Source organism: Elgaria multicarinata, chromosome 1 (assembly GCF_023053635.1).
Source record: "Elgaria multicarinata webbii isolate HBS135686 ecotype San Diego chromosome 1, rElgMul1.1.pri, whole genome shotgun sequence".
Taxonomy (NCBI): Eukaryota; Metazoa; Chordata; class Lepidosauria; order Squamata; family Anguidae; genus Elgaria; species Elgaria multicarinata.
The window spans coordinates 147,483,052-147,627,230 of NC_086171.1; the positions used below are offsets into that span (position 1 = coordinate 147,483,052).

General features: G+C 41.6%; 6 protein-coding genes across 6 annotated transcripts; 2 read left to right on the forward strand and 4 right to left on the reverse strand.

Moving 5' to 3' along the window:
- Positions 1–948: 948 nt before the first annotated feature.
- PODN (podocan) lies at positions 949–29,086 on the reverse strand. The gene is made up of 10 exons (XM_063118300.1): positions 28,955–29,086; positions 26,023–26,291; positions 24,561–24,654; positions 22,107–22,171; positions 17,869–17,978; positions 13,983–14,139; positions 12,095–12,210; positions 10,534–11,191; positions 3,717–3,865; positions 949–1,544 (listed from the first exon to the last, which is right to left on the reverse strand). The coding sequence occupies exons 2-10, from the start codon at positions 26,284–26,286 to the stop codon at positions 1,364–1,366; spliced, it is 1,794 nt and encodes a 597-aa protein (XP_062974370.1). The 5' UTR covers positions 26,287–26,291; positions 28,955–29,086; the 3' UTR covers positions 949–1,363.
- A 7,243-nt stretch (positions 29,087–36,329) lies between these two features.
- SCP2 (sterol carrier protein 2) lies at positions 36,330–68,542 on the reverse strand. Its single transcript, XM_063138823.1, has 16 exons — positions 68,385–68,542; positions 65,985–66,039; positions 64,228–64,299; positions 62,956–63,087; positions 61,385–61,449; positions 60,563–60,689; positions 59,107–59,170; positions 57,308–57,394; positions 55,531–55,678; positions 54,697–54,844; positions 49,955–50,062; positions 45,852–46,005; positions 42,815–42,908; positions 40,691–40,820; positions 38,273–38,352; positions 36,330–37,557 (listed from the first exon to the last, which is right to left on the reverse strand). Exons 1-16 carry the CDS (start codon positions 68,439–68,441, stop codon positions 37,462–37,464), a joined length of 1,617 nt encoding a protein of 538 aa, XP_062994893.1. The 5' UTR covers positions 68,442–68,542; the 3' UTR covers positions 36,330–37,461.
- Positions 68,543–70,969: 2,427 nt separating this feature from the next.
- On the forward strand, positions 70,970–81,949 carry ECHDC2 (enoyl-CoA hydratase domain containing 2). The gene is made up of 10 exons (XM_063138785.1): positions 70,970–71,155; positions 74,561–74,628; positions 75,042–75,129; positions 75,684–75,770; positions 76,131–76,223; positions 76,468–76,524; positions 78,590–78,777; positions 79,990–80,040; positions 80,540–80,587; positions 81,170–81,949. The coding sequence occupies exons 1-10, from the start codon at positions 70,996–70,998 to the stop codon at positions 81,245–81,247; spliced, it is 918 nt and encodes a 305-aa protein (XP_062994855.1). The 5' UTR covers positions 70,970–70,995; the 3' UTR covers positions 81,248–81,949.
- A 1,509-nt stretch (positions 81,950–83,458) lies between these two features.
- LOC134407133 (protein zyg-11 homolog B-like) lies at positions 83,459–98,653 on the reverse strand. Its single transcript, XM_063138820.1, has 14 exons — positions 98,531–98,653; positions 96,341–96,506; positions 95,081–95,835; positions 93,967–94,107; positions 93,552–93,728; positions 91,937–92,001; positions 89,488–89,587; positions 89,349–89,402; positions 88,826–88,987; positions 88,695–88,742; positions 87,521–87,718; positions 87,377–87,438; positions 86,178–86,275; positions 83,459–84,449 (listed from the first exon to the last, which is right to left on the reverse strand). Exons 1-14 carry the CDS (start codon positions 98,603–98,605, stop codon positions 84,259–84,261), a joined length of 2,292 nt encoding a protein of 763 aa, XP_062994890.1. The 5' UTR covers positions 98,606–98,653; the 3' UTR covers positions 83,459–84,258.
- A 2,483-nt stretch (positions 98,654–101,136) lies between these two features.
- Positions 101,137–131,012, reverse strand: LOC134407149 (protein zyg-11 homolog B). The gene is made up of 14 exons (XM_063138821.1): positions 130,864–131,012; positions 122,884–123,049; positions 120,847–121,601; positions 116,778–116,918; positions 114,648–114,824; positions 113,219–113,283; positions 111,419–111,518; positions 111,272–111,322; positions 109,211–109,372; positions 107,826–107,873; positions 107,091–107,288; positions 106,952–107,004; positions 103,680–103,777; positions 101,137–102,411 (listed from the first exon to the last, which is right to left on the reverse strand). The coding sequence occupies exons 1-14, from the start codon at positions 130,864–130,866 to the stop codon at positions 102,248–102,250; spliced, it is 2,181 nt and encodes a 726-aa protein (XP_062994891.1). The 5' UTR covers positions 130,867–131,012; the 3' UTR covers positions 101,137–102,247.
- A 2,924-nt stretch (positions 131,013–133,936) lies between these two features.
- LOC134407049 (cytochrome c oxidase assembly factor 7) lies at positions 133,937–138,814 on the forward strand. Its single transcript, XM_063138797.1, has 3 exons — positions 133,937–134,149; positions 135,133–135,273; positions 135,599–138,814. Exons 1-3 carry the CDS (start codon positions 134,044–134,046, stop codon positions 136,048–136,050), a joined length of 699 nt encoding a protein of 232 aa, XP_062994867.1. The 5' UTR covers positions 133,937–134,043; the 3' UTR covers positions 136,051–138,814.
- Positions 138,815–144,179: the final 5,365 nt, after the last annotated feature.

A 144,179-nucleotide genomic window follows, 5' to 3' on the forward strand; every position in this document is an offset into this window, starting at 1 on the left:
TTTTTTCTGTCTAAATTTGCATAGGATTACTCCCTAAGTATCTCTATTTAACCATTTTAAAGCAACCCACTATAGCAGCCTCCCCCAATAAAGTGCTCTCCAGATGTGTTGGACTGCCAATGGTCATGTCAGCTGAGAATTCTGGGAGTTGCAATCCAACACATCTGGAGGGCACCAGATTAGGAAAGGCTGCTCTAAAGCAGCCCTTGCTCATTCTTGATCACAAAATGGTTGACTGGGTTTTTTTAAAAAGTCTTCCAGAGGATACCTAGGCTCAGGTTTTTATGGGCCTTTGGGGCAGGGCTACAGCCCTGGAGGCTGGTGGCTCTGAGTTCAGTGAGGCTGTGAATCCATTCCGGGTTTGAGTTGGAACCAGCCAGAACTCTAAGGGAGCTATCCATGGTGCTTAACCCCATCCCCCAAATAGGTTCCTGTGTTCGATGAAACAGCCACAGAAATGGCCTCTTTCTGTGCCTTTGCAAGTATGGACAATGCAGAGGCAGCAGAAAGAGGCTTTCTGTGCACCATCAAAGCTGTCATATAGCAATGATGTTATCCCACGGCTTGATTATTAATTGTACATATGGGGCTTTCTATATGGCAGCAGGTTGCCACCGCGATGAGCTAAACCCCTACGCTTTCGCTGCTGTGGTCACCGCAGTGAAAGCGTGGTGTTTCTGAGGCCAAGACCATCCCTGTCCCCTGTCCTCTGCCCAGGCAGATGCTGACCAATCGGGGGCGCCATCTGCCCAGCTATGCTTCCGCCATGACTCCAGAGCAAGGCTAGATGGTGAATATGTTGTACTGGCCTTGCTCCGGAGAAAAAAGTCGGAGTAAGTCCCCAATTTTTTTTCTTTGGAGTTTCGAGGTAATACCCCACAGTGGCTGTGAATCTGCGTCTGCGTCATATAACTGACGCAGTGCAGATTTACACTCACTGTGGGGCTTTGAGCGTGTATAGACAACCCGTAGATCTGAGCTAAAAGACGCAGAATGGAAACTGGCATGGTCACCGCCAGTGCTCAACCAACCTGTAGCATGATGTACATAGCATGCATTGCCTGTGCCTTGCTGGAAAGCCACAATGGGTTTAGCACTGCTGCATTGGTGCAAAAATATTGCTACCCTTATGCCACTTTTGCGTCACTTTGTAGCATCGCCAATTGCGATATTGCACTAGCACAGTTTTATGCCCCATCACAGATATTTATTTGCTAATTTAGCAACACACAGGACTAGGTCGAAAGGAGATTTTTGCCACAGACGATCGTGTCAGGTAAAGAGACGGTATATCTGTGTCCCTTAGAAAAAGCATTTAAGGTGATCTACCATGTGATATGCTTGGTTCAGTCAAGGCTTGCCCTTATTTTTCCTCCACCTCCTGTTCTTCCTCTTCCTCCTCTTCTTCTATTTCCTCATCTGAATGATCCCCATTCTTCAAAGGGTCACTGAATTCAAAGTTTCCTTCGATGTCCAGCACTTGCAGATGCTTCAGTCTTTGGAAGGTGCTTTCTTTGACCGCATGGAATGCAATCTTGTTAAACCTTGAACATTTAAAAAAAGAAGAAGTTACATGCGTGAAATCCAAAACCGTTGTCTTTTGTGTTACCAATACAAATGTCAGGAACATATTCATTAATGTTCCTTCTGAGGTCTACTAGACCCTAATTCAACATGAGGGCTCTGTATATAATGAAATGGTATATAAAAGGGGGAGGAGAGTACGACCTCTGTTTAGTTTGCTTTTCTGCTCATTTTTTTAAAAAGTTTTGGTTTTACTTCCTTCCATATAAGCCTTCTTCATTCTCCCAGTGTCTCCCAATGGTCAGAGATGTCTATATGCATGCAGACAGATGGTTGTGTATACAAAGCCACAACCTTTCCCTGTGTCTTAATGACCTCCTAGACCTAATGCTGCACTTAATAGTTAGCTCTGCATCCATCCCTTTTATCTTCTTATTTCTCCAAGAAGCAACTTCCTACTTGCAGCCCGGAGCTTGCCCTGTGTCAGCACCTGGTACCTCTTGGCAGCTGCTGGGACCCCAGCAACCTGGCAGGCCACGATGGGCCAGCCTTGGGTCCCTCACTCCTGATGGTGACAGCAGCAGGCAGGCATTTTAATTTTCCACTATGCCCCTGACATAATGTTGCTCCTGGGCACTGTGGGAAAATCTCTGTCCACCACAGCCAGGTAAGACTACAGCCTGGGGGGCCCTAACATAGGAAGGGGTCTACTCAGGCCCCTCTGAAAGATGGAATTGGCCCTGGCTTGGAGAATCTACAGCAGGGATGGGTAGCTTGTAGTCCTCCAGATGTTGTTGGACTGCAACACCCATCTGCCCTGGCCAGCATAGTCAATGGTGGGGAATGATGGGAGTTGCAGTTGAACAACATCTAGAGGACCACACTTTTCCCACCCCTGACCTACAGCACTTTTGCCTACAGTTCTGAACCATTCCACCACTGAACTGGGCCACTGGAGCAATGTTTGCGGATGTTCAGGTCCAGCTGTTGAAATGACTGCACATAGGAAGACAAACAGTAAGGGAAGTGCAACATGGAGACACCGAAGACACATTCAATCAATTTATGTTAAAAAGGTTGCTACAGCTTTCCTTTGGCAACTTTCTTCTTTTAGAAACTACCTATTGAAGATATTGTTTCCAACTTATTTCACAAATTTGAATATTTTGCTATTATATCTTGGCTCAACCAAGAATACCCTATTGAATGTATGATTCATGTTCTAAGTTCGCACAACATGGGCATGCAGACACACATTCTCAGTGGCTGCTCTATTTATTTAAGCGAATATATTAAAACACAATTAAAAACACAACAATAACAGAATAAAAACAGCATCCAGCTCAACGGACCTTCTTATACACCAAAGGCCTGCTTCAATAAAGCAGTCTTTGCTTGCCGGCAGAAGGACACTAGAGAGGCAGCAAACCTAGCCTCCCTTGATATTATGATGATTTCCTGCAAAACAATGTGGCCATAATCAAGTAAGCACATTGTAAGCCTATGCGGCAGGGCCTTGCTATTTACTGTTTTACTCTGTACAGCACCATGTACATTGATGGTGCTATATAAATTAATAATAATAATAATAATAATAATAATAATAATAATAACCGGTCCACCACGCTCAGGAAGATTTTGGACTTTTATTTCTTGAACTGTGTCACTCCATGCCACATAGTCAACGTATTTTCAGGACCAGGCAAAGCTGGTAATAGGCCCGGGGCAGATCGGAAATGTAGGCCCCATTTCAAACTGCTCATTAAGTATTTTTTAATCAGTTCTAAATACATATGAACTAGAATGATTTATTAAAAAAAGGTAATGGCAAGCACTTTTATTCAAGATGGATATAAGACATCACTTCTTCACATTCAGAAATGCTTTACGTGCTTTTCTTTGGGCAAATTCATCATCATCAACAACAACAGAAAAATCAAGCAACTTTGCCCAGGGGGACTCGGAGTAGGGCCCCTCAAAATCATAGGCCCATGCCAACACAGTGTCACGCAGTGTTTTGAAACTGAGGGTAACTTTCCAAGGCAGTTTATGATACAACACAGAGTGGTGGAGTTCATGCTACCAATCCCACTGAGCATGCCCAAACCCTGAGGCACCCCCAAAAATTCATCTGACCCTGACCTATACTGGAGGCCTCAGGCAGTGGGAAAGCCTTCCACTGGACTACGAACCTGAGATAAATCCCCTTTATGTTGGGTGTGGATTCAAAGGCATCCTCTGGCACTATGGTGATCTTGTTGTTCTGGAGGTACAGGTATTCTAGAGATTCCGGCAAATCAGATGGAATAGCAGTCAGTAGATTGCCAGCCATATCTAACGTCTGAAAGAAAGGGCAGACAACAGAGCATTAATTGAAATAATTAGCAGAAATGATGGTGATGCTTCAAAATGAGCCAGATACATTACCTAGGATTTTTAGAGCTAGCGGATATCGGCATTTTGCACAGGAAAGGCTGGAGGTGATTAACAGGAAGACTTTACGTGGGTCTACTTAGAAGTCACAATCAATTTGAGTAGGCTCCCAGGTAAATGTGCATGGGATTGCAGCCTAAGTGTGTTATATGCCACTAGTGAGATGCTCACAAAGACATGGGAAATCTGTACAAAAATGTGGCTAGATAGGTGTACCTGTGGTCGAGGGAACAGGTGAGTGCCAGCACCGACCTCTTCCCAACTGTCTTTTGCCCACCTTTCTCATCCTTGAGCCTTCCTTTCTCCCCTTCTACATCCCTTTGGACCATTGCATCTCCTCACTTGCCTCATCTACTCCAATACATGGGTGATGCGATACGCATGACAAATCACTCCAAACTACAATAGAGAGCTAGCAATTGCACATACAGTGTATACATTTTAAAACATTTGTTCAGTAAACGCACATTTTTTTCATTCACACAATTCTTTTCCACCCTCTCTCCTCCTCCTCTTCCATCTTATCCAACTGTGGCCCTTCTTTACAGCCATGTTAGCAAGATAATGACCCAACGTTTGACGTGTGTATTGAAATGTGGCCATAGAGATGAGCTGTAGCTGGATTGCTGAGGGGATGGCAGCAGTCCCAGCTTTCCTTCTGGGATGGCTTTGCCTCAGCTTTCTTCCTCTTGGCCTCTGTTTCCTGTAGGGTTTGTTCTAGCAGCCTGACCAGTAACGGTTGCAGCTATTGTGAAATGTGCAGCTTTGTGGTGTTTGGTATCTGGTGCTCAGAATTCTGAACATGTAAACTAGCTACAACCAACCTTTACTCTGCATTAGAAGCTTGTTTTTTATGCTGGGAATTTTGAGGGCTTTCCCTGAGGCAAAAGCTCATATGTTCTCCAACCACAGATATGACCTTCCTGTGTCTCTCCTGCCTGTCCTAGTGAGGCACTTCAGGAGGAGTACAACTGTCATACTTGCATGCAAGCATTATTGTAGAGGAACGTACATTACATCATCATCATCATCATCATCATTCTTATTCTTGAAGAAGAAAGTAGTTTACTTGCAAGTAAGTCTGAGATCAATGGGGCTTACTCCTAAGTATGCCTTGCCTTAATCTAATTATTTTAATTCTGGTTTGTGAAGGTAGGTATAGATATTGTACGTTTCATTGAATATTGTTTTTGAGTGCTCTTCAGTATTCTGTTTCTGTTTATAAGCATTGGAAGATATGACAATGCCTCACATTAAATCCAACGATTGTTCCACCTAGTATAGCATTGTTTACATCTGGGTCAGGAAACTTCCATGGGCTGGGAAGGCTGCATTGCATCCCGAAACCCCCCACATCCCTCCTGAATTTAAGAACACAAGAAGAGCCCTGCTGGATTAGGCCAAGGGTCCATCAAATCCAGCATTCTGTTTGCACAGTGGCCAATGAGAAACCCACAAGCAGGACATGAGTGTAACAGCAACCTCCTGCCCATGTTCCCCAGCAACTTGCTGCTGCTGTCGAAATCACACACCAAGAACACTGTGCAAAGGGAAAGTGGCAGCACAAAATCGTCATGATTTTGCAGGAAACAAGGCATGTATGGGAGCACACACCTTGCTTCCGTGCAGAATCCCACCTCCGGAAGCATAGTTCTACTTGTTATTACTGTGATTCATTGCTTCAGCTTTCTTGTCACTCAGCTGCAGCAGGGGGAGATGGCAGGGTCACAAAAATAGTTGTGCGTTGCTCACTGCTCGCCTACACGGATTGGCTTGAGCTGCTCAGACTTTCAGGTAGGGACCTTTCCCAGCCTTAATTGGAGAGACTGAGGAGTGAGCCTGAGATATTCTGCATGCAAAGCAGATGCCACTGAGCAATGGCTCTTTCCCAGAGATACTTCTATTATTTATAGTAAAATTCTTTCTTGAATTAATTCAATAAGGGATCCTGCTTTTCTGAAGCGTATTCCATCACTATTGATTCAGGCTAGCAAAAGCTGATCCTTGAAAAGACTGGAAAAACAGAGCTGGAAATTGCATACAAGCATGTTTCTAAGCAAAATTGCACTTTGACCAGCTTCCAGTTGAAGATGTCTTTTGAGCACATTTGACTTTGGTCCCAACTAGAACCAAGAAAAGCAGAGTCAGTTAAAAGGCAAAATAAATAATTGGAAACCCATGGCACATATTTAAGCCAGTATCATTTTATTTGCTATTTCTAGCCTGTCTCATCTGAGGAGGGTAACATTATATATGGCTATTAAATAACCGCTAACTTTTTATTTTTATTTTGAGAATGCAGGCCTGCAGGCAAGGTTTGTTCTTTTTAACTGAACTATTTGTACAGAGCCTAGTGTTTTACAACATCAGCATTATTACTGCCATCATCACCATCACGCAATATATGCCAAAACTCTCCTCGCTTTCATTTTAACCTAATTTATGGAAAACCAAACCAAGTGAATAGGCTTTATGATGTTTCCAAGACAAGCTCAGGTTCTGAACCTGGTGGAAGAATAGAATTTAATGGTTGTGAAGCAGCTATCTGAGAAGGCCGCTTCACATGGCCTTCTAGATGTCTGAACTTAATACCAATGAGACATTCTCAGTAGATCTTTATGGGAGAGTAATCTAAGAAATCAGCACAAATGCTGGAATGTTGATAGAATGACGTCCAACATAGCAATGTCAGAGAAACCTACAATGGATTCAAATTAGTTTGGATTTCTATGAATCCCACCTGTGGATTCCATAGCAGACCAGTTTTCTCTGGGTCAGACAGATTCTGCGGACTTGCATACCGTTTTTTTAAAAAAAACTTTGGGGTATGTGTGTGCGCAACTGTGCATTTGCAAACAGGAACAAAATTCTCGTTCTGCTAATGCTCAATTGTAAACAGGAATGAAAGACACCTGACAATCTGCGAAAGAGAGGCGGAACAGATTTGCGAAAGAGAGACAGAACAATCTGCGAAAGAGAGACGGAACAGATTTAACAATCTCTAGTCCCACAGACCATCCTGTCTCAGGGAAGAGAATCTGCAGTTACAATCTGCACCAACTGAAGTTGTCATACTGTTATTGAATGCATCCTGATATACAAAGTACATAGTAGCCAAGGTCAGCCTCACTTTGAAGTTAGTTTTTCTTCCTTTTCCCAGCATCTTTCATTGTCACCACCAATCCCAACATTTGCTGGCCTTCTTCTCCAAAAGCAATGAGAATGTTGCAGTAGGGGGCATCCAAGATGACCCAAGCACATGCTCTCCACATGGGCTTCCTAGAATTGTGTGTGTGTGTGTGCAACATTATTTTGGAAAAGATAGCATCATTTTGTGCAATGGCTTTAGATAGACTATGTATAATACTCATGCCCAGAACCATCTCTGAACAATATCACCCACCACCACAAGAGATACTCAGGTTCAGTTCAGACAATTCATTTCTCAATGGTGGTTTTAGTAGTCCATGGTGGAGCTGTTACACTGCCGTTGAAAAATGTGTTGTCTGGAGGGAAAACTACACCCCATGGTGGAGGTTTTTTTTTGTTTGTTTTTTGGAAAACACTCCACCCTGAATATCCACACTGTGCAAAGGAGAGGTCCTACATAACCATTGTGTTCCATGTTGTCTGAAAGACTCCGTGGAGTTTCTTGCTGCATTGAGTGGAGTTTTCCCACTGGCTACAGAGTTCCCTGGCTAGGGTGGCCAAAGGAGGAAGTGCTGCTCTAGGACAGCGGCTGGGATTGTTTTTTTTTCACAGCAACGGCTGATGGGATAGCATCGGGAGGACTGGGGGAGGAGAGAGGGTAGAGAAACTGTCAATCAAACGCCACGTTGAGTTTTACTCTACTCCACAGGAGCCCATATTCACACAACGGTGGAGTTGGAACATGATGTGTGGTGAGTACCTCCTAAAAACTCCACTGTTGAGTGGAGTTTTCACACCACATAGAGAAAAGTGTTGTGTGAACTGAGCCTCAGCTAAGATCTAGTGGTGATATATTTTGAACAAAATTACAGATACACACACATACACACTGCTTGAAAGAACCAATCTGAAGGCATGAGGCTTGACAGAGACAAGTTGTTCATCCAAACTTTAGCATAGCGTGCTCTCTTTAGATATTTCGCTAGCTCTTCTCCTCCCATCACTCACAAATCTAATTAAATTAATTTTTGTAAACAAGTTATTTCAAAACAAGTTGGTTCTCAAACATTCATAACATTCCTTTGACTCCCCCCACCCCCGCTCAGAAGTACTTCATTAGTTCAACTCCAAAATATCTGACTGAAATGAAGAGAATCAAATGGGCTAGAGTTAGTTTTCCACAGGATTTTATTTATAGGCAGCAAAATGAAGGGCAAGATAATAGTGACGCCTAATGTGCAATATTAATGTTTATCATGGATTCTTTGTCTACCAGCACAAAATGTGACGGTCCTTGGCTCTCTTCTGTTTGATCTTAAACTTGCCTTGATAATTAAGGGTCAGTTTCAACAAAATCCTGCTTTTTTGGCTTACTAGTATCATTGTCTACACATATTTCTATTCAAATGTGTCTTATTGGAACACCTGATCAAGCCTTCCTATTGATTTTTTTCTGCAGCTGTGGGATTAGAACTCAGGACTTTCAGGTCCAGGATGGAAACCTTTTCTGCTCAATCATCTTAGGAGCAACTGCTACAATTTTCAGTTAATTAGTGACATCATCTTGTCTGGCTCTCAGCATTGCATTCCAGGTGGCTCTGAGCCCTCCATGTGGAATCACCTAGTTCCTGAACATTCTGCACCTTATTCATTACTCCCCATCTCCTTTCTTGGTATCTCAGAACTGCTCGGGCCTACATTTATCATTGGTCCTCTCTAGCCTAGAATTGCACCCTATACCACAGCACTCTTCTTCAGAATTCAGTCCTTGATCAAACCTGCTTGACTACAGCATTGCCTTGCTTTTCCAAATCTAGCTGATGCCTGGATAGATCCTTTAAAATGGACTCAACCTCTGGATAACCCTTTGTTGGGGTGCTGCCCATTGCTTAGCAGCCTCATAATACTGGCCTGCATATCTCCAGAATTAAATGAACAGGCTTTTGAGCCAGCTGGCAGCCTCCATCTATCTTAATGGGTCTTGGAGGGCCAAGCTCCTATGGAACCATTCCAACACTGAAATGACCACATGGAATATCCAGGTTAAAGAACTTGCACAAACATAATACTTTTGCATACATGATTAGCACATGTAAAGACAGATGCTGTACAAGTTGACATTAAAATTTCCAGAGATCTGAAAAAATGGACATTGTGTAGAAAACAGCACATCAACAATTGGACCAAGTGAATGATGGAACTTCAGAGTCAATGCAGTGGTCCAAGATTAAAAGCTATCTAATGGAGATTAGTTTGAAGCATACAGGATGTATATATTTGGATGCATATTCTGTTTGTTAAGAATTATTATTATTATTATTATTATTATTATTATTATTATTATTATTCCATATTCCTTTCATTCAGATCTCCATGTAGTAGCTGATTACAACATAACAAGCTCAGACATCCAGTTTAGATCTCAGGAAGGCCATAATTGTACAGCCCAGTTGCAAAAGCAAGTGCAAAATGCTCTCACTTTTGATATTTTTATTTATATATTTTTATTTATATAATATATTTTTATTTATGCAAAATAATAATTTAATGAACTCACTTTTAGAACTAAGGAATCAAAATATGATATCCTTTCAACATTTTGATAATTTCCTTTAAAGTGAAATATTTTTGTTAGGACAAACCTAAAATTAAAGCTTTTCAAATGGATTTGCAGAAATTTAAGTTGTTCTGACAGGCTTTCAATATTAATATGCTTTCAATAGAGTCTTGCATGCTGTACATTAATGAACATCATCTATGTGAAAAGCTACTGCCAAATCAAATAGCTTTTGTACAGTGATGCCACCTGTATGTCTTGTATAACTCTTTGGTATGCTCCGAAGTTCTTATGGCTCATCCAAGTAGGTAGGCTGATCTGATGTGCACAAATAGGGGTCATAAATCTCCCAATTCCATGCATGCAGGTGCTTACCTTGGTCCAGAGGGTCACAAACTCAGCTGAAAACTGTATATCCACTCCTTCCAATTGTCTCAAGTCCACTTAGAAAAATTTCTTTCCATGCAAGCATGTAACTACCTCATGAAAAACAACCTGGAACCCTTTAAAATAGTTTTCAAAATTCTGTCATACAATACCAACCATTTGCCTCTTTATCTCTCATTTTTCCATGTCTCAACACACCCAGTTCTCCATATTTCTCCCTCTTTGCCTATCATAACTGCCTGTAGGTCTTGCTTGCCCCGGACTCCCTGATTCTGTGGTGAAATAACAGCATTCCACATCCAACATTTTTATAAGCACACTTGCATAATTCCTAAACATTGCAAAATCTATTCTAACTGTGGAAGTTGAATTTCCTTGCTACAGAATTGATTGATCTATTTATATTTCCCATGGCTATGGCTATCCAAAAGAGCCACATAATAACACTGATGCGATTTAGATACTTAGGAACATGCTTGTACCTTGAGACTGGTGAGATCCCTCCATGAGCCTCTATGAATTGCGCTGACTTTCAGTTTGTTGTTACTCAGAAACAGCTCCTGCAGCTTTGACATTCCAGATAATGTGCCCCTGGGAATGGAGCTGATCTCATTTACTTTAAGCTTCAGGTTATGCAGGTTCTTTGGGAAGCCATATGGCATGGTGTGGAGGTTATTGCCTGAAAGATCCAAGGACTTCAGTAGCCTCAGCTTACGGAAGGCGTCCCGATGAATATGTGTGCTGGTGACCTTATTGTAACTCAGGTTTAGTTCCTCCATGAAATAAGTGGTAGCAAAATCATTCCTGTTAATTTCTGAGATCTGGTTGTGAAGAATCATAAGAGTTTTCACCCGCCTGGGCAGCCCGCTGGGGATCTTTTCCAGCTGGTTGTTGTACAAATGGACAGTGTGCAACTTCTTCAGGCCCTGGAAAGCCAGTGGGTGGATCCCACGGGCTTTCAGTTTATTATTGTGAAGCAATAAGTATTCCAGGTTCTTGATCTGAGTCAAGACATCCTTGCCAATTGATTTAATGGCGTTCTTCTCTAGGTGGAGAAGGACGATGTTCCGAGGTAAGCCACTTGGGATTTGGGAAAGGTTATTGCTGGACAAATCCAGGTACTCAAGGCTCGAGAGTTTCCTGGGAAAAATTAAAAGAGTGCTCCCTGTTAGAATACACACACACACACACACACACACACACACACACATATATATATATATATATATGTATAAGCTGTTTAGCCTTTGCCCACTGAGCTGAGAAAATCAGTGTGACATGATGAGAGGACCCTCACCCATACTTTATGTCCAAACTGGCGACCCGGTGTTGTAAGAAACGTATGCTGATCTGATTTTGCCTTAATTAGCAGGATTGAAAAAAACTTTTGCATTATGAGGCATTAAGCACTACTAGGCTGGATGGTTTAGTCTCAGGCAGATCCTTAGTCTGGGTGCCTCCTAATGGAAAGGACTCCTAGTGCTAACAGTCAAAAGGAATTTTGCAGCTAGTCCATTTTTTCTTCCTTAATGGATTTTGGGGATGGGGGGAGGTAAGGAAAAAAAAGACAAAAAAATGATGGGAAAACACAGAAGAGCTACAAATGGTCTGCCTCATTCACAGAATTCCCCCTGTAAGACAACCAATTGCACAATAAAAGCATCTTCTTGAAGTACCGCCACTCACTCATTCTCTGGCTCCAGTTGTTAGACAAGTATTTATTTTATGTATTCATTAGTTTGGATTCAGACTTAATCACACTTACAGTAGCCTCATGTGACTTAAGTTAGTCATGTGTTGCCAAATTCTTAATAAAGTAGAAGACAGTATAAGAAATCTTACTGCACAGGAGACGCTAATCCTTTGCATGTTTACACAGAAGTAAGTCCTACTATCTTCTCTAGGGTTTACTCTAAGTAAATGTGGATTAAAATCTTTGTCATACAGACTCACTGGATGGCAACTGTCATTATAGAACCAAGGAAAAATATAGCCATGTAATCTACATAGTTGACATCCACTAAAGGAAGTTTACAAGCTCACCAGAAGGTTTCATTGTCCATGCCCTCGTTTGTCAATTTGTTGTTCTGCAGATACAGTTCTCGAAGTCCTGAGAGCTCACTGAAGGCTCCTCTGGGAATCTTCTCCAGTTTGTTATTCTGCCATGAGAAAGAGAGGAACTTGTTCATTCTAACATCACAATCCTCAAAGTAAGTGGTGGAGCTCCCCAAGGTGGCATGAGCCATTGTCTATGGAGGCCAGAGCAAACAGGTATAGACAACCCAAAGCACTCAAAATTTTTGGACTACAAATCCCATCATCCCTGACCATTGACCCTACAGGTTGGGGATGATGGGAACCATAGTTCAAAACATCAGGAGGACAGCAGGATGCCTACCTCTGAGCTGAGGTGTACAGATTTTGTACACCTGCTGTGGGAGGAAAATAGCCATACTCCCTTGCTTTTTTAGTAACTAATCTCAAAAGCAAAGAAACCACCATCACCAAAGTCTTTTACCCCTTGCTTGGTGGCAACTCAGGTGAGGCTGTGCAAGTCCTGGATCAGTGTATAAATGCAGCAATGGGCTGGATGAGGGCCAATACACTGAAACTGAATCCTGGCAAGACAGAAGCCCTGTGCATGAATGGTTCCTGGGTCCAGGAGATAGGCTCATTGCCTGGTCTGGATGGGGTTGCGCTCCCTCTGAAAGGTCAGGTTCATCGTTTGAGGGTACTCTTAGATCCATCTCTGTTGCTGGAGGCTCAAGTGGCCACGGCAGCTCGGAGTGCCTTTTGCCAGCTTCAGCTGGTTCACCAGCTAGGGCTTCTCCTGAACAAGGCTAGTTTTGCCACAGTGGTACATGTGCTAGTAACCTCAAGACTGGATTACTGCAATGCACTCTATGTGGGGCTGCCCTGGAGGCTGCTCGCGAAGCTGGAGTTAGTGCAGAATGCAGCAATTTGACTGTTGTCAGGAGCTGCCTCTTTTCAGCATGCAACTCCTTTGTTGAGGGAACTGCACTGGCTGCCTATTCAGTACCGGGCCAGGTTTAAGGTTTTGGTACTAGTACCAAACAACTTGGGATCAGGATACCTGAGAGAATGCCTTCTCGATTACCAACCTGCCTAGTCACTGAGGTCATCAGGGGACATTCTCCTGGTGATTCCACATGGACCTATGACCTGAGTGCTCAAAAGTTCTTTCAGTGTGATGGCCCCCTGCCGATGGAGGTCAGGGACCTCCAGTAGCACCTCCCCAAAACAGCTCTTTTCCAAGAAGCCTTCCTTGGTTATTTATTTATTTATTTATTACATTTTTATACCGCCCAATAGTTGACCAGCATCAGTTTTATTGGCACTCTGTTTTTTTTAAAAAAAACAGTAATTTTAATATCATGGTTCATTATTTTTATCTTTTGTTCATTTTATCTTTTGTTGTTCACAGATCTGGAATCAGTCTAGATGTGGAAGTGGTATACAAAAGTTGTAAATAAATAAATAAACTCCAGCAAGGAACAGAGTCTTCCCTGATCTGGCATTCATATTGTGAGATGCCCTTCGACAGAAGATCTGGTTTGCCACTTTGTAAGTAAAAACATTTGTTGGGTGGAAGATGCTGTTTGAGCCTGTTATATCCTGCCTACCACTGGCTGGTGGTGTTATATTATTATGGCTGCTTTTTGTTTGTTTGTTATTGAACTTTATTAGTCTTGCTGTTTTTATTGTTTTTATTACTCTTAATTTTATGAATCATATTTGTCACCTTGGGAACCCTTGGGCAGAGATCATAAGCTATACATAGGAGAGAAGTAGTCAGATAGATAGATAGTAAATCCAAAAGAATCAGCTCTGTGAAACCTTGAGCTTCTGCCATGCAGACACACTCAATCCCATACCAACGTGGGGGAAACTAATGAAACTGACAACTTACCTTTAGGTGCAACTTATATAGTGCTGGTGGCAGATTCTTTGGAACATATTTTAAGAAGTTGCTGGACATAATCAACACCTCCACATTGTTAGAACCATTGAACATGCTCTCTGGTAATCCTGCATCTTCAAGTTTATTGTTGTGAAGGTAGACTGATCTACCGGAAACAAAGGAGAAGAAAGGAATGAAGGGAAAAAAGAGTATAGGTTTCAAATTTTCTCTTTAGATCAGGAACATTTATTTATTTATTTATTCCATTTATATCCTGCTTTTTCTTCCAAGGAGCCCAAGATGGTTTACATGATCCTCCTCTCTATTTTATATCCACAACAACCCTATGAAGTAGGCTAGACTGAGAGTCAACGACTGACCTCAAATCACCCAGTGAGCTCTGTGGCTGAGTGGGGACTTGCACCTAGTGTCCTTCTCCCTGCCTCAATTCAATCCTCTAACCACTACACCACCCTGGCTCACAACAAGATACCATCTTTGGATGTGTTAGCAGCTGGGCTTTTGCCCTGTGTTGGACAGTGACCAGAGGCCAGGCCTTTACTGGGAGTGAAAGCAGCAAATATATGGAGAGGTCCACACCAAGTCCTTGCTTCCTGGACAGCTTTAGGTCCATGCACTGAGTTAAAAGGGCACTTTAATCATTTGCAACCTTCCCCCACCCCACCCCTCTACAGGGATATGCACAGGAATTCTCAGTGCAGGAGGACAGCTTTCAGGCAGTCAGGCGGTGAGCAGAATTCATCCAGATTTTCCTATCCTGGGGCCTGACTTCATGGTGCCACTTTGCCACTCCTTCCCCCTGAAATCCCATGGTATCACTGCTGTGGGGTGGGTGGGTGGAGGGAGCACAGTGTTTTCCGGTGGTCCTCCAGGTACTGGAGCTTGTCCCCCACCCTCTTCCTGGCTTTTGGTGACCAATCACCGGTTGCCATCCAACCCAGACTGTCCCTGGATCGATGCCAGGGCAAGAACACACAGCAAAAGGGCTGTAGTGATCTCACTTCCAAGGGAAAAGTTAGGGTAAGTCCTTGACTTCTTTTTGGCATAGCTTCAGGGAAAAGTCCCGCAGTGGCTGCAAATTGGCAGCTGCATTATATAACCACCGCAGCACCACTGCAAAGCCACTGTGGGGCAAAGAAGACATCTAGACAGCCCCCTGCTCTTCCTGCGATTACACTGTATTTAAAAGAGCTCTAGAATAACTACCTCGCACCTGCCCTCACCCACAATATGGTCTTTTTAAAAAATTCATTTTATCTTGCCCTTCCTCCAAGGAGAGCATACATGTTCCCCAGCCACACATCAACCCTGTGAGTTAGGTCAGACAGAGAGAGAGAGAGAGAGAGAGACTTATTGTTACACAATAAGCTTCGTGGCTGAATGGACATTCAAACCCAGGTCTCTTTGGTCTAAGACTCTAAGCACTACATGACACCGTGCTATAGTATGGCAAACTGTGTAAGTGATGCTAAATCACTTGCAAATAAAAAGACTGAGGGCTTGTTGAATTACACTGGGATATGTCTTTACTAATTTTAACTTACGTGAAGTAACTTTTCATTAGCATTAGTAATGATTGTGCACTACACTACGTTATAATGTGAGTGTAATGTGTAGTAATCCTGACTGGTAGATTTAATGGCATGAATTATTGCCGCATTAAACATGAATGTGGTAATTCCAAGTGTTTAACCACAGAACTGCACCAATCTAATGGAAAGAGAGCAGTAACTATTTCAACAACAAAGGGGCACATGGGTGAAAGGCGCTGAACCCTCACCCAAACCATCAGCTTACCCACCCGAGCCTCCTTTCCAGAGTGCTTTTTGCCCAGCCAAGGTTCCTTCCAAGTTTTGGAGATCTCCTGAGGAGACAAATGCTTGGGGAGGGGCCATGGCTCAGCGGTAGAGCACCCACTTTGCATGCAGAAGGTCCTAGGTTTGATCCTGCCTGAAATTCTGGAGAGCCATTGCCAATCAGTGTCAATAATATTGTGCTAGATGGACCATTGTTCTGACTCGATATATTGCTGTATTCTGAAGTGAAGCGGTGGGGAAGTAAACTGTAGGCAAGGAGGGGAGTGTTCAGCCGTTCACTTCTTTCACTGTCAGAAACAGACCCTCACCACCTCTTAATATGCGATTGGGGCAGTTCTGCACGTAAACATATGGAACTGTCATCATAATGTCACTTAGAGTATTTTGTAGATAGGCAGGGTATAAATTGAAATATAATAATAATAATAATAATAATAATAATAATAATAATAATAATAATAATAATAATAATAATAATAATATCATCTCGCTTGGTGCCTTTAAGTTATTATGGCCTCTTTCTTTGGCTTATTTCTTCCAGCCCACTGACACTGTCAGCTCAGGCTGGGCAGTACTTTGATTTAAATTAGTATTCTTGCAGCTGCTGAGTGGTTTGTACTTCCAAATATTTACCTTTTGGAGAGACTCACGCTTTACACAAGGAAAGCCTGAGAGCAGATCCTCAACAGCGGGGACTGCAGCCATTGGACTCTTCTGTTTGGCATTTACATTGGGAAAAGAACAGAGTGCTCTTCAATATTTGAAGAGAACTTTTGAAACACACACACTGCTCTTTTCAGGTTTAGGGAGCACTTAGAATTGTGAAGGGTTTGAATGAGGGGTTCTTCAGAATCCTACTCAAGCATGAAGTTCACTGCATAATCTTGGGGAAGTCACTATCTCTTGGCCTGGCCTGGATAACCTTCCGGAGTTGTCATGTGGCTAAAAGACTACCCTGAGGGTATAATATATACATGTAGCAAATAAATGAAATACGCAAGTTTTCATGAATTTGGCTAGAAAAAGAGTTATTTGCACAATTAGGGTGTCCCTGCTTATCCCATTGGGCCTGCAGAAGAAAGTGGGGAGGAATAAAATGAAGCCACATTTAACTGCTAAAACACTGATTAGCACCATACCAAACAAGCATCTCCAGAGTTTAGCTTTTGGAGAGCAGATTCTTGGGTATGTTAGTGCATGGTCCTTCGGCTACATAGCAGCCTATGAAAGAAATGTGTCTTTAGAGACCTGGCCACCAATTCATTTATTTGGTCCATCTTTTGAACTGAGAAAGTGCTGAAGGGCCAGCAACGTTGGCTCCGTCTCCTGGCTCACTCCGGCCATGAGCCAAACCGTGAGCAAAAAGCAATTTAACCACTTGCTCCTCCCCAGTGGGAAAAGCAGCAGACAGCTCAGAAGAAGGCCCCTTCCGTCATGCACGGGAGTTAATGCGAGGGCCTGGCTTGCAATTCTCACTGGGGAGGGGCATGGAAAGAGAGGTCTGCCTTGGTTTCTCTTTGCAGCTGATGTGCGTATTACGGGAGCATTGGGATCAAGGTGGGCACAGATGGGAAATCCAAGGTGGGCACAGATGGGAAATCCAAGGTGGGCACAGATGGGAAATCCACATTGTCTGCCATTGTCTAAAAAACAGACTGATGACTGCAGCTCTTATCCACCCTTCTGGAAGTATGGCTGCTGGCCCAACCTGCTCACTGGATGTGTTGAGGCACCCAAAGCCCATGAAGCCTCCTCCCAGTTTCTTACTTCTGCAGACTCTGTCGAAAGTTTGACCATGAAAAATGCCCCAAACTGAAGGTAATCTCAACTTCTCAGAACAGTTGTTATCTGCATGCAAGCAAGGAACATCCAACAGAAGCCACAGCTATTAATTCATCTGGATCCCTTCCAAAATAAACAATTCTCTTTCTCCAAGTATTATTTGTAAGCCACAAGTGATTTTACTGAACAATCACTTTTTCCCATTCACCACTGAAGCAGTAATATAGTCTTCCTCCTTTTTGCCTCTTAACACCCCCCTCTCTTTTTTTTTTTACCTCAGATTTGGCTTCTGTCCAAACGTGAGCTCATACATCTTAGTGAGGTTATTGGCTGCAAAATCAGCACTGATCAAGGTCCTGGGGAGGAATTTTGGAGCCGCTGTGAGCTGGAAAACAAAGATGGTGTCAGAGGAGGAGATCATTGCCTGACACACAATTGCTTCAGCCACCACCACTTGTCGGCTTTGCAAAAGACTACTATTTCTTTCAGGTACCATGGGAGGGCCTCCTAAAGTTCCTCCATGGCAGAGCACTTCCCTCACAGCAAGGAGAATTTCCACCTTACTCGCTCTTGTAAGCAATCACTTAGGAAACAATTAAACTTTCTCTTCAGTATTCCTGGAATGAGTTTTATTTGGATTGAGAATGTTTTTGAGGGGTTTTGTTGTTGTTAATAATAGGGGCAAAGGGGATGCAGAAAGAAAATACATTTTATGTTGTGTTTATAATTCTTTTCAGAACTAGTTCTTCAGTACCATTTCCTGGTAAAGTCCCAGGAGAAAACAAGAGATATTGACAGGGTCCTCCTGAACTATAATTCCAATATCTCTGGCAGAGTGCAATATAAATAGACCACAATGTTTCTGAAGGCACTTCTCACAATACCTTTTAAAGCCAGGGGCACACTTTGTGAACTATACCCTCTTGTGAGAAAGTAATGGGAGAACTATGCTTATTATTCAACATTTATTTAATGCCAGTTGCAAACTGAGGGCTCCATCATACCAGCGTTATAGCCCACTTTAACCCTGTGTTGTTTCCTAAGGGGTCACATGACGTCGTCCATGTCCTGCCATGATCTTACCTCTCCCCCCCTCTTTGCGAGGTTTTTTGGTGCGGGGAAAGAATGGTTTTTCCGGCAATGCACTTGACCCTCAATGTATATTTTTATCCAGTTGTACTCAATCCAGTGCTCTGAGGACGTGTGTTAAAGGGACAGTATTGCTGATGAAAGGGAGGGGGCGTGCCTTTTCTCCAGCGCGCCATGTCGATCACTGGGGAGGTTGAGGTGTCCAACTGCAACCAGCCAATACACTGTAAGGTGAGGTAAAAAGCAGATCTGCGGGGGGGGGGGGACACGGGTCACAGCGATTCGCTGGTGCGCAGGAGAGGAGAGGTGTAAAGATTAATGAAACGTAAGGCTTTCAAATGCTACATAAACGGAGCGGGATAATATGATGGCAAACCAGGGCAAACATTTAGCTGTGATGGACCCCTGAGCATTGCACAGAACTCAGAAATAGCGTGAAATGAAAGGAATTAAAATATCCATAGGAAAAGTGCTTCTAATATGAATTTGTTTACAAAAATGTGAACGTGTGTTTTTCAAATGGGGTTTCTTTAAAAATGTGTAATTATGGAATCTGTTCATTTTTATATTTTAATAAAAGCTGCTGTGCAGTATTGCATTTGATAAGGTAACTTACTTAATATCATTGCCTTAAAAAGGAGTTTATTTTTTAAGGTTCTTCAAAAGCTAATTGAAAAATTAACTTTTGCAGATATTCACTAGGCTCTATAAATCATGTAAATTAGGTACCGTTATTCAAAGTTGTGTATAATTCCTTTTATTTCTAATGTCCAGGTGTGAGTGCTGATACTTATTATGTAGCCAAATTTGCATCAACGGTGCCAAGGCAATGGTATCAGGAGGCTTAGAGGAGCCCTGAGATTTGTAGAAGTAGAAAAATTCTGATGGGGAAAATGGGGGGAGAATATCCTAAAATAACCCAATGATACTGAACAGATGCAGAACACTGGAAGACTGTTAAAGAGAAAAATTGGAAAACCAGGTGGGAAGGGGAATGGAATTCAGTGCTATGAGTGGCTTACACCCTGAACAGGGGCACTCCACGCTGCAACATTTTGTTGCAGGTCCCACTTGTAATATTAACCACAAAATATTAAATTTCCTTGACTGAATTTGAGATTTCCTGATGTAGAGATTTTCTTTTTTTGTTTAGCATGGATACAAATTTACCTATCACCAAGCCTCAGCTATACCTCCCTAGTCAAAGCTGCCAGGCATATAAGGGTTCACCTGATACTGATTTAGCTCCAGCCTATCCCTGCCCTCCTACTGAAGACAAGTCTCAGTTACGGCATCTCCCACAGCAGACTGTCCCTCAGCGTCCTAGTTCTCCGTATGTTTGCCCTGGTTCTGAACGTGTAACGCCATCAAGCTATTTTAAACATGTCAATCACATCTTTTAAGCCGTTCAGCTTTTATTATTTCGGCAACCTTTTGTCCTGCAGCTGCAGCCACAGGAAAGGTCAATGAGTATTTTATCACATACAAGGGAAAAACTGAACACAAAAGTTCTGGAATATTAGTCACAGCCTGGCCTGTGTCCCTCTTTTAGGGAGCTGCTCGCTGCCAAAACTGTTACATGGAAAATTGCTGTAAAGGGGAGGGGAGGACATGATGTTATTGGGGGAAGCAGCTTGACACAGCACCTCAAACACAACGGAGAGTCTTTGCTTGAAAAGTCGGTGGGAGTTACCACAGTTTCCCATGATACCCACCCAGATCCCCAATTTTCAGTTAGCCCACCCTTCCACGATTTGGTGCCCATGGTGTTGGACTACAATTCCCAGTTCAGGAAGGCTGAGCTAGGCTGATGCAATGGGATACTGTGGGGAAAGGAAGCTTCCTAGAGTTGCACAGGATTTTCACAGTTCAGCTCCAACTGTGAATCCTGTATGAACACCTGTACAGGTGACAAATCTTTACATAATGTGCTGGGGACAAGTGAGGAATAGCAGGGCTTGTCCAGGTAGGCGGAGGGGGATTGTATTTATTTATTTGAAATATTCAGTGTTCACCCTATAACAAAAAGTTTTCAGGGCTGATTACAGATTAAGACAGAAATATCAAGGAATGCAACAAAGCCATTTAAAGGTTCCTCCAAGTACACAGTGGGTTGTGCTGCAATGAGAATATCAATGGCTTCATACTATGGAGGAGACTGGTTATGTGTTGGCTACATGCTGATGGCCAATCAAGTCATATGACCCAGGCAACAGTTCACTAGCAACAAATAGAACCTTTGCTTTGGTATGGTAACTTCTTCTTAGGTTCTAGTATAATATTCCATATGACCCACCCTCCTGTTATTCTCAACAACTACTACTACACAGGGAACCCCTGAGCAAATATTTCCCCTCCACCATTCATTTCAGTCAAGTCAGTAGTTTTGCTCCCTCCCTTGAACTGGAAGGAGAAAGTTTAGTAGCCAAGAAGCTCCATATTATATGGGACTCCTTCAAAACTTGAGCGAGTCCCATACAATACAATGTTTTTGAGTCCACAGTACAATGTACTTGAGTGCACAGTAAAAAATTCTAAAGATTTAGGGGTCTTTGGTTTGGGCCTCCAGCCACATAAGTTAAGATGATGGCATTTATCCATCCAAATTTATGTTCCAATTTTATAACCCAATGGAAATTCTCAAAGAAAGGAACAGAATTGGAAAATTAAGCACAATGACAATCACATTGAAAGCTGATAGTAAAATCTCAGCTTAATATCAGCAAAGCAAATTTAAAGCAAAATGAGGTCCTAATTTAAAAAAACCATTTTGTTTACTTAACACTCATATGGCAGAAAAGTTTGGAGAACTAGCTCAAGAAAAGTCTGCTACCCATGCACTCAACAGAAATCTTGCAATGTGGCTAAAAAGAACTGTGCAAAGGTATTACTATTTTCATCAGTGCTCAAATGCATAAGAAAAAAGCCTTAAATTCAGCTTCCCCCTTTCATTTCTTTCATCTTTCCAGGGGATAAACATGTACCATATAATTACCTAAACATGTACCAGACAACCACTTAAATCTAGAAATATTAATGGCCACTGGCAAGCAGCAGCATGGAATAGTTCTATGTAACCAGTCATGACCACCAACTACATCTTATCTCCTTAGCCACAACACTATAAGCCCATTGGATACAAGTTAGGAAACACCCTCCGTTATGAAGGTACTGGTAAATTCTTTATCTCCTAGTCTTGCCCAAACTGGGGACCTCCGGGCATGTTGGGATACAATTCCCATCACCCCTAGCCAGCCCCACTGATCCCAATGTGTGATCCCAATGTGTTAGACCAGCATGGCCATAATACCACTCCATTGGCCATGCTGGCCAGATGTGATGGGATTTGTAGTCCAATGCATCTGGAGGGCACCAGATTGGGCGATAATATAAACGCACTCAAACAACTACCATGTTTGCTTACCTGATTATTTGCAAGATACAGATAATTCAGGTTCTCCAGCTGGTCAAACGCTTCCTCTGGAAGTCCTTCAAATGACAGGAATACTTTGACAATCAGTACCGCACAGGAAAGAGGTCCCCATGAGGGACTTTTATCTTTCCTGATGGATTTCTCTTTCTGTCAATAATTTTGTTTTCTTTAAAAACAACTAGAAATACAACCAGGTTTGTATTTTATTTTTACTTATTTTGCTTACATAGGTTGGGATCATCCAAACACAGCTCCTTTAGGCTTGGGCCTGACCAGTTGCATTTCTCTCTCTCTCTCTCTCTCTCTCCATTATTTGTTGTTGTTGTTGTTGCTTTCTACAGCATTTCCCTGTCCTAGATCACAAACTGCTTTTCAAGTCCTCCCACTTTCAAAAGCATCTCATCAGGCTATGTGGCCAGAGGAGATGCTGTCTTTGTGAAGCATCCGTCCTTGGCACCTAGAACTAATTGTGTGGGTCTTTGGATCTCATCCATTGTGTGTGGTGTTAGTGTTGGGAGAGAAACGCATACAGAAGTCACTACAAAAGCTGTGAGTTAGCAATTCAAAGATTTGGCCTTTAGTAACGGGTCATCATTCAGGATGGGATGCTGCATAACAAGACTGCTGAACCTCTTTTCTTTCAACCTGAGGGCCAAATTCCATTCCGGAGAAGCGGGGGGGGGGGGGGCACATTGGTGGGTGTGGCAAAAGGCAAAACACAACAGCACCAAAGGAAAAAGGAGAGGACAGCATATTTGAGCTTAAAACCCTTATTGTCAGTAACTAAGCCTTAGGAGGATCATTTCAACCTTTTAAAATGGGGGTGGATTGGGTCCCCAGATGCAACAGATTTGGCTTGCAGGTCTGAAGTTCAGAATCCCTGCTGTATACAGCAGGGTGATGTAGGATACATCTGAGGCTAATACTTGTATTGGTCTCCTTAATAAGGGTAGTATTGTTTTCTTTTGAATGTAGCATATTTCATCGTTCTCTAACGGGCAACACTAAGCTTGCATCATCTATTAAAAACTGTCTAAAAACAAAACCACACAGTTACTCCCCTCCGTCGATCAAAGATCTCCTGCTCCCATTAAACCAGGGGTAGCCAGACCTCAGGCTTTGTTTTTTACTACAACCCCAAAGTCAAGCAGCTGCAAAACAGTGTTGGGGTGGTTGCAATCCTATGCAGTTACATTGCAATCCTATATCTGTTTATTCAGAAGAAAGACCTACTGAGTTAAACGGGACTTACTTTGACACAACTATGTACAGGACTGCAGCCTTAGGGTGAAAGAACTGGGTGCCCCTGAGCATACAGGCAGCCCATGAATTTGTATTCAGTGCTAGAACTGAGCTCACATTAAAAAAAACCAAATCCATTCCTATTCTCCGTCATTCCCCCACAAACTTCCTTTATTTTTCATCTACTAGGAGAAAGCAGGCTTTTGTTGTTGCTGCTGTTAAACAATTGGGAGTCCATCAGAACAGTTTGCCAGTTTACTGCTAATCACCCAGAAAACTATTGGTAAATCCCAATCAACTTTATACAAACCCCGCCTTAAACAACTCTAGCCATTATTCCTTGCTGCCCTATATGTAAAACTCTGTCCATGAGTCCCTGAACAACATGTAAGTAGTGCTCTTACATTCTGTTCCTTTAAATCCCTTTCAAAATCCTCTTTTCTCTCTGGCTTTTGGCTTATCCTTTTATTCCTCAGCTACAGTTTAAAATTTAAGCAAAGGCATGTACCTGACTATTCCCCTCCCTTCCTCCCCTTCTCTCTCTCTCTCTCTCTCTCTCTCTCTCTCCCCAACACCCATCAGGAATCCCCAAAACAGGTGTTGATAACAGGTTTATTAAATTGGGATATTATATACAACTCCTCCTTGGCAGGACTCTGAATACAGGTTTGCAGCAAGGTTTCTCCTAACCTAGGAGAAGAGAGGATTGGTGCAATCTGGAGTTTGGGACATACTTAAGATAACACTACATTGTGCTTTGTTGAATACAACATATGTCTGACTCTTTCTATAAGCTCAGCCTAGTTGGCTTTTTAAAATTTATTCAAAATATTTACAGGGTGCCTTTATAGGATGCCTTTCAGGCTAGGCGCACTCCTATGGTGGTGTACAACAATAAAATGCATATAATAAAATTCATAACAACAAAATGATGCAATAATAAAAGCAGTTCCAGAAAACAACAAACACTAGCTTGAGACAGAACCTACAACACAATTGCAGCTATAACCCAGTCTGATAAAACATAATCAGGGGAAGGCCAGAATAAAGAAGCTAGTCTTCAGAGCCTTCTTAAAAGCCTGTAATGATGGGGCCTAGTGGACCCCTGATGGCAACTCATTTCAGAGACGTGGGGCCGCTGCAGAAAAAGCTCAACAGCTCATTCACACTTTCCAAATCGATCCTGGATTTTTCCCATCTTACCTTTGGAAGTGAGTCTGTTGTTTTGCAAGTTAAGAGTTTCTAGTCTGTAAAGACGTGATAGCTCTTCTGGAAAGATTTCTTCTATCTGGTTGTTCTGGAGGAAGAGAAAAGCTGGATCAGGAGCCAGAGACACTAGGAACATCCCCCCCTCCCCCCCCCCCCCTGGCGAATTGCTGCATTTTGAACTAGCTCCAGCTTCCGGAGCAGCTTTCAGGGCAGCCCCAAATACAGCGCATTGCAGTAATCCAATCTTGAGGTTACCAATGCCTGTACCACAGTGGGCAAGCTATCCATGTCCAGGAGAGGCCGTAGTTGGTGAACCAGTCGAAGCTTGTAAAAGGCACTCCGAGCTGCCATGGCCACTTGAGCCTCCAGCGACAGAGATGGATCTAAGAGTACCCCCAAACTCAGGGCTGGTGCTACCATTAGGCCAACTAGGCAGCCGCCTAGGGTGCAGACCTCAGAGGGGTACAGTACTGCCCTTTAAGGGTCACAGTTTTATACAAATTAGCTGTTTTAAGAAAAAACATTTAAAAAGGAAAATACTTCAGAAACTCTTCTTCAACATCAAAATTGAAGTTGGCAATTTTTTGGGACAGGGGGTGCAAGTAGCTCGCTTTGCCTAGGGCGCGAAATAGTCTGGCACCGCCCCTGCAAACTACAAACCTGATCTTTCAGAGGCAGCGCAACCCCATCCAGAACAGGCAATGAGCCTGTCTCCCAGACTCGGGAACCACTCACCCACAGGGCTTCCGTCTTGCCAGGATTCAGTTTCAGTTTATTGGCCCTCATCCAGCCCATTACTGAGACCTGCACAGCCTCACCTGATTCAGTTGTCACAGGGAGATAGAGCTGCATGTCATCAGCATATCGATGGCATTTAGCTCCAAATCCCCTAATGACTGCTCCCAACAGCTTCATATAGATGTTAAATACTTCAGATGCACTGAAGATTTTGGGAATATCCACTTGATTTATTATTATGTGAATATATATATATATATATATATATATATATATATATAAAATCCTTTTGAACAGCAGGTACCCCTGTTCCATTGCAAACTGCTTTAGAAATGTCCTTCAGCTTTTATATGTAAAGCCAAACATTCCTGAAGCATATGGACTAGTCATACAGTCCTTTGGATGTAGAGCTTTATGGATTTGGAAGTTTGAAATTTTATTTATTTATTTATATTTCTATCCTGCCTTTCTACCAAAAATGGATTCTGCATGATAACAGCTCATCTCCAGTGTGACTAGTACGATCCGCTAAAAGCATCTTAGCTCGCACTGCACTCTGCCGCAAATAGGCCATCAGTGAGCAAATCATGCCTTTCCCTTAGCCAGTCTTGACAATCCTGTTATAGGCTCTGCATTGTAGAAATATTACAGGCAGCTACAAGGCAAGAGGGGGCTCCACCCCACAAACAGTTCACAGCCCTTGCTTAGGTTTGTCTACCTGTAAGGAAAGGTGGGTTGTCAGTTCAGGGACATCTATGGGAAATTCTTTCAGCGAAAACCCTCCACAATCCACAATCCCTTCTGGATTGCAAGTGCATTTTTTAGGACAATCTGGTGCCAAGGAATTGCGTTCCAGATCAAATAGTTCAGATGACGTCTCTGGAAATTCGTTGCTGTCTTCATTCTTCTGTCCTTGAATCCTGCTGGAGCTCCATACCAATAGCCACAGTACAGGAAACAGGGGTCTGAACTTTAGGTACATTTCCACTGAAACCAAGGCAACATTACAGTGAGTAGGAGATCGTTACCAGCTCTTTTTAAAATATTGGCACAAACCTTTACAATTGCACGAAGTTGAAAAATCAAGTGGGTTTGCCTCATTTACTATCAGGCCTTAAATATCAAGTGCTCGGTAGGGTGGTTTGACCTAGGTATACCTATGAAGATTTGCAAATCCAAGTGGCAGTTTAATCTCCTCCTTTTCCCAGGTGGGCAACCAGATGCAAAAGACAAAAAAGCTCCCTTTCCCTAGTAGTTGTGTAGAAGTTCCCATGCGCCTCCTGAAATTAAGGCCAGATCTACACCAAGCAGGATATGACACTTTGAAAATGTTGTGAAAACCGTATACGGAGTGTGTCTTGGGCCCCATCAGTTGTCACTACTGAGTCTGTAACTGAGCCTAAGCATGTATAATGGATACAATCTCATATTGTTTCCCTATTTGCTCCCGCCTTGCCTCCTACCCCCTTCCAAGGGAAATCTCCTGATTTCCTCTGGGTTGAATTTTAGATTGGGAGCACCTTGGAACAAGGACCTGTTCTCTTCTACTGGGGGATAGGGAAATTGCGGTCGTCCAGATGCTGGACTACAACTCCCATCACCAATTATATTTGGCCGTGCTGATCAGGGCTGATAGGAATTGTTGTCCAACACATTCTCTACTATACTCTGTGCTTACATACACTGATGGCACATAATATCATCACCATATCAGTCATCCTATACAAACTAATAGAGGCACTATATCCCTATCATCTACTGAATCTGCTCACATCACAAATCATTGCCCTCTTCATCTTTTCTAGTAACAGAGACAGTTATTCTAGAGCAATTATTTCAGTACAGATGTGGCTACCTGAAGCCTTTTTAACCCCCCACCCTATTATTGAAGTGTGGGTAATTTTTCATAACGTTTAACTTCTTTCTGATAACAAAATGACTATGAATCAATCAATATGCAGGTGATGCAATGCACATGATCTACCTCTCCAAAACAAAACAAATGACCACCATTAGTGTATCTAGTTTATAAATTTATAGATTTAAAATTTTAAATGCATAGATTAAAAGAATACTCCCAGAGAGATTTTAAAATGTGAAACTTTTTGGTATAAAACGCCAATTTCCATCAGAAATGAGAGTCTGCTATAATGCCACTTATAAGCAGAGCCAGAACCAATCAGGAACAGGCCAAACCTCAGTGGGGGGAAATGGATTAGCAATCAGCATCTGACTATGCGAGTCAGATAAGAGCTACTCTATGTTGCACCACCAAGGGATAAACATATTTTTCCAAGGCAAAATGTTGCATACAGATAACACCAAAAGCTAATGCTAATTGGGGTGTATTAGGCCAAAATCATGGGAACGCTTTCGAAGAATCAAGTCACATGCAAAAAGTGAATAAACATGTCTGGGCTATAAGTGCCATTTTTGCTTTTGAACAAAGAATGGGGGGGAAATACATTCCCCCCCCCCAAATCACAAGGAAAGCATGTGCCAGAGCAAGCAATTAAGCCAAGTCTCTTGATCCCTAAGTTTATGCTCCACATAACGGAGTTTCCGTAAAGAGCAGTACAAGGTTTTGTTCTGGCTGCAGCCTCAGAAACGCGATCCAATCTGTTTGTTGTCCACAGCCCAATTTCTATCATCAAACCTTAAACGACTTCCTTTCCTGGGACTGCAACACCCACTACTACACAGCTTCTTGACATGCGGTGCATCTTATAGTTTGGTTTTTAAAGGCATAAAGAGTTAATAATATATATTTCTGAACATGTCAGATGAAGATTTGATGTAACTGCATTCACTTCAAAGCTGGGCCATCTCCTTCTACAATAGATGCTTCTGACAGCTCTCCCTCTCCTTTGAAGCAATAGCAGCTCTGGTACCATAGACAGACACTTGGGATAAAGCATCATCTGCAGCTTTTGTACAGAAGGCAGTAAAACCAGGCAAGCTATTCTGATTTCTTTTTCAGTTCAAAGAGAACTTTAACACTTTTGGGGAGTGGGGGTGGGTGGGGAGGGGCTTGGTTTATTTTAAAACTCAGTTCTTACTTAAAGTGCGTTATTCAAAACTTGTCATTTTGCCGTGGCCTCATCTCAAGTCTGTGCAGAGCCCTCACCAAGGTTTGGCTCAGATCCTGCGACATCAAGTACAACCAAGGACAGCAGAAAACATGTATAAGATTTCTTCTGTTAAACTGGCTACAACATTCTGGTTTAGTTTCAGGATCCAGAACAGCAGCCTCCGCATCTCATGTCCTGCATTCTTCCACCGGGCTGCGGGGCGGAAAGAGGAATGAGATACCTAGAAGCATTTGGAACTTTCAGGAATTGTTAAAAATGTCTTTCCAGGGAGGGGGGGGAATGCAACTAGGCACACACACACACACTCTATCTATCTATCTATCTATCTATCTATCTATCTATCTATCTATCTATCTATTGTAAATGGTTCCAGCGCCTACAGCTCTCTGCTGTGAGACTTTATTACATCCTCTATTATTTCTGTTCAGCATTAGCAGGTTATGCATATTTGTGCATGCATAATAAGTTTTCAAACCGCTGCAGCAAAGATCAAAGGAGCCGTTCATTGTCCTCCAAGTGCCATGCTATAACAGAGTAAAAGTGCTGAAACAAACTCACCTCTGCTTCGTTGATAGTGATGAAAGTGTCCGGATAAAAGTGTTTCTCTTGTGCCCCCCCCAAAAGGTTCCGTTTGCTCATGCCATGTCAATTACACACTCTAAGCGCCAAACACTTTCCCCCTTTCCCAAGTCAGATCCTTTCCAGATGTGATCAGCAGAACTAGAAAAGGAGAGGGAAAAGGAGGGAGAAGGAGGGAGGGAGAGAGAAATAGGCAACCCTCTCTCCCAAAGAGAATTTCCTGTCCTTTTCTATGCAGAGAGGAATTTTTCCAAAGTCACCATATGGGAAAATGTAAGTGAACAGAGTGGACGATACAGGGTTGGGAGAGAGGAGAGAAATTCATAGTTGTGATATGAATACAGTGGCTTGGGCACTTCCAGTCACTTTTACCAGCAGAACCTGTGGGATGAACAAGGATAATGAAAGAGAACAGCAATTTATATCAGGCAAACGAACAGAGCAGATGGAGTAACATTTCAAAACAATGCATTTTCCTGACAGCCCTGCCGCTTCAACGTCCTTTGAGCAGCAAATCCTGAATCCCAAGTTTGGTCCCCACACAACACAACTCTCTCACACATGGGCTCCCAGGCTGCCTAAATTTAAAACAGGAAAGTCTTGTGACACTTTAGAGACTAACAAATTTATTTTGACATGAGCGTTCGTGGGCACTGTCCACTTCATCAGATGTGTGAAGTGTTAGCTCTCAAATTGGCATACGTATGTGTTGCAGGGGATGTCAACTGTGGTGTTGGAGCTTCATCACACCAGGGTTATACTGTGCAATCACTGCGAATTGCGTGCAAAGGACTCTGAAGTTTTCCAGTTTATTATCTGCTTTGACTGTGAAGCACTCCCATGCATCCTGCTTTAATTGTGCTATAAAGCCAAAAGAATTGACCTATTTTGCTACCTGTTTAGGAGCGAATCATTTGTTGTTTTCCGAGCGGCCACTGGGGGCGCAAGAGGATTTGATATGGTTAAAGTACAAATTAAACAAATGCTTACATCTGCGTAAGTTTTAAAGATAAAGACATCAAAATTGGCATAGTAATAGATATTAAGGAGAGCTTTAAGCATACCAAATTTGAATTGGATTGGGTCATCTGTTGATTTTTTAATGATTTTTTACATTTCCCTCCTTAAACCCATTTCCTGGTATGCAAAGGATCATAGGAGCGCTGCCGTCTGGGGTGTGATTTAGCTAGCAACAACAACAACAGCTTTGCGCTGTAGGGGATAATTCAAGGGAAACAGGTACTGGGATGAAGCCTTTAGAGGGAACTGAAATGCAAAATGTTATGGCAATTATCACTTGTCTGTGCCTTCTACATTTCAATCCCCTCTGACCACACAATTTACATCTCCCCCTCCCCACATATGTATACAAATCTGACAATTTGAGGTCAACACTCCATGCATTCAATGAAGTAGACAGTGTCCACAAAAGCTTATACCAGAAGAAATGTCTCAGTCTTTAAGGTGCCACAAGGTTCTTTATTTTGTTGCAACAGATTAACACATCTATCCCTCTGGAAATTGTATTTTAAAAGGGACAGATTTCATCCATTTCCCCCACCTCTTCATTCCCTTTCCTCAGGGGTTTTAGTCCCAGAATCAGGTCTTTTTTGTGAAAGACTTTCGGTAGCTTGGGATTCCCCTCAGCAACACTTCATCTGCCACTTTTACTTGGGATACCACCACAAAACAATCAGTATCGTGTGTCATCTTCATGTTCTCCTTTTTTAGGAGAGAGATAAATTTCTTCCATGTTGCACACTTCACCACTGTCACAGCAGCAGATGAAGCAAATTTGAAGTAGAGAAGGAATTGCTTTGGTAGCAAATAACAACAACAACAACTTACACCACACACTCACACAAATTATAACATTACCCCTGCTGTGATCTCTAAAATACCTGTGAGAAAGACGCAGACAAGTTCTCCTTTTGGTTGCTTGCTAGGCCTTAAAAATTCTCCAAGTCCTCCTTTCCAAACCTGCTTGAACATTTGCTCAATCTAACGCGCTATTGTTTCCTCTCCCCACACCCCACCAATTTTGGAATCTTGGCTTGCTTTAGCTGGAATGGATCCACCTCTGGATCATGAACTATTCTCAAAAGCCAATGAGGAAAATGCATGTTTTCTTTAAACAAATTGGTTACTTTATGCAAAATGACTCAGCTGTAAGATTTATTATATACTCCCCACCCTCTGCCTCTGTAATCTACATTCCATGACCCTGGAACCAAACATACAATAGTGGCATCAGAAATGTGTGCATTTCAAGGCAAGGAGAACATTGTGATTTTGAAGACCGATAAGGCCTTCATCGAAACAGGACAACACTTGGTACAGACTTAACCAGTATTTCAGGGACAATAAAACTAGATGGTAGCAAGGGCCACTTGTATAGCTTCCATTAGGAAAAAAAAAATACAAAACACGCTTCTAGTAAAGAGTGATCCCTAGCTACTTGTTTTCTGGGACCATGGAACACTCCAGGAATCCAGCACTTGTTTCTCCAGTCTTCCCACCCTTGTAACCATCCCTTCTCACAATCTTCCAGTAAGTTCTGTTCATGCTACTTGTCTTCCCTGCACATCTATTTCCAGGTGGAGCAGATTTGAAAAATCTAACAGAATGGATTGCAGCCCTCTAGATGTTGTTGGATTGCAACTCACATTAGCCTTAGCCAGCATAGATAATGGTGAGGCATGATGGGAGTTACAGTCAAACAACATCTAGAAAGCCACAATTTTGCCCACCCTCGCCATAATGAGTTATTATGAGTATCTTCCAAATACATATGTACAAATATGCACACATTATAAGATGGCATGCAGGAAGTGATTTCTGCAGCCAACTGGGAGTTAAGGGACCAGTTGGGTTTGGAAATGGGAGTTTTATAGGGTAAAAACAAAATGAAGCATACAGCAACAATGGGACAGTGAGACTAGGATCTCCTCATGGCACTAAGACAAAGGTGTGAAGATGTTTCCCAAATAACATCAATGGTTGTTTGGATTTTTAACACAAGGACCACGATGGCCCATTATGACAGCCATCACATACTGTAAAAAAAGAGCCATCTGGGCAGAGATGGCTCAAGACAGCATTGTCTGTCAAGCTACTTAAAAGGCCTGAAACTTCCAAAAAAAAAAACCCCAAAAACTGACCGATTTCCCTAAAGGGTGATTTTATAATATTTTTGTAGAAATTAACAGAAGTCAAGAATATTCTTATGGATCTGCCAATTTTTCTCTCAACCAAGGCCCCCCTGTTTACATGCTGTTTTGATTTGGTGTGATAATGCTAATTTTTAGCCTTACATACATGACTCGCCTCCAGTCTGCTTTTAGGATGATAGCTGAGGTCAATAACCTGACAGAATTCCAAACTTTAAGATTGCTGATCTCAAAGCTGGGTTCTTTAGAGTCCCTGTACCATGGTTGCCAACTATCATAGAGGTTGTTGTGCTTTAGCTCTGATACTGAGCACTGTGCCAACAGACTGAAGTGGGCATTAAAGAATTGTTTTACATTATTATTATTATTATTATTATTATTATTATTATTATTATTATTATTAATTTATATAGCACCATCAATGTACATGGTGCTGTACAGAGTAAAACAGTAAATAGCAAGACCCTGCCGCATAGGCTTACAATCTAATAAAATCATAGTAAAACAATAAGGAGGGGAAGAGAATGCAAACAGGTACAGGGAAGGGTAAACAGGCACAGGGTAGGTTGCCACTAAACACACACAATGTACGTTTGGGGCTTTTACCCAGTTTGTTTTCCAGCATTGACCCCGTTTAACATAACTTTATAGCAGATTGTGTCACAGCTTGATAATCAAACCCAAATGTGCCCATCGTTTTAGGATGCCGCTTTTCACAAGTCAGAGAGGTTTCATTTACACATAGTTCAAGCTAAACCCTGGTGTGGCCTGTACAAATGCCACATCTGTTTGTAAGCGTTACACAAATTGGTTCCAGAAAACATAGAATTTGTTTTCAGTATTTGTCTTTCACATGTGGGATACATATTTGTTCCTGATGAATGAACATTAAACATCCAAGCTGCCACTTTATAACTACTAGGAAGAAAAACCCCTTCCTCAAATCATAGTATACTGAAGTAATAGTGGTCCCCCTTAATATACATTTTGAAAGAAAAAGCTGAATGTTTGAACTTTGTATGACAGAGAAAAAATACTATGTCAATCTATAATAATTAATTTTAGTCAGTCTGGTAAGCGCTCACAGCTTTTGATGCAATTATTTCACAATTTATTTATTTATTTAATTTGGATAGAAATCAGCTATGGAACCTGCATTTCTCCAGCTGCCATATTCTCCATCACCCTAGAGCAGGGGTGAAGCTCTCCAGATGTTGTTGTGCAACAACTTCCATCAGATCTAACCATTGGGCACTGGAATCCAGCATTATCTAGAGGGCTGAATTTTGTTCCGACTTTATACTGTTAGTTTTACCCTACCCTGTGCCTGTTTGCATTCTCTTCCCCTCCTTATTGTTTTATTATGATTTTATTAGAATGTAAGCCTATGCGGCAGGGTCTTGCTATTTTATTGTTTTACTCTGTACAGCACCATGTACACTGATGGTGTTATATAAATAAATAAATAAATAAATAAATAATAATAATAATAATAATAATAGAGCTTCCAACAACCTCAGAAGAGTGAGAAGTGGTTACCTAACTTCACACTAACGTTAAGACAATCCTTTACACACTTGCCTGCAACTAAAACATTCCAAATCAGTGTAATTTATTTCTGAGTAAACATGCATAGGATCTGGCTGCACAGTACTTTGACCCTAGTTTTCCTCTCCTTAGTGAGTCATGCTCCAAGTTTTCTCCAGTTAAGGTTTTTCTTCTCATTTCTTTTAGACGGGCTATGCATTGCAATAATTACTCTTACACATAATTGTCTGGGTGCCAACTTATTTGATTCATAAAATGAAATGTTTCTTTAGGACTGATTTACACATGCACACTCATCACTTGTTCAAAGACCTGCATTCATTAAAGACATTTCATAAATTATGCTGCAGCATGAGTTCAACAAGGCACCTGCTGCTGCAGCTATTACTGCTTATCTGATCAGTCTTCAAAATTACACCTAAAGAATATGAAACAGTATATGAAACAGTCCTGAATGGCCGACTACAGATTTGCATATTACCCAATATCAACGCAGATGCAATAGTTTTCAATGGGAACAGCTTATGGGTTTGGCCAACAGGGATTAAGTGAGGAAAGATAGGAACTGTGTGTGTGTGTGTATGTGTGTGCATACACATGGGTGCATACACTTGGGTGAGAGAGGGAAGGCAGCCTTAAGAAACTCAGTAGCAGTCTGAGGATGCAGACTGAGCCATTTACTTTAGAGCTCTGCTCATAAATAAAACAATAAAAGCTCCCCTTTTAAAACTACATTCATATTAAGATTCAAGAAGTACAAACACAAGTTATAGCACAAACTTCTCAAAACTAATCGCTGAGAGTACCAACAAGTACTTGGTGGTTGTACCCTGATCAATCAAGTTCTTTCAGCGCCATCCTACTGATGGGTGGGAGATCTGAAGGCTTCTATTGATATTGTAACTCTGACTATGGGTTTTTCTACATGAAGCATTTATGGTGTGCTCAACATTCCCTACTCATGGCTGTTTGTGGTTCTTTAGAAGTCACGGTGACCCTCTAGTTTCGCATTTTTTCTAACCAGCATTTTTGGTGCATTTTTTTAGAGCAGAGGAAATGCAACATTTAATTGTGAAAATGAAAGAAGCACAATTTTCTTTTATGTATTTGCACTATTTTGCGATACCACAGTGCCACCTAGAGGTTATGTAGCAGAAAAGCAGGAAAGGAAACACTCCTCGTATAGTGCTCGTATCTCAATTCTGCCACAAAACCAAAAATAGATGCAACGGATTAACAGCCTCAGATAGAAAAGCTCATTGGGAGAAGCAAGAGCAGTTTCTGCAGTGTCTGGGAGGAGGGGTTGTGAGAATGGATCTCCTCGCTCTGAGGTTAGATTTGTCTCTCCTTAGGAAGAGATCCAAAACATTCTTGGAAAACCTCCCAGGACTATAGGGCTGCAGCCTTAATGTGTGTTTTCAACATGGATACTCCATCTTGCTTTAAAATTTGGATTGAAATTGGGTATAACAATTATAAATTTAAAAAACTCAACCAGACACCATCCAAACATTCTCAGTACAAAAATTATATAAATCAATATTGCAAGCCAACTGAGTATGAGACATCCTTACCTAGCTCAGTTAATGAAATGCAACAGCTAACAAAGAAAGAAGTCAGAGTTTGAAAAGAGATACTGAGAAAAGGTTAAGCTTACAACCTGACAGTATTTTGCTATTAACATTTTCAAATGAATAAATATATTAATCTCAATCTTCCATTTTAAAAGGCACTTTGGCAGCATCAGTAGAGAAATGTGCATGTGTCAAAACCAGCCATATTTCTATTTAAAATACATGGAAGCCTGATCATTTTCTCGTATCTTTCATGTATCTTTATGTATCTTTCAAAAAGGAGAAGGCAACCTGTGGTCTATCCTCTAGATGTTGGACTGCAACTCCCACTAGCCCTAGCTAGCATAGCCAGTAGTCAGGGATGATGGGAATTGCAGTTGAACAACATCTGGAAGGCCACAAATTGCCCACTCTTGTTATAGAAGGTACATGGCTGTTTCTACGCAAGTGTGCTCTTCTCAACTGACATGCTGCATATGTATTTGGTATTTGGGTTTGTAAGTATAAAACAAAAAGGCATATTTAACTAATCCCTGGGTCCAAGGCATTCTCTGTCATGTGAAGAAAGGTGTTTACATACCCCATAAGGTATTTACATATCCCATTTAAGCATCTCTTTATATACATCTGTTTCTAATTTAACATAATATATGGTTACTATTAAGTACAGTTTATTTCTCTTCTTCCAAGGCTCTTATAATAATATCAACAAAAGGCAACAGAAGGGAAACGTTTTGGGCAGAAGGACAAGATGTAAAAAGGCATTTCAATGTGGAACAACTTTAAGAGACTCCTTTGACTTCTGCCTTTGAAGGAGAAATTTATTTGTTTCCCTGGCCCATATTGAAGCTTCAGTTTTGAAGAGGACACTCCATGAATTGTAGTGAAGTCTGCTTAATCTACGGAACACCGCGGTAACTTCTATTTTAGAACTCAAAGCAACAGTCTTTGTGATACTATACGTTATGTGCATGTAACCAGTGCAATCTGATATTACTAAACCATGCAACTTCTATGAACTCTAATTTATAATCAATTTTGACCAAAAAAACAAACAGAAGCTGAAGAATTAATTTAAGTTTATTATGAAACTTTCAAATCAGAACATACTATCTCTAAACAGAATGAATTAAAAATTGGTGCATTAGATGGGCATTTATTAAAGAATCGCCAGTTTCTAGAACAATGTATATCATAATTAACCCAAGTGTTTAAAAAGTGTTAGCCCTTGCCTTCATCAATGTACGTTCAAAGGGAAAGCACTACAATTAATGCTGTTATCCATTTTTATGAATGCAAAGGATTTGATTCCCAATATGATAAAAGATGCCCCCCATATGTTAATTTAGTAAGAAGCAAACTCTATTAGACCAAGGCTAGGATCCAAAGGAAAACACGTACTGCTACCTATGGCAGTTTTAGAGCTGTGTTTCTTCAACACACCTTCTCCCACCACCTCACCTTTAAAATTATGGGTACAATCCTATGCATGTTTAGATAGAAAAAAGTCCTACAGCTCCCAGCATGCTCCTGCTAGCATAGCTTGCTGGTGTGTGCTGGGAGTTGTAGGACTTTTTTCCTGTCTAAACATGCATAGGACTGCGCCCTAAGTGGGATTTCAAAAGCAGTTTGTGATATGGCAGGCATGAATGTATCTGCTATTCAAAGGGGGAGAAATCTCACTAGTTATGCCCAAGTCCTTAGGGCTGCCTAAAATAGCTCTCTGGATCCAAGTCAATGTAAAAAAGCATTTAATTGAGCCACCATGAAAGATACACTAAGATAAAAATGAAATTTTGGAAGAATTTTTGCCAAACAGGTAATATACTCTTTCCCCATTGCCCTTCCTGTTTTTAAAATTTAACAGGAATGACAGCAGATCACTTTTTCTAAGAATTTTTAGAAACAATTTCAGATGGACTAAGATCAGGGATTGTTATACATCATGCTGCTTTTAACCATTATGAACATTCTTAGAGCTTTCCCAACGGCTAATATTTTGTCAACTCTGCATTAGTTTAGACCAATTTATGAAAGGCAATGCTGAAATCTCCATTAAACAGAGACTTCAGAAAAGCTAGAGTCACATACATATTCAGAAAACCTGTACCATGCTACTTCCAACATCTAGTTCCAGCCTAGTTTCTAAGAAACTTTTTTTCAAGTCTTGACTGCATCTTGAATTCAAATTGGTTCAAAGTTTAGCTTTGCCTGCTTGAAGCTGTAGGTTCTGTAACTTCATAGCCATGCCCATGTTCCCAGAAATCTTCAATTTGCCTTGAAAGAAAGCCTAAAAGAAATAAAAAAAAGTAACTGAACTACATTCTTCTGGCTAATGTTTCTCATAATTTCAGAGTGAATTGTCTTCTCCTTAGAGCATTTCTTCCAGGATCAAAACCAAATAATTTGAGACTGCCACACAAAACATTAAATTTTAAATTACCCTTTCTAAATGCACACACAAGAAAAATCAAATGCTTCAAGAAATACATAAAATTTTGTAGTCTATGATGAGTAATTTCTAAATGGCCTGTGAGCTATACTATGAAAAGAAGCTGTTACATTACCCATAATCCTTACATATTTAAAAAAAATCATGCAGAGTTATCTCACAATCATTACTGGAGGACAACTGCTTCTTTAGCATGAACAATAACTCACTTATAACACATACCAAATAATTAAAGATGTTCCAAAAAGGAAACTTCTTTTCTGTACTTAAATAATTGCCAGCTACTTTGCCAAATGCCCCGAAAGTATGTTAGGGGAAATAACTTATATTTTCCATCTTTAGCAATTTTATTGCTAAATTTTACCTGTACATCAAGGTAAAATTGAGTACCTTGATGTACAGGTACTCAATTTTATCCAGAATTAAGTTATCATTTAGTCCAAACAACCTGGGAGGGAAAGGAATGAAGGTTGTTTTCACTGTTTCCTGCTATAAAATAAAACTGTATAGTTAAATTAGAAGAGTTGTACTATTTTCTTTGTGTTTTACTTACTGTCTGTGGATTCATCTGGCCAGTCATCAGAGCCAGCAAATCAGTGTCAGACATAGTAACAGTACAGTCAACTTTCTTATCTGAAAGTAGTGGACAGAAAAAGATTAAGATTTCTTCTTAAAGCTAGAATGCTTAACAACAGAGAGTAGAGCAATAATTGAACTGCCAGCATAGCCATGGTTTCCATTTCATCTACAGTTAGAACTAGAAATTGAAAGTTTTAAGCTTTTCATTTCTAGATTCACAGGACAACCCTCTGCATGTTCACTCAGAAGTAAGTCCCACAGATTTTAGTTGGATTTACTTTCTAGTAAGTGAGCATAAGATTACAGCCTCAGTGGTATCTAAAAAAATATTTAAAACATCGTTCTGTGTGTATTGCTCTTTAAAAAGTGCACTGCATAAACATGCAAGACTGGAGGCAATTGTTTGAATAAACGCTATCTTGTCAATATTAATTTTTACCAACTCTATTGATCCATGTCCAAGGATGAGTCACCAGTTCCCCTCTTTTGATAGATGGAGCCCAATCCAAAACCAAATGAAAAAATGTATGTATTTCCTTTGTTACAGCAGTATGGAGGCTCTTTTAAATTAATATTTTTGTACAGGTGTGACTTGCTTGTTGTGGAAGAACCTGAAGACCTTCCCCAAATAAGATCTTGTGCTGAGTGATGTAATATTTCCCCAGCAGACAGGAACATAATATTTTGTGGCTGCAAAAATATTTTCTTATCCCAGCTAAGCGTACTTGTTGGACTGGTTCGCAATTGTGCATGAGCTGGAATGAACCCGATTGCTCCCCCTCCCCTCCTCCAGCATGACCCAGAGAAGGATTTTGCTAGCGTTTGCTTTCAACTTCATGAATCCTGGCTTCTTGTTATGTATGAACAGAGCATAATGTTTTAAATCAAACTTTGGTCAGTCTAGCTTTCTACCAGCTCATGCACATAGTGCTAAAATAACTGGTGAATTTGAGAGAGTCATGAGCATGTAACATATAATGCTACCCTATGGTATCAGTGATGAATGAAAACTGGCCTTCAAACCCCAACACTCCTGCCATTTTGTAAAGTTTTAAGAGTTTGGGCTGAATTTGAACATTAATCATCATTATCATCACCATCATATTGGGCATTGCTGCATTGTGCCAGTTTCATATAGGAAAGCTCTTCCACCCCTTTAAACAAAAGCAACAACCACGAGACAAACTCCTCCCTTCACAGTTTATTCATTTATTTAAAGCATTTCTACCCTGCCTTTCCATTTTAAAAATGTCCTACAAATTCAAGATAAAAATAGTTAGACAACACACAAATGCAGTACTAAAAGCAACAGAAAAAGCCAACAAAGTCAGCATTCGGCATCCTCAGAACAAAAGATTTTTAAAGGCCTGGTCAAATAAAGGCCTTTGCCCAATACCTAAAAGGTAATTAAAATGGATTACAGGCAAGCCTCCACAGATAGCGCATTGCATAAACCGGGGTGGTGAACCTCGCCTCCTCACTCTGCCATTCCATGCAACAATGAGAGACTTTTTTCAAGCCTTATTGCTGCCGGAGTGTGTGTGTGTGTGTGAGAGAGCGATATCTTCAGGAGGGTTGCAGTGTGTGGGGAGGACAGGGCTGTGCTCACCCACCGCTCTGGAAATTGGCTCTAATAGGAGGTTTTTTCAAGCCTAATTTCTGTGGGGGGTGGGGTGGGGTTGTATGTATGACAGTGAGAACATCTGTGCTTGTGCATGCATGAGAGAATGTATAGATGTACATGTACAGATGTATATGGATAGCGTGTGTATGGTGGCCCCACCTAATTTTGCTGGCATGAGGCCTCTTGAGAGATTAGCCAAAAGGGAACGTGGCCCTCAGGCTGAAAATGATTCCTCACTCCGGCCAAAAAGTGGGGGGACCAGAACCAAGAAAGCCCTTTCTCTGGTCACCATCTAATCAAGCTCTACTTGCTCCTGAAGAACCTCAGATTATGATTTTAGGTGAAACACTGTCGCACCATTTTATGGACCTTTTCCTTTCAATTTCCTTTATTTAGTTCTTTGAAGAAGGCTAGGTGGGTTCCCTTGCTTCAGGGTTAGATCATGCATCTTTCCTAATTTTTTTTTTAGCAGTTGGGTAAAATCTAAAGGCAAAAAGCAGACACTGCATCCCTAGGCTTTAGGACATACGAAAGGTTTTAGAACTGGGTTGGGTGGTTACAAGAAAGAACTTCACTGTGAACATGCAGTTTGTATTCCCTCTTTTTATGCTTACCAAAACATTTCATCATAATTCCTTAATTTACTTTATCAAACACTTAATTACGCCTATTCCTATTTTGCAATAACATCTATAGTACTTAAAATCTGCATAGTTTCATTCGAACAACATAGGAACATTTTAGAGTGGGAAAACTAAGAACACCAACCTGAGTTAATATCCACACAGCCTTTACCATTTTTCACATCCACTACCCAAGTTGCTTCTTTACCACCAGGGCCATCTTTTACTTTGAAGGCAAAAATACCACCAATTTTCTTGACATAATGTTCTCCTTCCTGTAATCATTATGTAACAGTTACACATAGCAGCTAAAATGACAAGATTTCAACTTATTTATCCCCAAATATTTTCAAACTGTGCTAAGCACTTGCATGCCTGCAGACATTAGTCACTACTATTTAGTCACCCAACAGGACTTTTGACTACTACTACTTTTTTGAACTGTAGCCCCTGGCACCTTCATGATGCAGCACAAAACTCTCCTGAGAAGCCTCCTTTCAGAAAATGCAGTGGGGAGCCATTAAAGAGTGTCTCAAAACCCCTGCTGGGCTTGCAGAGTGAGCCCAATGGAGCTGAATGGAACTTACTTCTAAGTAAGTGTACTTAGGATTTCATTGTTAAACCTTTGGTTATCTGAATTATAGCCACTATGCTTATCTATGAAGAACCACAACAGAGGTAGCTAATTTTCCCTTCTTCAGATTTCATTCTCAGAATAAGACTGAATCAGTTGCAGGCAGGCAAAGTAGGTGTGCAAGTTTAACTTAAAACCTTCTTCATCAAAGGTTTTCAACATGTGGAGGTTTTTTTCCACATGGGGGAGCATTCAAGCATCCTACTTCCCCACATTTGGTTTAAAGTGATACAGCTCCAAAATGGCAGCACCATGGGATTTATATGCTTACATAGGCCTGCCCCAAGATATTTATTTATTTATTACGTTTTTATACAACCCAATAGCTGAAGCTCTCTGGGCGGTTCACATCAGAAGATGGGAGGTGACTAAGCAAGCATTGTATCTGATATTTACTAAGTGCCAGGTTTGAAAGACTGAATATAGTTTCAAGATCTAAAAGGGGGGACCCCAAATTTGAAAATTACAGGTTTTCCCAGTATTTGTGAGCTCTAAGCCTAGGAAAATCCATGTAAACTCTTCCTTTCACTGCTCATATCAAATTGCAGACATGCCCCAGATAAATTAGAAAATGAACCAGGGAGCCACTAATCCATGCCAGCAACTTCAAGCCACTGTTTCAAACATTTTTTTCCAATTCAAATTGGCACTTTAACATGCTGAATTGTTCTTATAAAACCAGTGGAAATTAAGCATAGGAGAAATGTATTTTGTCTCTGGAGAACTTACAAAGTTTCTTACTCATTATTTCAGGCATCAACCAAAAAAAGTGCATAAACATAGTAATGATTAGTTGTACCATCAAGTTTATATGGCTGCTGATCAGGAACATATTTAGAATCCTGACTAGGAGTGGATAATTCTAACTTAGATTCCATGATTGATTGATTGATTTTTTTTTTTTTTTTTTAAAAACTAACTACTGCCCAGAACAGCCTAAAGATAACACTGAGAAGCCAATATTTGCTAGGACTTTGTGCCTAAAAATGCCTGACCTGATATTTTGTAGGTTTTAAACTCTGGAGGGAACAGTGTGATGGTACTAGTTTTCACAGTGATAAGCATACAGAGAATGGCTTTTCTTCAACCTAGGTTGTCTGTTAAAAGACACTTCCTATCCTGAAAATTTTATCCATGATGCAGGCTACCTACCGTCTGGCCTGTGGGAGGGTAGGGATGCTGGACCCAGCCATGTTTTCATGAGAGGTGCACCCATCATGTGGATGTCAAGTGTGACAAATGCATGAAAAGACTACTACTGGCCCTCCATTGTGGAGATACATTAATGGGGCATGCTCTTGTTCCAGTAGTTGGAAGTATTTTTATTATTGCAAGCTCAGGGCATACTTCAAAAACCTATTACAATAATTATTTAGACAAATGAGAAATATCAGCAACCACAAGGTTGCCTTGGGGCAGAATTGTGCCCTGGATATGACCCCTGTTTTGTGGGGTAAGGGATCATTGGAAGGAATATATGTAATTTTCCAACTAAAGGAATATTAACTGGAACAATAACTGGCAGGCAAGGTAGTTTCAAGGAAAGTTTTTGCATGCTTGTAACTATTCCAGTGCCCTAACATGAAACATTATTTTGCAAATTGTTCCATAAAAACCATTTATGATGTTACATACCTCTTGAAGTTTCTTTTCAATTTCTTTGAAAACAAGATCTGCTTTAAACCCTTCCACAGCTGACCTAGTGGGAATAGCTTGGATTTGCCGATGCCTGAAATGGGGGAAAGTCATGCAACATCATTCAGGTAAGCTTAACAAACAAGCTTTAAACACAGCCTACCTCTTGAGCATTTTGTATGTGCAAAGGGATGTGTGTCTATTCAACTATTTCAAACAGAAGAAATATGGAAGTCTATGTGATAAGCAAAATGACCAAGAAATGCAACCACTGTAGTCAGGGCTCATTTTACAATGTTCATGTGCAAACAATTACGACCCATGTCAATATCCTCCCAAAGATTTTGACACAATTCTGTCCCATGGGGGAGGCAGAAAGATAAAGGAGTCTGAGCTCCAGTCCTGCTCATGATGCAACAGGATGGAATCTTTCTCCTCTAGTGCTTGCCCTTTCACTGGAGAGACAGAGGTGAGTGAAGTATTCTACATATTTTTCTCATTTAAGGAAGACTATATTGCTTTCTGTAAAAGCAAATTCAATCAATTGGGAGTGGGGGGAGATACAATTTACCTTACAGAGAATGAATGAACTATATCCTGCACTTATACTGGTTAGACTAATAATAATCAGTCTCAGCATAACTTTAACAGCTATCTTCAGCTATCAACAACAATAATTATGGTAAGTGAAATGAAACATGCAACAAAGCTACCTTTCACCTAATTACTCAATATCCATTCCCAACACAGCAGTTGCATAACTATGCTGAACAATTAGCACAGCTGCTGGGAGAAAACCCACAGTACTACAAGCAAAAGCTAACCAATTTCAGCTGTGAGGAAAAACCAGACAGAGATTTCAACTATTATATTTTCCCAAGGCTATTAAACATCAGAAAATTATTTCTGCCATTAATGACTTCAAGACAATCAGACCTCAACAGCCATAATAATAAAGTAGAGGGACTTTTTCACTGTTTTTGTCTTACCACTCAAGTAATTATGGTGGTATACTGCCATGTTATATCATATTTACATTTTAAGTTCCTACTAAGATGTACTTCCACTCACCCAGTCTTCTGTTCCTGTTCTCTAATAGCACAGCTTTAGGGCATCAAACCATTGGTTTGATACCATAGGTTATTTCTTATTTGGGCATCTGCTATGCACTCTTTAGCTGCTCAGGCTATATTACAACAAGCCTTCCAACATTCATCCCAAAAAAATAGATACAATTTGAGAATCAATAAGAATAATCAACATGATTATTAGCATAGAGTTCAAGCACTGAAATTCTACTAGTCTAAAGAGGGAAACTACAGAATACCTGTAGATTTGAAAAAAAAAGTTTTAATGGAATTGCTGGGAAAGCTACTAAGAAAATGGCAACCCTCTCTAAAAGTAATGTAAAATGTTTTGTTAAGCACCCCAATTGTGTTTTGTTATAAACAAAACAGAAAGACAGTATGGTGTATTGATTTGAGTGCATTGGGGAGGTCCAGGTTCAAGTTTCAACTCAGCCATGAAACTCACTGGGCTACTTTGGGCCAGTCACTCTCAGTCTAATTTATCTCACAGGCCTGTTGTGAAGATAAAATGGAGGAGAATAATTTATATCCCACCTTGGGCTCCTGGTAGGAAAGGGTGGGATATAAATGTAACAAATAAATAATAAATAAATTAAATACTCAATGAAGAATGACTAGAACTGCAGAACAAACCCCTGCAAATCCAATATGGTAAGTATTGATCAATAGCTCAGCTTGCAAGTGAGAGATATGCAGATGCAAATACAGACATGACAGATAACACATATGAACGCATATGTGCACGCACAACCATGTACAACTCTGTGGCAAGATGCAAACATAAATCCTAAGGTGGAGCACCACAGCCAGTTTAAGACTGGCAATTACTCCCACACACAAGGTTTCCCAACCCTGAAACAGGAAAACCCAAAGAGCTATACCATGGTATTTTTCATTAGCTTGATGGCTATCAGAGTTTCTTACTCACATAGATTAAACATCTCTGACAGTGTTGATCTTATTATGTGGAAATTTCACCCTATCCTAAAACTATTTTATTCACTGGAAAGAATTTCTCAAACATCCATTTTAATCTCCACAAAATAAAATTTTGAATACAGAATTAAGTGCTTCTAGACTGTGACTTAAAAGCATGCCACAAACACCTGTCATCTGCCTCATTATCAGCAAGAAAATATACTCTTTTTAGCAATCAAGTTGGAACATTAACAAATGTTGGAAAGTGCGAGGAAATAGGATTTCTTGAAAAGGACATTTCTAAACAAGAAAAGGACACCAGAAACTAAAAATGACTGCTTGGGTATATTTTCCACAATCCAAGTTCCACTGCTCTTGGAGCACAACCTTAAAGATAGTATTTAGATTTTCTCAGCAGCCGAGTAAATAAAAACCCACATGCTGTAAATTGTGAGTAATCAGAGCACGAATTTCCTTGTTATGTATGAAGAATTATTCTGACATTTCAAAAGGCATAAAGCTTAAGGCCTTCATCTCTTGAATGCAACATCCATTGCCTGTTTTGAGTTTTCTAGATCATACTGAAACTGCCAATTCTTCACATTCCTTTGTGCGTGTGTGTGTGTGTATTTTAACATGGAACCAGACTTCAGTTAATACAATTAAGACAGAGCCTTCTACCTCCATGACCAAACCCACACTGAATGTTTCCAGTAGCTAAAGAAACCAAAGTACTTCTTTAAAAAAAATAAAATGCTGAGCAACAGCTTTGCATTCACAACCAATATTATCCCTACTATAAAGAAACAAAAGGATTTACAAATGCCTGCTTTCATTCGGCAGGAATTAATGCTGGAAAGATCACGCTACAGGACACGGCCTGTCAAACTATTTTGCTATGTGTGGCATTTATCTTGATACGATATTATATACAAAACAGAGACGAGACGACGGCACCCCCTATAGTGACATGGACAAATGGTAGTTTTCTTTTGCCTTTGGGTTGCACAAAAAGAGAATTCAGCGCTCACCTTGCAACTTCAGGAAAGCCCATTGTGTAGAGAGAGACTACTACAGCACCACCAATGCCCAAGTTATGCTGCAAAGCAACCTTTGCACCAGGAACCTGTCTCTTTCCGGCTTCTCCTCTTAGTTGCCAGCAGAGTTCAACACACTGAGCCAGACCTAATGCATCAAACACAGAGAACGTGGATCAAGCTGCGTTTCAAGAGCGTCACACTTTAAGTTACGCCCAGCTCTGAAGAGCGAAGAGAAAGGAAGTGGGACTTACTTGTATTTAAGTCCTAGGATAAACCTTTCTGGTTAAAAGATATAACTACTGCTAACACAAATTAAAAAAGTCAAAGCTTCATTGACCATTGAGTGACTGAAAAACATGATTCCCCACATTTATTAAGAGACTGGATTGATTCTGACATTTTAACATTTTGCAAACCCAAGGAAATGAATGTGCCAATCCTATGCTTGATTACTCAGAAGTAAATCCCATTGTGTTCTGCAGACTTACTCAGTAAGTGTGCAGAGGCTTGCAGAGTCAGAGAGAGAAAAAGCTCTAACCATAAACAGTTTCTAGTAGCTCTAAAATTTTAAAATATCGATGTCCCATTTTGCTACATATGTTCAAACATCATAAACATATTACACAAAATTAAAGTATAATAAAAGTATAGGAAAAGCAAACAGACTCAGGTTTAAGCCTCTGCAAATTAAAAGAGGTTCTTTGGAAGTATGTCTTGTGATTCACAGCAGGCTTGGGGTCAAAGTAAACCACTTCATGCAGCATATTTAATAACACTGAGGCCATTGTTCTGAATTGTTTTCAAACAATTTCTCAAGACATTGCCTCAGTTCGTCAGCCTTTGCAGAACATAGATTGGTTTCTTTTAGACAAAATACTATCTGCAGCTACCACTAAGCAACAGATCTGACACTCAACTACAACCAGTATTCACACTTCAGCTACTAAGAGGACAAGTGAAGTTTAGCAATGGGCTGTGCTTGGTCCAGGTTCTGAAGGCAAGGCTGCCTCAGTGGGAGGGGGGGTCCTCAATACACTGATGACAGGGTGTACACTTCATTTGTAGTCCTCCTGCATGCCATAGGTAGGGTTAGAAAGGCTATTTTGCCTGCGTCACTGTGTAAACTCAATCTCCTCTCCAATTCATTAAGAGTGTCAAGGCTAGGCCAGAGAGTCCAAGCTCAACGCAGAACCTTATCAGCCTGCCTCAAATGATGAAAGGCAGTCACTACCCTTCAGCTCAAATAGGGCAGTGAAGGAGCCCGTCTCCCAGAAACCAAGCCACGAGTCCAGGCCACTACTTTTCAAAGTACTTAATTACAGTACACAAACAAGGCTGCCCCTTCCTGAAGACATTACCAAGCTCTATTCATGGAGTAGTTGTGAACCCTTTCTACTATACCATGAAGACACGTTATGTTAACCTATAAAGACCTAAACTAGGGTGACTATATGGAAAGGAGGACAGGACTCCCATATCTTTAACAGATGTATAGAAAAGGACATTTCAGCAGGTGTCATTTGTATGCCTGCAGCACCTGGTGAAATTCCTTCTTCATCACAACAGCTAAAGCTGCAGAAGCCCTGCCCTCTTTTGTATCTGGTCACTCTCCAGAAAACCCTCTCTTGTGTGGTTCAGGAGGCGGAAAATGTAACATCCTTTAAACGCCTCCTAAAAACACAGGTTTCCCCTGAGCTGTCACTTATTTTGGTTTGATATGGTATTTTTAACTTTTAAGTTTTAAACATATTCTGACTGGTTGTATTTTATTGTTTTAAATTGTGAACTGCCTAGAGTCTCAGCTACTGGACAGTATAAAAATGTAATAAATAAATAAATAGTCCCCAAACCAGACCACATTAATAAAGCAGAGTGCACTTGGATGCCTCTATGCCCTAACCACAGAGCCTGGAGCCTAGAGCAGCTAAGGGATGCACTCTGTGATTAGGTCACATGTACGTATGGCTGGCTGGCCACAAACTCTTCTCTTTCTCGCAGTGACACAAATGTATGGGGCATCAAGCGCCATACAGAGGGAGGTTGGGGGCCGCATATGAGCTGTCTACCTCTGCCCTACAGAAATTTCCACTTGTACACAATAATAAAATACTGTTCCTGGCTAAGGATGAGGGACAGGGTGTCTGCAGTGCAGAAGCTTTCATTACTCTGACCAAACAACACTTACATCTCCTGGAATCAGCGCCAAAGTCCCCAAACACATTCATCTAAAACACATAATCAGCCCTATGTTTACACAGAACTCCAGGGCTAAGTTCAACTTTCTGCAATGAGGAAGAATCTTCGACACCACACCACTTTAGCCCTCAAGAACTGGAAGAATTAAGTTACTCTATTTCTGGGATATGATCTGCATGTGATCATTTGCATTTAGAAAAACTGTTTCTTTACACAAGCCTATTACTGAGTTGGATCCAAGCTTAGTCATACTTAGAGCAGACCTACTGAAACCAATGGGCTTAATTTAGTCATGACTAGGCTCAGGTTTCATTGATTTCAATGGGTTTACTCTAAGTATGACCAAGTCATACTTTGAGTACACCCATATTTAGTCAAACCTTAAGTAGGACTAAGAGTGTACATAGCATACTGTGTTACCTTTTGACTGTTAAAATAGCACAAACACAACTCGAAGAACACTCATGGAGGTGTCATAGTGACTACTGAATATTAGAATGTTGCAGCATATCTATCCAAGTTTCATCGTTCTCCAACGTTTCCAGCATTTTACTGATAATATGGGGATCAGGTGATTTGACTTTCCAGCCTCCAGTCAAGAAGCACAGCAAATCAGCTTATACGCATAGACAGAATTTTGCTTACCTCTAAGACTGCTATTGAACACTGCTTAGAGATTGAAATGTTCACTTTCTGTGCCTATACTGAATTAAAAATCAAGCTAATCCTTTTGTATACAAAAAAGTGAAGTGGAATTTGATGGAGCCAAACAAAAAACGACAGAAAACTCAACAGGGATGCGATCATTAGTGTATTGTACTGTGTGTGTCCTGCTTGTGGGTTCCTGGTTGACAGCTCGTTGGCCATTGTGTGAACAGAGTGCTGGACTAGATGGACCATTGGTCTGATCCAGCATGGCTCTTATGTTATTGGAAATAAAAAGCAGGAAGCCTAAGAGAAACAAGATTTTCCCAAGGCACTGCCATTCTTCCCCAAGAAATGACAGCTTGGATCTCCTATGAAGTATTGTACTTATTGCAAGGACTGCTTCACATACTAGTATCTCAGCAAGCAGATCAGTATCTATTTAGGACAAAGAACATGCACTGTAAACATCTGTTGTGCAACCCAGTTTTCCTGCTGCAACCCTGTCGGTAATACTTCTGAAAGATGAAATACTCATGCTGCATTTCACATTATTCTAGATGGAGATCTTCATTAAGGACATTAACGCATGAAGCAACCCTAAACAATTCAGAGACCTGCTTAGCAGTTAGTATCTGTAATCCAAGGTATGCCATCTGAGGTACTAGTTGCAAAGCCAAGCCACTGAACCCGCCTCCCCACCAGGGTGCCAGAAACAGACCCCTCAAGTGGTGAGATGGAGAGAGAGGAGAACCAAGAAGAGTTTACTGACACCGAGCTTCTATAATACAATCCTATACATGTATACTCAGAAGTTAGACCCACTGATTTCAGTGGGATTGACTCCCAGGTATGAGAGGATAGGACTGCAACCCAAGAATGCTTGGAGAATGCTGCTTATGACACTGTCTTGTCACAATGCCACACTAACTTTTTGAAGTAACAGATCACCAAACGTAGAGATTTATATTTATGAGTCTCCTTTCGACCCAAATAGGGCTTCAAAGATGACTTGCAATTTAAGTTAAAAACAATGTTAAAACTTTTTGAAAACCATTTATTATTTTTCAAGTGACAACTGCTCTAAACTGCTATTGCCTTTGTTGGCCTGGGATGATGGGAGTTGAGGGCAGCAGGTTGAGCTAGGCTAAACCAACAGAACATGGCCTAATAAACCTTACCTTGATAAAAGAAAATATGTATATTTCCCATATGCAGATGTTAAAGCCTTAGAAAAAGACCATAAGAGCTACCTGTAGCACCCAGTGGGTGTCCCTTTGAAAGCAAGCCACCACTTGGATTTATGACCCATTTTCCACCATAGGTATTGTCTCCTCTGTCAATCAGTTCGCTAGCTCTTCCTAAAATGGGGGGAAAAAAGGTGGGGGGAGGTAATTATATAAGATTCCCTGCTTTTTAAGTCATTATGAACAGCTTCCTTAGATACTCTCTAAAGACATCATCCATTTAAAAGCAATACAATACTTGTACTATCCATTAACTTGTTCAACATGTATAATCAGATCTCCATTTACACTTGCATTCACTGTACATTTTGGCTTTCTTTTTCGCATTAAGAAAACATCTCTGGAAAGCTCAGAAGTTTGCATTAAAGGTGGTAGTTTTGCAATTGACAAAACAGTACAGGCTGGGGAAGAGGCATTAGTGACTACGATGCAATGGCTTTAATTGGAAGCATATATCTGGTTGATCCTATCGACAGATTTTCTTAGAAATAAAGGATGATGTCTTCCTGTAGAAGTTACTTCCAAGTAAGTGTGCTTGAGGATTTAACTAAGCCGGATGGCTGTTTTGCTGAGGAATAACAGCTTTGGGAGAGGGAGAGGCGCTCAACCCCTTTTTCCTGTTCCAAATCGGATTAGGAACCCTGCAGGGGGGAAACTGGAGCGAAGACGCAGAAGGCAGGAAAGGGCAAAGTATCCCTCAGACCAAACTGACTCTGCTCCAGATGGCCCACTCCCCAAACGGATTTTTTTCTAGGAAAAGCAAACACCTGAACATTGACAGAACCAACCAAACAAGAGTATTAAACACACTCCCCAAACAGACTGCAGTTAAAGAAGACGCTAAGGGCACAATCCTACACATGTTTAGACAGAAAAAAATCCTACAATTTCCAGCACTACTAGCTGGCAATTGCTGGGAGCTGTAGGACTTTTTCTGTCTAAACATGCATAGGGATTGTGCCTTAAGGTTTGCAAAGAAAAACAGTGCAAATCACTCTTATGACATTTTTTTTTTTTTTGGCCTCTGCCTCGACTCCCAAATTCTGAATGTTCTTAATTCACCCCCTAGTGACATACAAAGGAATAATATCCATAAAATGATTTAGCAAAATAATAAGAAGTCATTGGCCACAATTTACACAGTTAGGCATGTGCAAGTCTAGAGGTGTGAAGGCCCGGGGGGGAAATGGAAAAATTTAACAGCTTTAGATTATGAAATATTTTCTTTTAGAGTTTAAGACAAAGTATTTATATATTGTGACGCAGCTTTTACTCCCCCCCCCCCAAAAAAAAAGATTTCTAAAAACTATGTAAGAAGAACACTTTTACAGAAAGACTAGTGATTTGAAATGTCTGGAAATGAAGCCATCGGGAAAAATGTTTTTTAATCTTCTCTGTAAGATTCCCAGCATAGTTAGTTCTTTCACTCCTTATTAAAATTATTGACCTAAGTATATTTTACTGATAGACATTTATACTCAGTTTCCCAACATGTGAGCAGAGTCACCACAGTGCTTTCTTGACAGTTTGGGTTTTGTTCTATAGTGTCCTGTGCTTCTGCTGCTGTAGCAGTCACATAATGTAGTTCTAACCTATTTATTTATTTATTTATTTATTACATTTCTATACCGCCCAATAGCCGGAGCTCTCTGGGCGGTTCACAAATTATTCAGACAATAATTACAAATTTACTAACTGATTTTACTTTTATTTTTTAAAAAATACAATGATAATTTTATGAGCAAACTACATTATACATAAAATAACTTTAAAAACAGAAAGTCTGCTTTATCTTCCTAAAGCAGCCCTCCTCAACTTGGTGCCCTCCAGATGTTTTAAAATTTCGTGCCCAGCATTCCTGACCCTTGGGCATGCTGCCTGGGGCTGATGGGAGCTGAAGTACCAAAGATTTGAGGGCACCAGGTTGGGCGAGGCTGTATTAAAGCAATGTAATGACTTTTGATGTGTAAAGAGAGCTAAAAAACATAAATGTTGCTTATTTTTCCAAAATTTCAAATTTTTCTGAAAAAAACACGTGGAAAATTTCCAGAAAGTTTACATTTCTATGCAAGTCACTCTAACATAACATGCACAAATAATTCAGCAAATGGCATAGGGAGTTTCATGACCAAGTGGAAATTCAAATGCTACCACACCCAGAGCTAAAAACCTTACTGCAGGGATCCCCAACCATCTTGGATTGGTGGGTACATTTAGAATTTTGAGAGAGTTCCATGGACGCTCTCACAAAACGCCTGTTATGCGGGACTTGCCCATTCACTAAATATTGCCATGGTGGGTTCAGCTGGTGAGGAAATATACATTTCCCAAAAGGCAAATAGGTGAAACTAAAAGAAAAGTAACCTGGCCAAGAACCTAAGAACAAGGCAGAAGTGGGCTCTGAACACAAAACCCATGTACTGAACCAACAGTTTTGTGCTCCAACGCCCATTTCACAAAAGCTGATGAGACTCAGAGACAAGTAACTTCCCCAAAAACCTGAGTAAAAGAAAAAGGTGGAGGCCCCAAATGTCAAATCACATATTTGCCTCCACAAAGTGCAACAAAATACTCACTTCCCAGAAGGCAAACTGGTGATTCTCAGAGAAACACACTCACACAAATGCAAAACACAAATACATGTCACATAAAACCCAGGCAAAACACACACTGCGCAAGCACAAAAAAAGGAACAGGCAAGGCACCCCTCTTAGTTTTCCAGCCCCATTTCCAGCCCCTTTAGCCCTCAAGGACGCTCCATTCCACCCCAGCCTACCTGTTTCCTTTTTCTGGGTGGCAAGTCACAGCTGGGCTGCAGCCTCCATTTTTATCTTCTAAGAATGACTCTGGGGTCCACGTGGGCCCCAGAGGCATTCTGGGAAATAAAGATGTAGCAGGAGGCCAGCACATCATTTTACAGCATGCTAGCCACCCATTCAGGCAACATTTTAAAATATTAAAATAACTAAAAATATAAAATAAAAATTGGGAGGGGCAGGGTGCTTGGTGAGAGCCAAGAGAGGCGCCTAGATGCACCATTTTGGAAACCAGTCTTCTAGCAACACACAGTACTTGAATTATGGATGGGACAGAAGGCCACTTAATTCTATCTACCCCCTTCGGTAGCCTTCAAAAACAGTAGCTAAGGGAGGCAGGTCCCTTCTGCTCTCACACCTGTAATTCAAGCACTGGTAGTATTGTGGCATAGGCTCTGGTTTACAGGTTCTTTCAAGATATGTTACTAGTATGAAGGCAATGCTGGCCCACCTGATTAACCACACATATAGAAAGCCCTCTTGAAACTGGAAACTATCATAGAGCCAGCTTAATACTGCCCTGTAGATATGGGTGATCTGGAATTCTATTTCTTAAGTAACACTCTCCCAATCAAGATTTGTCTTTTTACTATCAGCGTATCAGTATAAATACAGGAGCTTATGCACGAAGCATCCAACGTTGTTCTAAATAAGGCTTCTAAGCAGAGTCAAGTACATAAAAGCCCAGACTGCTCCTCCAAGCCAGTTATAGTTTTTGCCCTCTGGCGCCATCTAGGGATGTTTCTTGGAACTGCTGCCTTCTATGGAAGTTCCAAGAAATAGTTTTTGCCCTCTGGCGCCATCTAGTGACGTTTCTCGGAACTGTGGCCTTCTATGGAAGTTCCAAGTTCCGAGAAAGAGAACTGCCAAGAGCTTCTGGCCTAGCAGAGGAACGAAAACCCACTAACCTCCTCACCAGACTGCTCCTCTACACCTGTTGTATGACGGGCTTTTTTGCTAGTTCTTAATAATAATCAATATCAAGTTTCCCAGGTTGATTCTACAGGCAACACGTCAGGGGAAGCTGATCCAAATAGGATGGCTCCCACTGTTGCATGTTTGGAGTCTCCTTACTTTTTCAGATGCTATGAAATCTGTTCATACTATTTTTACTACTATTAATGTTATTTAGCTAAGAGTTCCATGAATAGCATTTCTACTTTAAACCTTTATATGTCTAAATATGATTGAATTATTAAACTTCTTATTAACGTTAGTGAACATAACAACATCCTTATACAAACATTTTAGCCTTCTTTGACATGTTACAGGTAAGTTTGTGATACCAAAAAAATCCTTTATATCATCCTGTTTTGTGAGCTTGTTTTTTTTAATGTTGTATTTATGATCTAGGATAAGGTTTCCGATTACTTATCCGATGGCCCATCTGATCTCCTTATGTAGCCAATTGTTTTATGGTACCCTCAGTAACAGTGCTAAGTGGAAGACATTACCATAAATGTAACATTGGTACCTCTTTATCTGGATTCTTTTTTTATCAGTAAAAGAGTGCTAATGATTAATCTCTAATGGCCTGTCACTGCGGTCTCCCATCCTGCAAGCCTCAGAGATAAGGGACCTTTTACTATTCGCGGGTCAGAAGGCCAAGCATTAGCCTTTGGAATCTCATTTTTAATCCCAGAATTCTCTTAAAGGTATTTGATTATAGAATTACCTAATTGAGTAGCAGGGCTTAGATGATGGAAATATGAAAAACCTGCCTGATCTGCTCCTGTATACTGCCTTTACCCAGAGGGGAAATGAGTCAGACTCCAGGAAGCACTGGGGTAGGACAGCATCTGTCCTTCTGGCAATTCTTCTTCTTCTCTCCAGAAGTCAGCTTTGAAGAGTTAATTGGGGCCTAAAGCATACTTAATTATGTGCTGGATTGCAGATAATGTGTTTTCAGGTTTCTAAACATTGAAAAGATACCTTCAGGACAAAGTCCCAGAGCTTCATAAGTAATTAATTCATTAACAGAGAAACAGTCATGAAGTTCAATCACGTCCACATCTTCAGGTTTCAGGCCTGTTTTTGAAAAACACCGTTTCGCAGCCTCCTTAGTCATATCATAGCCAACCTGTAAACAAAATACAATGCCAATGTATTTGAATTCTTCTCTATTCTCTCAGCCCCAGTCAAACAACTTGCTGAACAGTACCAATCATAGCTTTTTGAAGTTGTAAATTAAGGAAATACGCGCATGCAACAACACTTAAGTACTAAGCATGTTATAATAACTGAACAGTGGCAACAAACAAATTGACCACATAAACAGGGACTTTCAACGTTCAGACATTGCCCTAGTCAAGATGCTTCAAAACATGAGCTTATCCAAGAGATTTTGTATGTTGCCCAGTGGATATGCACTTGGGGACAATGGTTTGGATCCCAACACACTTAAGAGTAGGCCTATTGAAATCAATGGGACTTCCTTAACAATCACTCATAAGTGACTAGTTGCCAGCACTATAAGGTTGTGTATGTCAGTTGCAAGTATTGTTTTTTCATAGATGCCTCCTGGAGACCCAGCTGGCCAGAGAAAGAGCTGCTGCTCCATTACTCGCTTCCTCTTCCCTCCCTTTTCCTTCTTCCTTTTGTATCATGCCTATGAGATTATAATTCTACAGACAGGGACTGTTTTATTTTTCAGTATCTGTACAGTGCTTAGAAAAAGGATTTTATAAGTGTTAAATCTTATTATTAACCTACCATGCATTTACAGAAGGCATGTGCCTCTGCACAAATAAAAAGATTAAAACCTACCATTTTAATGCAGCTATTCCCAAATGAGCTTGGGAAATCAGTAAGCATCTCTTGGCCCAAGATTTCAACAGCTCTCGACTCCAATCCATTTTTTCGGACAAACTCCTCACTAGCCAGTACTGCGGCTGCTGCCCCATCAGATGTTGGGCTAAGAGAGACACAGAAGTTCACTTAATCATTATACATTTATCTTTTACTCAAAGAAAAAAAGGTGGTAGGGGTAATGACAAACAACTACGAACAATCAGTCATCCACTAAAAGCAAACCAGAAGTCAATGACCAGCCCAAAGAAGACTAATGGCATTACACCAAATATCAAACTGATCGTAAGAATTAATCCAGCCTTCTGAAACCTGGGGCCCTCCAGAAGTTTTGGATATCAACATGTCAGGAATGCTGGATGTTGTAGTCCAAAACATCTGGAGAGCACCAGGTTTCTGGGCATGTGCAGAGTGCTTCCCCTTCCTCCTTCCCTCTTAAGGGTGAAGGCCGTGCACACACTTCCCCCAGATTCTGAGAAAACAGCAACATCAGGATGGGGTGCCTTTGACCATGTTCAGAGTTTGTCTTCTCAAAGTCAAGCTGTTGTATCTAGTTATGATTTTAAAAAGATACACGGCAGGTGTGGGGAGGCACAGCAAATGGATGCAGCACATTTATGGGGGTTGACTGCTTGAGACTGACCTTAGGAGTCTGGGTTGTGAAAGGCATGCAACAGTCACCCATCCATGCACTCACAATGGCTGCCAAAGCCTGGTAAATCTGGCCTCCTGCCCAAGGTATGCTGGGAATTCCACCCAAAGCATGCAGGGAGTTATAAGCATAAGCCTAGTTTTTTATTAAATTATTTAAAAATACTTAAACCCCCAAATTTCATGTTTTTAGATTTTTCTGGTACACTCTGGAGCCAGACCTATCAGCGTGCCAAATTTCAACATTTCCAGACATACATCGCACACACATACTTTCCGCTTCATAAGTAGAAATATGCATCTCTCTCTCTCTCATTCCACCATGGCACATAATGGACATAATCCAGCCAAATCAAATACTTTTAAATCCTGCTTTCAATGGGGAAGAAAATATTCAAATCTACCCTACTGAAATAACAAGATTTAAAGAGCGCTTTCTTTGTGCTGCAATATAGCCTATGTGAGTATGCAGCATGGACCTAGATTCATGTGCAGCTCTCTCTAATATGTACATGATTCCCAAAGGAAAGAAAAAAAGAAAAGAAGGCAGTATGTTTTTGCATTTAATTTCATTTGTTACATTTCTATACCACTCAATAGCCAAAGTTCTCTGGATGGTTTACAAAGATTAAAAAGCCTAGAAATAAAATATTGTACATAATATAAAAAAAAACCATTTAATTATGGGAAATACTACTTGTGTAAGCATATATTACAGACATGGAACAAGTCATTTCTGCAACTTTTGAAGCAGTCATAAGCAAAGACACTCACAGAAGGTCACAGGTTCAATACCATGCATCTGTAGTTAAAAAAAAGGACTTTAGGTAGTTCTGAAACTATTGCTCCTGGGTCTATTAATCCTAGCAAAAAAAGAAAGAAGCTCCACAAGGATAGAAGGAATCGTGCTGGAATTCACACCTTCCCTACCTAATTCCTATATTTCATAAGGTATGGAAGCTATGGTTAGGTACAGTAGCTTTTTTTTTTTAATATAAAAGACTACAAGTTCAAGCTAGTAGCTTTTTTTTTGTTTAAGAGAGAGTTAGGGATGGGTTGAGCACTATTAGCATGCTATACTTACCAACACTGCAGGAGTGTCAAGATACTAAAAATCTTGCGTGATTGTAACACTTCATCTAAACTGTACTCCTTTTGAAACTGAGCATTCCTAAGGGGGCAAAAACAGGAAAAATGTCATCTTAATTGGTGCAATGTCCACTACAACAACAGAGAGCAATTGAATCATTGTCTTTACTTTTACAAAACATGGTCTCATTCAAAGAGGTGGTGCCGAGGGATTCCTGCCTGATGGCATGATCATCGGCCTGTGGTGTCCCCTCATGCTTATCCCCCATGCTATTTAAAATATACATGAAACCACCAGGAGAATGTCCAGAATTTTGGAGTTCAGTGCACCACTTTTCTGATGACACTCAACTCTATCTCTCCTTTCCATCGGAATTCAAGGAAGCTGTTCTTGTTCTAAATTGGGATCTGATGTCAGTAACGAACTAGATGAGGGAAAACAACTTGAAGCTTAATTCAGACAAGGCAGAAAAACTCCTGGATAGCTGAAAGGCAGACCAGGAATAGGGATTCAAGCTGTGCTGGGTGAGATTACACTCCCACAAAGTTTCAGGTTCACAGTTTAGGTGTAATTTCTCGATTCGGCCCTGAATGTGGATCTCATGTGCAGGAGTACATTTACGCAGCTGAGGCTAGTGCACCAATTGTGCCCGTTCCTGGAGATGTCAGATTAGGCCATGGTGAAGTATGCCCTTGTTACATCCCATTTGGACTACTGTCACATGCTCTACATGGGGATGCCTTTGAAAACTGTTCAGAAACTTCAGTTGATCCAGAATGCTGCAATCAGACAATTGACTGGGACCAGTTTCGGGCAGCAAGCGACTCAACTTTGTTACAGCAGCTTCACTGGCTAACTGGTCCGCTTCTAGGAAAAATTAAAAGTGCTGGTTATGAGCTTTAAAGCCCTATGCGACTTGGGACCAGGATACCCGAAGGCCGCCTTTTTCCATTCAATCCCACCCAAGTCTTAAGAACTTTGAGGGAGGCCCTTCTCTCAGTCCCACTGCCATCAAAGGTACATTTGGTGGGAACACAAGAGATGCCTTCGCTGTGGCTGCTCCCAGGCTCTGGAACTCCTCTCAAGAGAGGCTAGGTTGGCCCCCTCCTTGTTGATTTTCTGCCAGCAGGTGAGGATGTCTTATTCAGGCAGGGCTTCGCCATGTAAGCTGCTGAAGGGTTTTTTAACTGATTGGGTGCTGGCTTTTTTAAACGAGCAATTTATAGCACACTTGTCACTGGCCTCTCACGGAAATCCGTGGGTCATTTTGACAAAGTTGTGCATTTCTTGCACATCTCCTGTTCCTTCCCTTAGTCATTCTGTTTTTAAAAAAACTTTGGATATGTCGATTCTTCTGAAATATCTTGGGATTTCCTACTGTGTGCAGTCAAAGTTGCACTACCAAAAACTCACTAGAGGGCGTTGTTCCATTCATGTATCTGAGCAGAGAAATTTTCGATTGCAGACCACATGGTCGTCCCTTTCCTCCCATGTAATTCAGCTCATTACAATTGTGGAAAAAATGCAGGAAGCAAAGCACCGGTAAGCAAATGTGATTTCCCTTTAATCTAAAAAAAACCCCATGTCTTTTATTGTTGCATTGTTTTAATGGATTTGTTTTTATGTTATGTTCAATTAAGATTTCATTCTTAATCTGCATTTCATTATTGTTAGCTGCCTTGAGTGCTATTTTTGATGGAAAAGCTAGATATAAGTTAATTAAATAAATATAATACAAAACCTTTTCTTAGTCCTGATTCCCACTTGAATAGTGTACAAAATGCTATACTTACGGATTGTTAGTTGAATGCTTATGATTCTTCCATGCAATTTTTGCAAAGTCTTCTAGTTTGGTTCCTAAAAAAATAAATAAAGCCAAGCAGAACATTACGGAGGGAAGGATATAGTGTTAATCTTGGACAAGATTAACCATCATTACTTTTCAAAATCCTTATAAACTAAGTATAAAAGTTTTCCACTGATTTCATAAGCTAGTTTTGTTTCAATTCAAACAAACAGAGTGGTTGTCACATAAACCAGGTTTGAACTTAACAACCACCCAGAGTACAGGTTGAGCGTGGGTTGTTTTACATGTGAACTGCACTATGATTTAACCATGGGTTGTTAACCATGAGCAATCCAGAGTTCACAGCCCAACAACAAGCCATGAGTTATTTTCCTGTTTTGTGTGTGTGTTTTAATTGGCTAACTAACTGTCTAACCAATAGGAGAAGACCCCTTCCTTCTACAAGGAGAGGGTCTTTTGGGTGATGGAATGATTGGAGAGCCAAGACATACAAACTTGGAAAAGAAGGAGAGAGAGAAAGTGTATTTCCTTGCCATTTCTCTGTTTGCTTGGAGAAGCCATTCCCATCAAGCCCAGTCCAATTCCGGTAGATAAACTTGTTTAAATAGGGAAAGGAGGTATATAATTAATTAGTAAGTCTAGCTTATAATGCTTTTGAGAAACTGGAAAAGTAATAGACTGCTTTATAATTCTTTTGTGAGACTAGAAAAATCATGGGCTGGCTTACAATGCATTTGCACAATGTTTTGTCTTTAAAAAAGCTGTGCTGGACAGCTTGCCAACTTCTATATCTTTAAAAACATCTCCGCTCAATGTCATCCCTGCCTCTGGTGATCCCTTGACTCCGCCTCTGCTGACCTGTCACCTGCCCACCAGTCAGATTGGCCACAAGCCACCACTGGCTATACTGTATTGGAAGCCGAAGTGATATTTCCTTCTCCCTCCAAATCCTTTTCCTTATGTGTCGTTTCTTTTTAGACTGTAAGCCTGAGGTCAGATAAAAGGAATTACTGATTCTTGAAGGCTGCTCCAGGAGCCTTTTGACTGAAGAGAGGGGTAAAAATGCTTTGAATAATTAAATGAAATTCTTCATGGTTTATAAAGTCTTGCCAGCAAAAGAAATTAACAGAGTTTCAATAAACCATATATTGCATATGTTTTATTAACCCATAACTTAAACTGCGCCACTTCAAAAGTCAGTATTTCTTAGCACAGATCTTCTGATAGTTGAGCTTTTATATTGTATTTTATATTATGGTTTTATACTGTTGTTTTATACTTTGAATGTTTTTAATTTTTGTGAACTGCCCAGAGAGCTCCGGCTATTGGGCGGTATAGAAATGTAATTAATAAATAATAATAAATAAATAGTCATCTAGCACAAAGTTAATGGCAGCATTCCATAACCTTTTTATTGTTATTTGGACAAACATAAATAATACCGTATTTCTCCATGTGTTCTTTGCCAGCATTTCCAAAAAACTGTGGAGCCATTGGTGCTGCTTCTAGGCCATATTTATTTACTATTACTTCCACATGCTTGTCTAGTGGGTTCACCCTGTCTGCAAACTGAAAAAGAGTTGCACATTTTACACATTGTGATGGACTGCAACACTGTCAATGGATGCAGAGACTATACATTGGAAGAGAAGGGAACCATTGAGGGAAATATGTAGATAGACGATCAGGGCAAATAGTTTTGATTTTATGATGAAGGCAAGTTCTGTTGGAGGGTGAGGTGGCATTGAAGCAGGCACTGAAGCCTCCTTGAATCTATTTGGATCTCATTGGCATAGGCACATCACTTAGCCAGAAAGGTGGCACAGAGGAGAGGATAAATTTATAAAGTGAGGAGGGGGAGGTTAATGTGTGGCCCACCAGATGTTTTGGTTTACAATCCCAATCCACCCTAGTCAGCATAGCCGCAGGGCTTCTTCATACAAGTGAAATAAGGCATGCATGTGAATGATCAATCACAGAAGTTCACGGGTCTTTTTGATGATGTTGGCAACCTCCTGCACGTCTCTGCTTTCCCCCAACAATTCTCTTTCTTTAAAAACAACAACTGATATTCCACTTCTGCTGAAATATCTCATGATTTCCTACTGTGTACAGGGGAGGTTGCACTACAAATCACCCACTAGATGATCGGCCGAACAATGTATATGTAGATGAAAAAAGGAAGCACTCTCACCCATTTTCCAAACACGCAAGACTAAACTGAGTTTTATTTTAATGTATAAAAAAACTGTTTAGGCACTTACTTGAGCTGTAACGGACCCACTTTTCATCTTCTCAAATCCAAGAGCCAGGACACAGTTCACCAAACCTTAAATACAAGTTACTGAATGCTTCCAAGATATGCTTTAACATTTTTAAAAATGTGAGTATCATATTATAGGTTTTAGTCCAGGCTGGAAACCTACATGCGCAGCAGACCTTTTCAAAGCTTTGGCTGAGCGTACCCCCCCCCCACTATGCTAAAAAGTGGGTGTTTTGCTTTTTTGTTTTTAAAAAATCTCCCTATAGTTTTAAAGAGAGCTTGTGATTTTGCAGGGGAGCTGTTTTTCAGTTGCACATACTCAATCCGTACATAAGCTTAGAAGGACTCAGTGTCCGGGTTCAGATGACTGCAAGAAAAGACCATCCCTGTGTGCTGCATGAGGCTGCTATTTGCATAATTACCCACATGGCTTGCCATGACATCCAAACACGGTGCAGCACGCAGCAGGAGTGACTTCTAACCCACGCCACAACTCATGGCTTGTAGTAGGGTTGGTAAAAAGCCACCCCTGCTGCGCACCATGCCAGGTTTGGACAACATAAACTGCAGGGCGTCGTGGGCATTTATTTATTTATTGATTGATTGCATTTTTATACTGCCCAATAGCCGAGGTTCTCTGGGCAGTTCACAATTAAAACAATAAAATCCAAAATGACCAGACACAATATAAAACTTGAAAAGTACCGCATAAAACTAATGGCGGTTGCGCACATGGCACTCGCGGGGGGGAAAGCCAAGTTCAGACAATCAAAGGCTTCCCCTTTGATTGTCCAAACTTGGCTAGAGTCTTGCACTCATAAACATTGACAAAATTAGTACCTAAAACAGAACTCTTGGGTTCAGACCATTCAGTTTGGACACTACTGTGGTGGTGGTGGGGGTCTTAAGCCAACCTTCCCCAACCTGGTATCCTCCAAATGATGGAGACTTCAACTCCCATCAGCCTCAGCCAACATACTGGGGGTTGTAGTCCAAAACAACTGGAAGGCACCAGATTGGGGAAGACTATTCTTTAAGTAATCAAGTACTCTTATTAGTACTGTGCAATCGACACACAAACAGAGATTGCTTTTAAACCATGAAATTGTTCTTTGGCTGGTAATTCTGCGTGATGTCAGCAACAAATACTGAGGAACGTATTCATGGTAAGAATGGTGCTGTTCTTTTCTGATTTTGCTAAGCACACTTTTAGCAGTAGGAAAAAACCTTACTTTTGTGACTCTTACTTTTGTTCATAGGCAAAGGGGGGGGGGGAAGACATTTGCTCCCAGGCATTCCCCTTTCCCAAATTTTGCAAAGCTCCATCCCCGAACTTTAAATGGAGTGTGATGGAGTAACTAATACCAATAACCTGGAGTGGCACTGGTGAGTGGTGGGGGTATCACCTGGGCAGAGTTGGGCAGTCCAGATTGAGTCTGGCTCCCTAGCTGGAGTTTCCCCCACTCTCTGCTCTACAAACATGCCTGTAGAAAAGCTCTCTCATTCTTCCTTAAAGCAGAACTAATAACACTGAGCTTACGCATATTTGCAGGGGTAGGAACCATAACTCACCTCCCTGGATGAGTTGTCGGGCCATGAACAAAGCAGTGGATCCAGTAGCACAGTTATTGTTAACATTTATAATAGGAATACCTGTTATTCCCAAACTGTGATAAATAGCTCGCTGACCACAGGTTGAATCGCCTTTAGATAAAGAAGGTAAGAAGTAGAGTCATCCAGTGGACAAAGTAGCATCAAATACTCTCTTCACCTTCTAAATTACTCAAAAGCTTCTTAACACAGTGACTGGTGGAATTAATACTTGGCAGCTCCAGGCAGGGCTGAGAAGATGTTCTCGGAAGCCCTGGGGAGCCACACATATTTTCAGGCATGAACATGCAAAAAATATATTAATTGAATGTCACAGCCCCATGATCCACCTGCATACAATCCAGGCATATTAACTCTGGTAAGTTCTTAATCACCAGCTACTAGTATAGTTGTAACTCAAGGTTGAGGGTTTAAATCAATAGTCCTTCCGAATTCAAGAAGGCTATAAAGACTGATCTCTTCCAGCAAGCCTACCCAGTCAAATTTTAAGATATTTGACTGTTATTTTAATATTGTATTAGTTTTATATGTTTTAATCGGTTTTATTATTTCATGATATTTGTATCTAATGTTGTTCCCCGCCTCGATCCAGAGGGAGAGGCAGATAAGAAATAAATATATTATTATTATTATAATATAAGGTGCCTGTGTTATTTTATGTAAATGCCATTATAATAAAGATAGGATTCCTGTTCATTGCTTAGCACTTAGAAATGTTGATATGGTTATATAAACTTGTCAGTTTTCCCCATGCATCCAGTCTCAGAGCAGAGTTCAAATGGCATGGCGAGCACTGAGCTTCTTCATTTTGTATGACTAACTGGTTCGCACAACATGCCAACCCACACTTGGTGGTTGAGTGTAAGTTGTTGTTGAACCATGGGTTATTTGTTGAACTGTGGGTTAGTGTGTTGTCTGAACCCATGACATTTTCCCCAGGGTGGTTTGTTAAACATACAGTATGGCTTATTTTTCTCAAACAAGCCACTTCGAGAAACCATGGTTTGTTGTTGGGTTGTTCAGGGTGGTTAACCATGAGGAAAATGTGCTGCGTTCAGACAACATGTGAATCCACAGCTCAACAACAACCCACAATCAAACACTTAGCATGTTGTGTGAACAGCCCCAATGCATTTACGCCGTTACTTTAACTCTGCCGCTGGGATGCACTGCATCAACATGTAGACATGAAGAATGGCAGATGAACCAGGGTGAGACTCGGAAATTACTTACCATAGACATAGCCCACACATGCCTGCTCCACAGCTGAGTAAGGAACACCTGCATCAGCAAGAGCCTTTTGTCCTGAGCACATTTAAAAAGAAATGTGAGATATTTATTCAAATCTTTCAATGTTAAAAAAGTGGATAGAGTGCAAGTGAGCTTAAGCCTGCTTTCCCCAACTTGGTGCCCTCCAGCTGTTTTTGACCAATTTCCATTTGCCCCAGTCAGCATAGCAAATAGTCAAGAATGCTGGGAGTTATAGACCAAAACATCAGGAGGGGATCAGGCTCGGAAAAGCTGTCCTAAGTGGATTAAGCTGCTGCTTCACAAGACTTTGGGCCAGTTCAAGCAAGACATTCGTTGTTCCCATAACATTCAAATTGGATGTGCTGCATGTACTGTATTGGAAGTACTGCTGTTGTGGCAATATTTTTTTCCATACTGCTGCAATCACCAACATTGCTACCAGCAAGATGCCAGCTGTATTTTTGCAAATCTGGGACACATCATATAAGTAGGCCTGCCCATGAAATCTTGGGATGGCCGAGGGTAATCAGCCTTCAGCCTTTCACGGAGTAGTGTTGAAACCTAGTAGATTTTTTTTATTAGGTATTAACTTATTTGTTGAACAAATCAGAAGTTACTCTAAAGAATGAAGTTCATCATTCAGGACATCAGCAGGCATTTAAAGGGCATTCTCATTAATGTTTTTAAAAAATCACACAGGGCCAATTTTACAAATAGGCTAGGGCAGCCTTCCCTAACTTTGTGCCCTCCAAGAGTTTTGGACTTCAACTCCCATCAGTCTCAGCCAGCATGACCAATACACAGGAATGCTGGGTATTGTAGTCCAAAACTTTTGGAGGGCACCAAGCTGGGGAAAGCTGGCCTAAGTGGATTAAATAGGGCCAGTTCAAATAAGACAAATAAGATTGGCTGATCCCATAATATTCAAATTGGATGGACAGGGATATACCATGCATCGCCAGCACCAAGTTCCGTGGTTGCAGCAGTATTTTTCCACATTGCTGCAATCATGAAAATTGCTGCTGGCAAAAACATTTGGAGGGAAGACTAGAGAAGGCTGAGTTAGGGGACTGACATTATAATAAAAGCAGAACTTAGTTAAAGCTCAGATATGCAGCAATTGTTCCATCCCATTCTTGTGTAGCCAATTAAGGAAAGGAAAGGAACCTCTTGTGCAAGCACTGAGTCATTACTGACTCTTGGAGGGACACCAGCTTTCACTGACGTTTTCTTGGCAGGCCTTATAGCGGGATGGTTTGCCGTTGCCTTCCCCGGCCGTTATTACCTTTCCCCCAGCTAACTGGGGGAAAGACTGACTGACTTAGACTGACTGTCAATCAAAGGTCCCCCACTTTGCCAGCACAACCAATCCACCCACCCTCCCTGACAGGCAGACAAACCCTCTCAACTCTGTACAGCACCATGTGCATTGATGGTGCTATATAAATAAATTATAATAATAATAACAATAATAATAATAATAACAACAACCAGGCACACCTGGGCTTAGAAGACTTGCTGCTGTACAATTGGCCATGTGATAAGACTCCACAGATCTATGGCTCTGTGCCATGGAAGGTTACAACTGCTCTCAGTCACAGCTGCATTGCTTCTCTTGTACAGCAGCTAGGCCAGGCAGTCTCCAGGCCCCATATATGCTTAGGGGTTTCTGGGTCTGTGCGGCATAGCCAATTTGAGGGCCAGGCCTTAACATTTGAAATGGAAGACCCAATCATTACCTGCTTCTTTAGCCATGTCAGGATAGTCACGGTCATGCATCCCAGGCTTTTCAAACTGTTAGAAAGAAAAGGGAAAAGTTGAGACCAAAAAATTTATCTTGCAACTGAGATGTTTGACTCTCCTAAAAGAAGAGAGATGATACAATATCTTACAACAGTAATGCTGTAAAACTTTGCTGTAGCAGAAGAAGTGGTATAAAAAGGCTTGTGGCAACTGAAGCAATAATACTGACCTACTTACAGAGCTGTTGTAAGAAGTATTGTAATTATATATGCAGAATACTTTGAACACTCTGAAGTGCATAAAAATGCTAAGAATTACTATAGTACAAATGAAGGCAAGAAACTTGGGTGAGTTTATCAGGAGATTTTGTTGAGGCAAGAGCAGTCTAGAGGATTGTTGCAGGCAATATACCTCACGGAAAGAGTGGAGGGAAACTCAAATCCCTTTTCAAGCTACGGGGAGAATATGACTGAACACAGTCATAACCCAAAAGGTAGTAAATAAAGCAAGAAGAGGGCAGAAAGGTATAGCTTTATTTTCTAGCAATGCTCCATGCCTTTAACCAGCCTTCCTTGTACAGGCATGCAGTGACAGGAACAGTCTACCTGTTGAATTTCTCATAGTGCAGTGGTGGACCAGTCAGTCTCTCTCAGCCTAATTTACCTCACAGGGTGGTTATGAGGGTAAGGCTACAATCTTATACACACTTACTTGGGAAAAACAACAAAGAGTCTTGTGGCACGTTAAAGGAGGAATGGGCAATTTTGAACCTCCAGATGCTTCAGTTTAAACTCCCATCAGCCCTCACCATTGGCTATGCCAGCTGGGGATGTTGGGAGTTGTAAGCCAAAACATCTGGAGGGCCACCTCTGCCTTAAAGACTAACACATTTATTCTGGCATCAGCTTTTATGGACTATAATCCATTTCATTAGTTGTATGGAGTATTATGAAGAGTTTCAGGATTTTTATACAGTATATGTGGTAATAGAGGTGGTAAACAGTGATGTCAGAAAGAAATTCAATGCCAAAAGTAGCGATGGTGACAATCACATTATTAAGCATAAATAATGCACATGGCACACAACTACTAGTAATACAAATTATCGAAAAAACTGGGGTGAAAAGATGTTTTATATAACATATTATTTATACAATATCACCACTCAGGCGTAACTATGCATGTATCTGAGATACTAATACCAAATATACAGTAGAGTCATTTTTGAATGCCTAAAACTATTTACAAGTTGTTAACATAGACTGAACAGGCTGCAATAGCTAAATAGTTGTTTTTACAGACAGAGCAAACAACCAAATGGCAACAGGCTTCCAGTTCCATTTAACCTGTTTAACAGATGCTTCGTCATAATATTTGTCAGTGTTTAAGCAGCCACAAGACTTTTTCTGCAATACATTAACACGGCTGTCTTTGGAAACACTTCTCTGGGAGTAAACTTCACTGAACACAAGGGGACTTACTTTATTTATTTATTAATTACATTTCTATAACGCCTAATAGCTGGAGCTCTCTGGGCGGTTCGCAAAAATTAAAAACATTAAAAATATAAAACAGTATAAAACCATACTATAAAATACAATATAAAAGCTCAACCAGATAAAAACAGCAGCAATGCAAACTTACAAATTTAAAACACCAAGTTAAAATTTATTTAGAGACTGTTAAAATGCTGGGAGAATAAAAAGGTCTTCACCTGGCATCTAAAAGCATATAATGTAGGTGCCAAGCGAACCTCCTTAGGGAGCTCATTCCACAGCCGGGGTGCCACAGCAGAGAAGGCCCTCCTCCTGGTAGCCACCTGCCTCACTTCCTTTGGCAGGGGCTCGTGGAGAAGGACCCCTGAGGATGACCTTAGGGTCCGGGCCCAGACTTCTGAATAGACCAGGGGTAGCGAGACACACATGCTACTCTTAATTCTTTGGCAGAAAATTGGAATGAAAATGTACAGACAGAGACATCCAGGCATTTGGACATTACTTATGGCCCAACAGGTATGGGGTGCTTTTGGGATGTTCATTCTAGGCTATTGGAGCAAGAGAGAGATTTTGTTTATCGTGGATGAATACAATATGAAAAGTATTGTTTCTAGTTTATGTTTTAATGATGTTACTTGTTTTTATTATTGTTCTGATTACAGTTTATATTAATTTTAGGTCCCTCCTCCCATTTATATTAATTGTGGATTTCTCTCTGTGTGTTTAAGTCACTTCAAGGCTGCTTTTTGCAGTTTGAATCATCATCATCTAATGTGAGACAAGCCAGGAAAGGGAAGCGATTTCTAAGTTCCTCTACCCTCATTTTCTCCCTGCCACAACCTTTCACAGGCAAAGGTGCCCAGCGCGGGACATCCCAGACGACCACCACTATCCGGTTACCTTGGTCATGCCGACTCCCACCACGAACACCCTCTTTCCTGACGGGTTCGGAGCCATCGTCGCTGCCCAGGATCGTTCCGCGGGGGGCGTCACGGGTACTACTGCTTCGATACGACTCCCAAGCGCGAGTGCTGCAACCGCTGCTAATGAGCAAATCAAGCGACACGCACGACCCTCCTTGGGCAAGCACCCGGCGCAAAGGTCGGAGGAAGGAGGGGGCGGCGCCCAGAGATGGCTCGCCCCGCCTCGGCTGCCAGAGCCTTAAAGCAACAACATCCTCGCAGCAGTCTTCCCCAAGTGGGCGCCCTCCACATATTGCTGCACTTTGGGGGCTGCAATTAGTGGTGCGGCTAGGTGATTTTCAACCGGGAACTTAATGGTCTTAAAGAACCCCCTTTAGATATCCATGTGTATTCAGTTGTGAAGGACACAACTGCCCAGGAATGCTGGGAGTTGTAGGACTTCTCCCCTTTCGAAACATGGGGACGGTGTAAAAGCCGGAACGGAACAGAACAGTGGCTAACACATGCCACTATTTTTGGTATGGTTTTTTAATATAATGGGGTCGTTCCGGCCTGTTCCGTTCCGGCTTTTACACCGTCCCCTAAACATGCATAGGATTGCACCCTAAGGGTGCTTTCAGAGCAGCCTTCCCCAACCTGGTGCCTTGCAGATGTGTTGAATTACAATTCCCAGTATCCCCTCGCCTGCATGCGGGATGGGAGTTAAACTCCAAAACATCCGAAGGGCAGCAAATTGTGGAAGACTATTTTAGACTCTTGGACTTAATGGTCTTGGAGGTGGTGATGGGGATTTTTCGATGGTAATGTTCTTACTTCATTTCAGGCTGTGGCAAGTCCGCCCTGCTGCCTTTGGGTGGGGGTGGGGGTGGGGGTGGGCTCCTGCTCATTCTGCTGAATGGGGCCCTGGCCTTCTGCCCCCAAAGTCTTGCCTTAAATACACCACTGAGCTTCTAGTGGTGGAAGTTTATTTAGGATTCGGGGTACCCCTGAGCAGCAAAGTTAATTAGCTAGTTCAGGGTAGGCGGCCTTGAGCGCCTTTTACTTGGAGGAAAACAAATATCAGACCAAGCAAGCCATAAAACTTGGGCCAGTTTCTGACTCTCAGCAGAATCCATTTCACAGGGTTGTTGTGAGGATAAAAAGATGGAAGAGGAGGATCATGTACATCACCTTGGACTCTTTGGAGGAAAAGTTAGGATATATATGAAACAAACAAATGAAGAAATAAATCAATTTTAAAAGACTTTGGAAGAGTAGAATTCGAATCTGGTGCCTGAAAGAGGAGGTGCTCCCCCTTTCTCCTATGATTGCGAATGTGCCTTTTACTTGGAGGAAAACAAATATCAAACCAAGCAAGCCAGAAAACTTGGGCCAGTTTCTGACTCTCAGCAGAATCCATTTCACAGGGTTGTTGTGAGGATAAAAAGATGGAAGAGGAGGATCATGTACATCACCTTGGACTCTTTGGAGGAAAAGTTAGGATATATATGAAACAAACAAATGAAGAAATACATAAATTTTAAAAGACTTTGGAAGAGTAGAATTCGAATCTGGTGCCTGAAAGAGGAGGTGCTCCCCCTTTCTCCTATGATTGAGAATGTGCCTTTTGCTGCTTAGGGACCCAACATAGTCCTATTTAGAGTAGACACATTGAAATGAATGAGACTTAAGTTAGCATACTCCTGGTGGTTCCACTTGGAATCCATCAGGGGGATGTCTTCACTGTGCAGGATTGGTGCTGTGTTCTTCGGAAACCAGCAACTTCCCTCCCTTGGGGGGCGCTGGGTAATTCCGATACCGAGGAGGGGACTTCTGAGCAGCCATCCAGGACCAGAGCCGCCCCTGCCCTCTCCCTGATGGAAGGTGACCAATCGCAGGTCACCTTCCACCCGGCACTGCCGGACACACCTCTGCTGTGACTCCGGAGCGAGGCAAGGGGCTGTCTTGAGTAAGTCCCCAACTTATTTCTCCACAGCTTTGGGTGAGGGATTGCAGCGGAGTGAGCGTTTCGACAGTCCCCAGGAGAAGAGCCTTCAGTGGGGTGGCCCCCTTTCCTTGGAACTCCCGCCTCTGGCGGTCAGGCAGAGGCCAACACTGCTTCCTGAAAACAGTTCCTGTTCCAGAAAGCATGCCTTAAATGACCAGCTGCGGTTTTCATTGAGATTCTTTTTTAATCATTTTAATATGGTGTATTAATATTTTAATCTTTTTATTTTATTTTTACTATGGTGTTTCTTATGTTCACCACTCCGAAATCTGTTAGATATGGAGCGGTATACAAATATTGTAAGCAAAATAAGTACAAGTTAGTCATGCCTAACTTAAGTCCCATTCATTTCAATGCGTCTACTCTAAGTAAGACATGTTGGGTTTTACCCACAAGATACCAGCTAAGCTTGTCCTGGGCAACTACAGAGGTCTGGGCCACAAGGATTCCCTACGAGAGAGCGGCTGTTCTTTCAGTTAGTTAAAAGCTGCGCCCCGCTGGACAGACTATTAGCCAGGCAGGAGGCGGCGCTTCGCTTTCTCTCCCCGCTCCAGCGGCGGGGAGGGAAACCGACACTGTCTGGGAAGTCGGAAGCGGCGCGATGTTGTGGCTGGGGAAAGCAGCCGTTTTGCTCCGGACGCTCTCCGCCGAGCGCCTACCTCTCCTGGGGCTCGGGGCACACGGCGGCTTCCCCAGAAGAGCCGCGTCCAGAGGGAGGCAAAAGGAGGTCCTTTTACGCGTCCACGGAGAGGTGGATTGCGGTGAGTGACGCCTCCGCCTTATCTCCAGGGCGCGCTCGGGCTGCGTCGCCGGGTGGGACGCGAGGGGCCAGCAAGTGCACGGAAGGAGGAGTCTTGCAGTAAAGTGAAGATCGCGGATACGTGATCGCAGGAGCATGCCAAAATCTACGTTTATTTTAGGATGTGGTTATGTAGAAATGCTTCTTTCGGCCCACACGGCTGCCTTTGTTTTTGCAACCATTTCCAGAGGGGAGCCGCGTTTACTTTATTGCAACAAAACAAGGATATCGTTAAGGTACCACCTAGCTCCAGCTATTGGGCGGTATAGAAATGTAATAAATAAATAAATAGGCAAGCCCTTATCTCGCCTGCCAGCTTCACAGAAAAACCGAACTAGCCTCCCCTTGGTCACAACTGAGCGGCGGGACGTTCCCTGGGCAGAGAGCCAATGACTGGGTTCTGACTACACGCTAATCAACTGTTGTTTCCCATAGTGTTCTTATTAACACACACACACCCCGTTGTTTAGCGTGTAGTCCGAACTCAGCCAATGGCTCTTTAATTTTTCCGAACCGTCTCAACCCCACCCCCGAACGCCCTGACAATCCGCCAATCAGTACGTTACCCACGGACCGCGTGCACCTATCAGACACGCATGGAAGGCACCAGTCACCACGTAGCAGCTTGAAGGGCCCATGAGCCGACTTCACCTAAACCGTTCCTTGTTCTTGGGCAATGCCTAAACAGGCTGTAAGGAATCGCTGATGCCCGTACTCCACCCCGACGCCCTGCAATGACACAGGTCGCCACAGCCTGGTGGTATTGTGGTGGTGGACTATGTACTAAACTCTTAGGAGATACAGCTTGGTCACTTGAGGATGGGTTTTATTTCCACTTGCCTGCGATGCCTCTCCCTTACCTAGAGGGATGTTGCAGCTGGCCACAGCATGGAAATGGTTGTACGGCCCTGAAAATGGCCAGGGTCATACCAGGGAAAGAACTGCAGATTCCACAAAAGCTAGGGACATACAGCCCTGCCTCCCCTCTCCCAAATCCCTGTTTCAAGAAGGATACAGCCTGCATTAGCGAGCTGTTGTGTTATCTCTTAACTTCATCCTTCATCTAAAGTGGAGATAACAGCTCTGGATTTCATTACAGGGTTGTTGTAGCCACTGTTTCTCAATGCCATCCCCTAGTCCAACCTTTAATATGGCAATAACTTTTGCACTTTTGCAGTACACATTTTCTATGTGAGCTCTTGTTTGCTTCTTTTTCTTGTGGAGTAGGATAGAGCTGGCCCTATCATTGAACAGAGTTAGGCAGACTTTTCAGACAGCTGATTTTACGTGACATGAATAAAAGGGCAGCAAACTGTTAGTTATTTAACTTTGGGAGTAATCCTATGCATGTTTTGACAGAAAATGGCTGGCTGGGGAATGCTGGGAGTTCTAGAACTCCCCCCCCCTCCCCGCCTATACATGCATAGGATTGCCCCCTTAAGTGTATTTTTACTGCCAGCCCCCCAAAATACATGACCAGCGTTGAGTATTATGTACTTTGACTTGTGGGGGGCACCATTTGCTGCTCTGGCAGCAAAGTATCTTGGGCCGGCCCTGGGGTAGTACACTTATGCTGCTGCCAAATTGCTGCAACAATGAAGTCCTGAATTTCTTGTCTCTATTGAGCAGTTCTCACTGCTAGAACTCCAATGGGAGATGTTGTGGCATTACCCCACAATTGATTATATTGTGTATGTCTAGATTATTATGTCTGGTAAGTAGGGAATGTTAGAACTGAGTGGGTGTGGTTTATGATGTATTATTATTATTATTTTATTTATATAGCACCATCAATGTACATGGTGCTGATGTAATAGGTAAGGGGGAAGAGGAGTATATAAGGAGTGTATTGAGAGTTATGGAGAGGAGTGTTTTTAGGTTTTGTTTTCTTGTGGTTTTTATTTGTAAAGTAAGAAGAGTTTAGATTCCAGGGATTTAAGATTAGTGTAAAGAGAGAGAGGTGGTTGGTGCATGGAGAGTTTAGATTAGGCAGGATTGAAAGTATATTTTTATTTAAAGTTTTTAAATAACAATAAACTTATTATTTTGTTTGCTATCAACTTGGCATTATTTACCTGCCTTACAGTTATTAAACACCCAACCCATATTATACCCACAGTATATTTAGAGCAGATCCTGTATTAAACCTGTTTCCCTCATAGCTAGGGGAAAGGTTTTGATTAACCCTCCCTCGGGTTTTCAAGTGGTGGTGCTTGGCCTGAGAAAGGTTTATGTGATGGGCCTATTGTAAGGGTTTGTTATGTTGCAAATTTGGTGGCAGCGGTGTCCATGTGCCCACCCCGTCTACACTTGATGTGGGGGGAATGAGGCCGCTGGATGGTTGAGCGCCCTGCTTCCAGCTCATTGCACCAAGGGATCTGCACAGTGCACTAGAGTTCAATAGAGGGAAAAACACCAGTAGACAATGTTCAGTCATGCTCTTGGGTGCGGGATAACATTCCTTGTATCTATGAGACTTGGGAATAACATAACACATGCTATAGAAATGTGTTATGCTATCCCCCAGTCACCCTATCCATAAGGGTGATTGGGGAAAGGTACCCACACCACTCTCCAATATTCCTTCCTGGGTAGTGGGGGGGGAAAGACCCTCTAAAGTGCAACATCCCTGTTCCAAAGATGAGCTGTGATGAACCTCAAGGCTTGTATTGATAACTTGCTTTTCAGAAAAATCAGCTGACTTGTGTAAATCTTTGGTGGCAGGCAATCCAGACATCTTCCTTAAATGATGCTCCCCTGTTGCAGGAAGGTCATGATTTCCCAGTCCTTAAATAGCACATGGCTCATTCCAGCTCTGATTTGAGCAGCATATGAAAATATCAGCATTTATTTGCATAACTTGAAGAGATTTGGCAGGTGCCTTGCAGAACAAAAAACTATTTGTCCCTGCCTACACACCCTTTGTTATAGACCAACCTTACCCAACCCAGAGTCTTCCAGATGTGTTGGGCTGCAGCTCCTACCACTGTACTGGGGATGATGGGAGTTGTAGTCTGACACATCTGGCTAGCTCTGGGTGGGAAAGCTGTGTCCAGAAAGCAAACTCTAAAACCTAGCCCTTTTAATTGAAATCCTCTTTCTTGCCTGCAAATAAGATTAATTTCAATTAAACAAGATTCCCATCTAGAAAAGAGTGATGCCCTAAGGTTTTATAGGGCCTTCTGTTCTTTGCTTATAGAGAAAAATGCTCCCAAGTTTGTTTTTCAGTACTGTGTAGTGAGCCCTCTTGGAAACATGGGCTTAAAGGCAGCCTTCAAATTCCTTTTAATAAGTAAGAAATCAATAAAATATGGGATTGCCTTTTAAAAAAAGCATATTTCTAATTTAATTATGTTTTCGAGTAAAGGTATTGCAGAAATTCAGTTGAACAGACCACATGCCAGAAATTCACTGGGGAAAGTGCTTGTGGATGAAGTAAGTAAATATATTAATCTAACCTTACATTATATAGCTCCTATTTGAAAATGTATCTGTGTCCAAGCTCATAATTTTCAGTCCCTTCCTCTGTAGTAACTCCTTAGACCTTAGTGGAGTTTGTATATTTTGGAATGTACAGGAAGGAGTCAAATATAAGGAATCAAATCTTGACTATATACAAATATGTATATAGTAAGCACAGAATTCAGTGTTCTGTATTCTGTTGTATAGAATACAATAGCAGAACACTCTCCCGACATGCTGAAAATCTGAACCACTCACCTGCATGTATCTCCTTTATAAGCTGCCATTTTCAGCAAGTGTTACGGAATAAACAAAACCTATGGGCTTTGGTACAATTTTTCCATTGATCAAATTCTGAATTTACTGTACTCTCTCCTGCTTCTTAGCTGTATGAAACCCTTGATGTTCTCCGTTTTGATGAAAGTGTCCGAGTGGTGATAGTTAAGAGCAATGTAGAAGGCGTGTTTTGTGCCGGTGAGTAAGGGCATTTTCTTGTTTAAGAAAATTGGAGGGCAGAAGAGTATGAATGGATGCAGGAAATAGGTTTGAAGCATATATTATAGATAGGTGCAAACTCTGAATTCTTCAATGTCTTGAATTTGATTGCCATGCTGAGATGAGCTCATGCCCCAACTGAAGTAACCTTGTGAAATATGCTACCTTAGGACAAACATGATACAAATCAGTGGATGCAACTGACACTGCACAGTGGGGTTTTCTATTAGGGCATAAAAATTACGTTGGGGGAAGAAATGAGAAATGTATACATCACTCCATCAGAAGTTATTAAAAAGGCTACCGAAACTGATGAGCATTCCTCAAACTGGAACGTTGTGGTAGATCAGCAAGTGTCACCTTAACAGTCCAATCCTGTACAGAGTTAGGCACACTTACTTCTACTTGGGACTGGGCTGCAAGATTCCTTTGTAGTTTACAGGACCGCTCTTGACGCATTGACACATTGCTGTTGAGCTCCTTGTATCCCCTTTCTGTATGCCCAAACGGCCCTTGGTTGCTCTTGAACGTAGGTGCGGACTTGAAAGAGCGTGCCCAGATGAACGATACTGAAGTCGACCACTTTGTTCAGCGGCTCCGGAGCTTAATGGATGGCATCGGTAAGTAACCCACAGCCACTCCATCTGTATGTGGCAGTTCTTTGACTATAAATAAAGTGCCACGTTGATTAGCATTGGCCTAGAAAAGAGCCAGCGTGGGGCCACAAATACCAAAACATACCAGCATACCGTATGGTATGATCATCCCGTATGAACTTACAGCCAATATCTACGCCTTCGGAGAGGCAAATGATGGGAAACTATCAAATGATTGGTGTTTTGGGGAGCTGGGGTGAGGCTATCTTGGGACCCCAGGAGACCTGGATTTGGCCCCTGAGTTTGAGGTCCCCCACCCTACTTTATTGGCTAGATTTATTACTGCAAGGAGGATGCCCTCAATGACTGCTCTCATTGTTACAGCTGCACTACCAATGCCCACTATTGCTGCAATTGAAGGTTATGCATTGGGTGGGGGCTTAGAACTGGCCCTGGCTTGTGACCTCCGAGTGGTAGGTGAGTACACTGGCACAACTGTACCTTCTGCTTGTATTAAACGAACACTTAAGAGTTCAAACAAAGACTGTTGGGTGTCTGACATCGTTAACCCAACATAGGCTGACAATTGAAGTTATTCTCCTGCACTCTTCCAAGTGCATAGTCATGGGCTTGATCCAGCAAGGCTGAACACATTTAAGCTCTATTAAATGTGCATTACATTTGTGCTAATGTAGCTTTTTCCTTTTTTAAAAAAAATCAGCAGCATCAGCTAAAATGGGCCTGATTGAAACAACCAGAGGACTCTTCCCTGGTGCAGGTAATGTAGTTTCATCCATCTTTCTTGCTGCTTTTCATTTGTGTGTACTGTTGTGACTGAATAGTACAATGAGTTACAACAGGTAAGACACAACCCTATGTATGTTTAGACAGAAAGAGTCCTACAACTACCAGCATTCCGTATCCAGCATCACTGGCTTGGGAATGCTAGGGCTTGTAGGACTTTTCCCCCTGTCCAAACATGGATAGGATTGCACCTTAAGTGATCCTAGGATCTGTTCCCAGTTCTGCCATTGCTTGTAATTCTTTGGAAACTTCTCTTGTTTTTCCATTTTTTAAAAATGGCTTGACTAATACTTGCTTGTTGTTCTCTTATAAACTGTAAATACTTCTGTAAATATTAAATTAACCATAGATGAGAGAACCACACAATTTTAAAGACTGGAAGGCCCATCAGACAGACGGACAGAATTACTTTCCAACCATATGTCTGATAACTATTTCCCTGTTTCTAAGATGTTAAGATTCCCAATCACAGGAACTCCACAGGTCCTTCTGGTAATTTCCTTCTCTTCATAGCTACAAATTGTTCTGAAACTTAAACTAAATCCTGGGTATTTTAGAACACCACTGTATTTATATACTACAGAGGAGGGATTCCAGAGTATTGCCCCCAGGTAAGTGTACATTCCTAGTTAAGTGTGTGTGTATAGGATTTCAGCTTTAGTGTTTTGGGGGGGATATGTTAATTTATATTTATATATATTAAACTTATATACCGCTCCCATAGCCAGGGCTCTCTGGGCGGTTTACAGAAATTCTAAAATTGAGGTAAAAACAAGTGTACAAAATTTAAATCTCTAAAACACAGAACATACACACATAAAACATTAAAAACCGATTTAAAAACTAAACATGTGGGCAATTAGGATGTGCCGCCATATGCCTGGGCAAAGAGGAAAGTCTTAACCTGGCGCCAGAAAGATAGCAGCGTTGGCGCCAGGCGAGCCTCATCAGGGAGATCGTTCCACAGTCTGGGGGCCACCACCGAAAAGGCCCTATCCCTCGTTGCCACACTCCGAGCCTCTCTCGGAGTAGGCATCCGGAGGAGGACCTTAGATGTTGAACGTAGTGACTGGGTATATTCACGTCGGGAGAGGCGTTCCATCAGGTATTGTGGTCCCAAGCCGTGTAAGGATTTATAGGTCAAAACCAGCACCTTGAATTGGGCTCGGAAACATACAGGCAGCCAGTGCAAGCGGACCAGAGCAGGTGTTATATGGTCAAACCTTCTGGTTTCCGTAAAAAGAGAGCTTATATGGAATCTGTTGACACCATCTAGAGTGTTATTAGTTCAAAGATAGTGAAGCGCTTGAGACCTATCAGAGTGGTTAGTACAATTTGTGAAAGTGGCTGAGATGGGGAAAAATAACTGAACATTTCCAATTGAGATCAAGCAGTGAGAGAGAGAGAGAAAGCAGTCAACAGACAGGAAAGTTTTCTACCAATTGGTTTTTATTCATTTTATGAAAACAAGATGCAACGTAGACACTGATTAATACAAATGACTTTCTCTGATATAAACATGTATGGTCCCAGGAGCACTGTTGTTGATTTTTGGAGATGTGTCTTAAGTGGTATAAATAGTGAAATGGATTCTTTGAATTACTGAAATAGTAAACCAAGATATTTCAAATAGTGTAGTAAAAAGCTTCTATAATTGTAGGGTAGTTATAGCAGAATTGAATTAGAATTTTGTATTTTTTGTAATAAGATATATACATTTTTAAAAATGCACAGGCAGTTTACATTGAAGTCTCAAACCCAATTAGATGAAGTAGGACCTCTTCACTCTAGTAGTTATCCACAGTATATGTGCCTAGTCAAGACTAAGTCCCACTGATTTCCTAGGTAGGTCAGTATAACATTGAAGCCCAAGTAATGTCCATAAAGCCGCTAGAGGAGCTTGTGAGCAATACATTAGCAGTCAGTTAGAACAATGTCATTAAGTATTTTCACTTTGGTGTTTAAACATGGAAACCTTAAGAATGTAACTGGGTTCTTGTAAACCATGTTTGCGGTAGTGTGCTGGTTTTTCTGTCTAGGTGGAACCCAACGTCTACCACGCTGTATTGGAATCGGCCTAGCTAAAGAACTGATTTTCACTGGCAGACAGATTGATGGACATGAGGCATTCTCAATAGGCCTCGTTAATCACACAGTGCCACAGAATGAGGAAGGGGATGCAGCACATCAAAGAGCGCTGGCTTTGGCTGAAGAGATTGTGCCTCGGGTCAGTGTATCCTTCAATTTGCCCTGTATCAACTGAAGAAACAAACTTTCTGTTGTGTGTGTTTTTTTTTTAAAAAAATAACCTCTGAGTTCTGTTCACTGCGTCATGCTTCCCTCCGCCCTCCAAAGAATGTGCCGGGGCAACCCAAATTGTGAGCTCAAAAATATGCCATTTTGCTGAAACTTCTTGGACCTCTATGGGCAGTATCAAACTGTGTCGCAACTAGGTTCTGAACTATGCACACGGGGAGAATCCAACTAAAGTTCTGCTTGTGCAAGACACTGTGCAACCACTTTCAGAAGTGGGACATGTGCTCTGCTACTGCAGTTTACAGCTAGATGAATCCAGGAAACGGGAAATAATACAGAGCGGGTATTTCTTGATAAATCTGTCCTCTGTGAATGTGTTTTAACTAGGGGCTTACTCCATAAATTGTGAAAACCATTCCCAAACTTAGTTGAGTTATGAACAAGTATTCCCTGTCTGTCCTGTAGCTGTCAATTCTTTTAAATGACTAGAAGCTCTAGTGGTAGAATGAATTTTCTACTCACTCTAAACACACTTTACATCTTTCATAAATTTGAAAAGTTGTATGTTGTCCTCAGACATTTTTATATACTTAAAAAAAAACAGCTTCACATTTCTCCCCTTCTCCTTACTTGTATAATATCCTTTGTGAGACAGTATGTGCAGTTCTAGTTGTCTATGCTCAATCCCTCCCCTAATCATTTTTAACTCCTTGCTTTTGTATTGTCATTGTACAGAGTAGATAGAATAATTTTTATCCATATTTTCCCCACCCACCGAGTAGTGCACAGGTGAAGCTCGAATGTTCTCCAAGATCTTCACTGAATGTAATTATATTGACTTGGCAACAGAGTCAATATAATTGACTTGGGGTTCTTTGGTTTGTCTGCATTTACGCCTTCCTGGATAATTTGATGTCCTTTGCAAACATAAATTAGCTCACTGTTCCTCTAAGAATTGGTATAAATAGATCCTTGGAAGTACTCTTGTTTACTTTCTCCATTGCAAAAACTATTTATTTCCATTTTAAGCATTTACACAAGAGACTTGTCTTATTCCGTAACTGCTAGAAATAATTAGATGCTCTTTGGTAATGGACGCTGGCAACAGCTTAACACAGGAGTATGATTCTACCTGAATGTGTGTACTTCTAATTGCTTACAAGTGTTTCTTCTCTTTTAAAAGGCCCCGATAGCTGTGAAAATGGGTAAAGTGGCTATAAACAGAGGGATTGAGGTAATCGTTTGTTACAAATTTGTCAAACTTCTTCATGGGATTGGAGCCTGGGTGGTGGCCTGGGGTGATCACAGCTCACTGGGCAAGAGCAGCAGAAAGTTTTGCCACTCTTGCCGAACAGGTTGCTGGCCAATGCCTTTTACCCACGATGGGCTGACAACATGTTAACCCATCATGGGTAAAATAAATCTCACTGCAGACCATAGGTTACCAGGGTGGCTTATTTGGGGTAGATAAGCCACCATGGGGGGGAAAAGAGCTGCCAGATGACATGCTAATCCATCATGGGTTAACGTGACATGTAAACCCAGTCGCTGTTTGGTATAGAGAATCCTGACTTACAACAGTGAAGACTAGATTGCTCTCAAGCATCTCATCAAGTCTCACATGACAACACACTATTCATTAAAGTCATTTTTATTTGCAATAAATACAGAATTGTTAGTATTTTATTGCTTCTCTTCTAGCATACACATAAGATTATGTTTCATCTTTTCAGGTGGATATTGCTTCCGGAATGGCTATTGAAAGAATATGTTATGCTCAGGTAGGGTGGCCTTTATTTTTACTTTTAAAATAACATGCTCTCCACCCCATAGGAAGTGTATCCTCCAGATGTTTTGGACTACAACTCCCATCATCCTATAAACATTGGCCATGCTGCCTGGTGCTAATAGTTCTAGTCCATTTAGCCCTAAATATTAAGGATCTGAGCTGTGTAGCCATTTGTGTAGTTCAGCAACCAAATGCAACTACGACGTGGTTCCAAGATATTGCACTCAAGAACTTACTTGGAATAATTAACTTACCTTGGTTCCTGAGTACTGAATGATACAAGTGAACAAGTATTTCTCTTACTCCAAGGAGGAGCTGTATACCCATTAATGTCTAGTAAACGTTCAAAAAGACCATTTAAAAGCTGTTGCTTGGAGTGTAACACACATGCCCCACTTTAGTATTAGGACAATTGAGTGGAAAAAATAGACACAATGGGAACAGGAAACAGAGCAGACTACACTCTGGATCAATTATTCAGGTCAACTGTTCAGGTCAACTGTTGAGCACTTCAAGGATGGTTGAGATTAAAAAATGAAATATTAACTGGTGCCTTGCTGTCTTTTAAATACAGAATATCCCTACCAGGGATCGGCAGGAAGGGATGGCTGCTTTCATAGAGAAACGACCACCCAAGTTCATTGGGAAGTGACCCTGTGCCTAAAGACAACTCCGAGGAAGTGACCAGAAGACTGTGCCTTAGAATGTTTTTCTACATAAATTTTATACTGACACAGTGGATGAATTTCACTTGTGTATTGCCTTTGAAGCATGAGTTGAACAATAAAACTGTAGAAGTATGATATGACACAGCCCAAGAAGGTCAGATTGGTACACCTTGAGAAAGCAAGTCCCCTTTCTCTGTAACCAACCTCTCTCCTATTTGACTACAAATGAGGAAACTAAGGAAAGTATTTTGCTTCCCCATTCTTTAAACATCACAGTTATATACACACTATTTGTTAACTTGCCCTTTGTTTAGGGACCCAAGAGAGAGACTCCTGAAACTGCTGCTGACATATGGAGGCATGAATGCCCAAGCAGAAACAGTTCTCTTCCTCCTTAGCGATACCAACAGTTATGTCACTCATAAAGTGGCCCTGTTTGCACTGGCAGCGAAAAAGATTAGGAAGAGAGAACTAGATAAAATTGCTATAAACTGCCACGGAGACTCAAAGTGCTGAGCGAAATGAGAGCTTTAGTCACAGTCAATTTAAGCTTGTCTGTATGGCTCTCTTGGTTATTTTAAACTGTTGTGTACTTTTATAGTTGTATGCTTTTCTATGGATGTATTTGTCATGGCCTTCGGCTAGCACAATAAACTGGTGATTGATTGACAGTTATACTGTCATAAGGGATGGTCTTATGATGTCTACCCAGGCTGCCAGAGGGCCTCTGCTGGATTCTTATGTATGCGCGTGTTATGTATTTTAAACTCGGTTGTTGGCACACGTAGCTCAGAGAGGCAAATAGGAGGAGGACCTGGCTTTCAACACACTGAAGATACAAAAATCATAATACCCTCAAACTAATAGCCCCACAAAAAGTTTCATGATAAAGCTTATCTTCTAGGATAGGAAAAGAGCCTCATGTGGCGCAGAGTGGTAAGCGGCAGTTACTGCAGCCAAAACTCTCCATGGCCTGAGTTCGATCCCAGCGGAAGCTGGTTCTCAGGCAGCCAGCTCAGACCGACTCAGCCTTCCATTCTTCCGAGGTTGGTAAATTGAGTACCCAGCTAGCTGGGGGAAAGGTAACTGCGACTGGGGAAGGCAATAGCAAACCACCCCGCTACAAAGTCTGCCAAGAAAACGTCAGCGAAAGCAGGCGTCCCACTAGGAGCCAGCAATGACTGAAGTGCTTGCGTAAGAGGTTCCTTTCCTTTTTCCTAAGAAAGATTTTCACCTTTGGCATCTCCAGAATTTGGATGTTGTGTACAAGTGGTTCAAGTTTAGGAGCCTGCATATCGTATTTAGAATGGGTTGGATTTTATAAACACTAATATGCTAAATGTCAGATAATTTCTTGTGAACCATTGTCTTCATATACAACTGTTCAGTTACGCAAGTATCCAAACCTTTTCCCAAGTCCCTCACTTACTTTGTATAAGACAAAACAGGACAAACATTTCATCCTTTTTTCTTTGCCATTTTGCTCATGATTAGTCCATAATTAATCAAAGGTGCTTTCCAATCCACAAAAGTGTAGTGTACAAACAGCTTTCAAGTAGTTGTGGAGGGCAACCTGGATGATCAGAGGTCTGGAAACAGCCCTATGAAGGGAGGCTGAAAGAACTGGGCATGTTTAGCCTGGAGAAGAGAAGATTGAGGTGAGACATGACAGCACTCTTCAAATACTTAAAAGGTTGTCACACAGAGGAGGGCCAGGATCTCTTCTCAATCCTCCCAGAGTGCAGGACACGGAATAACGGGCTCAAGTTAAAGGAAGTCAGATTCCGGCTGGACATCAGAAAAAACTTCCTGTTAGAGCAGTATGACAATGGAACCAGTTACCTAGGGAGGTTGTGGGCTCTCCCACACTAGAGGTATTCAAGACGCAGCTGGACAGCTATATGTCAGGTATGGTTTAGGGTGGATTCCTGCATTGAGCAGGGGGTTAGACTTGATGGCCTTATAGGCCCCTTCCAACTCTACTATTCTATGATTCTACAGATCAAGTAGTTGTGGATCAAATGAGATGTTTTTGGCTCCGAAACAAGCATGGGACTCCAGCAAGAATTGTGCTAGACAATAGGACAATTTTATATTTTGTAGAGATCTTTGTGTCTCCTGCACTTGGGCAACTTTACCACAACTACCGAAGAACTACATAGGTCAATTACACGGGAAGTGAACTTGTTACCTGCATGATGTATTCTGAACCAAGGCCTCTATTTCATCCTTAATACTACTAACCAGTTTGATAAAGGTAATAACTTGCAATCATCTTTCATTGTCATCATTTGACATGTCTTTTATTTTAGATATGAAAACCTAAAAAGCACTTTGTAGGATTCCCCCCACACCCCACCTCATACAAAAATAGTTTGTATATACACTCTCAAAACAATGCAGTTACACAGTGCCTTATGTTGAATCATGGCAATATACTGCACAGTTGACTAGAAGCCAGAATCTCCCCTCTAGAACATACACAGAGTCCCTCATTTAAAAATGTGTATAAGCAGATCATGAAAGTTGTAACGACCTGCAGACTAATCTAATGTTTTAGTTGGGATAAACTAGTGTTCACTTCCCCAGTATTTTCAAAACTCTCTCTCTCCCACAACCTGGTGTGTTTCATCTTGAACCAGTAAGGCTAACCAATCATTTTCTTTCAGCAACCATAAGCTATTGTTGATTCAGGAACAGTTCCTGAATTTGAGGGATTACTGCCAGGAAAGCAAGTAGTTTTAAAGTCTTGACTTCCTGACTGCCACTATAAAAATCGGCGGCTTGCAAACACCGGACTCTTCAAGCCGTGTATGGTAAACTGCTAAGCAGTTTGCTCTAGGGATGGTGCCCCATTTCTCTTGTCAGAAGGCAAGTTGCAAATAACAGGTATCCTCAGGAAGGGCCATCTTGATCGGAAATGACTGTGAAAGGATAAAGAATCACCAGCACAGCTTGTGAAAATTACAGGATAAAGCTACAGCTGTGGCATCAGTTATCCATTTGACTTGGTCTGTAGCTCCTTTAAGTGTTTTGGCTTTCCATAATATTTCATGTGAGTGTCCATGTAAGTTAGTATCTCAGTTGTTAGATATTGGACATCTGGATCGCTCTGGTCATTTTCTTTGATATTATGTAAGTGTTGTACTCCATTCTCTTCTATTAACATAGCACAGTATCTGGCAGCTGGAAAGAAACAAGCGTTTGTTCACTAGAAGGTCCATCATGAATAAAACAGTGTTAAAATACTGGTGTTAGATTCAGTGGGGTTAGGTCAGAAAGACCTAGCCCACTTCTACGCCCATTAATTGCTTACTTCATTGCCACTTCAGAGTTCTTAGAAATGTCAAAGCCTTAATCAGCAAACATAGTGGGTATTTAACTCTTCACTGCAGGAATACTGAGGGCAGTATCCAATGGTAGTCCTACATAAAATAGGCCCATTCACTTGAATGGGTCTACTCTATATAGGAGTGCCATTGGATACTGCCCTGATTTTCCAAGTGTTTATCACTGCAGTTTGCACCAGAGAACCGAAACTCTTGAATGTATCTGAAGGAATATTTAGTGCCCTTCCCTACACTAAAGCAAAGTTCTTTAGAGTAGGGATAGGCAATTTGGTGCCTTCCAAATGTTTTGAACTACAACTCCCATCAGCCCCAGTCAATACTGCCAATGATCAGGGATTATGGGAGCTATAGCCCAAAACATGTAGAGACGACCAGGTTGTCTACCCTTGCTAGACAAACAGCCCTAACAGAATAACCATTATGCTTTATAGCACAGTACAAAAGGCAGCAGGTCGCGTGCTATAATAACCAGGTAAGAGGTGACTGTGAAGTCAGTGTGGGGGGAAAAAGCACCAAAACCAGCTACCTGTTCTACACCTCTGCCAGGTAGACCCCCCACATACTTATGAAGAAAACAGCCTATGGATACATTTGCACCTGCAATTACGGGTATCAGGAACTTGCTCCCACTTGCTATGGCAAGAACATACTCCACTGTAGAACTGCAGTCTTATTACTTTATTGAAATAATGAAAGGGGGTGGCAGGGAGCAGCAGGATCAGTCTCTGTACTTGCCTCACAAGCAACTGCAGGGACTGAGCCAATCCCTCTCGGCAGCCAAGAATGGGGCCCCTAGGGTTATGTCTTGCACAACACTTTCCTGATGTTATCCTTCTCAGCTGCTTGGCAAAGCACTGTAACTTTGGGCTCTCATTACAGGATGGGAGTTCGCACATGCTTTACAGGAAAACTACTTGCTGTGGCAGTTAAACTATTATGAGCATTTCCTCCAGCAGATTAACTTAGCAGTAGTAATTGACTATGACTCACAAATGGATGTACACTTCAGTAAGAGCACTTCCTCAGTCAGTTTTTCCTTTATCAGTCTTCCCTAAAATATTGTGTGTCTGGCTGTTGCACACTTTGGAGTTCTTACTTTCAGAAATATATGGCTCAGTTCAGACAAAATGCCAAACCATGGTTTGACATTTCAGGAGTGCCCCGGCAAGCACACATACTCCTTCCTCCCTTCTTGGCTTCCTTTTCTTCCTCGTTTTCACTAACCATACTTTGCCATGTCATCTGCAAAACTAACCCTAGCACTAACCTCTAAACCATGGTTTGCAAAGCCACTTCAAACTGCAGTTTCTGAAACTGTGGCTAGGCAGCAAGGTGCTAATTCAGACATCACAGCAAGTATGATTAGTGAAGCCAGGAATGGAGGAAACCTGCATAGCAGGAAGGAGTGCCTGAGCCTGTGGAGGTGTGTCTGATCACCAAACCATGATTTGGCATTCAGTCTGCTGATAGAGCATACATGTTCACCTTCAGCTTGGAAAAAAAGAAAGTTAAATGGAAATTTGTCCCCACTGGCTTTAAAAGATGAGCATTAAAAAATACATACGGGTTTTGCAGCAGATGTGCAGGATTGCCCATGCTGCCCAGATCTGTACTCCAGGTAATGCAAAGCAGTCCAGCAATGGGTAGAAAGGCTTGAGGGATCTACAGATTTAAGCCAGAGTTACCTCACACATTTTTCAGCTGAATAAGTATACTGTCATGTCACAATAAGCATGCTATTGGAAAAAACATAGGTAGTTTCTTAATTATACAAAAGACATTGCATTGCCTTGGAATATTCGAATGTCACTGGAAATGGAAAGGCATGACACAGATTCAAACAACAATGTTTGCCTAAGGCCTAGGCCCATTGGTATCAATGCAAGGAGGCCCCTACAAAAAACATTAGTGCAACATGCAAAAATATGGTGGGGGGCAGGTTTGGTTGATGAGATGCCAAATCAGAGGTATTACAGAATGGTATAAGCCATCAAAATGAGTGGTACGAAAAATGTCAAATTGTAGAGCTATTTTATACATAAATGGAGGAAAAGGAATAACACGTTGAATAGTTTGCTATTTTCCATTACAGTAAGAAGCAACATAAAAAGTAAAGTACACCATTTAAAGTTATTAAAAACCTGGTTCAGAGAAACACATTTCTTATATTCTCACATGAGGAAAGGCACGGTGGCTCTCTTAACCATGGTCCAGAAATTAGGTATGAGCTAAGGCATCATATGCTCCCAATGTCCTCTCCTCATTCACTTTCCTCTTCTCCATCATAAATCTTCTCCACACCCATTTCTAGTTAAGCATTATGATCACCGTCAAAATTAGCAGCACTTAATGCTAATCTGGTCCCCCTCTCAGTGTTTGCTAATTGGCTTCAAACGCTGATTAAGGAACCATGGTTAGTACTAACACCAGGAGGAATTTGAGCTAGAGAGGTGAGGGCACACAGACTGATCCTGATGCTTTGGCCATGGTCAAGTGATTCCCAGCATGATGCCTGCCCTTGCCTTAGAGGCAACCAACATAAAATGCGGATCATTGATGTAATCCAGTGAAATTATTATTGTAGAATAAAGATCTTGGGATCTGTTTAGTAAGTCTTAAGAGTTGGCGTGGTGAGTACATATCTGCATTAGAGGTCTACATAGTGCTTCTCAGCTCAGTGCAAGTTGCTTTTCTCATTTGCTTCCGAACAATACTTTTGATAATGTCTCTAATCAACAGATTACACATTTTAACCAATTATACCTGTAGGCAGGCAGTGCTACCATCTTGCATTCTGGTGTTGGCCACTTCAAAAGGGCTGAATGCTATAACAGAGGAAATTAAGTGTCAGCTTTTCAATCAATCTTGAAAATGCTCTAAAGAATTATGGGATCTAGTTCATCATACCATCTTTTCAATGAGGGATCTTCTCTGTGTTTGACTCAATGTCCAGGCTTGTTCGCCTCTAGATAACAAATTGGCAACAATCCCGGCTGAGAAGTAACTGACTTCCATCTCAGCGCTGCTCAGTAGTTCACTGACATGATCTATGAAGTCCTTGTGCATTAACCTGGGATGTAGTTCTCTTACTTCTGATACATTGTTCTGATACATGACAGGGAGAAAAACCCACAAACATGAAAAATACATAGCAGTAAACAGTATAATTCATTGTACCTTATTAGTAAAGTGAATTAATTTCATCTAAAGGAGGATGAGGTAACACCTCATTATCTGTTTTCTGGAGAAATGCCATGCATTTCAAATCAGTAAGGAACTGGAGCTATTATTTCAGTGCTTCACCTATTCTAGAGTGCAAATCAACTGAAGGAAAGTTTCCACTGAAGCATGTCTAGCCCTGCTCCCCTTGCGTTGGGGGAAGATGTTTCAGGTGATCAATCAGAATCAGACTCTGAAGTAAAGGAGATGGTGCCAGAAACATGCCAGATTATACCAGTGGGGGAAGCAGCTCTCACAGGCTCCTCATCAACTAGGAATGAACCTTCTCCAGAGTTTATCTCTTCAAGGGTAAACAACACACAGTTAGTGGGAAGCCAATATTCTTCCGAGGGGGAGGGCACAGAGAGGTTAGCCAATCCTAGAGAATGCCGCAGACTAAAATGGGCAGAGCTAAAGGAAGGTGAGAGAAAGTCGGCTCAGCTGGCATCTTGTCAGAAGCTGCATCACAACCAGTCTCTCTGAAGTTAATCCATTTGGGGAAACGGCTTTCCATTCTTCTTGAAAAGACAATTGTCTTGCTTAATTTGCATAGTTTTGCCTAAAGGAAAGTTCCTAGAGATTAGACTCCCTTCAGGTGGGAAGAGATGTTTATTGCTTCAATAAAGCTTTGTGGATTACTTAGGACGGTTCTCGTTATTGTCTCCCAAGAAGGCGGGAGGTCTTGGGAAACACGACAGGGGGTAATTTTGTTTTTTTCAATTGGTTCTCCCATTTCTTCACGAAGACTGAAGAAAAGAAAGGCAAGGAGGATTATCCTAATCATAAGTGGTGTATTTACACCTTTTTTAAAAAAATACATTTTACAAAAATTCTAGGGTTCTGGACTTGATTCTGATCTTACCAGAAGGCCAAGAACTTTATGTTGTATAGAAGAGTCTGACGAAAACGTCTGTGAAGAGAAAGAAGCATAACTATTACGCTTATGTAGAGTTCTATTTATCAACAGGTTAGAAAGACAGATGCCATGTTTACCTCTAAAACTCTCATGAAAAGCCCCACGCCTTTGTTGTCAATGAAGTGCTCACATGTAGTTGGAGCTTCATCTGTGAGATTCCAAAGTGCACTCAGTGTAAAATGAAAAGTCGTATCTAATTCATTCTGATTTGTTTTCTGTTCAACTATTTCAAGAAGTTTCTATTTTAAAAAAGAAAAAGAAAAAAGACAACAGCCTTTAATACAGTAAGGTAAGTATAACCCTGTTCAGACAACACACTAAGCCATTGGTGGTTAAGAATTTTGAGTAAAACATTATGGCTTAATGAGTCGTGCAGACCATGACTTAGTATGTTGTGTGAACCAATCCTAACCATGGTGGTTACAAATGGTTTAAACACACTAACCATTTGCTGCAAAAGGGTTAGTGGCCTAACCATGGTTTAGTGTGTCATCTGAACGGTCTAAATGGGAAGTGCAAGTTATAACACAGCACTCTCTCCTCGCATCCTTAACATACTTACAGTACTATTATAAGAGGAAAAGGCATACAACAACTCACCCCAACAACAATGTAGAACTCTGAAGTAAGTTGTGCAGCTTGCTCATCTGAAAGCTGAAAACAAATCAGATTTTAAAGCAATAGTTGGAAATGCTGCTGAAAAATAAAGATGCACCAGATAAAGTGCAAAACCACGTACCTTAAGTGCTAGAATAGAGATTATATTGACCGCAATTCTTTGTATGTGTTGATTTTCCTGGTTACACAGCCATTGAACAACAAATTTGGCAGCTGCAAACCTACAATTTGAAAGCACTGTCAGAATATATATTTCACAACCCTTAAGCAGGTCATAGTGAAGAAAGAAGGTTAATAAAGCAGTTCTTCCATTTCATCATCACCAGTTTTTAAAGGAGATGTCAACTCCTGCCCTCAGAGAAAAGATAGCTGAGAGAGCAGGCTTCTGCTTACACCCCAAAACTAGTTTTTCTATATGCAGAAATACAAGAAGATGGTTTAACAAAGTCTTGCAAGATCAGAACTAGAAATAAGACACCAGTGGCTACATACTGTAGAACTCCAGTAAATAGCTTTTTAAAAAGTATGGCTCATATTTTGGCTTGGGCTAGGCTCAAAACAAGGTCTGACTCTTTTCCCAAACAAAATGCAGGTGAAAGTTTGCTGAACTCCTCCAACCCACCTCATCAGTAAGAAGAGCAGCTTTGCAGGGGCCTTCCCTTAGCTATTTAACCCAAGGCATGTGAAAGTGCCTAATACCGATACTCCAGTCACTCACTTCACTACATACTGACTATTCAAACCGACAACAGCACTCCGAGGCCTCTGGCTTTTCCAGCCTGGCTATCTGAGATGCCAGTGACTGAATGGGGGAATCTTCTGAGTACAAACCTCAACCATTAACCTATGGCCCCTCCCAGGCAGATGCTTATTCCCATTTGCCTGTGTCTGGGCAATGCTGGGCAGGTGAAAGTTGCTTATGCATATGGCATTCCATATAGCCAGTTTGCTGCTAATAATAATAATAATAATAATAATAATAATAATAATAATGGTGATTATGTATTTATTTATTACTTGCCTCTCCCTCTGGATCGAGGCAGGGAACAACACTAAATAAAATATAATACATAAAATTAGTTAAAATTCTGAATGAATGCTTGGAGGCGGTAATGGGCTGGATGAGGAAAAACAAACTGAAGTTGAATCCAGACAAGACGGAGGTGCTCGCTGTCAAAGGCCATAACCTAGGTTTGGAGGTGTGTCAACCGGTTCTGGATGGGGTTACACTCCCCCTGAAAGACTGCGTTTGCAGCTTGGGGGTGCTTCTGGATCTGTCGCTCCAAATGACAGCCCAGATAGATGCGACGGCCAGGAATGCCTACTATTAGCTTCGGCTGATACGCCAGCTGCGCCCCTTCCTAAAGTTGGAAGACCTAAAGACGGTCATGCACGCACTGGTAATTTCGAGGCTCAACTTCTGTAATGCGCTCTACATGGGGCTACCTCTGTGCCTAGTCCAGAAACTTCAATTAGTCCAAAATATCGCAGCCGGGCTGGTCACTGGTACACCTAGGGGTGACCACATTACACCAGTTTTAAAAACTCTTCACTGGCTGCCGATTAGTTTCCGGGTGAAGTACAAAGTTTTGGTTATTACCTTTAAAGCCCTACATGGTTTGGGTCCAGGCTACCTGCGGGATCGCCTATCTCCCGTACAATCCGCCCCGCACACTCAGGTCCTCTGGGAAGAATCCACTTCAGCTAGCAAAAACTAGATTAACAACTGTTACCCAGAGGACCTTCTCTTCTGCTGCTCCCAGACTGTGGAATGGCCTGCCGGAGGAGATTTGTCAACTTGACAGTCTTTTAGAATTTAAAAAAGCAATAAAGACTGATCTATTCCGGCAGGCCTATCCAGTGAAATTTTAGAATGTTTTCAGGATGTTTTAATCATGTATGGTATGTTTTAATTCGTTTTAATGTGTATTTTATATCATGCTTTTATACTGCTTGTTTTACACTTTGAATTGTTTTAGTTTTTGTGATCCGCCCAGGGAGCTTCGGCTATTGGGCGGTGTAAAAATGCAATAAATAATAATAATAAATAATAATAAAAGCACATGTAAAACCAATACGATATTGAAATAATGATCACAGCATCTTAAAATTCTTAGGTTTAAAATTAATAATAATAACTGGGGCCCCATTATCAGTATGCCAACCACCTGGCCTATGGATCCTTGGTGTACCGATGCCGCATGCTCAGGTGAGGCAATCTAGTTTAAATGGGATGACCTCGTCACATGGAACGCCGCTTAGGTAAGTATCTGGCCTCATATTTAAATTGGTGTTGGAGTGAATATCCGAGGGAAGATCTCTATTCAAGAGTTCCTCTGTTACTCCTCCCACTGAGGAGGGGAGATTCAACGGCTCTTTGCGTATATCCTAGAATGAGCATGTGCATGAGAAAGGAGACAGCCTTGAGTTTTAAGCAGGGGGAGGAGAAGAGAGGAAGAGGCAGACTTTTGTTGGGGGCTAAAAGGTAGGACACATGAGTGCCAAACCAAGCACTTGGGCCTGCGGTTGCATAACCCTACAGTACTGTAGTCAATTAGAGTGTCACTTGCCTGTTAAATGGAACATCTTGCAGGATCCTGACACTAGATAACGAAAGGAGACAGTTCTTCTGGAGCTGTATGGAGAGAGAGAAATAGAAAGCTCCATGTCATGAAGTCCCATATTGGAAAACTAGACTTTAATTATTACAGGTATTTGTAAAATAGGTGATTTAGAAATGCATGTTTTTTATGCTTTGCATCTTTAAGTGATTGCTTTAGTAAACAAGAGTCCCACAATTTCTCTCTCTGAACATCAGTATCTCACATAACTTGTTCAACATGATATCCTTGAGTGATATCTTTAAAAAAAATAGACAGGGGGAGAAACGTAGGAGAATTTGATAAAAATGAACTATACGTTTCCTCTGTGCTCAGCATCTCGAAGCGTATGCCATTGTCAGAGGAGAAGGCCAAATGGCAGGGAATGTAGTTCGGCAGTAGGGCCTGTGCTTTGGTCAAAGAGGGTTCATAATTCAAGCCTTGGTAGGGCTGAAGAGGTTATCAGGATGAGGAAAGGTTTCTGTCTGAATCCTTGGAGAGCTGCTTCCAGAATTGACAGTATTGGGCAAGACTAAAAGTAGGCCAAGGATGTAATTCTACGCATGTTTAGACAGAAAAAAAGTCCTCCATGTGTAAGATTTTGTCCTTACTCTCCATATGGTAGCCCCTTAGATCAGTGTGCACAAACAGTTCTTACTCACCATTTCTTCTTGGTTAAACGAAGTTCAAGAAATGGAATTGCTGCCTCAAAATTTCTTGTATCAGACCAGTTTTCCTTAAAAGTAGTGTCAATGCTGATTATATATCATTGCTGTTGAGGTCCTAAGTATTTCAAGCATCTGAATACACACATGGTCTATAGCAGTCTTCCTCAAACTGGTGCCATCCAGAGGTTTTGGACTTCAACTCCCATCAGCCCTAAAAATGGCCAATGGTGAAGGATCATGGGAATCAAAGTCCAAAAGCATCCGAGGTGCGGTGCTAGATTGGGAAACACTGTCCTATAGAATGTTGGAACAACTGCCCTGAAGGTTGTTTTTATTTAATGCTTATGACTCAAACCCTCCAAGTGAAAGAATAATTTCTCAGAGAAAGCCATCAACTGTTGGCTGAAAGGATAAACAGAACAATTTACGTGGAATAGTTCATTATTTATCATCAGTGTCAGGGACATATTATTCAGCATTATGGAAATAGAAACAAGACAGTTTCTGATATATTTCTAACAGAATCTTGCCTTTTCTGAAGTCAGAGATGGGTGCTAAATGGTAGAAGTGATATGTAGGGAACATTAGGCACAACTGCTGTGTGGAGCACAGACCTTTCCTAAAGCCCACACTGGACTACTGCATTGTCACTGCAACCAAAATCCTGCATGCACAATGAGGCAGTGAGTGCATCCCTCTCCCATGCACACGTCATAACACATGAGGAAGCAACACTTGCGTGAATTGAGCCAACACGTTCTACCAACGTCCTCGTTACATTGAAAGCCAGCAAAGATCTGGGGAGGGATGTAAACTCTCTGAGAACTGTTTAGCACTGGAAAGGTAAATTCTGGAACACTTGCTGTCTTATTAGAATGGATGAATTGTAACCATGTCTTCTTACCCCACATCCTTACCTGCTGCTGTTCAGGAAAGGTTTCCATGGCTTTGAGGAGCAACTGGATTACACTGGAGAGCAGACGAACAGGCATGCCTGCTGCTAAGCCTTGTCTAGTTAAGTTAAGGGCACAGGCACTAGCGGTTAATTGTACTGCTAAGTCCGAAGGGTGATTCCTCATTCCAATGATCACAAGCTGTAATATGAAATGCAGTGAAAACAAATTTAGAACAATACATATTGGAAGGAAAAAACAATACAAATAATATTGGGCATATCAAAATTAATAGTTTACATCTTTGGGGGCAGAGATAAGCTGATGGACTGAAGTTCTAAGGAAATGTTTCAAAAACCCAAATAAGTGATACTAATTCAATCTGGCCACAATCTAATAGTTTGAAAACAATTATTTCTTTCAAGCTAATCTTTCTTACCTTTAGTATTTCAGGCTTTGTAATTCTCATAAAACACGTCTGAGTAAAAAGGTGAAAGAAGGCTTCCTTCACAAAGCATGCCCTTTCACTGTAGCGTTTCAGCGCTTCCAAAATCTGCATTTCATTTTCTCCTCCTGATACCTTTGAACATATGAAGATTTCTTTTAAGCTTACTGAGCTCAGAATTTTCATTACATGTCTAATGAATTCAGTAGACAATATAGTCCTCTGGCAACATTGCCTAGAAGTTGGAAGATTCAAACACGAATATGAAGTACCAACACCCAAGGCAACCCTGAAATGAGGTGGAATACACATCTGGATCACCACTACCCCTATATTCCACATCTGGAATGCCTCTACCAGGAAGACTACTACATGTCAAGCATCACCTCTCCCATGTCTGATGGTTAAGCTACATTCATTATAAGTGAATGTGGTTGAAAACTAGCTTGGGCCTAGCCAGAGGCCTCAAACAAAGAGTGTTCCAAACAGTTCCCAGAGTTTCTTGCAGTGATTCTCTGCTTGTTTTTCTTCACTGACAGAAGCATTCCACCCTATGCACTGCATGCTGCACACTGTGCAGTGCATACCATCAGGAAGCTCCATTCTCCCTTGCAACCTTTCTTGCCAAATCAGCTCTCCCTGCTATAGGGAAGGTGAGTGATTTTATTGTTAAAACATTAGAAACTTTGCCTCAGCCTGTTCTATTACCTCCCTGCCATCTGCCCTACACACAAGAAGGAGCTTTAAGATTTTGTCACTTTGGAAATGGATCAATTTCTTCTGGGAGGAGAAAGAGAAAACAGTTTCCTGCCCAGCAGCAGGTTCAACTGGTTCCATGATTTGGAGCCTTTGGGTGGAAGCCATATATGAAAACCTAATGTGGAGATAAAAATTAGTTCTTCCTTTTTAAACTTATTATTTTATTTGAACTGATTTGTTAGTATAATGCCCACTTTTAAGAATAAAAGAGACCGAGAAATTTAAATATTCTTGGTTCAAAGCTACAAGCAAGCTAACAAAGTGGAATTTAAATTGTGCTTCCAAACCATGCTGTTTGCTGAATCATCACCTAACATTGTGGCTGCAGAATATTTTTAAAAGTTCAAACCTTCAAGGTTCCCTCTCCTGAAAGGAACTCTGTGTATCCAGCTTCAGTACCCAGCAAACCCACAAACCGCATTCTTGGCCGTTGTCTGACAAATGCTTCTACAGCCTCATCAGTAATGTATTTACTTCCAGAAATGTCCAAAGATCCAAGATTGGGTAGAATGTCTTTTTGCCCTAGCAAACGAAAGGGAATATCTGACGTGGAATGCTGCTCATCTGAGATATCAAAGTGAATAAGGTTCTTTAGTCCTCTTATTACATCTAAGAACTTTGGTGTCGACATTTTCAAACATTTTAAACTATGCATAGTTAGAGACTTCAGTCGATTCCTGCAGGAAAGGAGTGCAGTTATGTTTGTGACAGAAGTGTTGGATATATCCAAGCTTTCTAATCTTGGCAGGGAAGCAACCTCTGCTAGATCTCCATCACGGAAGAGCACATTGGTAATGCTCAGAGAACGAAGACCAGACAGCTGACTAAAGCACCGTTCGAAGGGATTTGGGGGGGAAAGAGTTAACGAGTCCAAGACAAGGCACTGAAGGTTGTTCTGGATCCATGTGCTGCTGCCCAGCCCACTCACAACATCTGCAACAGTAACGGCATCATTCATTCCTGCAGCATCAAGTTCTACTAGTTTATGATGGCAGAAAGCCTTCTTGAAGGACTGGGCTGAGATTTTTGCTTTGCGGATACAAGCTTGCTTCAGACGCATTTGGTTGCCTCGGAAAATGCCCACTGTGCCATCGTTCAACAGCTCTATTAGGAAAAGAAAACAAGCCTGTGTCAGAGAAAATAAACCTACTGAAGTGTGCTCAATTGTTCCTCAGTCGGGTGCACGCTCATTTGAACAAAGAATTACAGTTCTGAAATTCTCCTAAAGAGCTCAACGTAAAAACTTGGTATGCAAGTTTAGCAAGTTTACTTACATTGGAGAGTTTGTTCCACTTCTGCTAGTCAATAGAGAGATAATGAATAGGACCACATGACCACTGGAAATGAGTACATTTTGATCTAAACATGGTGATGAAGCCAATGTAATGCCTAAATTTTGATAGCTAAGCAGTATTTAAATTGTTAACTTTATCCAGTTCCGTGCCTCTTCTATATATTATACAAATATATAGGAAATCAATTTTCCTAGAGCCTTCATAGCACATAAGTATTTCACAAACAAGAACGCCTTGTTCCATTTATAAGTGACCCATGTTCAGAACAGTGATGCTTAATACTCTATCACAGCTGGCACAGAAATAATTCTTACCTCGATATGCCATCGTCTGCAATAATCGATCAGCCACTTCTTGAGGAAGCCTTTCAGATTCTTTCAAGCACAATGACCCATCTGGCCTTTCTATACAAAACTTTTCTAAATCAGCAACCAAGGCATTCAAGCAGATGTCAACTAGAGAATATGGAGATGCTTCAGCCTGTCAACGATTAAACACACACACACACAAAAACAGCTGCACATTAACAAGAACGTAAATCCACTGACTGCCAGGAGAGTACATAAGATTCTTAAGGCACATTACAAATCCCTTTCATTTTAATAAACTTAAACACCTACATTTAATATCTATTAATAACTGAAGAGAATATATATACACAAAAGGAGTGGATAGAAAATATTATTATGGGTGTTCTTAACAGGCAATTTCTTAGGATTAGAAAACATTTATCCTCACATAGATTACATGACCAGATCAAGTTCCCATTATGGGGATGGTATAAAAATGAATTGTCTAGCCTCACCCTTGCAGCACAGAATTTTCCCCCTGAAGCAAAACTTTCACCCTCATCTCCATGAGATTCATTGGGAGCAAGATCTGGGCTAGACCTATGTTAATATTAAGAATATCATCATGTATCTTCCCTCACTTCCCCTGAACTTGGAAACCTTTTGTAATATAGTAAAGTTCTGTGCCTGCTCAGAAATCCCTCTCCATCATATTGCCCAGGAATAAGCCTTGGCACTAACAACAGGGGTCAGAGCTCAGTCTCTAGCTCAGCAGCAAGCAACTGCTTTGGGCCGTGGGCATATTTGAAAATCTGAGAAACTGTCCTGGGCACCATCACAAAGCAGCTACAATCAGATGCAGGGCAAAGGAAAGTAACCTGCGCAAATGACTGAGTACAAGGCAGAGGGGAGAACTGAGGACCAACACAATAAACAACTCCTTTGAGCCTACAGTGTTCAGCACTAACAGAAAGCTATGTCAAAGCAATCCCAGCTGCTGGTAAGAAAATGTGTTTCTCTCTCTCTCTTTAAAGTGGGAGTAGGGCACATTGGTGGGAGCCAAAAAAGGTGTGCAGGGCACATTGGTGCCCATGGGAACCATGTTGCCTACTTCTGCTCTAGCACATTAAGTCCTACAGTGATCCTTTCCTCTCCCTGCCAGACCTATCCATCCAACAAGCCCATTTACATTGCCAAAAGCCAAATCCCTACAAAACTCTCTTGATCACCTCCAAAATAATTCATTGGTGATCCCCTGCACAAAAGAAGAGCCTGCTGGATCAGACTAATGGTCCATCAAGTCTAGAATCCCCTTGCCACAGTAGCTAACCAGATGCCTCTGGAGAAAGCCACAAGCAGGATGAGAAGGCAACAGCCTTCTGCAGTTCTTCCTTCCCAGCAACTGATACAAAGAGGCATGCTGCCACTGAAACCTGGCGGTGCACATACCCAACATGACTAATGGCTGAAACACCCAAAAGCAGCAGTGCCACAGGGAACAAGAATCACAGAATAGTAGAGTTGGAAGGGGCCTATCAGGACATCAAGTCCAACCCCCTGCTCAATGCAGGAATCCACCTTAAAGCATACCTGACAGATGGCTGTCCAGACCACAACCTCCCTAGGTAACTAGTTCCATTGTCATACTGCTCTAACAGTAAGGAAGTTTTCCCTGATATCCAGCCGGAATCTGGATTCCTGTAACTTGAGCCCATTATTCCGTGGGCTCAAGAACGGGCAAGTGTACCTCCCAAAAGAGAGGAATAGGCAACCTGACACACACACACACACCCAGATGTTTTGGACTACAGCTCCCATAACCCTTGACCATTAGTCACAATGGCTGGGGCTTGGGGCAGATGTAATCTAACCATCTGGTGGACACAAGTTTACCTCCCCTGTCCTAAAACATCCCTGCCTCCCCGCACGGCGCACACACTACATATAACTCCTTCCCAAACAACTCAGCCCTACAAGACCGAGCTCATGATGGCTTCAGAATCTACCCAGTCCTTCCTTTGCCTCAGCAACCTACGCCAGGCGACCTCCTTCACCCCAAGGGTTCTGCCCTAGTAACCGTCTCCAGAGCCCTCCTCTTTCCCTCGTCCTTCTCGGCCCCATTGTCGCGCACTCCACCATGGGCACCTCCGCCTCCCTCCCTCCCCTTCTAAGGACCCGGCTCCTTCCCTAAGCGTCACCGAACGCCTCATTCACCTGCACAGCAGGACAATCTCCGCAGATGGTCAGCGGGGCTCGTTGCCGGTTCTGGATATGCAGGAATCGCACCATTGCAAGGAACCGGCGTCAACTCCACCATAGGAGAAAAGGGAGGAGGGGGGAGAGAAAGAGAGAAGCAACCGGAAGCGGTACAGCACGGACCGAAGAAAGGAACACCTTTTATCCGCCGAAGTAAAGGAAGTAGCCGAAGCGCATGCGCATACTAGGAAGGCGCTTTCCAGCTTCCCTTCCCTTTTTACGGGTAGGAAAGAGATCTCGCGCGCGAATAGTGAGTGAAGTCGATTGTAGAGTAATGGATGGGCGGGTGGCTCAATGATCCAAGCAAGCCCGAGGGAGCAGCTATAGTTCCCCTCCTTGAGCCACTTTTTATGTGTAAATCCAATCCCTTTGCGAACTAGATCTTTCTCTTCTATTGCTAAGTTAGCCCAGAGGTGGAGTAGAACGAGAGGACAAAATGCCACACAGGCAAGATCTTTCACATCCATATCTTTATTAGGGCCACTTCACGCCAGATATTTTTATACACAAAAACCATGTCAGAGTAACAACAACAGGCGCACCGCCATTAGAGGAGAGCGATGCAAAGGCTTTCTTTTGCCACAAATGCCTGAGTCACAAAGCTGTGTACTTGCAAAAAAAAAAAAAAAAAAAAGAAAGCGTTCGTTCCAAACATCGCAATCAAATAGTATTGCCATCTGGCGCAACTACAATTAAATTTGTATTCTCTTGGACAGAAGGGGAAAAAGGATAAATCAAGAAAGAAAAAAGATTTCAGGCAGTTCAGACGGAACTGCACAATCCTCGGCACCTTTACTCAAAAGTAAGTCCCACTGTGTTCAATGGGGCCTTCGCCCTAGTGTTCTACGAATGCAGCGAAGTCACACATGTCGTGGCAGTGGCATATATAGACTAGGCTACACACCTGAGATGTACTGCCCGTAATCAAAAGGTGTATGGAGATAATGTACCATTTTCTAGGGTGGATTCAACGAGACTGCATGTGTCAGCTGTTGATTCTTTGTGCCCACAAGTTCAGGCCCATCATCAACACCAAATATAGTTGGAAAATCTGTGATTGACATTGGTTCATAGTATCCTTTATTCTTTCCTTTTAATATGGGTTCACATTTTTAAGTGCAGCATCATTCAACCCAGTGCTATAGCCACCATTTTCATTTTCTCAGCTCAACTCTAGGGCATATTCAGAGCACAGAGGGATTTTGGGGAAGGGAAGACGGTGGCTGCTGCAGTCTCTTTGCTTGGAACTTCTCTTTTCAGTGTTGGTTGAGTTGTACAGCCATCTTTGCCCAATAAGCTTACTGGGGGTGATGGCGGGTGGAGTGGAGATCAGGGTGGTGGTGTGTCCAGAGGTAATTTTGCCAAGGACACCATCAAACTTGGTGCTGGCCCTGTACGAATTCCTAAGATGTAGTGAGTCTGTTCATATGCACATTACTTGGAAGATAACCCCTGCTGAGCAACATAGTGCTACTTCTAAATAAGTGCATATAGGATTGCAATTCTCTCCCTTGTATATACAGAAATAATTGACTCTGGTCTTGCATCAAAATTTGCTCTGTCCCCACTATTTAAAAAGGTCTCTAGCCAAGTGACAGAGATTGTCAATCATGCATATGTTTTTTTTGTTTGAAACAGCTGCTAAAATTTGTGAAACAAACTTATTTCTGTTATTTTGCTAGTGGTGGCAAACATTATTTGCATTTATTATTGTTATTTTATGTCCAATGGTTGAAATAACAAATATTCATTCATTGCCCTCTCAGCTACTACAGTGCTAGGGTGCTCATCCAAGTAACAAAACAGCAAGGGTATCCTTTCTAATATGCAGTACCCCAGTATTTTAGGAACTTTGAATTTATTTGGCTTACGTAACCTTCCTACTGGGGAAAGCCAACAAAGGAATTCTGAACCATTCTGGTTTAAACACGGTGCACATAGCAGTACAGCTATTTCCACCATAACAAGGCTATCCACCCATTACACAGTGGAGCAGCGGTGGGCAACCTGTCACTCTAGGACCACATTTCGCCCTCTGACTAATTTCATGTGGCCCTCATTCTAATTTCAAAAGCCCTCTGCATGTGATCAACTCAGATCTCTGGCAAGAGTGATCTGTCTCTTCCTTGGCAGCCCACTGCATGGGAAGGAAGAGGGAGAGAGACAGAGAAAAAGGGGTGTCAGAAACAGAAAAAAGTGTTGCAGAAATGGAAAAAGGGTGAAACACCCACCCACTCTGGACCTGCCTACCACTGGCTTTGGTTCCACACACCATTGACATCAGGCCCCCAACAGATTGCATGTGAGGGAATGCAACCCTTGACAACAACAATGAAAAAGGTTGCACACCCGTACCATAGAGCTACCAATGATTTCAGCTGGTTTGAGTAGGAAAAGGTGTTTTTCCTCATTTGTAAAGCAAGTTATAGAGCAATGCTTTGGAAATAAGACGCTCATGTTATATCATTGTTTGCTTTACATCAGCTTTACTTTATAGCAGTCTTTCTGTACTGTTGTTGTGACCATAATTTGTCTCATACAACATTCACAGACACACCTCAGAGGACGTTTTTAACCATGGCAAGTTTTATGTAAAACTTTAATACTCCACACAATGATGAAATTTACACCAGACTTTACATGGGATGTTGGATGAGTTTTTGTATGGCGCTGCCTTGCACATAAAGTTCACTGCACAAATACTGACAAAGTATTTACGAGAAACAGCAAAGCAAATTAATAGTCTGTCATAAATAAGGTGATCAGATATCCTTGGTCTCATACAATCCCATAAGTTGAGCAAGTTCTTTCCGCCTTAGCAATCCTTTTGGTGGAGAGCTCCACTGTTTTCCTATCTTCTGTTAAACATACACATAGTTTTTTTTTTAAGTGTAATAGCATTGTTCTTTTTCTTTTTCTTTCTCTCTCTCTCTCTCTCTCAACTGCAATTCACTGCTTCCCCTCCTATGCATTTGGCTCCCTGGAGCAAAACCTATGTTTCTTCCTACAAGTAGATTCTTAACAGACTATATTAGGGAAGACAAACTGTTCATTCGAAATTCAGATGCTTCTGCTAAGAGAGAATATGTGAAATGTGAGATGAATCTGAAGGCTCCATATGGATTTAGAAAGGTCCCCAGAGGAACAAAATATCCCTGGTCACCTTACTCATAACCTGCTGTGCTTTAATGTGTGAATATATGACTGCTTTGAGCTGGATAGTGCTAACATTACAAGCACAAACAGTTCTATTCAAATACTGAGTTGGTGGAGTGTTCTATTTAAACACAAATTTCTGAAGGGATGAAGCAAGCAGAAATGATTTTCTGTACCCAAACTCACAAATTCCTAGAGGTTTCATTTTGGATGTACATTTGAATTGTACAATCTCCATTTTCCCCACAGCCAAAGGTGATCAAATAGACATGACCACTTTAGGAATTCACTGTAGATCCTCATGAAAACCCTTAATGGCAGAGACCACTAAAAGCAACATTTGCCAGCAGTGAGTTGTGCCTGCTTTCACAACAGCTAGCAAAACGTTTTAATGGTGATCACTGTAACAGAAGTTATTCCAACTAGAGACACTTCATAAGGGATTATTAGAGGATAATTTACACACCTATTCCCTGTTACATTTTGTCTTTCGAATTTGGTTTCACTTCTGTCTGGTTTTTAACAAGGAGGTGGCCGCCCGTGCCGCAAAATATGTTTTTCTAAACTATCTAAGATTGAGATAGCAATTCGTTGAACATGTGGATCAGTCTGGCTGTTTTCCTTGATGTTAAACAAGTGATGCAATCCACCTTCTTCAATTAACATGCTGCAGTACCTGGCAGCTGAAACAAGAGAGGGAAAGAGAGATTCAGTGAGGTCAAGTGTCTTGAGTCTAGCTGCATGCCTCTGTCACTTAAACATAAAACTGTTATATTCTGGTTAGAAAGTGCAACAGAATTTAGCAAAATTACTTTGTAAACAGTAGTTGTAGCAAGCAATCCCCATTTCTCCTCCATACTTCTTGTATCAAAGAGATGGCAGATGTTAAGCCACCATTAGCTGCCTTCTCACTTGGCATCTGCAGAAACTAAATATAGGCTTCAGGAGTTAAAAAAAAAAAGTCTCTTCCACAACTCAGACTCAGGAACGGGGTATAGAACAGACAGAATCTCCTCCTTTTGCATTGCAGTCCAATTTTATTCCTTGTTCTTTCATCCCATTTGTTTCTACCTCTCAGAACCCCTTTCCAGAACCATCCCATTTCTCTCCAGCCCAAGCATCCCAGTCTTTAGCAGGTACCCCAATATTCTTTTTATAGGGTACCACTATAGTCCTACCTCTACAGCCCAGCTTTCTAGCAATCTCACATATCCCCTGCATGTATCTTTGCAGTACTTCTATAGATAGAATAGTTTGAATATATTTTCTCATTTTATTTTCTATCTTGGGGGTGACCTAGGCGAGCACACATTTAGTGCTAGCATGAGCATGAGGGGAGCTTGCAAGCTGCTCTCTTGTCATTGCTGCTTTCAATTAACAACCCTGACATGCGAACCCGAAAACTCTGGGTTGTTTATGGGTTAAATAACCCAAAGTTAATCCAACAACTGCCCATGGTTTGTTGTTGCATTAACTCTAGGTTGTTAATTAAAAGCGGAAATGTCACGCATGTGTCTCACACATTCCACTTGTCCCCACAATTCCTGAGTTACACAACCAGGAATTGCTGCTGGACTTGTGAACAGTCTCAGTGAGTTGCCAGTAAGCTCCACAGCTGAGCAGGAATCTCAACCTTGACCTCCTGATCCAGGTCCAAGACTCCATGCACTGCACTGGCTCCTAGAATCCAAAAGTTATGGAACACACACACCACTGACTACTTTGCATTTTACATGGGATAAAAGTATCAGAGCTTATCTGATGTGAAATCATCACATATAATACACAGATCCTCTGCAAGATAGTTTTAACTTTCCACTTTCTTTAGAGAAAAGTGTCTTTAAATCACATATATGGCTAACTATCATAAGAATTATCTGGCGTCTGTCAGTCACTCCAATTACATGTTGAAAGAGATGCTTAAAATGTAGAATTATGTCTAATTACATACGGTTTTTGCTGCAAACGTGCTGCATGGCCCATACTGCCCACAGCTGTACACCAGGAGTCAGGAAACAGCCAAGCAAGGGGAAAAATGGGTTGAAGGACCTATTCATGAGAAGAAGAGTAGAGACCCAATCATTTTGGTACTTTAACATCATAGCCACAATATAAGCTTTCTCTTGCCAAAAGTGTCTACACAACTCATGAAAAGAGGATAATCATAAAGAGATCTCAGTTGCTTCTATTTGCTGTTAGTTTGACATTCAATTCCTTACTTCAACCAAAGCTGTGAGAAGATCACATGGACCTTATCTTAACTTCTTAACCAATAAACCACAACTTACCCTATGGACCTAAACCCATACACCATCTAGATGTTTTAAACTACAAATCTCATCACCCCAGACCACTGGCTATGCCAAGTGGGGCTAACTGGAGTTGTAATCTAAAACATCTGGATGCTGCCAGGTTAGGGAAGATTGCATATGCAGGGAGAGAAAGAAAGAGAAGCCCTGTTCAGATGACACACTAAGCCATGGTGGTTAAGCATTTTGAGCTAAACATTATGGCTGAATGTAACCACGGTTTAAACACGCTCATTGACCATTTGCTGCAAAAGCGTTAGCGGCCTAACCATCGGCACATCTACAGGAAGGGTTTGCTCTGGGGTTGCTTCGCAGCAGCGGCACATCATCTACATGACGCAGCCGCCATTGCGAAGCCATCCAGGGGCAAACCCTGGAAACTCTGCTCCAAAAAAGTTGGGTACTTGACCCAACCTTTTTGGCAGCGGAGGCTTGTCGCAGCCCATGGCACTCCCTGACTGGTCGCCATGGGCAGCCCTGCACCTCTGGAAAAGTTTAAAAAAACAACAGAGGGTTGGGGGACGAGAAGAACAGGCCATTCCTCCCCCGCTTTTTAATTTTTTAAAATTATATCTGTGGAGCTCCACAGATACAGATAATAAAAATAAAAAGAAATGGGGGTGGAGGGGTGGGGAACCGGCAGCCAGAGGGAGGAGATGTGGTTCGCCCAGTCCCTCTCATGTCCTCCTCTGGCTGCCTCGTTCCTAACCACCCACCTTCATTTGTTTTTATTTTTATTATCGGTATCTGCGGGGCTCCAAAGACACAGATTATAACCCCGTTCCTCCCCCCCCCCTCCTGTTTGTTTCTTTTTTACTTTTCCAGAGGCGCGGGGCAGGAAAATTCGTACTTGCCTTCCTTCCCATGCAGATGTTGGGAAGGAACACAAGTGCAGGTGCAAGGCACCTCATGGTGCAAAAGCGGTGCCATAAGGATGGGGGCCATGGCTTGGCATGTTATCTGAACAGGTCCAGAGACTAACATGCAGGTTCCCTTCAACTCTTGCACAATTGGAACAAGGTGAGGAAAACAGCATTACATTCTGCTACAAGGGAGGATGCTATAAGGCTTTTCACGCTGCCAGGCAAAGCATGTTCCAAAGCAGGGATTTTATCCTGCACCTCCTGTAAACATGCTCTGCGCTGGAGGAAATGTCCTTGTTGAAAGAGGAACAGCTGTGCTGCTGTTGATCTCCTTCATTTCTTTTGTTAAGTCAAGAAATCTGTACTCCAACATTAGTGTGTGTGTGGTGTTGGTGTGTGAGTGTGTGTGTGAGAGAGAAAGTAAAGTGCAAAAGTAAAAAGTGCAAATCTTGAGATGTTGCATCTAGTTGGCATGTAGTTGTTTGCATCTTTCTCCTGATTTTTTTTAAATCAAAAACAACCACAGGAGTTTGTGACTTTGAGCAGAAGAATGGAGTGAGGAAAGTAGCCAGAGGGGGCAATATTAAGCAGAGAAACTGCCAGAAGGAAAGGTGTAAGCAGACCCTTTCATATCTTCTCCCACTCCCCTCTATTGCTGTGCTCAAGTTCACAGCCTCTGTATATTGCTTTTGGGTTTTACACAGAACTGAGTGGCACTTCATTCCTGTTAATATTTTGTCAGTTTCACTTTTGCACAGAAGGAGGAATGACTACACTGACTAAACATTAACCAAATGGTCCCTGAAGTCCTGAACTCTAAAACTTGTGGCTGCAGCTTTAACTTACTAACCTGACGGTTCCTGGTGAAATGTTTCTGTGTACTGCTGTTAGTGTTGGGGGATGTCTGTACATCTTCTAAGCCACGGAGCGGCTGCGCAGTGACACTGGGTCAGTTATAAGACGCAGCCGCCAACTCGCAGCCATCATAGGGCCTTTTGTTAAAGCTGCGTGGTAAAAAAAAGTCAGGAACTTTCCCTGACTTTTTTCTTCACAGCAAGGTCACCATGGCCCTTCCACCATGTGACTTTGCTCCAGGGTTGAGCCAGGGTGGATGACGAACCCTGATTCGTTGCCGGAAGCCAGGCAGAGGGCAGGGTTGTGTTAATTCACCCCAATTTATATCCGAAACTGCGCATTTGTGGAGGGAGCTTTTATTCTTGACTTTGCTGATGCACAGCTGTGCACCTCCAGTATGTAAAAATACAGATCTGCTGCGTTCGTTCCCTGGCAGTTTGCTCTAATGGGGCAAAACTGGGGTAGGGGTCATCTCATAGGGAGAGCCCCCCCTTCATTTCACCCCATCAGTTGTGCATTATGCTTGTACATGAAGTTGCATAAGCAGTTGTGCAAGCATAATATGCAACTTTACACAATCGCTTACAAAACTGTAACTTTAATGAATTCTCCTCTTGCACATAATTCCAAATCTAGTTTCCACTAGCACAACATCATTTGCATTAGCAGAATGACACAGTTAGGTACTTCCCATATGAAAATAAGTCCTGTTTTGATCTATGCAATTTCCCGTGCCAATGCGCAGCATGAGAGTGCAAGGAATTATGCTAAAGCGACAGTCCTCAAGTCCTTTCTCCTAGCAGCAGTAGTACTGGATTCAGTAGATCTGCAATCCTATGCACACTTACTTGAAAGTAAGCCTCACTGAACATAGTGGGACTGACCTCTGAGTAAGCATGCATAGGATTGCCCTGTTAGTCTCTTACAGGGCAATCCTATGCATGTCTACTCAGAGGTCAGTCCCACTGAGTTCAGTGGGATTTACTCCCAGGTAAGTATGTATAGAATTGCAGTCTACATGTTCCACTAGACCTTTAAATCGAGAAACATGAATTGTCATCAGTCAGAACCTTTGTACTGACAGACCGTTAACGCTTCAGGCCGAAAAAGTGTCATTTGTAGAAGATTAACTAGACCTCAAGTTAAAAATTTATTTATTTATTTGCTCTCCAGTTTGATGTGAAGGCTGTAATTACCTGTATGCCACCATTTCACATTCTGGAGTAGGCCACTTCAAAATGGCAGAATGCTGTAAGACAAGGAAGGATGTTACTGTTAACATTTAACATTGCTTCTGGAATAAAGAGGAGGCAGTATTTTCAATCACATCTATACCAGCTCTTCTAGGAGTGAGGTTCTCTGGCTGCGGCTCAGCGTCCAGGCTTGTTCTCCTCGCGATATCAAGTGAGCAATAATCCCAGCTGCAAAGTAACTGACTTCCACCTCCTTACTGTGCAATAGCTTGCTGATGTGGTCAATGAAGTCTTTCCACATTAGCTCTGAATGGAGCTCTTTAACCTCTGCTATGTTGTTCTGTGCGGAAACAAGATGGAGGGATTTCAATGTGGGTCAAGAGTTGCATGCAAATAAACTTGTTCTGTAGATTGAGGCTAAGAGCCATGAGAAATGTCAAATCTGGGCATCATCAGACGAGCGTATGAGTCACCCAGAGTTGCCCCTCTCCCAAAAATGCCCCTCAATGATATTGCATCCAGGTCATTTTGGGGTTAAGCTTTGTTTTTGCTGCTGTCTGCAACATCAGCCAAGTAGTTTAAAACAAACAAAGAGGGCTCCCCACCACCACGGCTAAAGGTAGGGTCCACCAGAATGGTGGCTAATTCTGGTGCATACCCACTACCAAACTGGAGAAACAGACTGCTATTTTGCCATCCATGAAAGGAACAGTTAATAGAATGGCATCTAAAGCAATTTATCGCATGCAGTATTAAATGTAGGGGGAGGAGGAGAGGTTAACGAAGAGAAGAGCTTCCAATATTTGGCTAATTATATCTTATTCTTATTTAAAATATCCTTCCCTCCCATTACGATCTTATTCTATTAAAATCTTACCAGAAGGCCAAGAACTTTCTGTTGGATAGAAGACTCAGATGGAAAAGACTGCAATGAAAAACAAAGTATATGCAATCATTCAATAAATAATAATAATCAGTTTGATACATATTATGATTTTCATAACAAGTAGCTACTTGTGAAAAGGCCCGGGAAATTGTGGGGAGCTTAGAAATTCAAATATGTCATTGTTTCGGCAAGGTAGGCCCAACCCTCCTACTGCTGAAAGCAGGAAGGACTGGGATCAGAGGAAGCGTGCCCAAGGCCACTTGCAAGCCTTTGATCTAGGGCAGGGTGAGGAACCTATGGCCCTAAAGTGTTGTTGGACTCCAACTCCCTCAGCCCCAGCCAGCAGGCCAAAGCTCATGGATTATGGGAAGTGTAGTTCAGCAAACTCTGGAGAGCAACACATTCAAAATGCCTGATGTTTTGATGGGTGAGGGAGTGAAGAGTAGAATTTGGGGTTGCCCCTCAAGCAATGGAAAGAAGAAGCCTTCTAGCAGTTATTTCCTCTCAAGTAATAACCATAGGAACAGAGTCAGTGAGACAAGGCCATTCAATGTACGAGCCATGCTGGAACAGACCAAGGGGCCATCTAGACAAGCATTCTAGTCATACAGTGGCCATCCAGCTGCCTGTGGGAAATTCCCAAGTAGGATATGAGTACAATAGCACCTCTTCTTGTAACTGGTGTACACAGGAATACTGCCTCTGACACTTGAGGTAGCATATAGCCATCAGGACTAGGAGCCACTGATTAGCCTTATCCTCCATGAATTTGTCTAATCCCCCTTTAAAGGCATCTAAATTGCTTGCCCTCACTACATCTTGAGGTAGCTAAAGCCCTCCTATGATGGTTTTAGCAGCAGGGGGTGGGGTGACCTCCCTGAGCCCCCTTTGCCTCTGAAACAATTCTTTTGGGGAGGCGATCTGGACTTAGAGGAAGTTCAGCAGAAGGGAAACAGCCCAATTACCCCTGCAATCGCATTCCCCCCCCCCCCCATCTCCAAGGCCAAGACCTGTGTGTGCTAGGACCTCTTCCGGCAGGCCTATCCAGTAGAATGTTAGAATGCTTTTAGGCTGTTTTAACAATGTATACTATGTTTTTAATCAGTATTTTATGTATTTTATACTTACTGCTGTTCCCCGTCTCGATCAAAATGGATTGGTGGGTAAGAAATAATTTTGATGATGTCTGATTTGGGGAGCTGTAAGGGGGTTGTCACAGATCCCCTTCCCTGCTATTTTCATGTAAAGATAAGAGGTCTGTACCGTGGCTCAAGAGCTTCCCTTTACTGCCCAGACCCACAGACTACAAATGTCAGGATCGTATTTGCAGACAGAAAAAGATGCGCAGAGACTGACAGGCACCCTTCAGCTCTCACCTCCAAGACTTTCATGAAGAGCTCCAGCCCTTGGTTTTCAATAAAGTGCCGACATGTGGTTGGGGACTCATCTGTGAGATTCCAAAGTGCACTCAGTGTAAACTTAAGAGTAGTATCCACTACATTCTGATTCGTTTTTTGCTTTACAATTTGAAGTAGTTGCTAAAAAAGAAAAAGAAAAAGAGAGAGACAAGAAGTGGAGGAGGAGGAGGAGGGACTCGCCGTTGTAAACTTCATGCTTGTTTCAAATCTCAGCTCAAACAACACAATGGTAATCACATGTTTGTTTGGAACCAGTTCTGCCCCAATCATAGGAAGGAAAAAGAGAAGAGGTGTCCCACCCATCCCAATTCTGAAAGCCAAAGGGACACAGGAGAACGGGTGCTAACCCCCGGGCCCGGGCCTGCAAAGGCTCTCTCGAAATGCCAGTTTTCTTTCAGCTGGATTCCCTTCTGGTAGCAGAGTCCAGCTGTGGGAGTTGAGAGGGTGAGCATCTGTGGAGAGACTGCAAGGAAATTAGCCAGAAACTCTCTCTTCACCCATGCATCCCTTTTGACCTAAAGTTTAGCCCTCTCATCCCTCCTGCAACTTTATACGCAACTGGGACCAACCTGGGTTTAAACAAACAAGTCTGCTGCGGTCATGCAGAGTTTGCTGTTAAATGCAGGTTAGGGGCACCAGAACAGTATTCCCCTTTAAGAAGAATACCTTACATTAAAGCAGGGCTGTTAAACACGGACCAAATCTGGCCTGCCTGGAATTCCCAGATGGGCCCCTCCTCTTCCCCTGTCCCCCCTTTCCCCAGACTGCTTTTGTTATGTCCCTCCCCACACCATTCTAAAAGATTGAAATACCTCGCCTAATTCAGTGGGGCTGGCTTCCAGGTACATGTATACAGGATTGCAGACTCAGGATATCATATAGAATAGATGCTAAGGAGTGGGGACCAAAAAAGGCCTTTTGCTAGTATCAGCCAAAAGCCTTTTTGGCACACTGCCATCTAAAGAGGAGTATCAGAAGTCAAATGTTCCATCAAATTAGAAAAGGATTGGCTTGAATGCTAGCTCCATGCACACCTATGAGTCCAAGGCCATGTGGCATGTGGTGTCGGGGTAGGGTAGCCAGATGCAAAAGAGGGCTGGAAATTACAGCGGGCATGGCCTGTCATGCATGTTGAAATCCCCTCTTCTACACAATTCTTAAAGGTGGAGGAGGGGACACACACCCCATTCTTTTTTGCAACTTAGGTAGAGGTCCACAGGCTGCCACACCAACTAGTTCACTTCTTTGAACAGCACCGTCTACCCATCTAATGAAACACTGTTAGTGCTGCTACGTAAACAAAGAAGAGCACTTTGTCCTCTTTTTGAGCAGTATGATTAATAAATAAAGGAGATTAACTTTTCAACACAGGCTGCTCCCAGACTGTGGAATGGCCCGCTGGAGGAGACTCGTCAATTCAGCAGTCTATCAGCTTTTAAGAAAGCTATTAAGACTGATCTCTTCCGGCAGGCAATATCCAGTGGAATTTTAGGATGTTTTTAAAAAGTGTTTAGGATGTTTTAACGTTTATTATGTTTTGATTCAATTTTTATGTATTTTATATTTACTGTTGTTCGCCGCCTTGATCAAAATGGAGAGGCGGGTAAGAAATAAATTATTATTAATTATTATTATTATTATTATTATTATTATTATTATTATTATTATCTACAACACACCCACAAGAGGTTGTAGTCCATAGTAAGGGGATGTCGCAAAATGCAAGAAGGAAAATCGAATGCATCCCCCACCACTGTGAACTTGAACTAAGAGCACCACTCACTTCTGTATCTGTTTGGGGGTGGGGGGAGACGGACGGGGACGACAACAAGTATCTGTGTCAAATTCATCAGAATATTTTTAAAAACACACCCCTCGAATAGTACAAAGAGTTAATATTCTCAACTTCCCAATGTACTCATCATACTAATGGACATGTTTAACAAAAGTGCTGTCCACTGTAACACATTTGCGCCAGCCAAAGGCGACATGTCAAAACGGTGCCACCACTTAGCTTACCCTGACAATGAAGAGCTCTGCACCAAGTTGAGCTGTTTGTTCCGTTGAAAGCTATAAACAGAAGAAGAAAAATCAAACAGAAATATCAGATTACTGTCAGAAGGGCCTTGGGAGTTAAGCAAGTTACAGGCACTGAAGGTCTCACACCTTTGCAGCGAGAATGGAGATTATAGCCACGGCCATCCTCTGCATATTCTGATCTTCATGGTTACATAGCCATTGCATAACGAGCTTGGCTGCTTCAAATCTGAAAGGTAACAGACCGAAAGTTCACAAATGAGCAGGTGGGTGGGAAATACAAACACAACATCCCACATTTCAGATAGCAAGAAAATAATCACTTAGGTCACTGCTACACAAACAAAAGTGCACAGCTGAATTTTAAAAACCCAGCTGGCCTCAGTGCTTATAATGAGCAAAATATCTTCCTTCTGGTCTTCCCTGCCAATATTTATGAGGAGTACACCACTTTGGGTCCATGATGTGGCAAAGCCCATCTTCCCACCCACCCTATCTTCAGGGCCTTGCCTTTAGCTGTTAAGCAGAGAGTGCTATGGATCCCAATTGACTGATGGGACTGGGAAGGAATTTTTACCCAGACAGCAGGTTGGCGTGGGCAGTTATGGGTTTTCAAAGTGACAGGTGTTAGTTTCTGTGTTGTGACTGATGCTTTGTCACAATACCTCATCGGTGGGGAACTTCACCATGAAGCAGGGACTTCAGTTTTGAGAGGTAAACAGGAAGGGGCAGCCATGATTCTCAAAAGGAAGGGATTCTCCTTAAGAGGCCTTGGGGGCAAAGGCTCCCTGTACTGAACCAGTGGGATGGCAAAGCAAGCAAACCAACCTGCACTGCCCTCTTGCTGCTGTGATCTCTATACTAGGTCATGCTAACCTGCTTATGATCAGAAATATCTTTCACAAGGTTTATGCCTTCATGTCTGGCTGGGGGGGTGGGGTGGGGGTTCCAAACTCAGTGATATGTGTGCTAATAAAGTTGGTGGTAGTCTTCAATGTTCCGAGAAGGGATGTCCTCTTCTTGCCCTCTCAAGACCGATAATTATTTTAGTCTTACTAGCCACATGCTAACATTTTTGTCTATCTTTTTCTATACAAAATGTAAGGCCTTATTTATGAATCTCCTTAAATCCACTTACAAGAGGAGCTAGAGAGGGGCAGGGCTGTGTGAACTTGGTACATCCAAAAGTTGTGCTGGGAACTTTTTTTAATCTTTGAGTGAAGAGAAATATTTTTCTCTTTTTCCAACAATAATATCTGTTAATCTTTTAGTCCAGAGTGGGGCTGGAAGAAGAGGGACTTGTGCAAGAACTATTGGAAAGCATATCCAGCCCTCTTCTGGTTTCCAAGCTTTTTCTAGGCCATGCTCACAACTAAATGGGCCAGAAACATTTGCAATAAAATTGAAATTTGCAAGAGCCTATGCTTAGTGCCAAAATTCCTCATGTATGGATTAAGCCACGACGCACATCGCTCTGTGCAGCATGCAATTATTTCTTCCTAGAGCAGGAGGCAGTGGGTGGATTTTCCACCCACTTGGCATTATCTATGAACATGGACAATTGCTCCAATTTAGTTAGAAAGTGGAGAACTCTTAGGCTAATCATCTTCACTGACGTTAATTCTGAAGCAGTACTGCTATCCCTAGTAGCTAGGCTATTGCACAAAGCTAAAGCCATTTTCATTAATCTACATAATCCAAAGCCTTTTGGTCTAAAGTTGAAGTCAACCATCCTTGGCGGAGAACATTTTTTTAAAAAAACCAACAACATCCATTATTTATGACTGGGGAGAACATCCAAAACAAAACACCCAGTAAAACTTTGGCATGCATGTGGATCCAGCAAATTTTGCTTGTATTCCATGACAAAAAAAATTCAACAACCCGAAATGCTCTCCCCTTCCTCGTAATTCAGAAGGTAAAACAAACCTGTTAAATGGAACATCCTGAAGAATCCTATCACTGCACAATGACAGAAGGCAGTTCTTTTGCAGCTGTAAGAAAGCAAAGCAGCACTCAGTGCAAACTGTTCCACATGCAGGATTTTTCAGTCCTTCCTTCTTTCAACATCAATCTAATAAATTAGGGCTGGGCAACTTGTAGTCCTCCAACTGTTTTCTCCTACATTTCCCATCAACCTTAGTGAGCATGGCCAATGGTAAGGGACCATGGGAGTTGTAGGCCAAAACAACTGAAGGGCCAAAAATTGCCTATCCCTGTAGTAAATTCTTAATAATTCAAATATGCCTTTTATGATTTGATATTGTCATTTGCAAATATATTCATTAAGAACAAGATGGGCTGAGGTGAAAGGTGCAATGTATCAGAGTTTACTAGACACTTCTGTTGTATGGATTTATACCCTACCATTTAGAAAGTTTTCTCACAAAATGGTCTACAAATTATATAAAACACTAAAAAGATTGTAAGTCATATGGCAGATGGTCTTGTTTTCTTTTATTCTGTACAGTGCCATGAACATTGATGGCTTTTATAAATAAATATCAACAGTAAAATACATTTAATAAAAACACCTCTAAAAGGATTTATAGTATTCAGTCAGCATGCAGAGATTAAAAAGCTAATCAGAAAAAGCTTTCTTGAATAAAAATGTTTTCAAGTGTGCTTAAAAGTACAAGGAGAATGGAGGTGCCAAATTTCCCCAGGGAGGGGAAATGTAATTTATTTCAGCAAATTTTATTTTAAAAAGCTATCTAGGTTCTTTACATAAAACAGAACATGGACAAACTGTGGTTAATTTTAACTATATTAGCAGAAACAAGCCAACTTCAAACATACTTTATGAAGCTCGTTTGTTTTCACTAACCATAGTTAAGATTAGCCACAGCTCAGATTAGCCATAAATGATGTGCTAACCTGTAGTTAATCTAAAACTGAAGCAGAAGTTTCCAGTCTCCTCCTAATGGCCTCACTGAAGGAAGAGAAAGGAGGATAGAGCACATGAGCATGGAACTTCACTAGAGTTACAACAATTTCAGCTGAACTATTGTTTAAAAAAACTCACCAAGCACCTTATGGTTAATGAAATTTCATAGCAGTGTAGTGATTTCATCAGCCATGGGCCAATACTGGCCACATTCATACCAGGCAATATCTGGATATAATTTTTTAAAATACGCTGAAACCATTTGGTTCATGAGACATTTCCAACAAGACATTGCTCACTCCTGTCCTATACAGTCAGATTTAACACTCGTCTACTCATAATTAAAAGTCAACAATGGTGAGGAAACACTTACCCAACCTCTTCTGAGGAGATGGAACTCACAGGAAAGGGGAGGTTTTTTTTACATAGTTTCAGCACACTAACTCAGACCTTTACCTTGAAAAGGCTTACCTGTTGGTGATTGGGAAAGTGCTCCATGGCCTTAAGGAGCAAATGAGTGACATCTGCCAGAAGCCTAACAGGCATGCCCGCTGCTAAGTCTTGTTTTGTCAAGTTAAACACACAGGCACTCGCTGCTAATTGCACTGGCAAATTCAGAGGGTGGTTTTTCATCCCAATAACTACTAGCTGAAACAAACAAAAGATCAAAACAGGTCAAATTAGAACTTCCTATCGTATACAAAGTCACACGTACAGAATCAGCTACAAAATCCTAAGGAAAAACTCAGCTTACTCATCCCAGGCTCTCACACATCACTACCCCAAAGCTATCACATTTCCCTTCACATTCCCAAGGGAGTAGGTTGGCCAGATGCTAAAGGGAACAGGGCTCCTGTAGTTTTCATAATGGTGTAGAAGAGGGAAATTCAGCAGATGGAGCTTATATGAGCTATCTTCAACACAACTATTAAAGGTGCCAGAGCCCTCTCTTCTTCTGCATCTGGCCACTTTGTAAGGGCTTCTCCGGATGGGGCTTTTATCCTGCAATTGAGATTGTTTTACTCAGGGAGATTTGCGGGCCCTTTACATGATGTCATCAAGCTCCAGGGCCCATGCTTTCTGACCTTTATCCTGTTTTTGTTTTTTAAGATCATGGATAATGAGCTATTTAAATAGCGTGAGTTGATTTGCTCCATGAAAAGGGAAAGTGGCTCTGTAACATGTCACCATCTAGTGGCTGTATAATGAAGCCACTAGGTAACTTGGAAGTTTGTGACAAGAATTCATTCAGTGGGAAATGGGGACTTGAAATAGTAGCAACTTTATTTAGCTTTCCAGTTTGTGATATGGGCACAGCTTGGTGTCTTTGAATATGGGTCTCCGCCAAATGGCAGTAAAGTGGCTGGGGTGGTGGAGCAGTTTTCCCCATGGAAGTAACAGGAGGGTCACCAGGGAAGCGACAACTTTACCATAGGTCCATTGCTCCAGAGCTTGCAGAGAAATGAACTCCCTGAGGGAAAAGGTGGAAGTGAGAGAAAAGGGGTGATCTTAATTCCGCAAAGAATTCGGAAGCAGAAGCCCCAGTAAAGTTGTGGCATAAAAAGCCTGGTGTGGAGAAGCCCTAAAATAGGAAGAGGCAGACCAGCCTTTTCCTCTTGTTAGATGGCTTGTCCCACACCCCACTCCCCCTTCTTATTTTCCAGGAGCACCGTAATTCAGAATTATAAAGGAATTGCGGAGAACAGGCACACAGGCTCTCTGATCCAAGGCAAGCTTGGAAAGCAAAGCCCTGAGTAATCCAAATCCCCTACCCTCCAAACACACCTGGAGATATAGTCTGTTTCTTGTATATCTTTTACTGATAACACATCCAGGCAATTTTTCCCTCAGGCAAGCTGAATAGCTGGGAGAGAAACTACAGTGGAGGGAGAGGGAGCAATGGACCTATGGTAGCGTTGTCGCTTCCCTGGTGACCCTCCTGTTACTTCCATGGAGAAAACTGTTCCCCACAACCATCCACCCCCCATTTGGCAGAGACCCATATTCAAAAACACCAAGCTGTGGGCCACATCACAAAATGGAAAGCAAAATAAAGTTGCTACTATTTCAAGTCCCCATTTCCCACTGAATGAATTCTTGTCACAAACTTCCAAGTTATGTGCTACAAAACATAGGAAGCTGCCTTATACTGAGTCAGCCCACTGGTCCATCATGCCCAATATTGTAGACACTGACTGGCAGCAGCTATCCAGGGTTTCAGGCAGGATTCTTTCTTCACCCTACCTGGAGAGGCCAGGGATCGAACCTGGGACTTTCTCCGTGTGTGTGTTTTATATATTCATTACAGTGGAAGTGCCCCCCCCCCTCTCTTTTTGGCAAAACATTCTTTCCCAGCCCCTAATCTACGTAAATGCATTGCTCATTTTCCTGAATTTATTTATTTATTTATTTATTTATTTAAAACATTTGTGTCCTGCCCTATATCACTAGGATCTCAGGGTGGCGTACAGATTTTCCAATTATCAACATTTATTTACCAGTGCACACACATTTTATTTTATTTGAACTGTATTTTGCTGAAGACAGCCTCAGACAGATTACATCTGCAAAGATGCATCATCAGCACTAAATAGTTTTTACCTTTAGAATTTCTGGCTTGGTTTTTTCCATAATATGCGTAAGGCTAAAAAGATGAAAGAGTGCCTCCCGCACAAAGAACGCTCGCTCGCTGTAACGCTTCAGAGCTTCGGAAATCTGAGTTTCGTTTGCTTCTCCGGATACCTTCAGCATACAAACACAAGACACTAGAGTTTGAAATTGTAGCAGAAGAAGGCACAGCTAAAATATATGTTTCGAAATTTATTTCTTGTGGTTTGTCAAGCACAAGAGAAATACTAAAAGCAGTACTTAGCCCAACGGTTTTGCATGGTTAACTTACTCGTTATGAATTTATTCTTATATAACCAGGCCTGCAATTCAGCATAGCTTATGAAAAGTAAAAGGATTCAGAGCACTATCCTATACGTGTCTACTCAGAATTGTCCCAACTGAGATCGATAGGGCTTATTCCCCAGGTAAGTGGGTATATGACTGCGGCCTAAGATGCTGGACCTAGCCCTTTATACAGGAAATGCTGCAATCTAGCTCAGGGGCACAGACCTCTTTCAGCCCAAGGGCTAAATTTAATTTCAGAGTAGCTCTTGGGAGCTGCATTCCAGTAATGGGCAGGGCAGAAGGCAAAGAGGGTGGAGCCCCCGCAAAAAAATGCCAACATATTTAAGCTTCAAGCTCTTACTGCCAGTAACAAAGCCTCCGAGAGGCATTTCAACCTTTTAGAATGGGGGGAAAATGCAGAACAGCCAGGAAACCACCTGTGGTTGGGGAAAGGGGTGGGCCATGGGAAGGGGAGTGGCCTTCTGGGGAACTGCAGAGGGCCAGGCTGGGGCCCCAGGAGGACCAGATTCCTACAACTGGAATTCAGACGTAAGGCAGGTGAGCATCCAAGGTGAACCAGATTCCCACAACCGGAATTCAGATGTAAGGCAGGTGAGCATCCAAGAAAGAGAATAATCTCAGGATGATCGAAACCAGTGGTCTTCAACTGGTCCAGATCCAAGACCCCCCTTGAACTCCCAACCTGTAACATGGGACCCACTTTCACAATTTCCCAACATGGCGGCAACAGCTTTGCCGCGACCCATCTGAACTGATCTCGCCACCCACTTTTGGGTCATGACCCACCAGTTGAAGACCACTGCTCCAAACAACTTCATTGATGAAAAGACCAATGCTTTTTTGCCTCTTTTCTATAATATTAGGCCTTCTTCAAAGTGTTATAAAAATGTCTACAGAGAGCCTCATAACAGATTGCCTTGTGCTGTAAACACTGGTGACTGGCTAGTGGAGTTCAGACTATTATCACAAAACTCTAACATTCATATCCAAATTCACCATATTTCAGGAAAACTGTATTATTATTATTATTATTATTATTATTATTATTAGTTACATTTATATACCACCCCATAGCCAAAGCTCTCTGGGCAGTTTACAAAAGTTAAAAACAGTGAATCATTAAAAAGAAATATACAAAATTTAATAAAAAGCATAAAATACAAACAAAAACAGACAATATCCATTTAAAAGAATCTATTCTGGGGTCAGTTAAAAAACTCAGAATATGCTGTTAAATGCCTTTATGCATTAGAAATCAGGACATTTTCATCCTATTTGAGATTTCTATATTCTTTTGATATTTTAACCCTTCCATGCCAATCCATTCCCTGCAATCTCACCCACATCAAGTACTCTATAAATCCCATGATGCAGTAGTGTAAATTTGACTTGCTATACATGTGCAGTTTTGTGTTTCTGCACTCTTCGATGTTGCAAATCTAAGCTGCTAGGCAATGCTGACAGACAAAATACGCTGCAAAAAGCAGACACAAAATAAATGATCCATCCCCTTCAATGCAGACCTGGATATCCAGGAAGAAATCAGTACCCTTGTTTCAGATGAAGAGACCACAGAGCAAATTTCCCTAGCGGTCTTGAAGCAGCCCTTGTTTGATAATGGAGGCTTCAATCCTATACCCACTTACCTGAAAGCAAACCCCAATGAAATCGGAGGGATGTATGATCAGCAGCTAAACTCAACATTTAGCAGAGACCCCACATGTGCATCACTAGGAAAGTGATGGGAGTGCACTTAAACTCTTGTATGAACTGTTTATGAACTGGCACTATGAGGGATTTGTACTGAAGAGGTCTTCATTTTCTAGCCATCTTGAAACTTTAATAGGACAATTAATTAAATGCAAGTAAAATAGTCTTTGCTCTTCATGAACTTCACAGGGCCATCGATATTTCATGAGCATGGTTAACAAACTGCTGCCACATGTCTTTATAGAAGCTTTGCGACCCAACTGAGAAATACCTTTCTATAAACCACCATTTATTTTTTTAGGAATTATTCACATGCAGGGCAACTGTGTCATGTATGCCCCTACTGCCCCAGTGTTGGGAGCAGGTGACCCAGGAAATCAATCAGAAACAGATTCTGATTCAGAAGATGCCGAGCCGGGGGGGGGGGGGGAGTTCACAAGGGAGAGCCTCAGCTGTGAATGCGCCCCTCCCAGAGTCTGTCTCCTCAAGGCCAGATCCTATGCTCTCAGGAGAGAGGGAGTCAACTTCGGGGGCTGAACATTCCAAAACATTCAGCGAGATTAGCAGCAAAGACACAGTCAGAGATTGCGTGAGAAGGCATCCACGCCTCCTCCTCCACCTTGAAGCTTGGGACATTTGAAAAGCCTTCTCTTTCCTTTGAATGGTCAATTGTTTTGTCTCCTTGGGGACACTTGGGCAGCTACAGCACACGACAAACTGTAACATTTTTTAAAAATAAACCAAGTGCGGGCTGACCAACAGGTTGCCAGAAGACAACATACTAATAGGTATGGAATGGCCATTGAACAGATCTGTCCTTTGTTGCTGGGCAAGAAATTATCCTCCTCTTCTTCAAGCAGAAAAATACACCACCACCCACTTCTCATGGCTGTGCGTCTCAGCAGGGCTGGTGGGAGGCGGGAATGACAAAGCCAAAGAGTCTCCTATCACCCAGTAGAAGCAATCTGAACTAAACTGTCATTGCTATGGAGTTTGGGCTTTGAAGAGCAAAATAACTTATTTTATACACTGCAGGGAAAGGAAAGTGACAGATGGGGTTGCAGAAGAAAAAATAGAAAACCACTCTTTTTGGAATAGCAAGCTGCAATATATACTGTGGGGAATGCAGCAGACATTTTCTGAAATGTTATGGTACCTCAGAGAACACAAAGTGCTCAGAGAACCCCTGAGCTTAAAAAATAAAGCAAAACACCCACGTTTTGCCATAAGAACTGTTAAAAAGAAAAGGGGGGATCACAGACGTTCACCAGTGCTATTTGCCTTTAGAAAAGCCTTTATGCTATTTTTCAAAACCCCAACACTGAGGAAAACCCGAAGAGCAGTTTGAAAGGTATTCTGTGATTGTAGCTTTGAGAGGATTCTCAGGAGAACAGACAGGAATGTCTGCCTCTCTGTTTCATGTCCTACATGTACAGAATTTTACTATGTATTCATTATATTCATATTCTGCCATACGGCCCCAACAAATCCCTGAGAGAACTTACAAAAAAAACAGCGAGAACCAGTAAGCCAAACAAAAAGACAAAATACAAAGGTTATATGAGGACAAACCCAGAGCCTGAGTTAACCCCCTCACTGAACACTAGAGTGAAAAGGATTGTGAAAAAGGCAGAACGTGGTAAATGAACGAAGGAATAGTTAGAAACTGAGATGTAGGAAGAGCAGTGGCTTCACTTGCCAGCAATCTAGGTTGGAAGCAGCTGGATGGATGGGGGAGCATGCTGGGCGTACCCACCTACACCAGTTCCAGCTCCAGGATTCCACCAAGGCAGCCTTAATTCTCTCATGCTGCCTCTGACCTTTTTGGCTACTCTCAGGGGTGTGTGTGGACCTTTTGCTGGTCTTGGGAGCCTGGCAAGTGTCTGATCTTGCCACCCCCTGGAGGTGACATTACCATGCTCCCTTCCCCCAAGTTATCAGAACTGACCCATTCACCACCAACCAGGATTTGAAGCTCTTACACACACACACCCCAAACCTATTTCATAACCAATTCGAACTGAGTAAAAAAATAGATACCAACCTTCAAGTTTCCTTCTCCGGTGAGAAATAAGGAGTAGCCAGCATCAGTGGCTAGCAACCCCACAAACTGCATTGCAGGTCGCTGCTTAATAAATGCTTCTACCGCTTCATCAGTAACGTGTTTCCTCCCCGAGATGTCCAAAGATACAAGATTGGGCAATATGTCTTTCTGTTCTAACAAGCGAAGTGCAATATCGGATGTGAACTGCTTATCGTCGGAAATGTCAAGGTGATTCAGGAATTTCAACTCTCTGATGACATCCAAAATCTGAGTGGTCGTCATTTTCAAGCATTTCAGGTGGTGCATGGTTAAAGACTTGAGGCGATCCTTGCAGGCGAGGAGTGCTGTGATGTCAGTGACTGAGGTGTTTGATATATCCAAGCTTTCTAATCTTGGAAGCGAAGCCACATCAGCCAGATCTTCATTGTAAAACAGAACATTGGTAATGCTCAATGCGCGGAGGCCAGTCAGCTGACTGAAGCACCTTTCATAGGGGTCTTCCAACGAAAGAGTTAATGAGTTCAGCACAAGGCATTGAAGGTTTTGCTGGATCCATTTATTGCTGCCGAGTCCGCTGATGATATCTGTGATCGTAATGTCTGCATTCACACCCGTAGCATCGAGCTCAACCAGCTTATGGTGGCAGAAGGCTTTCCGAAACGCCACAGCAGAGATCTTGGCTTTGCGGATGCATGCTCTTTTCAAGCGCATTTGGTTGCCTCGAAAAATGCCCACGGTGGCTTCATTTAGCAGCCCTGGTGAGGGGTGAGGAGAAAAACCAGTAACAAACTTATCATAGATTTTGTTTTAAAAATGGAAGATTCAACAGCTTAAGAATTCCCACTTTCGGTCCTGAGTAGAAGGAAGGGTGGGCTTGCTAGAGGAGAAAGATGGTGCCAGCTGCACTCCTAATTCTGAGGTCTTTCTTTTTCCTTGTGAATGGCATCAACAAGCAAGGGGTACTGGAGAACTGCAACATGATCCTATCCTTTGCTGTGGTGGGAGCAAAAGGCAAGTTGGGCCTTTGCCCTACCACTGAGAACTATCCTCTCCCATCAGCCCACATGTAGACTTCAACTATGTAGTAAAAGGGGCTTCCATTCTACAGGGGAGGACATTTGTGAAAAGGAAACAGGGCAGGGAGAAAGACTGAAGTGGCCATCTCTATAGAGCTGTTAGAGCAGCCAGCTCTAAATGATACTGGGCCCATTCAGAAGACTTCTTAAATCTTGACTTTAACCATGGTGGTTAAGCCAGGAAGCCAGGTTATGTTCGAAATACACCTTAAACCATGGCTTTAACCATGGTGAATAAGGGTTTTTGTTTTACTCACCATGGTTAAAGCCATGGTTTAAGGTGTCTTCTGAACACGGCCTGGCTTTCTGGCTTAACCACCATGGTTAAAGTCGTGGTTTAAGATGTCTTCTGAACGGGGTCACTGTAAAGCAGTTGTTGGGATCCTCATTCAGCCTAAGGACTCAATTCAGGACAAGCTCTCAATGGCTGTATTCTAGTGGTGGGTGGGGTCAAAATACCGAAAATACCAGCACATTTTAGCTTGAAACATAGCAGAGGCATTAGCCTTGGGATAGGCATTTCAACCCTTTAGAATGGGGAAAAAACCATGCAAAAGCAGGAAAAATGCCAAATGATTGGAACTCAGTGGAAAGGAGGTGTGTCTGGGGAAATCCAGAGGGCTGAATTGGGACCCTAGGAGGGCCAGATTTGGCCCCGGGCCTGAGGTTCCTCACCTTGCTATAAAAAGTGTAACTCTGCATCTAGGCCCTCAATTAATTAACAGTGGTGAGTAGATCAGTTTTGTGGCTCTGTCTCACTAGCTTAGTACAGGATGCCATTGGTTTCTAATAGCACAAAGTCTGCTTGTGCCACAGTACCTGAAGTGGTCCCACGGGAATGGCTGGCAAGTCAGAATAATAAAAATGCCCCATGCAGGTAAATCAAGAAACAGTTCAAACAGCGACCTTCTCTGACATCCCATGCCTCCCCAGTTACCAGACCCCAAAAGAATGGTGTTACCATGAAATGCCATTGTCCGCAGCAATCGGTCAGCCACTTCTTGTGGAAATATTCCAGGCTCTTGCAAGCATAGTGTCCCATCATGTCTTTCTGTACAAAACTTCTCTACATCAGAAGTTAGGTAATTCAAGCAGATATCAAGCAGCGAATATGGTGAAGCCTCTTCCTGTTTGAAATAAAGTAAATGTCTGATAATTTTGTAGTTAAAAAAAAACTTGTAGTCCATCACAAACGAAGTCATTAATACCTGCAAATTATTTGCAGGGCGGGGGAACAAGCTCCCATCACTGTCAGACAGGGGAGGGGACAACTACATGTGAAAACCCCATAATCTCTGAAATTATCCTTTGGGGACAGAAACCGGACTTGGGATGGTCGGCGCCAGGCAAGAGAGTTTGAACTGTAACAATGTAAAGAATTCACCTTTACAGATATAAACAATGCAAATATCAGGGCAATGCACAGAGTGTTGGCTGGAATGAACTAACTGCAAGTTATTGCCTTAAAAATCAATTCCTTTCAAGTGAAGTTTCAGGCCTAAATGGGGAGACAGCAAGATAGGAGAGGGCATCTACTACTGAGAGAGACCATCTCCCACCCGGACTTCTCTTGTTACGGAAAAATATCAATGGGTCAGTACTGGTAGGGCCAAGGACTGCAAGCACAATGTCCTCATGCTGCTGAGGAACATCCGTATCACTTGCTTCCCTCTAGCCTTGGCCCTAAAGGTGAGGGGGAATTGGGCTCAGCACAGCACTACGGTGGCCATGTGTCCTCTGTTTGAAGTCCAGTTTAAAGATAAAGGACCATAAGAAGGGAGAGATGCAAAGGCCTTGAAGTTGCCCATCAACAGCAAACTGAGCAGGCACACAGGTCACCCTGCCAATCTTCCTCACTATGTCTTGCATTTCTAATTAAATTATAGTAATTTCTAAATTTGCAACTCTTCAAAAACAGACTTACGCAAATTTTATTCAAATCTGTGGGCTCTTTTTTGGTGATGTTTCCTCTTTTTTTTTTTTTTGGTGATGCACAACACAAGTGACTACCCTACACAGTATCCATCTTTTGAAACCAATGTTGCACCCCCAAAGTATCTTTCCTATAATAAGTAATTACTTATTTGGGGACTCAGCAAGTCCCAAAGGATCCTCACACCAGTGAAGAGGTACACCCCTTAAAGTATTATCATAATATCTATCTGTTTCTTTAATGTTTAGATTACTTCTCAGTGAGCACCTGAAACAATTTAACAATAACGATTACAAATGGGAGAGGGGAGAATTTAAACCCAAAACATAAAACACCAATAAAATTTCATCAATAAAATCCAGGGCAAGATCACAAAAGCTGCTTTCAGATTTTTACTAACTTCTGGCAAAACTGAGAAGCAACACAACATTTAACATGGATGATTGGCTAAATTTTAACAGCCATGGGGAGTGTTACACGGATACTGGAGAACGGTGCATCAGAATGGCATTTAAGCATGCAATGTAAAGAAAACCTAAAATTTTGTGCAGTAATCATAATCCTAACTTGTTGAACAGGAATATTCTGTTCAGCAAGGGTATCCTGAGCATTAAAATGCTTATTCTTCAGCACTGTGTGATTTTTGAGATGGATTCAGTTGATCATATTGCAAGCTCATCTTTCTCCTAGTAGGCCTTAGGAAGTTTTGACTTCTATGTCAAATTAACAAATAGTGGTTAAGCACGCTTTTGAAGATTTCTGATAAAGTTGCTGCCATATAAAATGATTCCATTTCCCCACTGAAATATGGTTACAACAATTCCTTTAGGCTACACGCCTATACCCCTTGACCTGAAAGTAAATCCTATAGAACATAATGAGACTTACTTTTGAGCAGATCTGTATTGGAATGCACTGTTTTGTATCTTTTCTGGTTTCCATTGTACAGTGCTGTTATAGCAATGTACTACAGAAGGAATGCACACATCATATAAAATAACCAAGATAATTATGGACTATAACTTCAGATTGCCTACTTTCTGCAAAGGATTATCCAAGTTATTTTTACTTTTTTCTACCCATATCCAATACATAAGCCTCCCATTTTCAATTATTGAGTTTTCATCAGCTTAAGGGAATAACACAAACATTGTGACTCACCTTCAGTACTGACAGAAAAAGCAGGCTCAGTGGGCTAGCACATACTCCCCCAGCCAACTTTAAAAATAGTAGTGCCAACTACTTCTCAAACTAAGATAAATAATGTCATGCCAGTACACCAAGTTGGCTTAGCATTTCTCTTTTATTTCAGCAGTAAGTATTTTATATCCTTTTGCTTTATTCATCTGCCTCACATAAGCTTCCTACTGAACTCAAATGGGCTCAAATCAAAATGTGTTCAATCTTTACACAGACACACACAAAATCTAAGGCTGAGCATATGTGATTCCCATTAATTTCAAAGCAAGAGTTCTCTCAACTATAGATATGAGAGTATAAATTAACATACATAAAAGCTTCCTTGTTCTATTGATCCTCGGTTTTTAAAATACATTTGTTGAATGAAATTTTGGAACAAAGAAAAATAATCTCTTACTGCTAGACTAAATGCCGCACAGTAAGGGAAGGGGCTGCAGCTCAGCAGTAAAGCAGATGCTTTGCATTCAGAAGGTCCCAGGTTCAATCCCCAGTATCTGCAGGTAGGTCTGCAAAAAAAAAATGCCTACCTGAAACCCTAGAGAACTGCTCCCAGTCAGTGTCAACAATACTGTGCTAGTTGGTCCAATGTTCTGACTCTGTATAAGGCAAAGGTTCCTATGTTCCTACTTCGAGTCATCAGTGTTTTTGCTGTAATCATTGTGCAACCCATAGGCTGCACTAAAACAGGTTGTGGTCTGGAGATTGTACCCACAGTTCACATAGCCTTAGCAATAACATTTCTGGTGGTAGAATACCACAGTCAGGAATTTTGCCCTAGTTGATAAAATAGCTACCGTGACTATAGCAAGGCTATAGTCAGCATGGATCAAGAAGGAAATTTCAGTCTATTGGCAGCAAGTATTCTTTGCTCATATAATACCAGCACTAATGATTCCTTGCTACTTCAAAAATCTACCCTGCTGGTAAGCTACATCAGTCCTTATTATCTAAGAGGAAATTCTCAGCCCATTTCCTAGTAATAACTTGAGAGTGGGCTACAAACATCCCTTTGGTCAGAAAATTCAAGTGTTTTTCAATTATAATTCTGGTGATCATTAATATTTTGATAACTTTATACACAGAATGATAGAAGAAGCGCATTTACACAAAACCTGTGCACTACAAATCAAGAGCAAAATCAACAGTACAGGAATCACCTGAAGAGAAAGGCAAGTACCTTTTCCTCCAGGATACCTTACTGAAAGCAGGAAGCCATCCATCAAAACTGCATTGCTGGTGGTATTGGTCCTGCAGTCATTCATGTTAACTCCCTGAAGCAGCTTGCTTAGACAACACATGGATCAGATGTGAATTTCCAAAGTAGAGCTAACTAGATTTGATCTTGGTAGTCAGCTTTAATAAGAAATCTGCCAAGCACCTCATGCCAAGAATTTCCAAAGAAGTGTGGTTGGAACTGTTCTGAGAAGGTAAAAGTGACCTTGTCACTCTGAAACAGAGATGGGTAACTTATGGACCTCCAGCTGTTTTGGCCTACAACTCATAGAATCATAAAATAGTAGAGTTGGAAGGGGTCTATATGGCCATCGAGTCTAACCTCCTGCTCCCATTATCCCTAACCACTGGTTATGATGGCTAGGGGTTATGGGAGTTGTTAAATCGTATTTCATTGGGTATAACCTAAGTATGACTAAATCCAGATCCAATGCAGAGTTAATTAATCCAAAATAAACAACACACATGGTTCCACACTTATATTCACAAATACAGATTAGAACCCATAAATGTGCAATGAGAAATAAACCACTTTGTATCATTATGATACCATAATATAGAGCCTTCGGCTCAGTTCAGACAACACATTTCTCAACAGTGGTTTTAGAACTCCACAGTAGAGTTTTTACATCACCGTTGAGAAATATGTTGTCTGGAGGGTAAATTCCATGCAACTGTGGCGTTTTTTTGGAAAACACTCCATGCAGAATATCCACGCTGTGCAGAGAAGAGTTCCTGCACAACTGTTGTGTTGCATGGCAGGCTCCACGGAGTTTTCCATTGTGTTGAGTTGACTTTTCCCACTGGCTACAGAGTTCTCTGGCAAGAACAACAAAAGGAATGAGTGCTGCTCTAGGAGAGCCATCAGGATTGTTTTTTTCTCAGCAATGGCTGATGGGATACCATCAGGAGGACAGGGGGAAGAGAGAGGGCAGAGGAACTGTCAATCAAACATCACAAAGGATTTTACTCAACTCCACAGTAACCCACAGTCAAATAATGGTGGAGTTAGAATATGTTGTGTGGGGAGTGCCCTCTAAAAACTTAACCATTGAGTGGAGTTTTCACACTGCATTGACTAACATGTTATCTGAACTGAGCCTTTCTTTTCTATTTGTGTTCTTGTCTGCTAAACAGGCTTACTTTTTTTTAATCTGATCACTACATACTCAAGAACAGCTAGATATCTCTTTTCAGTGTTCAGTTACTTACCTCATCCTTCAATATATTCTTTAATTTTTCCTTATACTCCTTCTAGAGCTCTTTCTGATAACAACTTCTTTCTTAGACCAAAGATTACACATGTTGGATCCTGCTTCCATCCATTTTCTTTTGTAGCATCTTATCTTTGGAATTCAGTGCTTCCAGTTAGCTGAATGATTAGATCTCTCTTACTCTTTAAGAAGAACCTCAAGTCATATCTGCTTTCCTGGGCCTTCTCTGATTTGCTGAGTTTTTAATTTAGCACCATTCTTCCTGCACTGATTTCCTTACCCCTTCTTTCTTCTATTCCCTGCATTCATTTATTTAAATTGTAAGACTGCAGCCAGGGGTTTATCATTTTATTTTGTTACATATCAGAGCATCTTTTTTTTTAGGCACTTATGAAATAAATTACTATACAGCATTTTAATTGTGTAAAGAGTTACAGACTTCAGGACATGATCAGCGCATTCTTCACTGAAATCAGTGCATGGTCCTTTCACCTAGATAAAGTAATCTATGAGCCACCTACCAATCCAATATTTTTGGACCAAGTATACATGATCACTCCCTTTTAATCCAGACTGTATACAACACCTGTGGTTTCACTAATGTGGATTGGAATAGCCATTCTACATGTAAACATACAGTCGAAAGTCCAGTCTTTTACCACTCATTATCCATTTTCTATATTATTATTATTATTATTATTTGTATTCCGCCTTTTGCCCAATACTGGGCTTCAAGGCAGCCACAAGAGGGCAATTGGAATATGTCAAAGAATAACAGATACACCTGAAACATTCTCCTGACAACTGTTAACTATTCTGTCTCACAAAGTAACTTATGTCAGACTTACTACCAAAGCTAACAAAACATTCTTAAAGCCATCAGCCTTACGTACGTTTCTCATGTGCCTTTATCTGTTCAGTACAGATTACATCTGTTCAATTTGTGGTGCATAAAGCCAAACGTAGATCGCCAGCCACATCTGGCTTAATAAATTGACATATTCAAATTTATACAGCTAAAAAAAAATCTTTCCTTTTTTGTTTGTTGAAATTTCACAGTAAAATATGTTTGTTTGTTTTAGAAACCTCAAACATTTGGCTTAACAGAGCTCCTCTTTTGCCAATAGAGGAGCCCATTCTTCCTTTGCATTTAGTCACCCTGTTAACACATAGGGCTCCATCACACGTAATCCCCCCCCCCCCCCGCTTTGCCTCCACGTTTGTTTGTATTTGCTCTTCCACTCCACCCTGCCCCTTCTCTTTCTCCATCCAGTTCATTGATTGCTCCTTTCTCCCATTTAACAAGACAGGTCCTGTCGGATAAGTACTTCAACCAGACTGCCTTTCTGCCCAGCAAAAATAGAACAACCCTTTAGTCTGGCTCTTTGAGGGCACTGAGGGAGTACAATCCTGCCTCTGCAGAGATTTGGGTATTGTACGATTTTAATAAATGCTTTCGAGCCTGGGTTGCAAGGTTTGGGTTTTACATTGAGGCTTGGAGCCAGCTGCTGGGAGAGATCGCTTTTCCCTGCCAGGACCTGATGCAATCCATTCAAGCTCCTCACAGCACACACACCAACAAAGGAAAACACGCTTAGGGAAAATAATCCAGACTTTAGGCATTCTAGGAAAAGACGGAAAAGGCTGGGGAAGAGGCGGGGTGTCAGCAGGACAGGCACGGTGTCATGTGAGTACCATGCTGCAAATCCACATACCAGGCACTGCAAGAGTGCACTAAATCGCTGGTGTGATAGAGCTCATAGTCCATAAACTTCTTTAGTGGTGAGGTCTTGAAAAGGGCACTTCTGGAAATACCTGATGGGAAGCAGTTTTAAATGTATCTGAATGTGGGTGCTGAGCACTACATGGCCAGAGATTCTGACATGTTCCTGTAGCCATGTGGATAGCTCTCTAAAATATGGTATTGCAATTCAAAATTGCAGCTGTAATATCTAGAAGAAGCTTCTAAGAGCCAGTCCTTTAATCTGATCGTCACCGTATCAGCCCACTACTGTTGTAGACAGTCTCCTTCGATATGCATGGTGAGCAGTTTTCAGACGTTATTTATCTTTGTAGCAGTGCAGCATTAGAGCAGCCACATAGAAGATACTGAGGTACTCCCTTGTCTGTCTCCCTCTTCCTTATTAATTTACTCTCTCTCTCTCTCTCACTCACACGCACACAGAGTTTCCAGTAAAACTGGCGATTGTTTTTCTCACCACAAAAGTGATGCCTGGCAACCAACCACACTACAATAACTAATGACACACCTTACAAAAACCATCCAACCTACTTATGCCTAGAGCACTTATGACAGATTAGTTCTCCCTTCTTATTCTTTAACCAGCTGGTTGTACTCACAAGCAGGGTTAGAAAAGGGTGAATCTCCCTTCCCCCAACTTTCAATACAGCCTAATAAAAGAAATAATGATTGTTAGGGCACAATTCTATGCGTGTTTAGACAGAAGGGAGTCCTACAACTCCCAGCATTCTCCAGCCAACATAGGTGTAGGACTTTTCCTATATTTATTCTGTAGAATTCACACTGGCAATTACAACACAGAGCTTAGTAGTGGAGGGTAGGTATCTACTGATAAAAACCTATCAATACACAGTTCCCAGGACATGATCTTCTCTTGACATGCAATGTTCTGTGAGGCATTGATTCTCGGGGAATTCCAGTATTGCCCCCTCTCTTCTTGGATATATATTCCAATCACTTGTTTCAAGCTATAACTCTAGGTTTCCCCCAATTTTAGGACTAGGATAGCATTACTTTAAATGCGTGTCTAACAGCCACCTCTTCTTTTCATTTTCATTCTAGAGTAGGTACACACACCCCTCCAAACCCTGCTGGTCCGGATCTTAAAAAACCCCTACCCCTAACATGCTAGGGTCCCAATCCAGAGAAGGGTGGTATGCCTACTCTAGAGTAAAAATTAAGAAAGAAAATAAAGACATAGGTGCTAGACACATATCTAAAGTCATGTCTGTTTTGGCTCTGATTCGCATCTCCCTAGATTCGGGTTCAAGTGAAGTAGACACGGATCAATCACTCTTTAACCACCCTTTATTTATCAAATTAGGCAGGGTTAACGCGTGGGCAAAGGGGGGGGATCCCGCATCTCCTCGGGTGTGTTGGGGGGCAGCAGTCTAACGGGTAAGCAATTGAAACCATTTCTAAAGCAAGATCCGCATTAGTGACGGATGAGGAGAAAAGCAGGGGGCAAGTATTCCGGATTCATCTACCCTCCCCTAAAGCAGGCGCTCTCCTCCTGGGGTCCCTTTCTCTTTTCTCTTCCTACGGATGTCCTCCTGTTCTTGCCTCCTCTCCGACTGCTCCGGCAGGACCCCCACTCACCATTTCTGCACCGGGGACCCCTCAGTCTCGTCTTCCTCGTCTCCTGCTGTTGCTATTGAGGGGCGGGCCCCGACCACCGTACTGGAGCGAGCCGGGGCCCCCCAGCCCAGCTGTCACCCTCGACCTGGAAGTGAATTTGCCTCAGCCGAGCCGGCGGAAGAAAAAAAAAGCGAAAGAAGACGACACCCACACAGCATAGCTCCGACTTCCCTTAAAGGAGACGTGCTCGGGCGGCCGGAAGGCCAATCCGAAAAGGACAGTGCAATCTTGTCTACTCAGAAGTAAGTTCCATTGAATTCAATGGAACTTACTCCCAGGAAAGTGGGTAAAAGAACGCAGCCGGAGTGACTGACAGCAGCCCTTCTTCATACTTCCAGGGCTAGAATTCTGCCCTGGAACCTGCAATGTCATTAATAATAAGGGAGAGAGTATCCTTGGACCCGTACAGAGTGCCTTACCACAACAGAAGCTGTATGGCTCAGAAATTTCAGACAGGTTAGATCCCCAGCACTCGTGTGTATGTGTTTTAAATGTTTTAGGTCACTTTTCTACCAAACAGTATCCAAAGTAGCTTACCATGGTATTTTAAAACACTAATTCAGAAGAATAAATCAAGTCGCAGCAAAGCAATAAATAAAATCTCTTGAATACAAAAAAGCGTTTAAATAAAATCAGTGGCAGCTATGAAAGTAAAACCACAAGAAAGCATTAAAAGCTTGGATGAATATCTTTTGGGTTTTGAACACTGAAGGAGCCATCCTATGCATGTTTAGACAGAAAAAAAACATCCTACAACTCCCAGCATTCCCTGGCCAGCAATGTCAGCTGGCAATGTCAGCTGGGGAATGCTGGGAGTTGCATAACGTTTTTTCCGGACGTTGTAAAAGCCGAAAAGGAATGTGCCCTAACAAACCATTTATATTTCTTTAAAAAGAAAAAAAGCCAGAACTGGTGGCACGTGTTAGAAACACTTGAGAACAATGTTTTAGGATTAAAAACCTTGCAATATTATATTATTAGTAACCACATAATGCTCAGAACACATCCGGAACAGAATAGAATGGTCTGGAATGGCCACCTTCGAATGAGCGAAATCAACGAAACTCACCAGTCACACATTATTTCAAAGGACTGATGCAATAAGCCATAAAACAGCCAAAGAAACCACATTCCAATACCCATTCCGGGCCATAGTCCGTATTGAAGAAAGTAGTCTGGAATGGCAACTTCCAAGTGAGCCAAATCAACCAACTCGCCAGTCACACATTACTAGAAAGATTATAATAAGCTCCAAAATGTCCACAGAAACCATGTTTCAATACCTGTTCTGGGTCATAGTCCATATTTGCAAAACAGACCAGAATAGTCACTTCCAAGTGAGCCAAATCAATCCAATTCACCAGTCACACATTAATAGATGAGACTGCTAAAACAAGCTCCAAACATTCCACAGAAACCATGTTTCATAACCATTCTGGGCCATAGCCCACTAAACAGGCTGGAACAGCAACTTCTATGTGAGCCAAACTCACGTCACACATAACTGCAGGCGACAGATGCAATAAGTCACATAACATCCACAGCAACCATGTTCTAATACCATTACTGGGCCATACTCCATACTATGAAAAACGGCCTGGAATGGGTAATTAGTTTGATAGATTTGGCTCACTTGAAAGTTGTTGTTCCGGGCCATTCTATTCTATTCTGGATCTGTTCTGGGCATTATGGGATTAATAATATAATATTGCAAGGTTTTAGTACTAAAAACATGTTCTCAAGTGCATGCCACTATTTTAGCATGGTTTAAATATAAATGAGTTGTTCTGGCCCATTCTGTTTTGGCTTTTACATCATCCCCAGGTTTTCTGTCTAAATGTGCATTAGATTGTGCCCTAACATGTTTTCCCCAACTGCATGTTATGTAGGGATTGTTGTTGAACAGGCAAAACCAAAATCTAATAATCTAGTATAGGTTTAATCACATCAGAAGGAGCGGCAAGAGGTAAACAGCAAACATTAAACCTATTTAAACTGAGCAGGAAGTCCCATCCAACCTACTCACCCATCATGCTGCTACTGTTACTGCTGGGACAGGGAGTCACACAGTAAACCCTACTCTCTGGAGCAACAACTGCACTATTTATTATTTTATTAATGAATTATTTTAGAACAACTAGTATTAGAACAATGGGTCCCTCTCCAGCCATCAGTGTACTCTTCTACTCTCATTTGGCTTCTCATCAACCATTCTAAAATAGAAGGCAGTGACCTATGAGGATTGGAGAGGGAATCCAGAAGCCACAGTATTGTTATAGTTAGCAGAACCAATTAAAACATCGTGAATGGTGAGCAAGCTTCAGAATTCTCATGCCAGCTAGCAGCTGGTACCAAAATTAGCATTCAGCTTAACGGGTTTTTTCTTATCTTTGCAAATTATATATATATATTTGAGCGTTGAACACGGTATATGGAATGAGCCTCAACAGTTGTCCATACTGTTTAAAACCATTTTAAAGCGGTAGAGATCCCGCCATGGAGAGGATTACAAATATGACATGGACACCCGCCCATGGTACAATTCTAAATTCTGTGAAGGAAGCAGGATAATGGCACCATAAAAGCATCATCTGGAAACACCTGGGGATAACACTTTATGTTTCTGAAGTGGACTTTAGCCCACGAAAGCTTCTGCCATAATTTGCTTTTAAGATTCCACATACTTTGTTGTTGTTTTTGCTGTAACAGGTATACAGCGCAATCCTATTTACTCAGAAGTAAACTCCCACTGCGGGCTTACTCTCAGGTCAACATGCATTCATCGCAGTTTGCTGAGAAGCCCCATTGAATACAGAGGGATTTGTTTTGGAGTAAACAGGATTGCGTTGTACTACGGCTACCCCTCTGGGACTTCTTGCCAGGACGAGCATTTTAAGCCATTTACGATCGCAAATGCCTACACAGCCTGTTGCGCTGCAAATCGCCATGCCCCGGCCCATCCTCTTCGCTCCCTCCAGCAGAGCACAGCGGAAATCGCACATCTAGCCGATTGAATGTGTCCGTCGCTGATTCTCTTCCGGCTGCAGCAAGAGGGAAAGGTTTTCTTAGCACGCGTTCACCTTGTAGGGGAAGCCGCAAGGGTGAGATGCGCTGTTCTTTCTTTTTTCTCCTTGAAGCGAAATGGCTGGATTGATCAATTTTGAGAATGAAGAGGAGGTGAAGGAGTATTTGGATAATCTGGGTGTCGAGTACAGCTTCCAGTGCTACAAGGAGAAAGATCCTGACGGTAAAGAGGGAGCCGATGTATGGTTAGCAATGTAGCGTCAGATGGTTTGGACCTCACTTCCCCCCCCCCCATTTTAATTTTTTTTATTATTGCATTTTTATACCGCCCAACACTGGAAGAAACAAGCTGACGCCCCAAACACACTAAATAGTGATAAAGTTCCATTTAATCTACAATCCTATACCCACTTACTTAGGAGTAAACCTCACTAAACTCGGTAGGATTTACTTCTAAGTAAACAAGTATAGAATTGTGCTGTTAATTTAAGAAAATTTACTTATGGGTACATAGATATCTATTCATTACAAATGTTTGTTCCAAAACAGATGACCTCAGTTTCCTAATTCAGATGAACCTGAAAACTATTGTTAATTATAGGTTTCTTGAGGGGCTTCCAAGCGGTACCACTCAGAAGACATTGTGCAGCTACTTTGTCTTTTTCTCTTTAACAGATTTTCTGTGGTGGGTTATGAGAGTGGAAGACAGCAATGTCTGGACCAACAATGTCTCCACTCCCATAATGTTCTATAAATGAGGCAGGGCAATAGCGCAACAACAGCCTCATGTAGAAGCATCCCTGGTTTGATTGCTCCCTTCTCAGCATGAGCAATCAAAGGGCCTTGTGTATGTACAAAATGCTCAAAATACAAAATAGCTTAGGCTATTGGGTGGTATAAAAATGTAATAAATAAATAAATCCTATCTTGGCTTATTAATCAAATATATAATCAAAACAGACAAGTGTGACAGTAGCTTATGGGATTTTAACTATATATGGATTTATAGCTTTAGGATTTATGGTCAATCCCATCTTGAACTCAGAAGTTAGCCCACCTCATGCTTTTTTTTACATTGCCAGGCAGAAGATGTGGGGAACAATCATCACACTATCCTTGATGCGAATCAAATCAAACAAGAAAGCACAAGAATGGAGGAAGTGTAATCATAGATTGTATTAAAATTGCTTCATTGTAAAATCACAGGTTGTCAACGTCTGGCTGAATACCTAGAAGGAATAAAGAAAAACTTTGAAACAGCTGCTAAAGTATTAAAGGAGAATTGTGAAAATAACCTGCACAGTGAGAGCTGCTACAACCTTGGAGTTTACTATGTGTATGGGAAAGGTAAGGAAGAGCTTCCCTCTCTGCTATCCAACTTTTCTCCCCCCACCCCCCAAAAAAGACCAAGTAAGGTTGTTGGAGGAATATGTATGAATGAGTGAAAGATCAGAGCAATGTATTGTAATTATTAAAGAACGATCCATAAACCACAAAATCCCCAATTTAAATTTCACCTGACCCCTGAAGTCACTGGGTGGCTTTTGGTCTCAACCCTCCTTGCAATAATATGGGGATAATCCTGAGTTCACAGGGATGTTGTAAGGGTTACCAAGGTATGTGAAGCTTTTAGAAAAAGCTCTATGTAAATAATGTACTTTCCTCTTTGCAGGTGGGATTCCTTCAGATATGAAAGCTGCCTACAATTGCTTTTCAAAGTCTTGTGAGAAAGGTGGGAAGAAATCCATAAATGCTTGTCACGGTGCTGGACTGCTGGCACATGATGGACGGGGAAATAATGATGAGAAGCCCAATGAACTCCTAGCCAGGGACTATTACAGTAAAGCTTGTGATGGTGATTTTGCCCCCAGCTGTTTCAACCTTAGTACAATGTACCTCCAAGGAGCCCCTGGGATAGCAAAGGATATGAACCAGGCATTGAAGTATTCCCTGAAAGCCTGCGACTTGGGACACATGTGGGCATGTGCCAATGCTAGCCGAATGTACAAATTGGGGGATGGGGTTGAGAAGAATGATGCCAAGGCAGAAAGCCTAAAGAACAGGGCAAAGGACCTACACAAGCAACAATATGCAGCTTCAAGCTCCTTAACTTTTGGAGAGTAAGCCCAGTCAAGTGATCTACAGTTTTCTCAAGAGGAGTATTTTACTTAATGGTGCAGAAATTGTCTGCCAATCCATTATGTTGCATGCTTAAAAGATGCATTTGTGTCCAAAAGAATCTTTTTTTGCAAGTACAAATTGCTATTTTGTAATACAGTAAAAAAAATCTACATTTTTAGGATGTTGCTTCTCCTACGCGCACACCCTGTAACTTTAGCAAGTTTAGAGGACAAAATGTTAGACTGTCATTTTTAAAACTAGAGTGTGATAACTATTCTAACCTAAACTGATTTTTAGTAGAACTTGCTTGTTGAATGCATAGAAATTACACATACAGAATTAACTGTCAAAATCTTGTGTGAGCATTAGAAAAAGAAATCAAGGTTGCAACCCTTTTCACACTTATGGGAAGGAAGTCCCATTGAACACAATGGAACTTACTTCTGAGAACGCATGGATAGGATTTCATTAAAAGAGTCCATTCTGCATCTAGACATTTAAAGAAACTTGCTGAACAAGTCCCTGGAGTCTAAAATGTATCATTTTTATTTCTTTTGTCCAAAGTCTCCCAAATATCAGTTTAAAAATGAAAGAGGGAGAGCCAAGTCCTGTCCTGAGGCTTAGAGACCACACAAAGGGAAGGGGAGTGGTGAGATATAGTAGAGAGCAGGTGCAGAATTTTTTTTTGTCTGGAGGGCTGCATTGGGTAGTGCCAGGGGCCTGCGCATGCACACATATGCTCAGACTCTGGCTTATAAACACACACTTAAACATACATCCCTTCCTTATCTCTGATCTCTAATCAGAGATCAGAGCTAAGGTAGAGGAATCCTAGGCTGTGCCATTGTGGTTTTTTCAGCATTAGATGATACGAGGGTGGGGGTCTGGTACACTGCATGAAGCCCATGAGCTGCACTTTTTGCACCATTGCAGCAGAGGAAGGAGATCAGTTTGGTAAGTTGTAAACATGCACTTATATCTGATGGGGACTAGGTTGATCTTTCATTGCTGGTGGTCTTGCTTGGAGAGAGGTGCTACAACTGGCGCAGCAGCCCTTGATCCCCTGGTTGGTGTTAGAGTCCAGAGTGTGCTTCCCTTCAGCTCTGCAGTCTTTGAGGACAGCAAAAACATTTTAGTTCTAAATAGATTAACTAATAAGCAAGTTAGATTAATTCCAGTGGCCCCAACATTGATGGAAATATGCCTTGGATGACATTATGAGTAATATGTTAATAGGATAATTTAGATATTCCTGTTTACAAGGCAGAATGTATGCGAAACATTGCTTATTTTAGCAAGCTAGGAATAGGCAGCTCTTTATAATATTATTCTCTCTTAGGTACAAGTAAAGAAATTAAACCCAGTCATGTTGTTTGCAACTAGTACGTGGATGATTGATATAAATGATCTTAGCAAGAGAAAATACTACTGCTTATATAAGTTCTCAAAAAATGGTTACTGATGATCAGAATTCTTTTTAAATTCAGGGCCAGTTCACTTCATAGTGAACATGCAATTCCTGTAATCTGGATGATCACAAATACAGCAGGCACCTTAACCATTTGTGCATTGCCGAAACAAAGGACATCTGAGACTATATATTTGCATAAAATATGCATATGCCAATTTATTTGTATATATGCAAATTTTGAAATTGCTATAATTTAAATAGAAACACAATACTTCTCACAATAGTGAGGAAAAGTGCCTGGATGACCTGTCTACCTGTTCAATCTACTGTCCAGATTCTTCCTGTTGATGGACAGCTTCAAGGCCCCTGCTCTCCCTTATGGTTATTTTTAAATTAGATTGAACAGGACTTCAAATAGATATTGTCTTTCACTAGAGGATTGTCCTCTAAAGAAGACACATGTCCACCATACTTTGGATCATGAGAACTACTGTAGCCCTAGCAGTGACTGCATGAAGTAGGCAATACGTTTCTCTTACAAGGAAATTGGGAAAATAAAATGTAGAAAATAAAATTGTGCTCACCTGTTCTGAGACTTGTAACAAATCACTTTGGAAACAATTTTGTTGGTTATACATTTTCTCAATAGATTGTTCTAGATGACATTCAGCTTTGTTAGCTATTTTCCATTCAATAGTTAGTTTGGATCATGTATTTTTAAAGGGCAGCTTTACTAACCAAATCAATGACCTCTTGGGTAGGAAAACACTAATAGTGCAATCCTACGTATGTCTATTCACAAATAATCCCCGTTGAGTTCAATGGAACACCCAGTTAAGAGAGTAAAGGCCACAATCAGTTCAAACTTTCAGATATAATATCAAGATGTGTAACTGTTCATTCTGAAGGAGCTCATAAAATTAATAGACTGCTTCTACATTTTTTTCTGACACTAGGAAACACTCAGGTTTTAAAATCCACGTTTCAATGAGCATATTATTCTCGTGTTTGTATATAGCAGGCCCTAGAAAATATTTTATTTCCTGTCAGGGTGCTGATTTAAATCTGAACAAGAGTGGGCCATTTTAAGACATAATATGTTGTGCCATTTATAATTATAATAATTAAACTTCAGACCAAAGAACTTACATTTTCTTCCTTTAGCAGTTCATATCCCAAGGTCACCATCATACATACTGGTTTATTACATGTGTTCTCAATTCTATCATGGATGTGGAAGAGTGCAATTGCCTGATCATTCCTTAAATCTGTTCTTTTCATTACTGCCCTCTGATTTTTAAATTACCACTTCCTTTTATAAGTATTTGTAATAAAATTTTTATAAATTTATTTTATAATGTCCAGTCTCCTCTAATTTGTCAATATTTTCTGAATATTTTGTCAGCAGCATTAAGAGTTAGATAATTAGGAAATAAGCTTTTGTCTTATGCCCTTTTTTAGAGTGTTCCCCCTAAAAAGAATTATATGGCCCAGAAGAAGATATTTTAGCCATTTTTTTTTAATTTGAACCATCAAAGTTCACAGTTGGATTTCATTGAGTCCACTGCCCTTTTTACAAATGAGTGCAAATCTTATTCGGCTATGAATCAACACTGAGAATTCAGTGTAATGAAATTTTGCATTGAGTATATCTGTTGTAGCTTTGTATAAGGAAAACATGAGCACTGATGTATCACTGAAGGACAAGATAAAAGCTTGTAGTTTGTAGCACCAGGTGGCAGCAGAGATTCCTTAAATGTTAGCTGCTGCTGAGTCTTTATTAAATGGAACAGTACCCAAAGAGAAATTTACTTGGTGTCCTTGTAATTGATAACTAGTGGTAAGGGGGAACCAATGCAATTTACAACGTAACAGGAATGGAGATGTGGGTAGGAAGATTAGGATGTTTGTCTCCATTACATTGGATCTGAAATACTTCTGGAACATTTAGAAGGAAATGCAAACGAGACTAATAATCATATAGACCTGCTGAACATGTAAAGTTAACCCATGGTTTATTTATACCATAGTTTGTTGCCCTACCCCCAAAGTTTATCTGGAAGAAAATTGAACATACCATGGATTGTTTTCTGGGTTGTTTCCCTCCTCCTTCACCCACTCCCTCCCTGTATCACAGCTGCCTTTGTGGCAGAGCAGTACTGGCATGTAAAGAGGCTGGTTTTTTGTTTGTTTTTACCATTCTTGCCCACCATCTCTGTAGCCTGGTGAAACAAACATAACCCTAATCTATCTATCTATCTATCTATCTATCTATCTATCTATCTATCTATCTATCTATCTATCTTTCTTTCTTTCTTTCTTTATTTATTTATTTATTTATTTATTTATTTATTTATTTATTTATTGCATTTCTATACCACCCAAAAGCTGAAGCTCTCTGGGAGGTTTATAAAAAAAATCCTAGTTTGTTGTTATATGCAAACCAGGTCATACACTGAGAAAAACGGAAGAGTTAAAGATAAAAGCTGGATTTGGGGATGATCAAGATAAATTTTACGGTAAAAGCTAAAGGAATGAAAGAGAAAAGCAAGAGGACAAAGGCCCACAGATCCTCTTACTGGGAAATATAAGAAGCAAGAGGTATCGATGTAAGGAAAGCAGCACGACTAACTTCACCTGCTACTTTTCCTGTTTCCATTGTAATAAGGGATTCAATGACTGATTCTCTCTTGAGAAAAATCAGCACAGGACAGTGTTAAAGAATCTCGAGGGAGGGAGGGAGGTGTGTGTGTGTGTGTGAGAGAGAGAGAGAGAGAAAGAGAGAGAGAGAGGTTGAAATCATACTACACTTGTCAAGATGGCTGAGACCTCAGAGAAAGACTCCAGATTTGGCCACGGAAAGATCTTTGAATGCCTTAAGAACAACTGTGGCTGAGCTGAATGTGTTGAAAAAGTGGACTGGAGAGGATAAGAGGAAAAGAAGTTTAACAAGGTATATAACTAATTTGCTCAAGGAACTGGAAATGATGACATGGTAGTAGCTATAAGTGGAACCAGGGTTAGGAAAGAGATTTTAAGGGTAGGAGAGAACTGTTATCTTTCAGGTGCCAGGTCAAGACTTTTCTCCCAGGCATTTAACAGCATTTAACAACGCTAAGTTTGTTTTCTAACAGACCCCAGAACTGCTGTTTTTAAATGGATACTGTTGTTTTTATGTTTCTGATGGTTTTTAAATTTTGTATATTTTTTTAATGTTTACTGCTTTTAACTTTTGTAAACTGCCCAGAGATAAATAAATAAATAAATAAATAAATAAATAGAACAGAAAGAGCAAGGACACACTAATATAGAGACTGAAGATGAGGGGTGTGTGAAGGAAGCTAATGAGATGGAACCAAGGGTGGCATCAAGGGTAAGCATAGCCCATACCTGATCAGGGACTCACTGACAAAAGCCCCCTGGAGTTGTTCCTCCTCTTCACCATTCCAACAAGATTTTTCTCATACCTCTTGCTCTGGCCCAGACAATGGTGGTGGTGAGAAGGAAGAACAGTAGATGCCAGGACTACTTGCTTACTGGCTCTCTGCCTGTTGAGCATGCAAGTGGTAGCAAGGATGAGAAAGGATTAAGAACAATAGTAGCTGGTGACAATGGTGGTGGGAAGGTAGACTCACAGGGGGAAGGGGCCCATTGAGAGTGTCTTACCCAATGGCCCTCAAAAAACTAGAGCCTCCTCTTGATAGAACAATATATCAATAATTTGAGACTCAATCCAGACAAGATGGAGGTATTGTTCATGGTTGGTACATCTTCCCATGTAAATTATGTTCAGCCTGTCCTGGAGGAGGTTGCTTTCCCCAAAAGAATCAGGTTTGTAGTTTGGGGGGGTGCTCTTGGATCCAGAACTGGCATTCGAGGCACAGGTAGACTCAGTAGCATGGAGCGCCTTTTATCAGCTTAAGCTGATGTACATGCAACGTCTCTAGACAGATATATCCTAAAATTATCTATGCTCAGATAACCTCTTGTCTGCATTGTACATAGGGCTACCTTCGAAAACATTCTGGAAACTTCAGGTGGTCCAAAATAGGGCAACGAGACTGTTAACAACAAGTGGCCAATGTGATCATATTGCGCCAGTACTTTTCAATCTGTACTGGCTGCCAGTTGATTTCCGTGCCCAATCCAAAATGCTGCTATTAACATTCAAAGCCCTAAATGACTTGAGGCCAGGTTACCTGAAGGCTTGTTTTCTCCCATATACCCCTGAAAGGACCCTAAGATTGTCTTCAGTGGTCCTTCTCCAGGTGACACTGCCAAAGGAAGAGAGGTGGGTGGCTACTAAAAAGAGGGCTTTTTCTGTTTTAGTACTCTGATTGTACAGTGAGCTTCCCAGAAAGGTTTGTCTGTTGCCTGTGTCAAAGATAGGGTGACCAACTGTCAGGATTTCCCCGGATGTGTCCTGGTTTTTGTTCTTTCCATGGTGTCAGGGGGGATTTTCTATAATTTTCAATAATGTCCTGGAATGACACACCTTCCCCTTTAAGGCTGCCATTAGCATGGCAGGAGGGAATGACATGCTTTCTTGAAGCACATCATTCCCCCAACCTGAGCTCCAATTGAGGTCTTAAAGGGGAAAGTGGGTCATTCGTGGACATTATAGAAAAGGCCCCAATTGGAGTGGTGGTGGTGGTGCAGAATGAAATCCTTTCCCCTCCTCCACTCCAATCGGGTTCTTTAAGGTGGCGGGGGAATAACGTACTTTCTGCAGGACTCAGAAAGCTGCTTCCCCACACACACACACACACACTAGGTGTCCTCTTTTTTGGTTTCCCAAATATGGTCACCCTAGTCAAAGATAAAAATCCACATTAGTTGTAAGGCAACTCTGGTTCATTGAGCTTAATACAGCTGTATGGAGAAAGTCCTACAGACAAAGATCTTCTCAACTGGCAGTGTGAAAAGCATGTAGATTTATACATAGTAGCATCTTAAGCAATTATCAGTTAGCAAAGTTCTAAAGCAAAAAAAGACAAGATTTAAAAAAAACTTCATTATACCTTATCAACAGACAGCAATGTCAGAGTGACCTGTACGGTCAGTCCTCATTATCAAGCTAGCTTATTTGTCTTCTACCATATCAAAAGGTCTTGACAGTTAGAAATTCCAATTAAGCATTCCTTCACTGATATAACAGTTTTAGCATTACAGCACATTCAGGCACATGCATTATTCCAATTTCATCATGCAGTTCACTTGCAAGAACCAATCTACATACAGAGCAGGTGTAGCAAGGCTTCTGGCCTTGTTTTCTTACCTACATAATGCTCTTTTTAGCTCCAGGTGCTCTTTCCCCAGGCATTTTAGTTTTTCAGTTTCTGTTTTAAATTTGGTACTGTATTTTAGATCTTTGCACTGGTGTTATGTTCACTTTGGTTATTACTTTTATTTTATATCGTAGTTGTAAACTTTAACCTTTTACATTATATTTTATTGTGTTGTATTTCATGGTTTTAATTATTGCAAACCATTGGGCAGTATTGAAATGTAATAAATAAATGAGGAGATGAAGGCCATAGCTACTAGACTGGGCGAAATCCCGGGGTGATCCCCGGGATCGTCCCTGTGCGTCCACATGCTGCACAGGGGATTCCGGGATCAGGGAGGGATGATCCCTCCCTTGCTCCGGAATCATGCCCTACCCTTTAGGCCCGTTTTTTCCACGGTCTCAGGCTGAGCCCAAGACCGTGAAACGTGTGGCCAGGTGCTGCAGTTTGTCCTGGCTCCTTGCGGTTCCTCACGAGGAGCCAGGGCCCATGAACGGGGGTAGGGTGGGATGAGCAGGGATTTTTTATTTTTTAAAAAAAACTTCTGCGCACGAGCACTCCAGTATCTTTAAAAACAAAAAATGGCAAGCCGATACCTCTCCCTCTGAGGTTGTCGCGCACCACATGTAAACAGAGGGGGTATCTCGCGATAAAAACATCATGACATCTTCACTCCTCCGTCACACAATAACAGGTAGGTCTAGCTAAGGCTGAAGAGGAGGAGAGATGGGAGAAATAGTGGTAAGGAGAAAGGTAAGGTAAATCAGTTTGGCATTAGGGGAGCGTATACAAACTGGATTGATAAAGGAGAAAAGCTAGGGATGATATTCATGAAAATTGACACCCTGTCTTGGTAATATTCCCCTTGTAAGATCTTAGTGGTAAGAGAGAAGGGAAATACTTTTTCAGATCCAAATCTGAAAAAAAGCCATACCTTCCCAAGAAACCGCGCGTATATCAAGCTTTCGTATCCTATGAAAGTATTTCATATTCTGAGAGAAGCAAGGAGAATTAGATAATTCTATGGACATCATCTGAAGGTATGTCATTTTATATTCATTTAAAGGCAATGAAATAATGCATTTTCCATTTCTCTTTTTGACAGCCTTTGAAATGGTTGGATGATTGACATCTTTAACATCTTTTAATGCTTACCATAACATTTCTTTGAGCATTTATAATAATATGCAGCAATACAGTTAGGACTCCTATAAGATTCAAAAGAATATAACATAATACAGCCCACTGTAAAGATTGGAGTATTATCTGAATCAAAGAATGGCATCCTTCATCATATGGAGGAACCTATTCAAAACAATGGGTTGAAAATGACCAAATGACCATGGCAATTCATGAAGGTTCATTAGGTGACACGTGGTCCTCAAGTAGGCACCTGAAAATATGGTTGTGATAGCTTCTTTCTGAAATATGAC

What these genes read in the sequence shown, in the direction of transcription:
- PODN (XM_063118300.1), bottom strand. Translation starts at nt 26,286, where the DNA reads ATGTACCTAAAGTTCAGACCCCTGTTTCCTGTACTGTGGCTATTGGTA. An exon ending in CAACCCACCTTTCCTTACAG is followed by an intron (nt 24,655 to 26,022) that starts GTAGACAAACCT and finishes CTCTTCCTCCAG; the next exon opens with AACAACCAGATAGAAGAAAT. An exon ending in TATATAAGTTGCACCTAAAG is followed by an intron (nt 12,211 to 13,982) that starts GTAAGTTGTCAG and finishes TTCTCATGGCAG; the next exon opens with AATAACAAACTGGAGAAGAT.
- SCP2 (XM_063138823.1), bottom strand. Translation starts at nt 68,441, where the DNA reads ATGGCTCCGAACCCGTCAGGAAAGAGGGTGTTCGTGGTGGGAGTCGGC. An exon ending in TTGACACTCCTGCAGTGTTG is followed by an intron (nt 55,679 to 57,307) that starts GTAAGTATAGCA and finishes TGTCTCTCTTAG; the next exon opens with CCCAACATCTGATGGGGCAG. An exon ending in CTGTGTGGATATTAACTCAG is followed by an intron (nt 38,353 to 40,690) that starts GTTGGTGTTCTT and finishes CACTACTTTCAG; the next exon opens with ATAAGAAAGTTGACTGTACT.
- ECHDC2 (XM_063138785.1), top strand. Translation starts at nt 70,996, where the DNA reads ATGTTGTGGCTGGGGAAAGCAGCCGTTTTGCTCCGGACGCTCTCCGCC. An exon ending in TTGTGACCTCCGAGTGGTAG is followed by an intron (nt 76,224 to 76,467) that starts GTGAGTACACTG and finishes AAAAAAAATCAG; the next exon opens with CAGCATCAGCTAAAATGGGC. An exon ending in CTATAAACAGAGGGATTGAG is followed by an intron (nt 80,041 to 80,539) that starts GTAATCGTTTGT and finishes TCATCTTTTCAG; the next exon opens with GTGGATATTGCTTCCGGAAT.
- LOC134407133 (XM_063138820.1), bottom strand. Translation starts at nt 98,605, where the DNA reads ATGGTGCGATTCCTGCATATCCAGAACCGGCAACGAGCCCCGCTGACC. An exon ending in GAGATTGTCCTGCTGTGCAG is followed by an intron (nt 96,507 to 98,530) that starts GTGAATGAGGCG and finishes AATCGTTGACAG; the next exon opens with GCTGAAGCATCTCCATATTC. An exon ending in CAAAGCCTGAAATACTAAAG is followed by an intron (nt 93,729 to 93,966) that starts GTAAGAAAGATT and finishes TTCATATTACAG; the next exon opens with CTTGTGATCATTGGAATGAG.
- LOC134407149 (XM_063138821.1), bottom strand. An exon ending in CCGGAGAAGGAAACTTGAAG is followed by an intron (nt 116,919 to 120,846) that starts GTTGGTATCTAT and finishes TGTATGCTGAAG; the next exon opens with GTATCCGGAGAAGCAAACGA. An exon ending in ACTTTCCCAATCACCAACAG is followed by an intron (nt 113,284 to 114,647) that starts GTAAGCCTTTTC and finishes GCTTTCTTACAG; the next exon opens with CTGCAAAAGAACTGCCTTCT.
- LOC134407049 (XM_063138797.1), top strand. Translation starts at nt 134,044, where the DNA reads ATGGCTGGATTGATCAATTTTGAGAATGAAGAGGAGGTGAAGGAGTAT. An exon ending in CAAGGAGAAAGATCCTGACG is followed by an intron (nt 134,150 to 135,132) that starts GTAAAGAGGGAG and finishes GTAAAATCACAG; the next exon opens with GTTGTCAACGTCTGGCTGAA. An exon ending in TTACTATGTGTATGGGAAAG is followed by an intron (nt 135,274 to 135,598) that starts GTAAGGAAGAGC and finishes TCCTCTTTGCAG; the next exon opens with GTGGGATTCCTTCAGATATG.